Raw genomic sequence first — 110,393 nt, forward strand, 5'->3', positions numbered from 1 at the left:
AACTCACACTTTGCACTGATGAGGGGGAAGTACCTTGAAACACAGTGTCTGCAAATTGAAGTTTTGGCTTTTATCCTAAGTCATGTGGCAAGGCTCGTTAGAGGGTCAATATTGACTTTTCTTATTGCTACTTCCAATAGATGGCACTAGAGTTCTAGTCCTCTTCCTATCTGAAGCGACAAGTCGCATAGATTCTTCTGTGAGTTGTGATGCAAAGTCACAGTCTCAGTCGGAAGGAAGCTTCCTTCGCATCCCTTAGTGACACGTAAGAAACCTGTGACATGTATGAAGAATCTGGCTGTTTGGTTTGATCATTATCTAGGCTAGCCCCTTTCTCCATCTCTGATTTCACACACATCGTCATCACAGGAAGGGTAGGGAACTTCCTGCTACCTGAGGCTATGACATTGCATCACATCTTACAGAAGAAATCTCATAGGCATCACTAACACTTTGACACTTTATGGACAACCGAGGGTGAAATTGGGTGAAACATTTAGAATATATTAGTACTTTTTTAAATTTGCATCTGCAAACTGTTGAATATATTTTTTCTGGAATCAGTCTAATAGATTTTCATGTCTTCACAACCTAGATCTTTGATTCTGTGATGATGACATAGGTACAGAGGTCACCTGTATGATCATATGACCAGGACAGGTTATCTTCTTCTGAAAACAAAAAATAACATTTTTCATGATTGTATGCAGATATCTTGAAAAAAACATGGAGAACTGATGCACAAAATTTATTAGAAAATTGCATAACTTTTCATTATACAGTTGCACAGGAAACCATGTCTTTATTAGCATGAGTGATTCATATGGCTATATACTCATGTCGTGGATAAACAGGATGCAGCATGACAAAGTCTATAAAATGTGTAAAAATAAATTAGCCACTAGGGAATATGCAGAATATAACAGCATCAGCAGTTTATAGAAATTAAATACAATGAATTAAAAGGAATATTTTTGTTTGAACTACTATAGCTTATAATAAAACAACAACACTAATATACTCAAAAAATGTACCTAAAAATCTTGACATGTCAGTGATTTGTATGACAATTCATGTGACACAATGTGAAACCAAATTTGGAGAAGGGGGTTCTGACAACTTACACTCGGCACTGAGTGCCAGGAATGGTCCCACACCACTCCCGCACTTTAACCCTCTAAATGCCATGATTGAACGTGATCACAGCATTCCAGGAGAAGGAAGGGTCACGATAGCCCCTCTGCCCTTGAATTGGAGACCCCATGGTGTCACGCGGAGTTCCGATCGTTGCCACAGTGACCCGATGTCGTCATGATGACAACCGGGTCACCAGAGCTAGTAAAGTTGCTAGATCATGCTCAGAGCATGATCAGCAAATTTTTCTGTCAGTGCAGAGCTGACAGTTTGCATAGCATAGGGATGCTGCTGCATCCCCATGCTATACAAGCGATCAACCTGCAAAAAATGATAGTCCCATAGTGGGACGAAGTAAAAAGGTTAAAAACATTTTTTTAAAAATAATTGTAAAATATAAAATAAATATTAAAAAATAATAAAAATATATTGTACCCATTAATATCTATTTGTATGCAAAAAAAGTACACATGCTTAGTATCACCATGTGCAGAACGACCCAACCTATAAAATGTTGTACTAGTTAACCCTTTTAGTGAACACCATAAAAAATAGATAAAAAATAAGGCAGAAAACAATGCTTTATCATAAGACTGCTGAACAAAAAGTGGAATAAAACGCGATAAAAAATACGGATATAAATTAACATAGTACCACTGTAAATATCATCTTGTCCCACAAAAATCAAGCCACCATACAGCTCCATCAGTGGAAAAATAAAAAAGTTATAGCTCTCAGAATAAAGGAATGCTAAATAATTATTTTTTCTATAAAACTGTTTTTATTGTGTAAAAGTGAAAAAACATAAAAACCTATATAAATGTATGTGGTATCACTGTAATCATAATGACCCACAGAATAAAACTGCCTTATCAATTTTACCACACGCAGGATGACATAACCCCCCCCAAAAAAAATTGCCTGAATTGCTGGTTTTTGTTCATTCTGCCTCCCAAAAATCGGAATAGAAAGTACTAAAAAAAGTAATGTGTCTGAAAATGGTACCAATAAAAACGTCAACTCATCCTGCAAAAAACAAGACCTCATATGACTCTGTGGGCCAAAATATGGAAAAAATATAGCTCTTAGAATATGATGAAGCAAAAAATTAGTTCTTGCAATAAAAAGCGTCTTTTAGTGTGTGACAGCAGCCAAACATGAAAACCCGATATAAATCTGGTATCTCTGTAATCGCACCGACCCGAAGAATAAAGTCGCCTAATCACTTATACCGCACAAGGAACAGCGTAAAAAAATAAATAAAACCAATTATTTACATGCTGTTGAATTTTTCATTCTGCCTCCCAAAGATCACAGTAAGGCTCAGAGCACATTGATCCTGCGCTCTGGGCTGAGCACTTACACTGGGGTTTCCATGTAAATCTCTGAAACACGTGATTCAAGAATGATCATACCGCATGTCACAGGTTGAGTTTTCCAAGGTGACCAGCATGTGGGGTATCACCATAATTCTGTCCCAAAAACGGTCTCCCTCATATTGGTTTCTCCCGACGCGTTTCTTCAACCTTGATTCATCTGGGTAGTGAAATATAACCAAAACTGGGCGTGTATGAACCCTCGGAGGGCTAAAACAACATTTTAGTGGTAAAAATGTGATTTATTCTTGCATCACTGCTCAAAGGTATAAAATTCTGAAGGGCACATGTGGTGTCAATATAATCACTGCACCCCTAGATGAATTCATTGGGGAGTGTAGTTTGTAAAATGAGTTCACATATAGGGGGTTTCTCTTGTTTGTGCACCTCAGGGTTTCTGCCAATTTGATATGGCCCCCTCAAAAAATTCCAGTAAAATCTGAACTCCAATATGGCGCCTCTTCCCTTCTGAGTTTTGCCTCAAAAGTAGTATTCTTCTCACATACGGGGTATTGGCGTACTCAGGAGAAACTGCACAACAAATTGTATCTCGTTACCCTTATGAAAATGCAAAATTTGGAGCTAAAATAACATTTTTGTGAGGAAAATGTGATTTTATTATTTTCACGGATCAACATTATAAACTTTTGTGAAGCCCTTGGGGGTTCAAGGTGCTCACCACACATCTATAAACGTTCCTTGAAGGGGTCTAGTTTCCAAAATGGGGAGGTTTCACTGTTTAGGCATATGAGAGGCTCTCTAAACAGGACATGACGTCTGCTAATGATTCCAAGAAATTTTACATTCAAAAAGTCAAATTACGCTCCTTCCCTTCCGAGCTGTGCCGTGCGCCTATACAACAGTTTTCTGCCTCATAAGAGATATCGCGTACTCAGGAGAAATTGCACTACAAAATTTATGGTGCAATTTATCCTTTTACCCTTATGAAAATGCAACATTTGGGGCTAAAAACATATTTGTAGGGAAAATCTGTTTTTTTTTATTTTCACTTCTGTGAAGCACCTGAGGATTCAATGTGCTCACCACACATCTAGATCAGTTTCCTTTTTTCCTGTTACCCTTGTGGAAATAAAAAATTAGATATAAAGTAATGTGTGTGACGGGGGCTTAAAGCCAGGATCACACATGCGAGAAACTCGGCACTGCCGTCGGCAATCTGGAGCTGAGTGTGTGGCTGCATGTATTGCTATGCGGCCGCATGCTCTGATCCAAGTGCCGGTGGCAGTGCCGGGTATTAACATGCGAGACTCGGCCAAGTTTCTTGCATGTGTGATCCTGGCCTAAGGGTGAAAAAGTGCTAAATATATGCTAAAACAATCAACTCGCTGATCATGTCTTCAGTCCTTTTTTTTAAACCATTTCAGGATTCCTAAGATATGAAGTGGCTAAAAGAAGTGACCAGTCCATTACATAGTTGGCTTCTGTTTGGAAGCCATCTACTAGTTTATTTAAAAAAAATAAACAAAAACTGTTAGCTAAAACATGTATGAAAAGCCAACAAAAAAAAGATAAAGAAACGCTAATTCAGAACAAACTGACGAGTATGTGTCCTAAAGAGTCTCCTGTCCGAAAAACTCCAGGCATTCGCAGACGTCTGAAAGAAGTTGTGTGCGCATATCCTGACAGTTCCCATACCCCTCTGATACTCGTCATTACCATGGTCCTAAATAATAAGCTTTAGAAACTTCAAAAACCTAAATCAACATAATCTATTATTGATAATTACCATAAAGACAAGAAGTGATTGGTAGCTGAATTAAAATAAATAACTTTATTGAATAACAATGAATTATAAAAACCATTAAAACGACTGGGCAACAGAGCCTCCAATAAGGAGGGGAAGGAGCAGCAATTAGTGGTGTACTGGAGGTAGGTGGTAGGAAGGAAAAATGGGGAAGATGGGGTAGCTGATGAGATTATAGTGTCACCAACACAGCTGAAATCATAGTTTACTAGCAAATAGCCCCAGTGAGTACAAGTCTTCAAAGCTGGGATTTCAAAAATTGCTATATATTGGACACATATTGGAGGTATTGATAAGTACCTGTAGAAGAGTGGGGCCAAGATCAGTGCAAATGTGGGGCTACTGTGCTCCCCTCACACCCGATGAGCACCGTTTTGCAAAGTGCTTCTTCCTTCAGATACTAGTTAAGACTCCCATACACATCAGACTAAATTTGGTCAAACCAACCGATATCAACAGGTTCCCCTGACAGTCTGATTTGTTTGTTTTCTACTGACTAATGATTGTCAGGGGAGTTAAGAATCCAGCATGTCTGATTTGGACTGTAGATTCTTTTGTTCTCTAAATGATATGCTTCTGCCAGAGATGTCCAATGGCGGCTCTCATAGAGAGCAGAGTGAGCAATCCTGTACATGAGATAGCCGGGCAAGATAGCTGCTGGCTGAATGATCAGACAGCTGTCTGTAGTGTATAGGGGGTTTAGTCAATTTCTTGTTCAGCTGGCAGACATTCAGACAGCTGTATTTTTAGTCCAGCACACTGACCATGTAATGTTTTTATATCAAGTCTGATAAATTAAAGATTACAACATCTACATGATTATATCACCAGAACCACCGTCAGTACAGTAATACAGCACCAGAACCACCATTAATACAGTAATATGTCACCACAACCACTACCAGTATAGTAATATATCACTAGAAACTCTATCAATACATGAATACATTGCCAAGCTTAGTATAGCAATCAATTGTAGTGTCAGGTTAGCCCCATATGCAATTGTATCGCATTAACAGTTGTTGTTACCATCCATCATCAGACTGCAGGCTTTTGGATGATATCTTAAATGTGTTAGGTCTATTAAATCTCAGCAGAATAGTGTGAGTCTGAAGTTGGCTAAGTATGAAGAAGGGGCATCATGGGGTGGGAAATGAGACCCCCAATGATTGGTCAAAAGACCTCTTAGAAATGCACAACTCTTATAGATGACTCTCCATTGCTAACCCTTGGGCTTGATGTCAGCGGTCATAAAACATCTGAAATCAACCCCAACTCTATTACCCCACTTGCCACCGCACCAGGGCAAGTGGAAAGAGCAAGGCTAAGCACCAGATTTGGTGCATCTTATAGATATATATGATAACATCAGCCCACAGCTGTCTGTTTAGCCTATGTCCTTTTTTTCTGGAGTCCCTCGTAAATTAAGCAGTAAAGGCTAAGCAAACAGCTGTGAGCTGTTTTTAATAGCCTGGGAACCTTTCGGGATAATGTCCCCTTTCCCAGGTGTTGGCTTTCCCTCTGCTGGTTATGAAAATTACTTGGGAGCCCGCGCTATTTTTTGTTTTTAGATTATTTTACACACAGCGGTTGCTGAATACAACTCCCATGATTGTCGCCTGGTCGAACTGATCTCAGGAAGACCAGGTGCCAATGATGAAAGCTGTCTTCAGCAACCAGCGCCTGGGAACAGCGCAAGCTGTACAAATTTTCCCAGGCACCAGTACGTGTCACACTGATGAGGCACACAGATGCCACACGTATGCCACTCTTATGTAACACATGGATACAGAAAGATCCAGTGCTGTTTTTTCCAGTACCGGAAATATCAGGACATGTGAGGGGAGCATAAAGTGAATAACTCACGTCTGAAAGTAATTCTCTATCCACGAATGATTAAAGGTTCTGGGAATGTTTAGTTTGCAAAAAAGAAGGCTAAGAGGAGACTTAATAGCTGTCTACAAATATCTGAAGGGATGTCACAGTGTAGAAGGATCATGCTTATTCTCATTTGCACATCGAAACGCGAGAAGCAATGGAATGAAACTGAAAGGGAGAAGATACAAATTATATATCAGAAAAAACTTTTCGATAGCAAGGGTGATCAATGAGTGGAATATGCTGCCACTAGAAGTGGTGAGTTCTCCTTCAATGGAAGTCTTCAAACAGAGGCTGGACAGACATCTGTCTGAGATGGTTTAATGAATCCTGCATTGACCAGGGGGTTGGACACGATGACCCTTGATGTCCCTTCCAACTCTAGCATTCTATGATTCTATGAATTTGCAGCCAAAAGTAAGCAGCAACCAGGTATCAGAACATGCCTGCAGTTACATTGTGTGTGTGCCCACACTGACATTTTTGAGCTGTACTCTGCTCCTCTAGTGTCAGGGCACTATGGAAAAAAATGCAGTTAATTTAGACAGCCCTTACTCTCACCAAAGGACATCTGTCAATTATAACAAGTGAATGGCTTTAATATGCAAATAGAAGGGTGTAAGGTTGCATCAAGGCACAGGCCATGCCAAGAGTGTACAGAAATGCCCTCATTTGCATATACAAAATAAAATATTAAGGTAAGTTAAACTGTATATGCTTGGGCTATGTCCCCTATATAAATGTGTATGCAGAATAATTGGCATTTTGGGAAGAAAGGCTATAAATCATTGTTCTCAGCAACACATTTTCCTGTGTATAGATGTGCTCTTGTGAACAATACTTTTTATGTGCACAGGATGATCATGTTAATCATCATTCTGTGCACATGAACATGAGGCCACTCCTCCTCACCCTCATGCTCTTCATACCAAACGCCCCCTCATGTTTTCCATATTGAACTCCCCCCTCATGTTCTCCGTACTGAGCATCCACCTCATGTTCTCCATACCATGCTCCGCCCTCATGTTCTCCATACCGAGTTCCACTAAACCTCATGTTCTTCATACCAAGCTCCCCCTTACATTCTTCATACTGAGTCCCCCTTCCTTCATATTCTCCATGCAGTTGGCCTTCCCTTCATGTTCTCATTACCGTGCTTCCCCAATGTTCTTCCCTCCTCATGTTCCCTATAGCATGCTCCCCCTCCTCATCTTCTCCATATTGTGCTTCCTCTCAAGTTTTCAATACTGTGACTGTGCTTTCCCCCATGTTCTCCATTCCATGATCTCCCCTCATTTTCTAAATGCCGTGCTTCCCAATTCATGTTCTCCATACTTTGCTTCCTCTCTCATGTTCTCCATACCATGCTTCCCCCCTCATGTTCTAAATACTGTGCTTCTCCTCTCTTGGTCTCCATACCATGCTCCCCCTCATGTTCTCCATACCGTGCTTCCCGTATGCTCTCCAAACTGTGCTTTCCCCCCCATGTTCTCCATACCATACTTCCCCCCTCATGTTCTCCATACTGTGCTTCCCCCCATGTTCTCCATACCATACTTCCCCCCTCATGTTCTCCATACTGTGCTTTCCCATCATGTTCTCCATACCATGCTTCCCCCATGTTCTCCATACAATGACTCCCCCCTCATGTTCTCCATACTGTGCTTCCCCCATGTTTTCCATACTGTGCTTCCACCCCATGTTCTCCATACCATGCTTCCCCCCTCAAGTTCTCCATACTGTGCTTCCCCCATGTTCTCCATACAATGACTCTCCCCTCATGTTCTCCATACTGTGCTTCCCCCATGTTTTCCATACTGTGCTTCCACCCCATGTTCTCCATACCATGCTTCCCCCCTCAAGTTCTCCATACTGTGCTTTCCCCCATATTCTCCATACCATGCTTTCCCCCTCATGTTCTTCATGCCATGTTTCTCCCATCATGTTCTCCATACCGTTCTTCCCCCTCATGTTTTCCATACTGTGACGGCAGCAGCTTGTGCACGTCGATGCATGTCAAGTCAGGGAGATGACTGGAGATCCACTGACCTTGGAATTGCGGAGTGCTCCCTCCCTCCTCCAGAAAGATGCCGGTTTTCTTAAAGGGTCTGAAGGGAGATTTAAAAAATATATATATTTTTAAATCTCGACCAGGGCGCCACCCCCTGCATCCCACCACATTAGGCATCAGACCTCTGGTGCCTAGTGGAAAATATGGGCCTGCTAAGATCCATTATTCATTGATATTATTTTCTGGAGAATGATTTAACTAAACTGCAGGTAAAAGTTCAGTATATTTACTAAAATTACAAATTTAATATTTTACATAAGATGTTACAGTGGTCACATCTAAGGCAAATATTAATAAATCTTGGTTCTTTTTGTATGCAATCTTCACTTTTATTTTAGTGATTACATGAATGAATATCAGTGAGTAAAACTCAATTCTTCCTCCATCTGAGATCGATTTTACCTTAAAAAAATTAAAAAAAATTCAAATATGTAAAAATTGGCCTTATCTATCGTAACTGTTCTTGTTGTGCAACCTTGTGATTGGTTACTATGGAAAAATGAAAGTTGTGACTGGTTACTGAGGGCAACTCAGTCAGGTTTGATGTATAAGGCCTACATGTGTAAACATGGCCTTAGAAAGATATCAGCCCAAATTAATTCTATAAATGGTGCCCTTTAGTTTTTTTTGCAGGTGACGAAGCAAACAGCTATACATACAAGAATACAAATTACAATGGCGGCAGAACATACGATCGCAGTTATTATTATCGCGCTTGGTTTTCCATTAGGCTCCTTGGAGGGCATATTAAATGCAGAAGTGATGAGCATTTTAGTAGTCGTCAGCTCTTGTCTAGTCGGCAGAGAGGTGGATGGAGAAGGCTGAGAGGTGGTTGGAGAAGGCTGAGAGGTGGTAGGAGATGGCCAAGAGGTGGTAGGAGATGTCCGAGAGGTGGTAGGAGATGTCCGAGAGGTGGTAGGAGATGTCCGAGAGGTGGTAGGAGATGGCGGAGGGACGTTATAGAAAACAGATTGTGCAATATTAGACCTGTCTGATTTCTGCCCCGCTTTGTCTATAGCAACTATTGCGTAGTACAGAGCAGTGCCATTTGGTATATTCATATTTTCAGATGCAAATATAAAGTTTTCCTTGAATCCAGCTGGCTGTGGAATGAGACTGGCAGTGTTCACCAGTGTGCTGGTTTCAAAGTTCTCTCTGATTCTCTTCGGGTCGCTGCTCATTCTCAGTTCATATTTAGAAGCTGGAAAAAAAATAGAATGATTACAGTACTGAGAGTTCAGTATGTCTGTTCTGAAATGTGAGTTATTCTAAACTTTGTACAGTTAGGAGACACCTTGGCTGTGCTTAATAGGCCTGGCTCAGTATAATTCTGTCAAAAGCCATTTATTTCTCTAATATGCATTCTATGCTGCTGAAGGCAAAGTAGCGTACCTGAAGGAACAACATGAAAACATGATGACAGCATAATAGTCCGCACATGTTGTGCGTGAGCCAAAATCAATCTCACAATCTGAGCACTGTGGTAATCTCTGAGCCAACATTTTGTGACATCACATATACTCTCTATATATATAATATACAGTAAGTCTGGGATGGAGGGATGGCTCTCTTTACAGAGACCAGCTTAGTATGGAGTGCCACCAAGTGGAGAGAGTAGATTTCTGACCCTTTAACGAGCCTTGCAACGTGAAAATATCCAAGCCAGAAACTCATCTCAGACAGCTTTTTTCATGGTGTTTCATTCAGACAGCCAAACTCACTTGACCATTACATGGAGTGTTTATGTCCTGACTCATTTGATCATCGATGACTTTCACATTTTATCACATGTATGCTTCCTTAGGTCAGGGGGTCACACTTGCGAGTGCAATGCGAGAAACTCGCGCGAGTCTCTCGCCTCAATACCCGGCACTGCATGTCTTTCTATGCAGCTGAACGCTGAACGCAGTGCCGGGTATTGATGCGAGTTTCTCGCATTGCACTCACAAGTGTGACACCGGCCTTAGGATGTGAATATGTGACGCCCCTGAGGCTCAATCGCCACAGAGGTACTGCACCTCCTCCTGAGGTGTGGTGCCCCACCATCCAGGTAAGTTGGAGGCTCCTGACCACGCTCCCACACCTGCATCCCACACAACACGGTAGTTCAGCAAAACCACATTGCGGCTCCCTGCTTGGAGTGTAGCAGAACACCTTTGGTGGCTCCCTGCTTGGAACACGAAACGTGCTGGGAGGCGGATGGAGTTAGAATACATAAAAGAGCGGGAAGGTTTAGGATTTCAGTCAGTCAGTCAGTCGGTCAGTCAGTCAGAGAGTCACTCAGAGAGGAGTGAGGAGAGAAGATCCCTGATAGAGGGATGGAGGAAGGAGGTGCTGCAGCAGATCTCAGTGACCTGGGCCTGCTGGCACGGGAAAGGAAAGAAGGATAAAGACATTGAACCGAAACCTGATCTTCCATAAGAAGGAAAGACTAGTACGGAACGTAGGAGTAAAAGGGAACAGAGGACGTGGGTTCCCTGCCTAGAAGTTCTAAGTGCAAGGCCAGGGCCCGGTCCCCGAGGTTGTATGGACACTAATGGTTCTGCAGCAGACACCGGTGGAGTAGTGGGCTGTAAATGCACTACTCCCAACTAAGACTTGGGGGCACAACAGAAACATTGATAGTGACCCGGGACTCAGGAGTAAGGAGTCCCCGAAGCAGGCTACAGCTGTCTGCCGTACAAGTAGAGTTCTTGGGAACATCTGTCAGGAGGCACTCCAGTGTAACTCAGTACAAGGAGTACTTCACACTTAAAGGCGCTATAGGAGGAGACGTTCAGAAAGGCATATGTTGGCGGAGTGTTGGAAGGGAGCATTGCATCTGGCCTGGAGGTTGATTGAGTCCCTGACCCGGAGGACACGGTACGGAGGCAGGCACCTGTGTGTACTACAGACTGTGAGTAAAGCTTTGGAACTACAAGCCCTAGTGTCCTCCATTCATTCTTGCGCCAACGCACCAAGCACCGCTACATCTGGGTACCAGCTTCTACACCACTTGTGCCACTCCTCTCTCCCTACATCTACACTGCCCTGGGTCTACAGCTCCACATGTGGGGAGCTTCACCATCTTGGCTGCAACACACCACCAGCCCCAGAGGATCTGCATGCAGCGTCGGCTCAACATCTCACTTGCCGAACACCACAGGTGGCGTCACAAACTATTCATTTACAATCCATCATTTCCAATCTCCGCTGTTTTTGCATTGGGCACCCAGGGCCACGGACTGGGTCACCGCTGCTGTGACACGCCGGCCCGGTACCGAGTACCCCACGGCCCTGGGAGGGCGACCCAAATACAATGAATAAGCAGCAGGGAAGTATCCACAATCTACACCCCAATTCCAAAACAGTTAGGGTGCTGTTTAAAATGTAAAAAACACAAGAAAGTAATCATTTGGAATTTTCTTATAGCCATATTATATTCACAACAGAACACAAATCAGAAAATGAAAGCTATATATTTTTGCACTTAATTTGGAAAAAAAAAAATTAATAATGTTTCAAAACTTATGGTAGGACCATATCTCATAAAAGTTAGGACAAGGCCATCCATCTTTTTACAACAATCTATAAAGGTCTGGGAATTGAGGAGACCAATTGTTGTCATTTTGGGAGAGTACCGTTGTCTCATTTTTATCTAATGTAGAATTCTAGCTACTTATCAGTTTTGGGATTTCTTTGCCAGATTTTTTGTCTCATAAGGCGCTAAATGTTTTCCATTGGTGTAAGGTCTGGACTGCCTGCAGCCAGTTCATCACCTGAAGTTTTCGTCTGTGAAGCCATGCTGTTGTGATGGATACTGTATGTGGTTTAGTATTGTCTTGATGAAATACTCAAAGTCTTCCCTAAAATAAACGTTGACTGGATGGGAACATATGTTGTTCTAAAACCTCTATATAATCTTTAGCATATTGTATTTCAAGATGTGTAAGCTGCTTATGCCATGGGCTCTAATGCAACCCTATAGCATCAGAGATAGAGGCGTTGGAACTGATATGAGCTGTTAACAAGCTGAAACGTCCCTCTCCTTTTCAGTCCACTGGACACATCATTCATGGCTTACATAAAGAATTTCACATTTTGATTCATCTGATCAAAGAACAGTTTTCCATATTGCCTCAGTCCATTTTAAATAAGCTTTGGTCCAGACAAGGTGACAGCATTTCTAGATGGGCAGCACGGTGGCTCAGTGGTTAGCACTGCAGCACTGGAGTCTTGGGTTCAAATCCTACCAAGGACAACATCTGAAAACAGTTTGTATATTCTTCCCGTGTTTCTGTGGGTTTTCTCCGGGTTCCTCCCACACTCCACAGACATACTGATAGGGAATTTAGATTGTGAGCCCCATCGGGGACAGTGATGATAATGTGTGCAAACTGTAAAGCGCTGCGGAATATGTTGGCGCTATATAAATAAAGAGATTATTATTTTTGTGTTGATATATGGCTTCATCTTTGTGTGATAGAGCGTAAACTTGAAATTGTGAATTATTTTCACAAACAATTATTTCTGGAAGGATTCCTGAGATCACAAGCGTCCAATATTCACCTTCGACCTTGTCCTCTGTGCACATGGGAATTCTTCAGAATCAATGAATCGTTTGATAATATTATGTTCTGTAGATGGTGCGATATTCAAAGTCTCTGAAATTTTATGTTGAGGAGCATTTTTCTGAAATGTTTCCACAATTTTTAGAAACAGTTGTTCACAAATTGGTGAACCTCTGACCAACTTTGCTTCTGAGAGACTCAGCCTCTCTAACATGCTCTTTTTTACATGCAGTCATGTGACTTAATTGAAAATTGACCCTACAGCCGTTGAGTTAATTTTATAAAATGAATAGAAAAATATCTAACCTTCTGATGAGTGATTTATGTTCTGTTGTGATTAAAATATGGTACCAAGGCAAACTTTAAGCAACTAAAGGCTCTCTCATATTAGCTAATAAAGCTAATAAATGTTAATGTTCATAAATTCACCATCAGCAGAACATTGAACAACAATGGTGTGCTTGGCAGAATTGCAAGGAAAGCCACTGCTCTCCAAAATGAACATTTTCTTTGAAAAGGTTACAAAACCATCTCCAAAGAGTTTGGACTCCACCAAACCACAGTCAGACAGGTTATGTACAAATGGAGGAAACTTAAGATCATTATTACTAACCCCAGGAGAGGTAGACCAACAAAGATCATACAAAAGAGCAAGGCGCATAAAACACTGCAAGGTCACATCTGCTACCCCTATACTTGGAGAGGTCGGAGGAGGATATCAAGAACAGTACTAATGAGCAGGAGCACAGTCAAGCAAATTGTAGGCAATGGCTTTTTCTCTGAATAAAGTGTCTAAACACACAACTTGTCAATCCTTATTATGACGGGGCAATGACAGCAGATGACCAGTTCAAGCGCCATTGGTATCTGGCTCCAGACACACGAGAATACCAGAATGGGTTTTCCTTGCTTTCCTGATCACATCTGATCTCTTGAATAAAGTATAACAAGCTGTTCTGAGCATGTCAGCACCTCCATCTACCATCTGAAATTATTCTGTACACATGGGCCAATATCCCTGAGGAACGATTTCAACATTTAGTGAACTCTATGTCACAATGGATTGTTGTGGTTCTGAAGGTCAAAGACGGTCCAACGCACTACTGGATGGGCGTCTGGAGTAAAATGTTCTTACCGTAGATATACTTAGGTAATTTCTTTTTCAATATTAGGTGTATGTGTACTATATACAACCCCAGGAGCAAAGATCACACTCCACTGACAATGGTACTACCGCCTAATTCTCTTAGTTGCTCATGTAGTTGCTTTAGCAGAATTACTATTTAAAGGGAATCTGTCACCCCTTTTTTGAGATATCATATAATGATATCATTCAAGTGTGTGTCACATAAGGATTCTCTTAGTACTTTTGCTTCCCCCTGACCCCGCACCTTTCATGCATAAATACCTTTTTTATATCGGTTCAGATGTATGTAAACTGCCGTGGTCCGGTCTGATGGGCGGGGCTTATTCACCTGCTCCCCCTCCCTGTCTTGCTCTATGCATTTCTTCTTGCATAGAGCAAGACAGGGAGGGGGAGCAGGTGAATAAGCCCTGCCCATCGGACAGGACCGCGGCAGTTTACATACATCTGAACCGATATAAAAAAAAGGTATTTATGCATGAAAGGTGCGGGGTCAGGGTGAAGCAAAAGTACTAAGAGCATCCTTATGTGACACACACTTGAATGATATCATTATATGATATCTCAAAAAAGGGGTGACAGATTCCCTTTAAGTTGTGGTGGCATAAAGTGAATGGCCACCTTGTAATAATAGGTGCTCCTACTATAGTGGTTGGTGCTCCTGCTATAGAGGTTTGTGCTCCTGCTATAGTGGTTGATGCTCCTCCTATAGTGGTTTGTGCTCCTCCCATAGTGGTTGGTGCTCCTGCTACAGTGGTTTGTGCTCCTGCTATAGTGGTTGGTGCTCCTGCTATAGTGGTTGGTGCTCCTCCTGTAGTGGTTGGTGCTCCTTCTACAGTGATTTGTGCTTCTCCTATAGTGGTTGGTGCTCCTATTGTGGTTAGTGCTCCTCCTGTAGTGGTTGGTGCTACTGCTACAGTGATTTGTGCTCCTCCTTTAGTTTTTGGTGCTCCTGCTATAGTGGTTACATAGTAACATAGTAAGGCCGAAAAAAGACATTTGTCCATCCAGTTCCGCCTATATTCTGTCAGAATAAATCCCCAGATCTATGTCCTTCTAATGAACCTAATAACGGTAAGATACAATATTGTTACACTCCAGGAAGACATCCAGGCCTCTCTTGAACCCCTCGACTGCGTTCGCCATCACCACCTCCTCAGGCAAGGAATTCCAGATTCTCACTGCCCTAACAGTAAAGAATCCTCTTCTATGTTGGTGGACTAACCATCTCTCCTCCAGATGCAGAGAATGCCCCCTTGTGACAGTCACCTTCCTTGATATAAACATATCCTCTGAGAGATATTTGTACTGTCCCCTTATATACTTATACATGGTTAATAGATCGCCCCTCAGTCGTCTTTTTTCTAGACTAGATAATCTTAATTTTGCTAATCTCTCTGGATATTGTAGTTGCCCCATCCCCTTTATTAATTTTGTCGCCCTCCTTTGCACTTGCTCCAGTTCCATTATATCCTTCCTGAGCACTGGTGCCCAAAACTGTACACAGTACTCCATGTGTGGTCTAACCAGGGATTTGTACAGAGGCAGTATAATGCTCTCATCATGTGTATCCAGACCTCTTTTAATGCACCCCATGATCCTGTTTGCCTTGGCAGCCGCTGCCTGGCACTGGCTGCTCCAGGTAAGTTTATCATTAACTAGGATCCCCAAAGTCCTTCTCCATGTCAGATTTACCCAGTGGTTTCCCATTCAGTGTGTAATGGTGATATTGATTCCTTCTTCTCATGTGTATAACCTTACATTTATCAAGGTTAAACCGCATCTGCCACCTTTCGGCCCAAGTTTCCAACTTATCCAGATCCATCTGTAGCAGAATACTATCTTCTCTTGTATTGACTGCTTTACATAGTTTTTTATCATCTGCAAATATCGATATTTTACTGTGTAAACCTTCTACCAGATCGTTAATAAATATGTTGAAGAGAATAGGTCCCTACACCGACCCCTGCGGTCCCCAGTGGTCACAGCGACCCAGTTAGAGAATATACCATTTATAACCACCCTCTGCTTTCTATCACTTAAGCTAGCTTCACATTTGCGGACGGAGGGCTGCGGACTTCTTCTGTGAAGCTCCGCCCCACCGCACCTCCTTCAGTTAGCTCCGCCTATTTCTGCATGCGGCTACATGCGGCCTGCGTACCCTATCTTTAACATTGGGTGCCCAGGCCGTGCCGCAGTATGTGGATGCCACTGCATGTGTCGTTGTGACGGTGCGGCAACCCGCATACAACGCATCATGTTGGAATTTTATGTGGGCGCCGCATCGTCAAAACGACGCATGCAGCAGCATCTGCATACTGCAGCACGGCCTGTGTACCCAATGTTAAAGATAGAGTACACAGGCCGCATGAAGCCACATGCAGAAATAGGCAGAGCTAACCGGAGAAGGCACGGCGGGGGCTTCACAGAGGAGTCCGCAGCCCTCCGTTCGCAAATGTGAAACTAGTCTAGCTAGTTACTTACCCATTTACACACATTTTCCCCCAGACCCAGCATTCTCATTTTGTGTACCAACCCCTTGTGTGGTATGGGATCAAACGCCTTTAAACTGACTCTAACTTATATTGACTCTAACTTCTTTTAAAATGTGGAGCTGAAAACTAGTACTTGTCTCTTATGCCCCAGCAAGTTACATGAAGGTGGGGATCATGGTCTTACACATTGCAACCATCCGTATGTGTTCAAGAAGGAACGTGGTCAGTATGTCCATCTTCTGAAATAAATATAGTGGGTGTAGGGGTTGCAGTATGAGCCCTGGAGCCTAGTGGAGGGTGCGAAAGGTCCCGTTAGTGTATATGAGAAGTCTACTGCTATTACAGACGTGTGATAGTTGGGAGCCCTATTGGATATTTTGCATCGGGACTGACTAGTTTCAATTTACACTACTGTAATTTGGTAGCACAGTTACTTTTCTGAGTGGGAGATGCTCTGCAGTACTCTCACTAGCTGCCTCTGAGGGTTCCTATTTATCAGGCTTCTTCTTTGGAATTTCTCCTTGCCTCTATCCTACTTATCTTCCTTAGATAGTTAAGGCCCCGTTACACACAGCGATATCGCTGGCGAGATCGCTGATTTTGTGACACATCAGCGATCTCTCCAGCGATATCGCTGTGTGTGACATCCAGCAGCGACTGACCCCCCGCCAGGTATCGCTGATTGTGCTGGATCGTCCTGGGCCGTTTTTTCATCGCTGGTCTCCCACTGGCCAGTGCGCATCACTGCGTGTGGCAGCGGGAGCCAGCGATGAGAGACGCTGCACGCTGGTATCCAACGTAAACATCGGGTTTCTAAGAGCCGCGCTGGTCCTGATCACTGGAGGGGCTGTCTAACATGTCCCAGCGATCCCATCCATGTAGGATCGTTGGTGGGATCACTGGGACATCGTTATGTGTAACGGGTGCTTTACAGAGAACCTTCAGCCACAAATGGACTCACTTTCTTTTAACTGCTCTCATATCCCCTTTCTTTTGGTCTCTACTATGAAAGAGCCATCTAGTGGTAAAATGTAGCATTACACCTGCTATACACTGGACACAACACAAGTAAAAACAAGAGAGAAAACAGTTTACGTAGGCAAACAATCACATTAACAAGAAGTAAAAAGTTGCATAAAAAGCAATTCTCAACTTCACTCTAATCAGGGAAAATAGTTTCATAAGTAATGCTGACTCTACTGGTTTTTCCATAAAGAATTGTCTATAGCCAACATACATTAACAAACTACTTTTAGTCAAAATTGATGGGGGCAGCACAAAATGAAGTGGGGAGTGAAAAATTCTACCATCTCAAGTAGAACCGTAATGTGCATCCAAAACCAAGAGCCACGAGGTTCTGTCAATCTTTCAAATGTGTGTAACTCTATACAGTGAGTGAATATATAGTACATACAGTATGTGAGTATATAGTATGCATGCTCTTGTTTAGTTAGTTTGTGTATATGTAAGAAATAAATATGTGTCTGGATCTGCCATACCACGGACATCTTTAACTACTTAGACAGTCCTTTTGGTGTCCCAATTTTGGAAACAAAATCGTGCTTCATGCAAAATGTGAACATAGCGATATTTATGTTTTATTCATAGTCTCATATCTGATATTTTACCTTGTCCTTGATCCAGATCATCCCCAGTTGCTGTCCAAGATAACACAGTCCTGAAGTGTACTAGTCTTGCCTCCAAGTCAGATATTTTCTCAGGTTTGTGAATATCTGGCTTTACCCCTGAAGGGACATTGGACACAACGAAAGAACCACCAGATGCTGTCCTGCTAAATGCTCCAAAACGAACCTGCAGGTCATCATCACTAATAGTGGGTCTGGGTGGATTTAAAATGACCTTGTCTGAAAGACAAATGACGATATCTCTGTTAATGAAAAGCTATAGATTCGATTTAATTACATATGTAATAAATAAGATATAGATAAAAATCAAACAAAAACACTCATCTGCAGAGATTTTAGACCGAAAAGAAGTTTGCAGAGCTAAGAATGTCAACGTTCGAACCAAAAAGGACTTATCAGAGATCTCACATTTCTCTGTATATGGATAATTGTAAAGTTATAGGCCCCCATAAATCAAAGCTTTTAGGCTGGAAAAGTGGCAATAACAGCATTGAAAAAGCTCCACAACTCGGGACTGTGCCAAAATTTATGTGACTTTTGGCATTTTAATGCAGGTTTTTCCCAGCTCTAGTAAAAGCAGAGTAAAGCAATGAGGATAATGGAATGATATAAGTCATAAAGTGACATGTGCAATTTAGGATCTAAACTACTGCTTACCCATAGGTGAGGGAGGGTTAGATGAGCCCACCACAACTGCCCAATGCACATTTCGCATACTGCTTTCTCAAGGCAAAAGTCCTTGAGCTCCCTGGATTCTGGCATTCTTTTCCATTTCATGCTGCTCCATGCCATTGGAGAAATTAAGAAGTTTGCTGCTTTTGAAGCACAATATGTGAAATCTCTGCCTGCAGTTGAATTAGGGGTGTCTTTAAAGTCTTATCTAGGGGAGTGTGCTTTTACCCTTTATCCTTTATGTTGCCAATCACAGATCTGCAGCAGAACTAGTACTGTAGCAGTCTCAAGTGCTGCCGTGCTGTGACTGGCAGCATCAAGGAAGGGTGAAAGAGTCACCAGATAAGACTGTGAAGAAACATCCAGTTTTATTGCAAATCAGAGATTTCACATGCTGCGCTTCAAAAGCAACAAATGTGAAAATCTCTGCAACGGAGTAACGCAGAGTGAAACAAAAAAGAACAGCACAATCAGGGGGCCTCAAGGATTTTTGCAAGATATTTAACTCAATTAGTTTTAGCAATTGAGCTCTCTGTGTCAGATTCAGAGACTTCTTTGCTCTCCACACTCTCAGTAGGAGTACAGTTGTGCTTTCACGAGTGATCAAGTGTAATCAGCAATAATACAATGCTCTCTTTTAAAATGTCCTATATAAACTTGATTATTACCATTGTTAACATAGCCAGGTATATAAAGAACACGACTGCTTGGTAACATTAGCCGACTTTTGTTATCTTCACCAATAACTCGCACTTTTAAGCTGTATCTTCCATTTTCAGTAAAGGAGGTGAAGTATCTAGAGTAGATTCCATCATTTGCTGCTAAGTCAACACCTTAAAAATCACAAAAATGTCAGGAGTCAAAGAATTTATACTTAGTTTCATGTATTTTTTTTATAAAAATAATTTTTGCATTTGCTTTTCATTCAAAGTTTTGTACTGTTCTTCTTCTATAGCATTTGTGCTGCATTGTCTTTTGCTGGCTGCAGAATTAGATAAATGAGAATCTGATAATAAGCTCATTCTTACAGGACAGTGTAACTCTAAGGCCACATGCACACATGGAATATTAAGGCCGGCTTCACATTTGCGGATGGCAGAGCTGTGGAGGGCTTCGGACTTCCTCTGTGAAGCTCCGCCCACTGCCACACCTCCTCCATTCAGCTCCGCCTACATCTGCAGGTGGCCTGTGTACCTATCTTTAACATTGGGTATGCAGGCCATGCGGATGCCTCCGCATGTATCGTTTTGACGATGCGGCAACCTGCGTCCAACGCAACATGTTGCAATTTGTTGCGGTCGCAGCACCGTCAAAACGACGCATGTGGAGGCATCCGCATACATCTGTATGGCCTGCATACCCAATATTAAAGATAGGTACACAGGCCGCCTGCAGATGTAGGCGAAGCTGTACGGTGGAGGTGTGGCAGTGGGCGGAGCTTCACGGAGGAAGTCCACAGCCCTCCGCAGCTCTACCATCCACAAATCTGAAACTAGCCTTAGTCAGATGTTCTTGCAGATGTTCCAAACAATATGAAGTTGACTTCATCAGAGAATATAACTTTACCCCAGCTTCCCAGCAGTCCGATCCCTGTACTTCCTGCAAAGTTATTTTTTCTGATGAAGCCTCCTTCAAATTGTTTGGGACCTCTGGAAGAATGACTGTCTAAAGAGGAAAAGATGAGCACCAGCATAAGTCCTGTGTCATGCCAGCAATAAAGCATTCTGAGATCATTCTTGTGTGGGGGCGATTGGTGTATGGAAAAGTGCTCTCTCACACTGTGCTTTAAATGCCACGCTCAGAGATTAACAGCGGAATCTGAGGGTTTGACAACAGCAGACGGAGCTCAGTGCTGTTAGAGGCGGATGGTGAGTATAGAATACAGCCAGCATTTGCCAGGGTATGATGCCGGTTCAGCTCCTTGGCCTTGTGTAAATTTCTTCATATATTTCCAAGTGCAATAACAAGGGATCGGCCCACCATAGTGCTTTAAGAAATGATTCTACAGAATTGTAACTCATCAAAGAATGCACGTAAACAACATTAATGCCACGTTTGCACGTTGAGTATTTGGTGAGTTTTTTACCTCAGTATTTGTAAGTCAAAACCAGGAGTGGGACAATCAGAGGAAACGTATAATAGGCACACGTCACCACGTCTGTATTTATCACCCATTCCTGGTTTTGTCTTACAAAAACTGATATAAAGTACTGACCAAATGCTGAATGTGTGAACGTGGCCTATTGGTGCACATTTTAAAAATATGATTGTTAAGATTGACGTCTTTGCTGTGTAGACTGTGACAGAGTCAGCAGGAGAGGCATTTTAATGACAGCCGAAGGCATAGGTAGTGTATGGTAATAACTCTTATACACCCATATCAAATTCTGCAAGCATCTCCTCTGCCACTAACTGGCCTACTGAAAAAGGAGGCTCCACTACATCATTTCATATAGCGCAGCCTGCGAAGACACTTGACATTTTCCTGGCAATGCGATTCTCTGGTTTTTATTTTTAGATTCTGTCTCTCACAGTTGAAGTGTACCTACGATAAAAATTACAGACCTCTCCATTCCTTGTAGGTTGGGAAACTCGCAAAATCGGCAGTGTACCAAATACATTTCCCCCACTGTATGTCTAATTTGATCAACATCAATTGTCCCTCAACTGTAGGTAATATACTGTATTTTAATGATAATATGTACATATCTTTAGTTTACTTCTCCCTGCTGATAATACATCATTTGCATATCGAGAGTTTATTTGGGAGTCCTCTACATTAATTGCTTCCAGCTGACACTTTCCATAAACCATATTACTAACATTTAAACAGACAATACAGCTTTATGTGGCTCCAACATAGGCATCTGAGTAATATAATTTATTACAATAAGGGACATTTATTCTGTGAAATTCTGTATGAGAGCAGTCACATAGAGTTCTGTGGGTTCAAGGATCATTTCCACGTGAATTTCTTACCTGCTCCATTGTCCAAAAGCTCTGTAGTCACTGAGATTCCACTCTCTGATTCAATCATTGCTGTTACTTTGGCTCCTGTCACTGGCAGCAGACCTTGGCTTACAGATGCATAGATTACCATAGGGTTTGGGTAATTATTAGTATTCCTGTTCATATGGCAGTTGGTGATTATCGGTGGCACATTTTCATCTGCTGCTTTTGAGGTTACAGTAATGCCTATGACTTGATTTGTTGTAAGGGGGTTACAAAGTCTGTAATCCCAGCCTCCTCTCTGGAAATAAACAGCCATCACACCAGTAAGATTAGTGGTGGGAAAGAAAATAAATACAGGCTAATTCTATTGTAAATGTTACCGTATATATAAAAATCAAGCGGGTTTACACCAATATTTTCTAATATCTTCAGATGAACATTGGGGGAGCCTGAAATCCGTGTTACTGATGGCCCATTTAATGTGTATGGAGAGTCACTAAACTTCATCTGCTGTTAGGGAAAGGAAAGATCAGATATATTGAATTTTAACTTGTCCAATCCAAAAGTGCATGATAGTTAGTGACTTAAAGAGAACCTGAGTTTTAGGTCAACTATACTAATCTGGACCCTGAGTTGTAGATTTCATTGCTGAGTATTTGCACTCACTTCACATTTGAGAATTATGTACAGCAATATATATTTAACAGGGGTTAGCTCAATTACAGTATTTCCTGTGGAACTTGTTTCAGCCTGTCTGAATAATTATACTGTAACATAACATTGAACCCTGATTTACTTGGAATTTAAGCATATATTCAGCTTTGAACATTATTTACTCACTTATCTTCCATTGGAAAAAATCTACATAAATAGTTGACTGTCAAAATCATAGCACTGTGCATCATGTACTTGTTAAAACCTATTATATTTCCAAAAGCTGCATTTATAGGTTAGCTAACTGCATAACTTCATACTATGAAACTTAATGGGGTTGGGTTTTTTTTATGAATACTGTAATATGGTTTAAACTAATGTTCACTGACATGGCAGGCTCTAAGTATTCTGACTCCATAACTACGTATATCCAACTGTGTAACTGTATAAAATGCACCCTCCCTAATATGGATTGGCCCGAGCAACCCCTGTAGTTTCCTAAGTAGTGTCAACCCTGGGAAGCTACTCCAGCTGTATCTAAACCCTGAGAAGCTGCAAAGGTGGTACCTAAACCCGTCAGTACTTGAACCTGCACCTGTGTCGGTCTTGGTTAGTATTCCGTTCTGTCGAAGCCTGTTCCAGTATTTGAATCCAGCCCTGTCTGTGACTCCGTTTCAGTATCCATTTTGTTAGAGCACCCAGAACGTGAGTAGTCTGAACAGAGTTTGACCCCTGCCTTTCTGTTACTCTGAGTCCTGACCCTTGGGGTGAGCAGCCACAGGATCGGGGACTGCCTAGGAGTGGTACCTGGCGGCAACAAGCAGCCTACTCTGACTCCACCATCAGGAGCTCCATTGAAAACCACTTACTCCAGTGAAAACTGCTTAGCCACCCACTTCCTAGGTAAGCCCAGCTCCATGGCACAGTGGGCCCAATAACCACATGACACAGAAACCTGTCCTAGGACGTTAATAAGGAAGTTGCTTGTGAGTATGTGCAGAAGGAGGCCCCACTGTTGTGACCTGGAGATAACTACTACCACGTACAGAGAAGCGAGGTCTCAGCAACCAAGTTTCCTACTGCAGTTTCTGGCTCTTTTGATGTACTACAGTGATTACCTTCCTAGACAAAACAAATTTTATTTGCTAAATAAGGGTAATTAGGAATTTATTCATAATGTCATATATTTTCTTATTTTTTGTTCTATTCCCGGAGAGCAGCTTTACTTGTAGACCAATATCTATATCCAGTCTACGGTCATTTCAATCTGCTACATCAATATTGTAAATACGGCCCTTATAGCGACATTGCCCATTACTATACAAGTTCTGGGAAACAGGTGATAAATCAGGATTACTGTGCATCTTCTATGGGTTGTAGCTGCTGGGTCATAAAAGTTCCAAATCACCTGTGTTATGTAAGAAAGAAGACTGCAGTTTCTGTAACACTAGGACTAAATGTTCAAAAATAAATAGTAAAAAAAAATAGTATCGGTACAAAAATCTTCATGAACTGCTCAATGTATGGTGTCTGACCAGCCCAAAAGCCTAAGCTGTATGCATTATTTATCAAATTGATCGTATCGGAAAGGATAACCTCTCATTTTTTTTATAACCTTAATAGTAATAAAACAATAAATCTTAACAATAAAACTTTTACAAATATAAAGCCCTGTGAATGAGCTAAAATCTGTTTTCTAGTGAAGGAAAATGGAAATTAAGTGGTTAAATTGACTTAAAATAGGGCAACATATTGTTATGCAGAAATGTAGGAAAACGTATAGTTTATTGATATATGATAAATAAGAGCCTCCTAAACAAGCCCTTGTATGTTCCTCCTAATGTTGTCTCATTGAACCTTGTCTTGTGGCACGTAACACCTCATCTGAACCTGTGTATAGAGATGAATGAGCCAAACTGTTGAAGCGTATTGAGCGCGAAACGGCTGTTGTCCATCTTCCAGCACATTGCTCCCGTGCCTATGCCAATGCCTTGTGTATGTGAAATAGTGATTTGATTCACATGAACGGTGAGTGCCAGCCTGCTTTTTCTCTTTCTCCAAACTAATGAAATGTTGCCCTTTCCCATATTTTTAATTTTCTCAAAAAGTAAATATTTTATGATTACAAGCTTTATGATGTATAAATGATCTACAAGAAAAAATATGGGTTCCATGATTAATAGGAATGGACTGTGATTTCAACAAAGAAGTATTTACATTTCCATAAGGTTTGCCTGTCTTTTAGAATCTTACCTTTGTTAGTAAGGTCCCCCCAATAAAATCTGACTACAGGAAGTCAAACATCATAGATCACCAATGAGTAGATGTAATTTGCTGGAGAACATGGCAGGAAGCATTCAGTTTCCTACAGTGTCGCTACCGGGGTCTTGAAGTTATTGCATTATTTTTGTTGTGCATGGACATGATCGGTCCTTTAAGTTCAGAGATGCTTTTTTTAGGTTCTTTTTTCTTCACTTATTAGTTGAAAATGCTGAAATAGGGAGCCATAGTGTAGCATTTGCAACTGGGTTTTCTAAACTAGACAACTGGAGATCAGAAGTCTTTCTTATGCTTATGTGATCTATACCACTCAATTTTTTTTTACAATTTACCCAATTCCTTAAAACTGGCATTTAGCACCCAGTCTTAATGAAGGGACTGTTGGAGTAAGATGCGCCTCATTCATTAAGAGATGCGCACCGCTTAATGAATTACCCAGATCTTATATGTGTCGTGCACCAATGCCAGAGATGTTACTCCAGCCATGTGCAGGTGTACTTCTCCTGAGGAAGGAAATCTCCAAAATGCACGTTGGGATGGCGGGGGACAGCGAGGTGCTTGAATCTTCACTCTCTGGTATGTCTATCCTTCTCGGGTCTTTTTTCATATATTTATAACTATTTAATATGTTGTCGACTATTGAAATCTTGTCATGATATCATGCCCATATACTCCATGCACTTTATCTGACTTTGGGACATGTGATATATGCCTTCTGTTATTACTTGTTTATGACCCTTGTACAATTGGGGATTAGTTTAAAAGATATATATCTTAAGAACCTCTCGACTGTCCTACCGCCTTTGTATGCGGATTCAGTTTGTCACTTTTATCCTGCGTGCTACTTACTAGGTATATTTAAGAAAGTTTTTTCACTTTTCAATATACTATTTCTCCTGGACTTTTTCATTGCGATTTTTCTTGTGGTTTTTCTTTCAGGTGTACATTTCTGGTAGAATTTATGTCATCAAACTGGTGTAAACTTTTATAAATTTGCTGTGTGAGCTGCGCCATGCCTTTCCGTGCCCCAACTCTGCCCACTTTGCAACAATGTCCGGGACTGGTGTAAAAACAAAGTAGCTAAAAGTTGTTAGATTTTTGTGCAAGTTCGGGCTCTGCAAAAATTTGATGAAATTTCTAGGTATTTTACAACAAAAGTCTTACGTCAATCTTAAAAAAAGCTCAATTTATTCAAAATGCATCCCCTGAGCCCAGTAGAACATTAGAATAATTACACAAGGTGTTACGTTACTAAACTAGTGATTGATGTAACCATAGAAAGGCATATGTACATCCAAATACTTCTGCTCTTCAAAAACAGTTTTGAGACGTGCTGATCTACACAATATTACCTCTGCTGTTCTCGGCAGCTGAAGCCTTGATATCTTTGAAGTGACATCGCTGATGAATTGTGCTTCAGTATACAGGATCCCCTTTGGATCTCGTAATTGAATATTTGGTTCAGCTGTCTGCCAGGTGACCATAAATGAGGTGTCGTTCCCCACTGTCCTGTCAATGAAGATGGTGCCATTCAGACATGCTCTTGGCTTAAGGTCTAGTGACGTGCTCTCCAGCTATATTATAATAAAAATATATATTATTATTTATCGGTGACAGTTGTATTAATAAGAAATATATAAAGTACACAAAATACAGCTAATTGGTCTCTAAATTTGCAAGATATAACAAATATTAATTGATTTATGTGTCTAATGGTCTAAAACACCAAAACAGTGATTGTCAAGCTTTGTTTGGTGAACGGAGCTCAAAACAACCATGAAACCTCACTGAGGAACCCTAAGCTTTCTACAGATATAGTAGTGAAAAAATAGAAGTAGTAGCTACAGTTGTGGCCAAAAGTATTGATACCCCTGCAATTTTGTCAGATAATACTCAGTTTCTTCCTGAAAATGATTGCAAACACAAATTCTTTGGTATTATTATCTTCATTTAATTTGTCTTAAATGAAAAAACACAAAAGGGAATGAAGCAAAAAGCAAAACATTGATCATTTCACACAAAACTCCAAAAATGGGCCAGACAAAAGTATTGGCACCCTCAGCCTAATACTTGGTTACACAACCTTTAGCCAAAATAACTGCGACCAACCGCTTCCGGTAACCATCAATGAGTTTCTTACAATGCTCTGCTGGAATTTTAGACCATTCTTCTTTGGCAAACTGCTCCAGGTCCCTGATATTTGAAGGGTGCCTTCTCCAAACTGCCATTTTTAGATCTCTCCACAGGTGTTCTATGGGATTCAGGTCTGGACTCATTGCTGGCCACCTTAGAAGTCTCCAGTGCTTTCTCTCAAACCATTTTCTAGTGATTTTTGAAGTGTGTTTTGGGTCATTGTCCTGCTGGAAGACCCATGACCTCTGAGGGAGACCCAGCTTTCTCACACTGGGCCCTACATTATGCTGCAAAATTTGTTGGTAGTCTTCAGACTTCATAATGCCATGCACATGGTCAAGCATTCCAGTGCCAGAAGCAGCAAAGCAACCCCAAAACATCAGGGAACCTCTGCCATGTTTGACTGTAGGGACCGTGTTCTTTTCTTTGAATGCCTCTTTTTTTCTCCTGTAAACTCAATGTTGATGCCTTTGCCCAAAAAGCTCTACTTTTGTCTCATCTGACCAGAGAACATTCTTTCAAAACGTTTCAGGCTTTTTCAGGTAAGTTTGACAAACTCCAGCCTGGCTTTTTTATGTCTCGGGGTAAGAAGTGGGGTCTTCCTGGGTCTCCTACCATACAGTCCCTTTTCATTCAGATGCTGACGGATAGTACGGGTTGACACTGTTGTACCCTCGGGCTGCAGGGCAGCTTGAACTTGTTTGGATGTTAGTCGAGGTTCTTTATCCAATATCCACACAATCTTGCGTTGAGATCTCTTGTCAATTTTTCTTTTCCGTCCACATCTAGGGAGGTTAGCCACAGTGCCATGGGCTTTAAACTTCTTGATAACACTGCACACGGTAGACACAGGAACATTCAGGTCTTTGGAGATGGACTTGTAGCCTTGAGATTGCTCATGCTTCCTCACAATTTGGTTTCTCAAGTCCTCAGACAGTTCTTTGGTCTTCTTTCTTTTCTCCATGCTCAACGTGGTACAAACAAGGACACAGGAAAGAGGTTGAGTCAACTTTAATCCATGTCAACTGGCTTCAAGTGTGATTTAGTTATTGCCAACACCTGTTAGGTGCCACAGGTAAGTTACAGGTGCTGTTAATTACACAAATTAGAGAAGCATCACATGATTTTTCGAACAGTGTCAATACTTTTGTCCACCCTTTTTTATGTTTGGTGTGGAATTATATCCAATTTGGCTTTATGACAATTCTTTTTGTGTTTTTTCATTTAAGACAAATTAAATGAAGATAATAATACAAAAAAGAATTTGTGTTTGCAATCATTTTCAGGAAGAAACTGAGTATTATCTGACAGAATTGCAGGGGTGTCAATACTTTTGGCCACAACTGTACTATATGGTAGTGCAGCCCACAAAAAGGTTAAAGCTTTCCCAAAATTAAAAAAAATAGCTATGAGAAAATTGACCAATTGACCATTGATTTAATTGGGACTTTTTGCTGAGTATCAGCCATTACTTTCTTAAATAAGCAGTAAATTTTCACCCCAGTGTATGTAATTGTTACTTAAAGATAATATTCATGGATTATCGCTATGCTTTTTCAGGTTCTAAATTGTCTGCTGATTATTCCATTAAGGCTAGGTTCACATTTGCGGATGGCCGAGTTGCGGAGGGCTGCGGACTTCCTCCATGAAGCTCCGCCCACTGCCACACCTCCTTCGGTCAGCTCCTCCTACGTCTGCATGTGGCCTGCGTACCTATCTTTAACATTGGGTACACAGGCCGTGTGGATGTATGCGGATACCTCCGCATGCGTCGTTTTGATGATGTGGCGACCGCATCATATTCCAACATGTTGCGTTCGACGCGGGTCGCTGCATTGTCAAAAAGATGCATGTGGAGGCATCCGCATACATCCACATGACCTGTGTACCCAATGTTAAAGATAGGTACACAGGCAGCATGCAGACATTGGCGGAGCTGACTGGAGGAGGTGCGGCAGTGGGCGGAGCTTCACGAAGGAAGTCCTCAGCCTTCCGCAGCTCGGCCATCCATAAATGTGAACCTAGCCTAAGGAGTTATTCCACAATGATAACTCTGGACAATATTCCATATTTTGGCATTGGGATGTCATAGAAGGTTTCACTACTCTGGATCCATACCTATTTGCCAGAACAGAGAGATCTGGTGTGTCTATTCAATCCATAGACAGTCATTTATTCATTTATATATCTAACAAGGAAAAAGGAATTCCCAAGCTTCAACCAATCAATCTATACAAAATCCATTTAAAAAGAGGTTGCCTTGCAGCTACAACCACATTAGTATATCTTTAAACATTCGGGTAAGAGAAAAAAATAAAAAGAGCAAAATATAATTTTTTCATATTTTTTAATATTTATAATAATTTAGACATAACAGGATCTGAAGGCATCACCTGAATGGTCTGCTGTAGGTCGTGTCCATCTACAGGTAAAATTCTACTGAAAGCATCAATTACACCATTAGTGTCCAAGTTATCCAAAACAGCAAATTGTCGTCCTCCTGGAAAAAATGATTTAGATATAAACAAAATATGCAAGTTCTCGTGTAAAATATGTAATGGGTGAGTAAACAGGATTATACCAATAGATAAAGGAATAACGTACAGGAAATAGACCCCAATGTAAAACCTGTAACAAGGCCCCACTCCTATCGTTGGGCAGTAGAAATTTGTGAATCCTTGCTCAAATCAAGTAAACTTGACTTCAACATGTTAATTTTTGAGAACCAAAATTGTTGAAAATTATCAACAATCTAAAGGTTAAAAGTCCATCTCCAGAGATCTTGATGATCCTTTGTTCACAGTGAGCAACATAATCAAGACGTTTTCAACCCATGGCACTGCTAAACTCCTTGGATGCTGATGTCAGAGAAAAATTGATGCCAGGATAGTCCAGATGGGAGATAAGCATCTGCAAGCAAGTTCCAAAGAAATTCAAGCTGTTTTGCAGACTCAGGGTGCATCAGTGTTAGCACAAACTACCTGTCAACATTTGAATTTTGTACAAAGAGAAGGCTGGTAGTGCAATAAGAGACTGCGCTGCTGTGATAGAATTCAAGGTATCTTTATTGCCAAAGCGTTTCCTGAGCCAGTCCCAGCTCACTTCATCAGGGCATGTTACAGAATATCATTTCAGGGGTATATATACACAAAAAAAAAAAAGGAGGAGGGGGCCAAGAATAGTGGGGTGACACGTCAGCATGGATACATATACATGAATCATACAAAACAATAAAACTTTAATACAACCATATTAAAAATGATGTTTAAAATGCCATAAAAAGAGTGTTGGTAAAAAAAAGGAATTAAAAAATAAAAAGACACGGGGGGGGATCACGAGGTAAAAGATTAAAAAATGGCTCTTGAGTCCTGGGGTGGATTAGAACTTGCCTCAGAGGATATAACTCATGGTATTAGCCCACTATGCTACATGTGAAACTGGAAAGTAAGGAGAAAATGGTTAAAATCATGTGTAAATAGCTAAAACTAGTCTCAAATATCTTTTTTCTAGGTGGAAAAAAGAGAAGAACAAGAAGAAACTCTCTGGAATAGGTGATATAAAAATGGTTAAAAATTAAGTGTTAATAAAAAAAAAAAAAAATAATAATAATAAAAAAATATAAAAAAAAAATGCATAAAATTTTTTTTTCTTTAAAAACAAAGATGATGATATAAAGGAATTAAAACACAAGGTCAAAATAAAATCAATAAAAAACATCATTGATGATATTAAGACCATTGGGCTCAATAGATTTGAGTTTGTAGATCCAAAAAACTTCCTTTCTGCATAGTGATTGAAACCTATTGGGGATGTGGTCTGGTATGTGATCAATGGGATAAATGGTGGCTTTACTGAAATCTCTGGAATGTGTGGTGTCAAAGTGTCATGAAAGTCCATGTTTTTGGAAGCCTATTTTGATATTGTGAAGGTGTGAATTCATGCGACAATGTAGTGCTTGTGTAGTGCGACCTACATACAATCTGGGACAAGGACAGGAAATGACATACTGTATATAACATGAGAGGAATGACAAGTGAGGTGGAATTTGAGGGGAAACTTTTCAAGTGTAATGGGGTGGACAAACACAGACGTGCAGTGTGAAATGGTATGACAGCAAACACAATTAGGACGGAGACACTCCCTGGTGATGAAATGGTACGGGTAGTAGGCTTCTGGGGTAGAAGTCTACTTGGAGCCAGAATATTCTTTAATGACCTGGCCTTTCGGAAGGTGATAGCAGGTTTGTCTGGAAGGACCCCATTAAGTATTTGCTGAGGAGAATATTCTGGTTAAAATTTTTAAAAACATTATCACATGTAGAACGAATGAGTTTTTTGGGATACCTCTGAGCAAGGAACCTTTCCCTCAGGACCTCGGATGATAATGTTTTTAAAAATTTTAACCAGAATATTCTCCTCAGCAAATCTCTGACTAAACAAAAGAAAGAAAGATGATGCTGAACTTTTTAGAACAAATTTTATTACAACATTCAGTTCACAACAGAACAGGATAAGAGATGTTCTAAACAATTTATGGCCCATCATTAAGAGGGACCCGATACTTAATGGGGTCCTTCCAGACAAACCTGCTATCACCTTCCGAAAGGCCAGGTCATTAAAGAATATTCTGGCTCCAAGTAGACTTCTACCCCAGAAGTCTACTACCCATACCATTTCATCACCAGGGATTTATAAGTGTCACCGTCCTAATTGTGTTTGCTGTCATACCATTTCACACTGCACGTCTGTGTTTGTCCACTCCATTACACTTGAAAAATTTCCCCTCAAATTCCACCTCACTTGTCATTCCTCTCATGTTATATATGTCATTTCCTGTCCTTGTCCCAGATTGTATGTAGGTCGCACTACACAAGCACTACATTGTCGCATGAATTCACACCGTCACAATATCAAAATAGGCTTCCAAAAACATGGACTTTCACGACACTTTGACACCACACATTCCAGAGATATCAGTAAAGCCACCATTTATCCCATTGATCACATACCAGACCACATCCCCAATAGGTTTCAATCACTATGCAGAAAGGAAGTTTTTTGGATCTACAAACTCAAATCTATTGAGCCCAATGGTCTTAATATCATCAATGATGTTTTTTATTGATTTTATTTTGACCTTGTGTTTTAATTCCTTTATATCATCATCTTCCTTTTTAAAGAAAAAAAAAATTTTATGCATTTTTTTTTTTTATATATTTTTTTATTATTATTTTTTATTTTTTATTAACACTTAATTTTTAACCATTTTTTTATCACCTATTCCAGAGAGTTTCTTCTTGTTGTTCTCTTTTTTCCACCTAGAAAAAAGATATTTGAGACTAGTTTTAGCTATTTACACATGATTTTAACGATTTTAACCATTTTCTCCTTACTTTCCAGTTTCACATGTAGCATAGTGGGCTAATACCATGAGTTATATCCTCTGAGGCAAGTTCTAATCCACCCCAGGACTCAAGAGCTGTTTTTTAATCTTTTACCTCGTGATCCCCCCAGTGTCTTCTTATTTTTTAATTACGTTTTTTATACCAACACTCTTTTTATGGCATTTTAAACATTTTTAATATGGTTGTATTAAAGTTTTATTGTTTTGTATGATTCATGTATATGTACCCATGCTGACGTGTCACCCCACTATTCTTGGCTCCTCCCCTTTTTTTTTTTTTTGTGTATATATACCCCTGAAATGATATTCTGTAACATGCCCTGATGAAGTGAGCTGGGACTGGCTCAGGAAATGCTTTGGCAATAAAGATACCTTGAATTCTACCACAGCAATGCAGTCTCTTATTGCACTACCAGCCTTCTCTTTGTACCAAGTCCTTGGACCTCGTGCAGACTGCTGCAGCTGTTTTATGCAATTATAGGTGTTGTGACTCTCACAACCCTATCAGGTGAGCCTAACACTTGCTGTGCACTCATCTACTTTCCATACAGACCTACGCATTGGAAGCGCCCTGTCTCCCCCTTTTCTTTTGACATTTGAATTTTATGACACGCTATAGCAGGAGACCCAGGAGATCCCCACTGCTGACACAGAGTCATAAAAATGCTAGACTGCAATTCTCCAAAATGTACTTGAGTAAGCCAAAATCCTTCTGGGAAAGTGTCTTGTGGACAGGTGAGGTCAAGATAGAGCTTTTTGATAGAGCGCATCATTCTACTGTTTACCAAAAATGGAATGAGGCCTACAAAATATAGAACACAGTACCTACAGTCAAATATGGTGAAGGTTCAAGATGTTTTGTGGTTGATTTGCTGCCTCTAGCACTTGGTGTCTTGACTGTGTGCAAGACAATATGAAATCTGAAGATTACCAACAGATTTTGGGCTGCAATGCAGTGCCCAGTGTCAGAAAGCAGGGTTTGCGTCCTAGGTCATGGATCTTCCAGAAGGACAATAACCACAAACATACTTTAAGAAACACCCAGAAATGGATGTAAACATAGCGCTGGAGAGTTTTGAAGTGGCCATCGGTGAGTCTTGATCTAATTCCCATTTAACACCTGTGGAAACATCTTAAAATTGCAGTGGGAGAAATTACCCTTCAAATATGAGAGACCTAGAGCAGTTGTCAATTGGACCCATCCTGTGTGACGCGACCAGCAGGCCGGTAACTAGAACAACAGGACGCGGCACGTGATACTGTCCTGTGTGACACGGCTCGCAGGCCGGTAACTAAAACAACAAGGCAAAGGGAAGGGAAACAGTTACAATGGTGGGCCCTGCGATAGGGAAAGGGGATGTTGAGACCTCCTGCTCTCCCCTGAGTCAGTGTCCCTAATGCTCCTAATGTTCCCTATGCTGGTTCCGCACCGGGCGCTGATCAGGAACCTGTTGGTCTAGCACACCCTACACCTATCCCTTGCTAGGGAACTGGGTGGCGCAAGCACTGGCCCCACCGCTGTACTAATACACACTAAGGAAAAACACAAACAGGGAGACACCACTTAGCTTTACTCTGTTGCACTTGCTCCTGGCAACAGAGTCCACCACCAGCATGCAGCTCTCCTCCTGAATCGCTGCCACCAAGCTCTGTCAGAGCTACAAGGAAATCCCATATAACTCCTTTCACACCTGGCTAAGACAGTGCTGCAAGGAACGCTCTCCAGCTCCTTCCTCCACCAAGGATGATTGAAATGAACACTATCACCAACACTGATTGCAACACCTGTGACTCTTTTATAGCAGAGCCAGCAATCACACCTGCATAATAATCATGTGCACTTAACTAAAGAAACTAGAGTGCAATGACGCTCCCCACCACCGAGGGTTAACTTAGAACAAATGACACCACAGTACAATAATCCTAATGGCCACCGGGGGCAAAAACCAACCTTAAGCACAGCTTAGGAAAAAAAAAAGGTTACCTGTGCTTTTTATATGTCCTGATCCAGCATGGATCATGACAGCAGTTTGCTAAAGAAGAGTGGTCCAAAATTCCAGTAGAGAGTTGTAAGAAGCTTGTTAATGGTTATAGAAAGTGATTGATAGCAGTTATTTATTCCAAAGGGTGTGCAACCAAATATTAAATTGAGAGTGCCAACAATTTTGTCAGACATTGTTGAGGTTTTGTGTGAAATTATGTAAAATTTGCCTTTATTTCTCTGTTTCCGTGTGTTGTTCTAATATACACAAAAGAAGTAAACATGTGTATAACAAAACATCTGTAATTTTTGGGGAGAAATACTACATTTTTTTCAGGAACAATTTCAAGGATGTCAACTAGTGATGAGCAGGGATACTCATTGCTCGAGTTTTCCCAAGCATGCTCAGGTGTCCTCCAAGTATTTTGGCATGCTCGGAGACTTAGTTTGTGTTGAAGCAGCTGCATGATTTGCGGCTGCTAGACAGCCTGAATACATGTGCGGATTCCCTAACAAACAGGCATTCCTCACATGTATTCAGCCTGCCCAGCAGCCGAAAATCATGCAGCTGCGTCGCCATAAACTAAATCTCCGAGCATGCCAAAATACTCGGAGGACACCTGAGCTGGCTCGGGAAATCCTGTGCAACGAGTATACTCGCTCATCACTAATGCCAACACTTTTGGCTTTATCTCTATATCTCTATATTTATTGTGTGTCTCAATACCGGTCATTGCTGCAATATTTTCAAGTTCCTTTTCAGCATAAGGTCCAAGTGCTATGACATGTATGACTGCTCCACTTGCTGTAATATTCGGAAAGCAAAGCCTGGTGTCATAATTATCTTCTCCATCTGTTAGCAGTACAATCTCGGTTCCTTGTGCAGAGCCATCTAGATTTTTATTCACCTGGATTTGAAACGAAACTCATTATGCAAAAAATTACGTACCGTATTATACATTTAGCGTTTGACTCATCTTTTCCAGGAGACTAATCACTTGATGCTTAAATTTTGAGTTTTGGAAAGGAAGTAACTAGACCTACAGATCAAATATAACATACATGCTCTGCAGAGTCAAAAGTGCATGTGGCTGGCTGAATAAGAGCTGAATGATGGTCTGTCCCACATGTTAATCTATCCTGTGGATGGATCAATGTACTGCATTCAGTGAGGTCATTGGGTGGATAGAGCATGATGGACAATCTAAAACATTCACCTTTGGCACCACCCTGCCTATTCAGTACTATGTTTCTGAGTTTATTTTATACTGATTTTTCTTTTCTTTGGTTGGTCACTGTGGTCTGTGGACCACCATTATCAGGTCAACTTTACCCAATTTGTGCAGCATGATGTAAAAAAAAAAAATTATGTATCCATATTCATGGCGTTCTCTCCTTTGCTGATGATTACCTTGAGTATATATTCACAGCCTTAATTTGCCTAGATAAAATAATATTTCTTTAGCTACGATTTAGCATAAGAAGACATGGAGAATGGTATTGAGGAGTCATAGTGACATGTCAGGTGGTTTGAGGGAAGGGTTGCGGGTGCCTAGAACCAAAAGGAGGACATTTGTTCAATTGATCAACTCTTTAAGGTTATGTGCATGTAACGTCTTTTTTTCAGGCTTATACCAATAACCCACCTGAAAAAGCACTTACAAAATGCTGAAAAGAATTAGCATGTGTACTGCAACATCAAAAACACTTGCTGTGCAAATGTTCAGTTTTTATGAGCTTCTATTGGTTCAGCCTTTTTGAGCCGTGAAGCAGCTAAAGGAAGCGACTGGTCAATTCTTCAGGCAGCATCCATTTGGAAACTACTCACTATTTTATGAATACGATTAATTAAAAAGATACAGGTGGTAAAGTCACTGCAAACACGACCAAAAATATGCCAAATACGCTACAGGAAAAACACCACCAGCATTCTTCCGAAGCATCTCCTGCTTCGATAACTCAACGGTTACGCTGGCATCTCTAAGCTGCCGTGTGCACAAACCCTATGACTGAAGATTGGCTACACAATTTTCTACCGAGCTTGTCTTTAGTCCCTGAGGTGAGCCACATTATTACATTCAGGAATGGTGGGACACTACCTCCAACCCAGTGACAATTCCGGAGCAGATGTTTGTCCCTTCATCGGTGGCTGAAGATGGGATCAATGATTTCAGTCTCTCTCGTTGTTGATCGTTGATTTTCTCTAGTGGGGAAATGACAGACGCAGACTTGGAGAACTCAACTATCCCAATATAGGTTGAGGTTTCAACGATCTGGGTGAGGAATATGTCTGCAGCCTGGTGTAGACGTCTCATGCGATCATTCTGGAAAGAAGGAAATATAACTAAATCAATGGAGCTGGAAGTTTGGAATCAAATACAGGAAATAAAGAAAAAGCATTGAAAAGCTAAAACCATATTATTAAATGCATGAACGAATTAGGCATCTATATAAACTTTGAAGCTGTGTGCAGTTATACTGGGACACCATTAGACTATTGCGAGGCCTTATTATACATTTTTTATGAATTATACTTCATATTAAGTATATAAAAGTTTCTCAGATTTTTTTTATGAGATCATACAGTATGTTGTCCTATTCAATTCTGATTTTTTTAGCCATTTTTTCTTAGAACTGATTCTAGGAGATATAGGTTCTGTATGGCGCAGTATGGAGCACCAGTTGGGGTACATGTACTTTATACAGCTCTGAAGAACAGAGCCATGGGAACTTTTTTTTCCCACTGTTCAGCCTGTTTTCATATTTCCATTGGGTGCTTGAGGCTTTAGTCGGTACCAAGTAACATAAAGTTGATAATGTATACACACTCATATTTAATTGCTAAAATGAGTTTATTATTAATACAAAACATTTTTATTTGAGACGGCCGATCATTTCTCAAGAATGAGGGTTCTGTGTTCCATGTTTCAATAGAGAGATGGTTGCACGTGCACACTGACGATCCATGCACTGAAAAAGATAGCCAAATGCTGCCTACTAGCTCTATCAGGCCCATAGACTTTAAATAGAGAAGCAGTGTGCATGTTTGACCAATGCTATATTCAAAATTAGGGCACATGACCCCTGTTCTAGTGAATGATGGGGGGGGGCTACTTATTTATAAATGTGGGACAACTCATTTAAATGGAATCTATCAGCAGTTTTTTGCTTTGTAATCTGACAGTAGCCTGATGTAGGGGCAGAGATCTTGATGCCAGCCATATATTACTTATCTTACTGGGTGCGGCAGTTGGGAAAGAAGAATAGTCTTCTGTGCTGCAGATATAGCAGAGCTCGGAATGCTGAGCTCTGCATAACCCCGTCCACACCACTGATTGGCAGTTTTCTGCGTACAATGTATATTGACAGAAAGCCACTAGTCATTGGTGGGGGTGTGGTTGGACCAGGAGACACAAGACAAAGAGTCATTTAGTGATAATTTCCTGCTGATAAAACACTGACTTTATTAAAATAAAAAACACAGCTTTTTAAGTGATGCATCCCTGGAATCAGGGTCTTTGCCCCTACATCATTCTACTCTCGGATGACATAGCAAAAAACCTGATGACAGATTCCCTTTAAGGTTGATCCAAACTCCAAATAACTATGAAAGTCTTATTTAAGAGTAATAAAGAAGCATGAGCAGCACCATAAGAACGTAACCCACCAGCATCATGCTTCCGGATACATCAAGGACTAGAGTTATCACTCTGTCTCTGTGCTGCAGCAGAGTGAAGGATGGGACTGGAAAAATGAAGTCAGGTCTTGGAGGACAGGAGCTTATATCTGTTGAGTCTTTGATAACATCCCATGTGCTGCGATAATTGCACATTCTGTTTTGCAGGTTGGGAGCTTCTGAGTTGTGGGTATCAACATCACAGAAATCTGTTACCTGAGAAGTGTTTTGACAATTAGTAAAAAAAATATTCTTGATGTATAAATGGACTTTCCTGTAGCCTGGAATCAAGAACATGGGTACATATGGGTACAACATATGCAATACTTTAAAGGAGTTTTCTTGAATTCTATAAAATGGACTGTAAGGTTGGGAATGTTATAAAATAAAGACAAAATATGAAACAAAATTATTATTACTTAGCCATTGAATGTGAAATTGCTCCAAAACTGCCACATTTGTGTTACCCAGAATAGATGACATCCCCAAACCGCTACAGTATGTGATCACTGAGGCCGGTGATTGGCTGCAGCGGCCAAGTGATTCATAGATGGGAGTTCATCCTTTCATGTATCAGGGGGAATCACTGAAAGCGTAGCACTTGCAGGGCATTCAAGTAATTGTCATTTATCTTAGTACATCCCTTATTTTAGGGTTTACTACTGGTCTGTATTAGGACCTGTACTATTATGTGTGCTGCTGTATGGCGTCACTATATGGCGTGACTATACAGCACCACTTTATCCTCCCTGAAGTAAAACCTTCATATTAGGGATCACAATAGAGCTTCCCTTAATTTTTCTCATATATCCCAAATAGCCCCAAAAGAAAAAAGAATCATATGATTCTGTATGAAACTATTCTTATAGGCACATGGAAGTACAGTATGGCCTACAGAACACAGATCCATATTGCAGCTGTGTATATGTGACTTTAAAGGAGTTCTCCCTTTCTAAATTCTCCTATGTTTTTAGACCACATTGGAGGCTCTAAAACATTACAAATAATACTACCCCACCACTCCTCTTCGAGCGTTGCCTGGGTTCCCCTGATGGTCTTCTCATTTCCGGTTCTGGGCAGATGTGCATGGAATTACTGCAGATAATCAACCAACATGTTACTACTTTGGCCAGTGAATGGCTCCAGCAGCGACATTCACATCTGGCCAGAACAGGACATACAAAGACTTGTAAAGGGATATTATCAAGTTATTGCATTGCTTTAATTAATTAGACTGCATAAAACTAGCAAGCAAGTTTTTACTTCACTTGCTTTCTCTGTCTGTTTTAATTCTCCTGCCTTTAAAGTTTTTATCTAACATGGTGTAGAGCTGGTTTCCATGGAGATCAGCCACTAGTACCTACCCAAACACTATGGCAGTGGTTACAGTCCAGGAGAGGAGTTAACTCCTAACACAACAATCATCTTTCTCAAGCCCTTTGATCTCTATGCAACGATTTTCTGCTCACCTCCCCATCTTTCTCAGCTCCTGAGGAGCTGCTATGATCCATGTTACAGAATCACAATTCCCCAGCATCACAGCCCTCACTGTCTTGAGCCATGTTTTTGCTCAAATGCACTGTTATCTCTATATGCATATACAGTGAAAACAGTATAGATTTAGAACAAACTACTGACAGCTAAATGAATTAAAAAAAAAAAAATAACTGACAGCTGAATGTGTTATAGCAGAACTTGTGCTGAGCCTTAAGCTCTACTAACACTACAGCTCTGCTACTCACCAGAACTGTGACTCAAAGAGGAGAGCCCGCCATGCTAGAAACCAGGAAGGGAGGAGACTGCAGAGCTGTGAGCTGCTCAATAGATAACTTGAGAATACCCCTTTAAGGGAATACTGTAGATAGTCTCAATAAATTAACCATTAATTACCTGATGATTGGCTGCAATGGTGATAGCAAATAGATGACATGGGAATGCTGTGAGGTGAAATAGTATTTTTAGGTTAAGTTCCCACAATGAGTTTTAGGTGAGTTTTTGATGCTGCATAATTCAGCTGAGCAAAAAAATACAGCATCATACAGTTCCAAGAAAGTGGAATTTATCAAAATTTCATGCCCACTTTTTTTTACACTGTGTAAACTGACCTGCTGTGCATTTTTTTTATTTCAGAACATATCAATTTTAACTCTGAGAAAGGCCGGCTTCACATTTGCGGTTTAGTCTGCTGCGTATTATGCGCATACATCCGCATGTGTCCTGCGCACCTATCTTTAACATGGGGTACGCAGGGACATGCGCTTATATGCGTTTGGGTGCGTTTTTGTTCGGTTGCGTCTTTTCTCAGTATGCGGTGGGGCGCGCCGAACGCATATTGTTGCATTTTTTGCGGCGTCAAATATCCGTAGTCATCCGCATGCGGATGATTGCGGATGATGTGCGTTAAAAAAACGCATTACTGGCTATGTAAACGCAAGCGTATGCAGCGACTTGCATACGCTTTGCATTTGCGTAAGCAAGAATTTACATAAGATACGCCCGTTGGGCGTGGCTTGTGTAAATTCAAAAATTCGCCGGGAAAATGGCACTTGCCTATCGTCCACAACCGCAAAGGCATGCATGCGTTTGCAGTTGCGGATGATACGCTGCGGACTCAACCGCAAATGTGAACCTTACCTTATATGTGCAAATTTTGTCTATAAAGTTGCATTAAATGTGGAATAAAAGAAAGCACATCTGTTTTTGCGGTGTTTCTGATGCTGAAGAACACTACAAACGCGTTTAATCCATGTATGAGTATCAATAAAGTTTTGTAAATGCTAAATACCAAGTATATATAAAAAACAGCTTCGTTTGAAACATAAAATACCAAAAAGAGTCAAAAACCGTAGCATAGCGAGAAAATTGCAAGTAAAAACACATTCAAATATGTTATAAAAACACAAGTTACCTATTTTAAGCAATAGGTGCAGAAATGCTGTAGAAAATCTGCAGCATCAAAAACAGCATCTGAAAATACTCATTCTGTGAACGTAGCCTAAGGCAGCGAATGAAACCGCTTCGCTGAGTCTATACTTTGCCTCCATGATTTTTTCTACATGTCCTTGGTTTGTCTGCATGTGCCACTTTTATCTATGCCCCTGAAGAGATCAAAATGAAAATACGCACCGTGAGCAGCGCTTGTGAATACATTATAGAATCCTGGGAAAACTGCATTGCATAATAGGGCACAAACATACAACCTTCTTCATAAAGTCCAGTTGCTACATCAAAGTTGCAAGCCTTTGTTGGACAGTTTTCTCCATGACATTCGCTTGTTTTTAGTATATTTGTACCTAAAATATCCAGTGAGCACCTATAAAAAAACAAGAAAATGAGAGCTGTAAAATTGGCTTATCCATTTATAGTCACTTCTGCATATCTTTGTCTTCTGTAACGTGCCAAAACTTAGAGGTTGTCCACATCCGGGACCCCCGTCGATCAACTGTTATTGGTGTCGGCAGCAGCGGTCACTGGCCAGAAGTACTCACTTGCAGAGCTGGCCGTCTTCTTGTAGTGGCCAAGGCTTGGTATTTCAAATTCTCCTCCTATTCAAATCAGTAGGATGCTTATGTGTAGTACCAAGCCTTGGCCACTACCAGAAGATGGCCAGCTCCGCAAGTGAGTACTTCTGGCCAGAGGCCGCTGCTGTGACACCAATAACAGTTGATCAGCAGTGATGCCAGGTATCGGAAAGCAACCACGTTTTTCTAATCCTGGGTAATCTATTTAAAGGGAATCTTTCACTAGGTTTTTCCATCTACTCTGAGCGCAGCATAATGGAGGGTGCCACAACTCTGATTCCAATAATGTTTAACATATTGGCCTGCTTTTTTGAAATCTTGATAAAATCATTGCTTTCTCCACAGGTTATAATCTTTATAGGACTAGTAAACTTGCTGGCAGGTAGTCCTCCATATTCAGAAAACTCTATATAACCCCGCCCCCACCACTGATTAGCAGCTTTATGCCTATGCACAGTGTACACAGAAAGCTGCCAATCAGTGGTGTGGGCAGGGTTATACAGAGAACTTGTAGATCTGCAGCAGATAAAACAGTGATTTTATCAAAACTGCAGCAAGCAGCCCAGTAAGTGACATATCACTAGAATCAGGATCTCTGCCCTTAGATCATGCTGTTTTCAGAAGAGGCAGCAAAACCCTGGTGACAAATACTCTTTTAGCTATGAATCAGGATTTTCAACTTGAGATTGCGGTTCTGACCCTTACCATGATTTGCACGGTAAACCTACTTTTTTAATTGGCTACTATGAATAAGAAAAGACCCAATACAAATTCACCAGTAAGTTACATCCTAGGGAGTTTTTGTTATCTATCCACAGATGAAATGAAAAGGCATTAATAAATTAGGCTAATACTAGCTGAAGAGCCCGGTGCTGCCTGGGCATAGTAACTAACTGTGGTTAGTTATAGCAAATTATAATTATCCTCCATCCCATAGTCCCGTGCCCATATACCCATCATACATATCCTCCATCCCATAATCGAGTGCCCATATACCCATCACACATTCTCCATCCCATAGTCCCATGCCCATATACCCATCACACATCCTCCAGCCCATAGTCCCATGCCCATATACCCATCATACATATCCTCCATCCCATAGTCGAGTGCCCATATACCCATCACACATTCTCCATCCCATAGTCCCATGCCCATATACCCATCACACATCCTCCAGCCCATAGTCCCATGCCCATATACCCATCATACATATCCTCCATCCCATAGTCCAGTGCCCATACACCCATCACACATCCTCCATCCAATAGTCCCGTGCCCATATACTCATCATACAGATCCTCCATCCCATAGTCCCGTGCCCATATACCCATCATACATATCCGCCATCCCATAGTCCCATGCCCATATACCCATCATACATATCCTCCATCCCATAGTCTAGTGCCCATACACCCATCACACATCCTCCATCCCATAGTCAACCATTATGACATCATAATGAGCGGCGGGGCTTGAAATCTATGATGACATCAGTGTCGCCATGGCAACCATTATGACATCATAGGGAGGGGCGGGGCTTGATACACACACACTTTTTCCCCATTATGTAGATAGGGGCAAAATTGTTTGATGAATTGGAACGCGCGGGGTTGAAATTTCACCTCACAACATAGCCTAGGACACTCTCGGGGTCCAGACGTGTGACTGTGCCAAATTTTGTGGCTGTAGCTGCGACGATGCGGATGCCAATCCCAGACATACACACATACACACATACATACACACACTTGAGCTTTATATATTAGATTTATTAACCCCTTTTTTGATTTAGTTCTATTCCTCCCCTTTTCCAATAGCCATAACTATTTTTTTTGCTATTGACATAGCCGTATGATGTCTACTTGCTGCATGTCAAGTTGTATCTTAAATTAAATATTATTTTTACTATATAAAATACTAAAAACTGTAAAAAAAATAATGAAGATGAAATAGTGGAAAAAAATGCAAATCAGCCATTGTTTTTTGTGTTTCACTTTTAAAGTGTTTTCATGATGTGGTAAAAATGACTTGACCACATGATTAGTATGATTATGGTGATCCCAAACATATTTTGGCCCCAATTTACCACATTTTTTTACTCAAGAAAACTGGTGTAAATAGCTTTGAAAAGTTGAAGTTTTTGAGTAACGTGACACTCTGCAAATATTTTGAGATTTTTGGCACACCATTTACGCCCAGCTTATTTTGCGACCCCTGTTTGTGAATCAGGAGCTGACTCCAACGCCCCCATTGCCCAACACCTGGTGATAAAAATGCATTTTAATATCTTGAGAATACTCAGTTAAATCCAAGTTAGCATTACCAAATATTTTTCAGTGGGGGTGTGTACTTCTTCACATGTATAATGTTAACTAATCATAAGCAGGCAGCAACATACAGGGAGAAAAATAGATCACCACCCCACAAAAACTTTTAGCCGGTTTCTCAGTGTGAGACTGCAATGAAAGACAGTCTGCTGTCATAAATTATTTTACTGCTGAGCTGTGTGTGAGTACAAAGTGCCCTGAGTAAAATTGATTGTGATTACTAACACCTTTTAGCTTCATCTCACTGCAGCCAGTTTGGGGGGATGAACAGCTTATTGTAGAAGACTGCACTTAGGACAGAACTGCTAGAAGTGGTTGTAATGAGACAAAGCTACTAACCAGAACTGTTACTCAAGGAAGAGTGCCTTCTTCCCAAGAAACCAAGAAGTAAGGAGACTGCAGACTCGTGTGCTGCTCAAGAGATACCTTGAGAATACCTCTTAAATATAAATTATAATTAAAAAATAAATGCTATGTTTTAATTTGTTCTGGAGCCACTATTCCATGAGTTGGGGTAATGTAATATGCTCTAAGGGGTAAAAGTCCTCTTTAAAGGGATTATCTGTGATCAGAATAATAATGGAGTCCAGCAATATCTAACCTGTGGAGGTTTAATGCTCAGCATCGTCATCAATCATCTGTTTAAATTGTCTCCAGTCTCTTCTGCTCTGTTAACTTCATTCCATCTACAAAGTAGCAGCTGTACTGAGCATTGCTGGGTCATTCAATTGAAGTGAATGGGACGTTACTGCGTTACCCAGCATAGTTGCATTTACACAGCATGGGGTACTTACCTTGTTGCTTCTACTTTACTGTTTCCAGCAACATAGTAAGGTGTTTCCTCATTATATTCATCATATACTCCCCATCGAAGATGTGCCCACTCATGGACAAACACTCTATCTAGAAACCAAAATTAATGAATGTGAACTTAAATGTTCAGTTTCTTTATCTATGAAATCTTTCATGAATATCTGCAGTTACTAGAGATAGAAGCATCATTTTAGATCTGTTCTATCCCCAGTAGTTTACAGACTCGTCACATTACAGATTTTCATCTCTTCCAAATAGACAAAAAATTGTATTTTAATTAAAAGCAAATAGATCTTGAAAATGATTAGAAGTCAAAAAGTTTATTAGAATATTGAATAAGTGTTATACAACAAATACATTTTAGCTTCTAAACCTGTGATTCTTCCTTAACTAATGCATTTCTTCTTAAATGACTGGGAAGCACATGTGGGGCATTTGACTTTCCTAAAGCTGTTCTTCCTTATAACTATACAATATGATTACCAGGGTTCTCAATTACAATCCGGTAAAAAACAGAAGTGCTAAAATGTCAAAGATAAAACTCAATTTTATTGATATTCATAATAAAAGAATTAAAAACAGAAAAGTGTAGAATTTGAAAGAGGCAATAAAGACTAGAATATTGCTACCGTACCACGAAAAATTCCCTACTTTATAACAATTAATCTCTAAACTCTTGCCATAAGAGTATTACCACAATATACACTCCTTCAAAGGCATAATAAGGTGCATAAAGATATCTGTACAATTGGTATAATAAAATGCTTACTGCAACTTTTCTTATTTATATAGACCCGCTTAGCCCCCATAAAATAATAAAGCCTGTACTCATCTTCCCTGCCAGCGCCATTTCCATGGTATTGGAACTCATAGTCCCAGACTCTTGCGCAGATGTTGTGACACTTGACCCCGGTGCCAGATCAGCGCTGGCATCACTGTCCCCACCTCCTGTTGAATTGAGTAGGAAAAGGAAGTCCAAGAGGAACTTCCTCTTCATGTTCAATTTGTCCAAAGGTGGAGATTGTGATGCCAGCGCTGGTTGGGCACCGGCATCATGTGTCACAACAACTGCACAAGAGTCCGGGACTACGAGTGCCGACACCGCGGGAACGTCGCTGGCACGGTAGGTGAGTATAGGCTTTATTATTTTATCAGGACCAAACATTTTAACCAAGAAGGGGTTGTCCTAGTAGTGGACAACCTCTTTATAGACCCTTATTCTATTTAACGAATGTTTTCAAAAAGTCAAAGTCTGAATCATATCTCGGTTTACCATTGGTACATATATAATGTTTCATAGTATTAAAACCTAATTAAAAAGAGCTACAAAAAGAACGTAAGTTAATAGTGTTAGAGTGTTCAAGCTAATAGATAAACAGGAAAAAAAAATCACCTCTTGGTCCATACACCGAAAGTAGGCTGTCATCTAGTAGGAAGTTTGGGGTCAGGTGGATATATCTTCCTGGTTCTCCACAACGTCCATACTGTAAGGTATATGGATCGTAGCCATATTTCAGATATGGGTTTGTAATAATTATATCTGCCTGAAAAGTAAATAGAGGTAAGTTTCTCAATGTTTTGTACAAAGAATGTAATAGAAATGCTGAAATTTATCTTTTAACTTAAAGGCGTAATCCAGAAGATGGCAAACATGTTGCCAATGTTATTGGCAGAGGTGGGCTCAGGTGGCCTCAATCTAGTAGTTTTAAAGCCAACAATGGTTGTGCTGGCCTTTCTTTTGTATCCTTAGTATAGCTGTTAGCCTTTTCTTTTTCATTATTGTTTCCCAATATTTCAAGAAAATATTGTTGTTTTATTGGCTTATTTCCATGTTTTTAATAAGAAAAAATAAAAATATAATTTATTAAACAAAAATGTTAGGAAAATTGTCTGTCTTTCTTTCATTGCATTAGATAACCGACTATGGACTTTTGAGTCTGGTGACCTCTGTTCACATTTCCATTGTGGTATCAAGTTAGTTACTTTAGTAGTGGTCTATCAGGCTCAATTATGGTTTTTGCGGTTTTGAAACAAAAGATTGGACTGCATACCCCATATGAGGGAGAAAACCACTGTTTGGGCTCAGAAGGGAAGGAGCGCCATTTGACTTTTGCAAAATTTGCTGCAACAATTGGCTGACGCCATGTCGCATTTGGAGAGCCTCTGATATGCCTAAACAGGGAAAATCCCTAAGTGACACCAATTTGGAAACTAGACCCCTCAGGGAACTGATCTGGTTGTGTATTGAGCCTCTTGAACCCCGGGTACTTCACAGAAGTTTATAACGTTGAACTGTAAAAATAAAAAAAATCAAGTTTTCCCCACAAATATGTTTTCAGCCCAAAATATTGCATTTTCGTAAGGGTAACAGGAGAAATTGCACCATACAATTTATAGTGCAATTTCTCCTGAGTACACTGAAAACCCATATGAGGTTGAAAACTACTGTTTGTGCATACAGCAGAGCTCGGATGGGAAGGAGCACCATTTAACTTTTTGAATGCTAAATTTTCTGCAACAATTGGCAGATGCCATGTTGCATTTGGAGAGCCTCTGATTTGCCTAAACAGTGAAAATCACCCACAAGTGACACCATTTTGGAAACTAGACCGCTCAGGGAACAGATCTAGATGTGTGGTTTGTAACGATGAGCGACTTTGTCTTTTTTAGGGCCGAGTTGGGTTTCATGAAACCCGACTTTCTCAAAAGTCGAGTCGAACTAAATCGGCCGACTATCGGGAAAAGTCAGGGGTCCGACTGAAACACGAAACCCAATGCAAGTCAATGGGGAAGCAAAGACGGCAGGGAGTGGAGGACAGTAAACACACCTACATGCCGGACCACTTTTTTTAAAGTGCGCAAAATCAATCTCTCTCTCTGGACGCTGCACATGTCATCTTTTGCTATTGAGAACTCTGCTATTAGAAGTGGAAAGGAAGAACAAAGACGAAAGAATCTAATTAATAAAAATATTGGAGAAAGAGAAACCAATCACAAACTAAAATGTTTCTATACTAATGCACAAAGCATGGGCAACAAACAAGGAGAATTGGAACTACTAACACAGGAAAAGAAATATGATGTCATTGGAATCACTGAAACTTGGTGGGACAATACACATGATTGGAATACAAGACTAGAAGGATACAACTTATTTGCAAGAAACAGACTTGATAAACGAGGAGGGGGTGTCGCATTGTATGTTAGAAATGCGTATATCTGCACAGAGATTGAAGCTTCAGAGACTGGGAGTTCTGTGGAAACTGTTTGGGTAAGAATACAAGGACAGAACAATGGAAAGGACACCATTGTAGGCATTTACTACAGGCCGCCTGTGCAAGCTGAAGATATGGATGAACTCTTTATGCATCAAATGGCCAAGTTCTCCAAAAAATATGACATAGTTGTCATGGGAGATTTCAACTATCCAGACATTTGTTGGGAATCTCTCTCAGGCAAAACTAACAGGTCAAGGAAATTCTTATCCTCTCTTGCTGACAACTTTATCTTCCAAAAGGTAGGGGAGAAAACAAGGGGAACTGCTACCTTGGATCTAATCCTTATAAACAGGGAGGAAATGGTTGAGGAGGTAAAAGTGGCTGGGACCCTAGGAGGTAGCGACCATGCTATTTTAGAATTTTGGATAACTAGAGGCGGAAGACCTGTGAAGACTCAGACGTCAAGGTTAGATTTCAGAAAGGCAGATTTTAAGGGATTCAGAAAGAGAATTGGAGGGATCCAATGGCTGGATATCCTTAAAGACAAAAATGTCCAGGAAGGATGGGAAATCTTGAAAAATGAAATTCTCAAAGCACAGTTGTTAACAATTCCGAAAAGAGGGAAGAATAGGAAGCATTTAAGGAAACCAGGATGGATGAACACAGAACTTAAGCACATGCTAAAAAGGAAGAAAAAAATGTTTATAAAATGGAAAGAGGGAGGCATATCTAAAGAAGAATATAATGCTGTCTGCAGAACCTGCAGGGCACAAATCAGATTAGCTAAAGCTGAAAATGAATTGAGGCTTGCAAGAGATGTCAAAAGCAATAATAAAGGATTTTGGGGATATGTCAAAAGTAAAAGAAAAGTCAAAGATGCTATAGGATTTTTACAGGATGAAAATGATGAAATGGTAAGACAGGATGTTGAGAAGGCTGAACTTTTAAATTTCTATTTTGCATCTGTTTTCTCTCAGAAAGGAAATGTAACATCAACTGTTATTCACTGTCCTATTAAGGGAATAGAAGAATCCAGGATATCTATAAACAGAAAGATAGTGAGGAAACACTTAGCTAACCTAAATGAATTCAAGTCTCCAGGTCCAGATGAATTACACCCCAGAGTACTGAAGGAGATAGCAGAAGAAATTTTTGAACCCCTCTCCATAATCTTTGAAAATTCTTGGAGAACAGGAGATGTGCCAGAAGACTGGAGAAGAGCAAATGTTGTTCCTATCTTCAAAAAGGGGAAGAAGGTGGACCCAGGCAACTATAGGCCGGTGAGTCTGACTTCTATACCAGGAAAGATCTTTGAACAAATTATTAAACAACATGTATGTCAATACCTGGATAAGAATGAAGTGATTAAACAGAGTCAGCATGGGTTTGTAACTAATAAGTCATGTCAGACTAATTTAATTTCCTTCTATGACGGTATTACTGATTGGGTGGATCAAGGAAATGCTGTAGATATAGTATATCTTGACTTCAGCAAAGCATTTGACAAAGTCTCTCATACAATCCTTATTGAAAAAATGACTAAGTATGGAATGGACAAGGCAACTGTTAGGTGGATTCATAACTGGCTTAGTGATCGGACCCAAAGAGTGGTCGTAAATGGCTGCACATCCAGTTGGAAGAATGTCTCAAGTGGGGTACCACAGGGCTCTGTCCTGGGCCCTGTATTATTCAACATCTTTATCAACGATTTAGATGAAGGAATTGAGGGTAAACTGATTAAATTTGCTGATGACACAAAGCTAGGAGGGATAGCTAATACTAGAGAAGAGAGAGAGAGGATTCAAAAAGATTTAAATAAACTGGAGAAGTGGGCAGCAACTAACAGAATGGTTTTTAACAGGGAGAAATGCAAAGTACTACATCTGGGCAATAAAAATGAAAAAAGCATATATAGAATGGGAGGAATAGGGCTAAGTGACAGCACATGTGAAAAAGACTTGGGTATACTAATAGATCACAGACTGAATATGAGTCAACAGTGTGATGCAGCAGCAAAAAAGGCAAATGCAATTCTAGGATGTATTAACAGAAGCATACAGTCTAGATCACGTGAAGTAATTATTTCCCTCTACTCCTCTTTGGTCAGACCTCATCTGGAATATTGTGTCCAATTTTGGGCACCACATTTTAAAAAAGACATCAACAAACTGGAGCAAGTTCAGAAAAGAGCGACCAGAATGGTGACCGGTCTGCAAACCCTGTCTTATGAGGAAAGGTTGCAGGATTTGGGAATGTTTAGTTTGCAAAAGAGAAGACTGAGAGGAGACTTAATAGCTGTCTACAAATATCTAAAGGGCTGTCACATTGTAGAAGGATCAACTTTATTCTCATTTGCACAAGGAAAGACTAGAAGCAATGGGATGAAGCTGAATGGGAGGAGACACAGATTAGATATTAGAAAAAACTTTTTGACAGTTAGAGTGATCAATGAGTGGAACAGGCTGCCACGAGAAGTGGTGAGTTCTCCTTCAATGGAAGTCTTCAAACAGAGGCTGGACAGACATCTAACTGGGACGATTTAGTGAATCCTGCTTTGAGCAGGGGGTTGGACCAGATGGCCCAGGAGGTCCCTTCCAACTCTACGATTCTATGATTCTATGATTCTATGATTCTATGATCTCATTGCCCACAGTGTACGTCCTTGCTCAGTGGCTGAAAAAGTCACGTGCAAGCATTCTAGGAAATCCGACTTTGGCGCTCGGGTCGGCGACCGCATCGCCGACCTCATGCTATGGTCGGGTTTCGCTCAGCGAAACCCGACTTTAGCGAAAGTCGGCGACTTTTGAATTTGACCGACCCGTTTCGCTCAACTCTAGTGGTGAGCACATTGAACTCTCAGGTGCTTCATAGAAGTTTATAACGTTGAGCCATAAAAATAAAAAAAAAAATCAAATTTTCCACACAAATATGCTTTCAGCACAAAATGTTGCATTTTCATAAGGGTAACAGGAGAAATTGCAACATACAATTTTTTGGGAAATTCCTTCTGAGTATGCCGATACCCCATATTAGGAAGAAAACCACTGTTTGGGTGCATGGCAAGGCTCGGAAGGGAAGGAGCGTCATTTGACTTTTGAATGTAAAATTTCTTGGAATCATTAGCACACGTCATGTCCCATTTGGAGAGCCCCTGATGTACCTAAACAGTGGAAACCCCCCACAAGTGACCCAATTTTGGAAAATATACCCCTCGAGGAATGTATTTAGATGCATGATAAGCTTCTTGAACCCCCAGGTGCTTCACAGAAGTTTATAACGTAGAGCCGTAAAAATAATAAAATCACATTTTCCTCAAAAAAAGTAGTTTTAGCCCCAAGTTCTTAATTTTTCTGAGGGCGAATAAGAATTTTTTTCACAAAAAACTGAGGCCCATGTTTTCCTGAGTGTGTCAATACAAGGCAAGGAGCGCCAGATTTTACTGTTATGGTTTGCAGGTACCATGACCCACTGGGAGAGCCCAAGAGATACAAGAACAGCAGAACCCCCCCATAAGTGACCCCATTTTACAAACTGCACCTCTTAGTGAATTCATCTAGGGGTGCAGTGATCATATTGACACCACAGGTGTGTCACAGATTTTTATACCATTGAGCAGTTAAGAAAAAATAACTACATTTTTACTATTAAAATTATTTAGTTTTAGCCCCAGATATTACATTTTCACACAAGAAGTGGGTAAAAATGGTGCCATAATTTGTCCCACAATTTCTACTGAACATGGCAATATGCCATATGTGGCTGTACAGTACTACTTAGCCATATGGAGAGACTCGGGAGGAATGGAGTGCTATTTGCTTCCTGGAGCGCAGATTTTCCTACAAGGGTTTGCGGACTCCACATTGAGAACCCCTCATTGCTAGAGAAGCAGAATCCCCCCTCAAGTGACCCTATTTTGGAAATTATACCCCTTTGGGAATTAATCTACAGGTGTATTGACAATTTTGCCTCCATGGGTATTTTCCAGAAACAAGCAGCAATGAATGTTGTCAAGTAAAAATTGCAAACTGCCGCTGTAGTGACCAGTACGCTGCAATTGCAGTCACCAGTACGTTATGCCCAGCCCGTGCTTCTGGAGGTATGCACCCATAAGTTAGGAAGGCTCTCATCGCTTCAGAAATGCTAAACATGTGGATGCTATATGTGGTTTAGGTACACTGTGGGGCTCAAAAGAGAGGGGGAATTTGTATTTGGGAGCACAGAATTTGCTGAATTTCTTTTGGTGGGTGAGGAGCCTTTTCGCTTTTCCAGAGCCTTTGCACTACCAGTAACGAGTATATTTCCGTTAACAGATAACGGATCTGAGTGTGGACTTGTTTTTTTGTGGATTGAGTTGAAGCTTTTATTGGGAACATTTTGCATAACGCTTGGGATCACATTATTCTGGCGCTCTACTCTGAGCACTTACATTGGGGTTTCCATCTAAATCTCTGAGTGATGTGATTCAGATGAAACTCCCGAGGGATCCATTCACTATAATGAGGCAGGAGAGTTACTCTGGACTATATCTGACCTCTGTTCAGCGGTGTCCTTCTTTTCAGAAATCCACAAAACTGCGGCCAATGGCACTTTTATGCACGCCTAAAAAGATGGACACCGATGAATCAAAAGCCAGATAGCATCCACAGTGCCTCCATCTGCCTTATTATAGGAAATCTTCCGCCAGAGGTTCCGTCTGAATCATGTATTTCCGATATTTACACAGAAACCCTGGTGTAAGCTCTCAATGCAGAGCGCCGGATAAATGGGTGCAGAGCCTGCGATCTTTGGGAGACAGAATGAAAAATGACTAGTAGGGGAAGAATTGGTTTTATTTAGTTTTACGCCGTTCCTCGTGCGGTATAAGTGATTAGGCGACTTTATTTTTTGGGTTGGTACAATTACAGCGGTACCATATTTATATCAGGATTTTCTGTTTGGCAGCTGTCACACACTAAAAGGCGCTTTTAATTGCAAAAAATAGTTTTTGCATCACCACATTTTGAGAGCTATAACTTTTCCATATTTTGGCCCACAGAGGTATGTGATGGCTTGTTTTTTGCGGAACGAGTTGTCGTTTTTACTGATACTATTTTCGGGCACATGACATTTTTTGATTGCTTTCTATTCTGATTTTTGTGCGCCAGAACGAACCAAAAACCAGCAATTTAGTAATTTCTTTTGGGGGGGTGGTAGGGGTTTATGTCGCTCCATCCGTGGTCTGCAAGATTACTAAGTCTGGTGACCCAGATGTCGTCATGATGACATCGGGTCACCATGGCAATGATCAGGACCCCACATCACGCCGCAGGGTCTCCGATCCAAAGGCAGAGGTGCTGTCAGCCCTCTGCCGGCTTCTCGAATGCTGCAATCATATTCAATTGCAGCATTTCGGGGGTTAAATTGCCCGGAGCAGTCTGTGACTGCTTCTGGCACTTAGAGCCGGGTGTCAGCTGTCAGAATCAGTGTGGAAAAAGGGAGAGCCTGAGTCTATGCTATATAATAAAAAATATAATCTTTATTCAAAATTGTGAACAATTATAAAAATACAAGCAAGAAAAATAAGATAATTGAGTAGACAAATGTACAAATGTGAGTAATAAATACAGGTCAATGATGGATTAACCCAATGCTAATAACCACGAGTGACCAAGACACCACTGACGCTCATGGGGTATATAAGTAAGGTCATTCCAAAATACTAGTTAACAAAGTATGGAGTAATCCCACCAAATGACAATGATGTAAAGGCATCCAAATAAAAAATGAAGACAGCGCCTCAAAAGTTGGTGAAAAATTCTGTTTCTTTATTCTGCCATCTGTGGTGACGTTTCGATCTTACATGATCTTTTTCAAGCTGTTGATGATGTAAAGGGTGACAGTAAAGTTTAGTATGCAAACCGCTCCCACAATTATAATCTTGAATAAGTAACTGAAGGGGCAAGTACTTGCTGATACATATAGCCACACAATGGTTGGCATATATTGATGCTCACTGTTACCTATTACAAATGTAAACACAAATATGGTGAGAAAACAAGTAATGAAGGGATGAGGTATTGTAAATTACCCGTCATGTTCGCGGTGTGTGCCTAGAAAACTCTGTCCCTGATGCATGTTTCGGTAAAAATATTCTTCCTCAGGGGGCGTGGATTGCTAGGTCAAATGTCCCTAAATTTATTTCCGGCTTATCCGACCACATGGTCAGTGTGAGCCAATCAGGATGACGCGTGTGCATCATCCCCATGGCCGCTCGCATCAGCGTGTCACCCCATCAGACGTGCCAGGTCGCGTGGAATGGCCGGCGCCTAGTTGTTGCCACGCAACCTGACAAGCCAGAGGACACAGAGTAACGTGCGGAGGAGACGTCCCGGAGATAGTGCGCATGCGTACACATCCCAATAGCAGCCACAAGTAAAAGTAAGTGCAAGTTAAGCCCAAGTTAAGCAAATACAAGTTAAGAATCAGCTGACATCTGGTGGTGATCGCCCACACACTCCCTCCCAGGGCACATGGACGGAATATTACGTACGATGTCAGAGAGGGGTTATTAATATATTGGTGCTTTCATATTGGCCGTGGAGATTTTTTGGGTCCGATTTTGCTCCTGGGTTAGGTGTGTCGGAACCTCCCACACATACTATGTAGGAACATTAAGGTTTGTATGATTCAGTCGCGAGTAAATAATTGATAAATATTCAGTAGTATGATGGAAACTATTTAGGATGTGGTTAAGAACATGCTAAAGATGAGGATACTTTCTAAGCTTTTGCAATACCTTAACTGCTCACCGTGTCGTAGGTTTCTGTCCCCGGTTTTGTATAATTATCACTTGGTGTCCATGTAGATGGGATAAGGATTTTAACACTTCTGATATAAAGTCTTTTCCTGGTGGCCTGAAATAAATAACTTGTTGCTTCTTTTACCATTGCCTAGAATATAAAAAGAAAAAACAAAACATTGCTTAGCATTTAGGATACACTACATATTGTCAAAGCAAAATGCTCCAATGTTCATTAGTCAAACCGCATTGTGGTTGACAATAGACATCAACTTATATCGTGCCTGCCGCTTTTACAGGGAAACTGTTAGTCGAAACTGAAGCATCTTGAATCAAAGCCTGACTGCCTGTTCCATGTGCATATAGCGGGAGAGATCTGTCAATCAATTGGAGCGGTGTGGGAAGACCTCAGCCAGGGGCGGTGCTTGACTAGTTGCTTCTATACCTATGGTCTCCAGCTAAAACTTTAAATTATTTTTTCTCTGAAACACTGGAATATTTTATAGAAAAAAAACCCTGACAATTGTGTAACCAGACTCTGATTCATACTGTCTGTGGTTTGAGCAGTATGAATCCACTGACAAGTTCCCTTTTAGGCTATGTTCACATGTTGAGTTTTTGCTCCTTTTTTTAATACAAATTAAAAGCTGCTTTTTAAGTACCAGTAAAAGCTATGAGATTTCAGAAATCTTTTTACATGACAAAATTGGAAAACTGCTGCTATTTTGAAAACTGCAGCCTGTCAATTCTTTCAGTGTCTTTGCAGCATTTTTGCAGCACTTTTTCACTCATAGAAAGGAAGTAAGTGCAAAAAGTCAGTACAAGCGCAACAAAAACATCGGCATCAGTTTTTACAGCGGTTTTTTTGTGAAAAAAACCCCCAAAAAGTCAAAGATCAGCAAAATGTCAAACACATTTATTTTTGTGATTTTCCCAAATTTAAACCAAAATGCTTCAGTGTCATCACATGAGCATGCATTAGTAGAGTTTAATTGAATTAGTGATATGAAAGTAAACAATGTCTGACCAACTCAATGTCCAATCAATGTGTAAAATTAAATAAAGCCTGAACAATGTGTAGAAGTCAACAATGCCCGACCAACTCAATGCAGTGTCAGTTTCTTAGGTAAACTATGTCTGAACAATTCAAACCCCCAGCTGTTTTTACATTTGCAATTGCATATTTTTTCATGAACTAATGTTAATTTTTTTGTTCAGAATAGTCACTATTTTTTTAGACATAAAAAAATGTTTTCCTTAAATAATTTGAACAATGGAAAACAGACAGCTGTGAGCTGGTCTTAATAGTCAGGGAAGAAGCCAATAACCATGCAGTTGTGTGCTTAGCCTTTGCTGGTTATTAAAAAATAGGGGGGCCATACCTCATTTTTTTTGTGTCCTACCTAGTGTTGAGCGATACCGTTCGATACCCAAAAATATTGTATCGGAAGGTATCGCCCGATACGAAACAAATATCGGGTATCGCCGATTCGGATACCGGAAGTCCCATTCAAGTCAATGGGACTTCCGGTATCGGAATTTAAAAAAGCCCTTTATTTCCTTGTTGGCTAATTCTACATAATTGAAAACAAATAAGAATCATGTAGAATGTATTGTGGGAGGTGGAGGAGACATTAAAGGCATAGTGGTTTATTCAAATCACATGGCATAGCATTAATTCCAATTTTTTTTTTCAAGACGTTCGGATTTAAAAAGATATTGACTATGTTAACCTTTTTTATATTTTGTCAGATATGTATGTTTCACAACTTCCATGCTCTTCACCTTCTTTTGTACTTCTCCCACACTTTCTCCTTCATGATCCGCAGCAGTAGCATTTTTTTCATCAACTTTTTCTTCACCTTATTCATCTTCTTCTTCTTCATCTTCTTCCCATTAATTTTTTTTTTCCATTCTTCATATTCTTCTTATTCAGCTATTATTAATTTTAATATGCTATTTCTTCATCTTCTTCCTATTCTTCTTTGTCTTCATTTTCTTATGGTGACAGGCATTCCTGTAGTACTTATCTATAAAAGTTATAAGATTACACCTTACGTTCTGCCTGTCACTAAAGATTTACAACAGGATTTGTCCGCGTTCAGTTTGGCCTGCAGCAGCAGGCATTTTCCAGGGGCACCACGAGGAGGAACAGACTCACCCCCATTTACTGCTTAGTGTTCTTCTGCTTATAATTTTGATTTCTTCTATGCTGATTTTTAGTCTTATGCTTAATGTTCTTCTGCTTTCTGTTCTTCTGCTTTTGCTTCTTCTGCTTCTTGTTCTTCTGTCTTTTGTTCTGTATCTTGGTGGTTGTCTTCATGTTCTTTGTCCTCTTGGTCTTATTATTTAGGGTCATATTTCTGGTCTTCTTTGGTGTGGTCTTCAGGGTCGTCGTCATCAGGGTCGTCGTCATGGAGATCAATAAGGATTACCAAAGACAATTTCAAAAAGCTTGATCTTGGAAATGTAGCAGAAGGTACAAGAAGGCTGAGAAACTGTCGAGAACCAGCAGACAGTGCTGGCACCCGGATGGGTAGCAGAAGGAACAAGAGCCAATGGCACTACCGAGGACCAACTGATGGTGTTGGACCACGGTTACTAGGCAGAAGGTACCTGTGCTAAAAAGCACTAACAAGGACCAGCTGACAGTGCTGGACCTCGGATACCGAGATGGAGGCACCTAGGCCAAAGGCTGTGGTGAGAACCAGCAGACAGTGCTGGCACCCGGATGGGTAGCAGAAGGAACAAGAGCCAATGGCACTACCGAGGACCAACTGACAGTGCTGGACCACGGTTACTAAGCAGAAGGTACCTGTGCTAAAAAGCACTAACAAGGACCAGCTGACAGTGCTGGACCTCGGATACCGAGATGGAGGCACCTAGGCCAAAGGCTGTGGTGAGAACCAGCAGACAGTGCTGGCACCCAGATGGGTAGCAGAAGGAACAAGAGCCAATGGCACTACTGAGGACCAACTGACGGTGCTGGACCACGGTTACTAAGCAGAAGGTACCTGTGCTAAAAAGCACTACCAAGGACCAGCTGACGGTGCTGGACCTCGGATACTGAGATGGAGGCACCTAGGCCAAAGGCTGTGGCGAGAACCAGCAGACACTGCTGGCACCCGGATGGGTAGCAGAAGGAACAAGAGCCAATGGCACTACCGAGGACCAACTGACGGTGCTGGACCACGGTTACTAAGCAGAAGGTACCTGTGCTAAGAAGCACTACCAAGGACCAGCTGACGGTGCTGGACCTCGGATACCGAGATGGAGGCACCTAGGCCAAAGGCTCTGGCGAGAACCAGCAGACAGTGCTGGAACCCGGGTGGGTAGCAGAAGGTACCCATTCAAAGCAAAGTAGCCAGGCCGCAAGCCGGCCGGAGTTACCGAAACCCACAGTCCTACAGGGGGTCCATGTCCCATTGGCACTACAGATCCAGCCTTCAGTGCCAGTTCCCGCAGCCCACATAGGAGTCACCTAAACTGCAGGCACCGTAGAGTCGGCTAACCCGGCCGCAAGACGACAGGACAACGGATTAGTGGCATAGTGACCTTGACACTACCCGGAAACAGCAGGCGTGCTGAAAACAGGCTGGGCAACAGGGAGTACCCGTGCCAAAGACACTGCCGAGAACCAGCTGACGGTGCTGGAACCCAGATGGGTAGCAAAAGCTACAAGAGCCAATGGCACTACCGAGGAACAGCTGACGGTGCTGGACCACGGTTACTAGGCAGGAGGTACCTGTGCTAGAAAGCACTACCAAGGACCAGCTGACGGTGCTGGACTTCGGATACCGAGATGGAGGCACCTAGGCCAAAGGCTCTGGCGGGAACCAGCAGACAGTGCTGGAACCCGGGTGGGTAGCAGAAGGTACCCATTCAAAGCAAAGTAGCCTGGCCACAAGCCGGCCGCAGTTACCGAAACCCACAGTCCTACAGGGGGTCCATGTCCCATTGGCACTACGGATCCAGCCTTCAGTGCCAGTTCCCGCAGCCCACATAGGAGTCACCTAGACTGCAGGCACTGTAGAGTCGGCTAACCCGGCCGCAAGATGACAGGACAACGGATTAGTGGCATAGTGACCTTGACACTACCCAGAAACAGCTGGTGTGCTGGAACCAGGCTGGGCAACAGGGAGTACCCGTGCCAAAGACACTGCCGAGCACCAACTGGCGTTGTTGGAGCCCAGGGACAATCATGGTGCAGGCCGAGGCCTACTTGGTGGCAGTTTTTGATTGTTTGTAGGCTACAACAGACTGTCAACGTGCTCCAATTAGGCATCTGTCTCCACTCTGTTTCCAGGATTTCACGTGACCACCAACACCGCCAGTTTATGCGTACAGCAGCCGTCTGCCCAATCCACACGTGTTCCTGTGTTACTGGGGTTCTGTAATGTCAGCAGATCCCCTGATGTGTGTCTGCCACTGTCTCCTGCTCTGTCCACATTCCCACCGCTTGAAGTGGGAAGGTGGACAGCGCAGGAGACAGTGGCGGACACACATTGGGGGATCTGCTGACGTTACAGAACCCCAGTAACACAGGAACACGTGTGGAATGCGCGGATGGCAACTGTGAGCAGGAACTGGCGGTGCTGGAGGTCAGGGGAAATACTAGAGACAGAGTGGAGACAGAGGCCAAATCAGAGAATGTTTAAATCTGAAGTAGTTACAATTTGGAGGCAGCAGCAGTTTGCCCTCCACACAGCAGGGGATCAGCTGACGTTACCGAACCCCACTTACACATGAACGAGTGTGTTTTTCTGTGTGGACAGCACTTCCGAGCACCAACTGGCGTTGTTGGAGCCCAGGGACAATCATGGTGCAGGCCGAGGCCTACTAGGAGCCAGGTGTAAATCGGAGTTATTTTGACTTTGGAGGCAGCAGGAGAGTTTGCCGTACATACAGCAGGGGATCAGCCGACGTTACTGATCCCCACTTTCACATGAACAAGTGTTTTTTTCTGTGTGGACAGCACTTCCAAGCAACAACTGACGATGTTGGAGCCCAGGGATAGTCATTTTGTAGGCTGAGGCCTACTTGGAGGCAGTTTAAGATAAGACGTTGTTTGAATTTGGAGGAAGCAGCAGTTTGCCCTCCACACAGCAGGGGATCAGCTGACGTTACTGACCCCCACTTTCACATGAACAAGTGTGTTTTTCTGTGTGGACAGCACTTCCGAGCACCAACTAGCGTTGTTGGAACCGAGGGACAATAAGGGTGCAGGCCGAGGCCTACTAGGAGCCAGGTGTAAAGCTGAGGCATTTTGACTTTGGAGAGAGCAGGACACTTTGCCCTCCACACAGCAGGGGATCAGCTGTCGTTACTGACCCCCACTTTCACATGAACAAGTGTGTTTTTCTGTGTGGACAGCACTTCCGAGCACCAACTAGCATTGTTGGAACCCAGGGACAATTAGGGTGCAGGCCGAGGCCTACTAGGAGCCAGGTGTAAAGCTGAGGTATTTTGACTTTGGAGGGAGCAGGACACTTTGCCCTCCAAACAGCAGGGGATCAGCTGTCATTACTGACCCCCACTTTCACATGAACAAGTGTGTTTTTCTGTGTGGACAGCACTTCCGAGCACCAACTAGCGTTGTTGGAACCCAGGGACAATCAGGGTGCAGGCCGAGGCCTACTAGGAGCCAGATGTAAAGCTGAGGTATTTTGACTTTGGAGAGAGCAGGACACAATGCCCTCCACACAGCAGGGGATCAGCTGTCGTTATTGACCCCCACAGACACATTGCCCTCCACACAGCAGGGGATCAGCTGTCATTATTGACCCCCACTTTCACATGAACAAGTGTGTTTTTCTGTGTGGACAGCACTTCCGAGCACCAACTAGCATTGTTGGAACCCAGGGACAATCAGGGTGCAGGCCGAGGCCTACTAGGAGCCAGGTGTAAAGCTGAGGTATTTTGACTTTGGAGGGAGCAGGACACTTTGCCCTCCACACAGCAGGGGATCAGCTGTCGTTACTGACCCCCACTTTCACTTGAACGAGTGTGTTTTTCTGTGTGGACAGCACTTCCGAGCACCAACTACCATTGTTGGAACCCAGGGACAATCAGGGTGCAGGCCGAGGCCTACTTGGTGGCAGTTTTAGATTGTTTGTAGGCTACAACAGACTGTCAACGTGCTCCAATTAGGCATCTGTCTCCACTCTGTTTCCAGGATTTCACGTGACCACCAACACCGCCAGTTTATGCGTACAGCAGCCGTCTGCCCAATCCACACGTGTTCCTGGGTTACTGGGGTTCTGTAATGTCAGCAGAGCCCCTGATGTGTGTCTGCCACTGTCTCCTGCTCTGTCCACATTTCCACCGCTTGCAGTGGGAAGGTGGACAGCGCAGGAGACAGTGGCGGACACACATTGGGGGATCTGCTGACATTACAGAACCCCAGTAACACAGGAACATGTGTGGAATGCGCGGACGGCAACTGTGAGCAGGAACTGGCGGTGCTGGAGGTCAGGGGAAATACTAGAGACAGAGTGGAGACAGAGGCCAAATCAGAGAATGTTTAAATCTGAAGTAGTTACAATTTGGAGGCAGCAGCAGTTTGCCCTCCACACAGCAGGGGATCAGCTGACGTTACCGAACCCCACTTTCACATGAACGAGTGTTTTTTTCTGTGTGGACAGCACTTCTGAGCACCAACTGGCGGTGTCGGAGCCCAGGAAAATCAGGTAGTAGGCCGAGGCCTACTTGGTGGCAGTTTGCGATTGTTTCTAGACTACTACTAACTGTCAACGTACTCCAATTAGGCCTGTGTCTTCACTGTGTTTCGAGTATTTCCTCTGGCTTCCAACCACGCCAGTTGCTGCTCTGAAATGCCATCTGCACAACCCACACTTGTTCCTGTGTTACTGGGGTTCTGTAACAGCAGCTTCTCCCTAGAGGTGAGTCAGGCAATGTCTCCTGCTCTGTCCACATTTCCACTACAAGTAGTGGGAATGTAGACAAAGCAGGAGACATTGCCGTGCTCACCTCTGGAGATGAGCAGATGTTACAGGACCCAGGTAACACAGGAACAAGTGTGGATTGTGCAGACGGCACTTGAGAGCAGAAACAGGCGGTGTTGTAGGCCGGAGGAAATACTCAAAACAGAGTGGAGACAGAGGGCAAATCAGAGAACATATTAAATCAGAGGTAGTCAGAAGTTGTAGGCAGCAGGAGAGTTTGCCGTACACACAGCAGGGGATCAGCTGACGTTACCGAACCCCACTTACACATGAGCGAGTGTTTTGTCTGTGTGGACAGCACTTCTGAGCAACAACGGGCGTTGCTGTAGCCCAGGAAATAAAGTTCAGGTCATAGAAACATGAACACAACAGGAGACCTGGATCCTGTTGCCAGCCAATTATTTATTCTGGAAGAGGACTGGCAAATTCAGGTGAGATCCAGGCCTTGTTCATTTTCAGAAAAGAAAGCCGGTCAACATTATCGGCGGATAGTCGCGTGCGACAGTCTGTTACCACACCACCTGCAGCACTAAAGACACGTTCCGATAATACACTGGCAGCAGGGCAAGCCAGCACCTCCAATGCATACTGGCTAAGCTCTGGCCATGTATCCAGCTTAGAGACCCAATACTTGAACGGGGAAGAGCCGTCTGGGAGAACACTAACAGGGCAAGACAAGTAGTCTGTCACCATCTGACGGAAACGTTGCCTCCTGCTGACTGGAGCCGTCTGTGATGGTGTAGCCGTTTGTGGCGGTCCCACAAAACTTTTCCACATTTGGGCCATACTGGCCTTGCCTTGTCCTGCGGCACTGCCTCTGCTACCTCTTTGTGCAGAGCTTCCTCCACTGCCTTTACCCACATGGCTGCTTTGAAAAGCACTACCAGCAACACTTGCAGGGCTAATGGAGAACATGATGGCCTGCACAAGTGTTTCTTGGTACTCCCGCATTTTTCGCTCCCGGGTTCAACTGTGGTATGAGGCTTTGTAAGTTGTCCCGGTAGCGAGGATCTAGGAGGGTGTACACCCAATAATCAGCCGTGTGGAGAATGTTGGCGATGCGGCGGTCATTTAACAAGCACTGCAGCATGAAATCAACCATGTGCTGCAGACTGCCAACTGGACCGGAAACGCTGTCCCCAGCTTGAGGCAGCATCTCTGCCTGCTCAGCATCACCCCACCCTCGCTGTACACACTAACTACTAGAGCCTTGTGTACCTCCCTCCTCTGGAGAGATGTGTTCCTCCTCCTCCATTGACACCTCGTCATCCTCCTCACTAAGTGTCCCCTGCCTGGGCCTTTGTGTGGAAGCACGTTGCGCAGACTTGCCAGAAGCAGATGGCATTTCTGACTGCTCATCCTCGACCTCTTCAAAAACCTCCTCACTTAGTGCTTGTAAGGGTTTTTGAAGCAGACAGATGAGGGGGACAGTCATGCTGATTAGAGCACCATCTGCACTGGCCATCCGCGTGGAGTCATCGAAGGCACGCAAAACTTGGCAGATGTCTCTCATAGTGGCCCACTCAGTGGTGGTGAAGTGTGTCCGGCGCACAGAGTGACTTGTTTGCGCCTGATGCAGCTGGTACTCCATTACTGCTGCCTGCTGCTCACACAACCGCTCCAACATATGTAACGTTGAATTCCACCTGGTGGGGAGGTCACATATGATGCGATGTTCTGGCAGGCGGAATCGGCGTTGCAGAGATGCAATGCGCGATCTTGCCATGCTGGAACGCCGCAAGTGAGCACACTCTAGGCGAACCTTGTGCAGCAGTGCATCAAGATCCGGACAGTCCCTCAGAAAGCTCTGCACGACCAAATTGAGCACGTGTGCCAGACATGGTATGTGAGTGAGGTTGCCTAGGCCCAGAGCTGCCACTAGATTTCGGCCATTGTCACTCACTACCAAACCTGGCTGGAGATTCGCTGGCACAAACCACACATCGCTCTCCTGCTTGATGGCATTCCAGAGCTCCTGTGCTGTGTGGCTCCGATTCCCCAAAGAAATTAATTTAAGGACGGCCTGTTGACGTTTGGCCACACCTGTGCTCATATCTGGCCTAACAGGCTCACGCAGTGCTGATTCCGAGGAACTAGAGTAGGAAGAGGATTCAATATGTACAGACTGCATTCCTGCAATCCTTGGAGTTGGCAGAATATGTACAGAGCCACTCTCCAGATCTGTACCCGGCTCCACAACATTGACCCAATGGGCAGTGAGGGAAAGGTATCGTCCCTGTCCATGGCTACTGGTCCACGCATCGATGGTCAAGTGGACCTTGCTACTGACGGCATTTAGTAGCGCATTTTTAATTTTTCCTCCACATGCTTTTGCAGGGCAGGGACGGCTTGCCTGCTGAAATAAAATCGGCTGGGCACATTGTATTGTGGAACTGCCAATGACATAAAGTTCCGGAAGGTGTCAGTCTCCACCAGCCTGAATGACAGCATCTCAAGGGCCAGTAGTTTGGCAATGCCGGCATTCAGAGCCAGTGCTCGGGGATGGTTTGCCGAGTATGGCCGCTTTTTCTCCCATGCCTGTGCTACCGATTGCTGGTGAGTGGCCTGGGAGTGTGCTGATGACTGCGAACGTGGTTCAGTGGGTGTAATTTCACTGGGTCTCTGGACAACAGTGGCAGTGGTTCTTCCATGGCGTTCCAGTGAGGAAGCCGAACCAGCTGTGTGTGAGCTGGAGGAAGAGGCCCCAACACGAGCTGAAGAGGTGGTAGGTGCTGCTGAAGGTTGGCCTACATCTTCAGTGTGTCTGTGTAACTCCACCTCGTGCTTGGTACGCACATGTTTCCACATATTTGTGGTATTGAGGTTGCTCACATTTTTCCCTCGTTTCACTTTCTGATGACACAGCTTGCATTTGACAAAGCAAATGTCATCTGCAACTGTGTCAAAAAAAGACCACGCACTGCAAGTCCTGGGAGCACCCGTTTTGTGTTTTGGAAGAGGATTGCTTCTCACGGGTGCCAAAGTGGAGGCTACAGGCAACCAAGTCTGCCCCCGCCCTATTCCTCCTCTTTTGGCCGTTCGGGGAATCTCTTCCTCAGAGCTGCTCCCACCACCTTCCTGTGGCTGACGCCATGATGCGTCAAGGACCTCATCATCTCCACTCCCCTCTTCAAGCACCGGCTGGTCCTGGGTTGTCTCGCCAGCACCGTACGCACCAGAAATTGGCAACTGAGTCTCATCATCCTCAGATGAGCACTGAGGTGTGCTGACAATAGGCACTGGCCCACCCGCCTCTTCAGATTCAGAGGGACAAAGCAGTTGCGCATCACTGCATACTCCCTTTTCTTCACGCACTAGAATGCTGCTTGGCTGGCCACCTCTTTCCAAGCCAACAGATTCTGAGAACAGAAGTAAAAATTGAGATGGCTCCTGTCCAGGGCTCTCAGGCTGCCTGGGCAATTTGGCAGGTGGTGAAGAGACAGATGGTTGCTCTTCAGTGCTCTGGCCTTGGGAGGATGAGGAAGTCATTGAAGTGGATGCGTTAGCTGCCATCCATCCTACAACGGCTTCAATTTGTTCGTCACGCAGCAGTGGGGTACGGCGAGGTCCTACAAAGCTGCGCATGAAGGACTATTGCCTGGTAAAAGTGGGGGATGCTGAGTCACTGGTGACCGCAGCAGACACCGAATCCCCATGTCCTCTCCCTGCTGAATCCCCCCGTCCTCTTCCTGCTGAAACTCCACGGCCACGACCACGTGCCTTACTCCCTGCCTTCTTCATCTTGGTAGACTGATAAAGATAGGCAGAAAAGTAAAAAAGGGGTGGCTTAGTGTTCTTATTCCTGAACACCTGCTAACCAGTATAAGAAACACTAATTTGGCTAAGAGTGTGTGTACTACACTTTAATATGATCTAATGTGGCCTAGACAACTGTAAAGTGGAGTGTTTGGTGAACTTTATTTCCTTTTTTTTGGGGGGGGGGAAAGAAAAGGATGTGACCAAAGTTTGAAAGCTATAGTATCACAAACTTTTTGGAGCGATTACAATGCAGGAAGCTAACCTACAATGCAATTGATGAGGCTCCAAAAAATAGGGTGATACTAGTCTGGCTGGCCCTGAAGGGCACAAGCCAGCAAAAAGGCTCCTCTATCTAATCCTATATAGTGTTTGCAACCATCCAATGACAATGGATGCGGTTGGAAGCACACTAATATAGGAGCAAAAATCTGGCTAAATTAGCTGCAAAAAAAGGACTATGTATGAGGCAGCGACGCACGCTGAGCGGACTACAGCTAGCGGTGGCTGTAGAACACACTGCAACGTGAGCTGCACTCACACACAGAGAGACCTATCAGACAGCCAAAAACAGTGCAGAGAAATGGGCTATAGCACTGAAAGGCTGCTGAAAGGCTCCACTGTCCACTCCTTTAGTGTTTGCAACCAACGTATATGGATACGTATGGAAGCACACTATAGAGGAGAAAAAAAAAGCAGCAATAAAAGAAAAAAATTTGTATGAGGCAGAGACACATGCTGGCCGGCCTACAAGCAGACGTGCCTGCAGGACACACTACACAGCGTGGGTCTGCACTCACACAGCCCTTGCAGACAGCTATTAAAACAGCGCTGCTGGGCTACAAAAATGCTACAGTGGTGGATTATGTAGCCTGGGTAGAGCAATAGATATTTTGGATGATCGCTATTTCTAACTGTCCCTCACAGTCTTCAACAGCAGCCTGTCCCTAACTGAATTCACAGCAGAGTGACCAGAAATGGCGGCTGCAGCGGTTTTTGTAGTGCATCATGACATCATTTCAGCAGCCAATCACAGCCATGCCAGTAGTTAACATGCCTACATGCCTAACAGGATGTGCCCACACTTCTGAGGATCCCCATTGGCTGAATCAAATCGAGCGGGTTCCTAGCATTATGGGAACTTCCGATTCCGGTATTCGATATGAAAAAAGTATCGGAACTAAGTATCGGAATTCCGATACAGCTAATATCGGCCGATACCCGATACTTGCGGTATCAGAATGCTCAACACTATTCCCACCTTTTAAATAAGCAGTAAAGGCTAAGCAGACAGCTGAGAGCGAATAGTAATAGACTGGGAAGATCCATTGTTTTTTTTTACCCAGATGAGAGCGAGCCCTAAGTCTTTCACTGCAGTTTGCTGACTAATTTTTTGCAATACTGGCCCACATTTATAAAAAATGGAATAATTAGCCGCCAAATTTTTAGTGTACTTGCTACAACTTCACCACTTCATAACTAACAAATGTGACATGTTAATATGAAAACTTATCTTAAATTTCACCTGTGTAACTTTTCTAAGCATTTTTTTTTCACTATTCAGTGTTCAAAAAGATCAGGGAGACCAATGTCAAAATGTCCACATTAATGCTACATTTTGAGCATATTGCAATTTTTTAAGCACATTAATAAATTAGCTTGCTTAGTAAATGTATTTGTTCCACAAGGTTACTAAGACAACTATGACCTGTGTAGATTGACAATTTTTGTGAAATTTTTATATAGAAGTTCATTCATAAATATGTCATACTTTACACCAAATGGTTTGTCACAGCCCATATTCTTATCACGTTTAAGTTTTGGGATAGAACCTGAAAATTGGTGTTTATGCAATGATAAATTGGGCAAGAAACTGTTTCAAATTGGGCAAAATCATAGGCAAAAACGCAGTGATAAATTTCCCGCAGTAATGTAGTGTTGGGTTACAGGCTGTCATTACTTCACGTACTCTTGTTCCGCTTAATGAAATTTGAACTCTGGGTAGCAATAGGTTTTAGGACATGTAACAAAAAAAGACTGGAAAGATGGCACTAGTCTATTAGATAAGAGTCAACACTAACTTCATTTTTTGTTAGAAGAAAACTGTAATGAAACCTACTGCAGGGATATTTTCAACATGTTATAGCTTAGACCTTCTACATTGCCCAAATATAGCCAATTTATGACCAAACAATAAAATTGTCTTACAGATGACAACAAACTTATTCATCCCCCAAAGATAATTAGGTTTCTAAACCAATCAATCAACAACAATGTAACTAGCTCAACACATCTAATATAACAAGTGGTTTCAAGAAATTCAGCAACCAATTGCTTTCACTGATTATGCAGTCTTCACTAAGCTTCATGACAAAACTCTTTAGTACTCAGAAGAGCATCTTTGGCTGATAAGATGCATAGCCAGACTAGCTATTGACAGCAATCCTTATAAGTCTTAAGGCCCCTTTACATTTAGCGATGCACCAGCGATCCCGACCACGATACGACCCAGTCAGGATCGCTGGTGCATCACTAAATGGTCGCTAGTGAGCTGCCACACAGGTGTGGGAGGAACGACCCCCGTCGAGTGCCCGGGCCGGAACCATGGGAGCCGACATCTAGGTTCCGGGGGAAACTGTCCCCGGGGGACAGGATTCAGGGACGGACCACTGTGACAGACAGATGGGCTGGGGGAGGGACCAATATAAAGAAGGCGGGGAATTCCTGGGGCGATGAGTCAGCAGAGAGGGCAGGAGACAGTGGGAGCGGCTGCAAGGGAGAGCGACTCACCAGTGCCAGGGAGGACGCTCACCGAGGACTCCAGAAGGACGGTACCGAGGCGACTATCCGGGACTTGTGCCCCGCTCCAGCCCGCGGCCACTGCGGCCTCAGTTCAACCCGCAGCCGCTGCCGCTTCCCGTCAGCCCGCGGCTGCGGCCTGCTTGCAGTCACCTGCGGCTGCTGCTGTCCCGCCCGAGCCCGCAGCTGCGGCCTGTTCCCCGCCGCCAGCAGCCGCGCTGTTCTCACGAGTGGCCGCGGCCAGTACAGCACCGCCGGAGGCCACCACTGTCCTGCTCCGGTCCGCAGCAGAGGCCGGGCCTCCGCTGACCGCGGACCCCCCGTCGCAGCCGTTAGCTGCGCAGGTGGCCTGCCCTTCGCCACCACACATCGCTGCCGCTTGCCCCAGGCCAGGGGCTGTGGCCCAACCGTCCAAGGACCCCGCCGGAGTCTGTGGGGCTCCAGTGTCATCAGCGCGCCAGAGTGCGCGAAGACTTCATCATCGTCTCAGCAACTGGGCCCAGCAACTACTACGCCGAAAGACCACCAACCCAAATGGCGAAGGACATCTGGACGGCTAAGTTGACTTTATAATTAAGGACCCGTAGTCGGCCATACCGCGGCCCTATAGTGACCGGCTGTTGCCGGAAGTAGTCGTGTTCTACCGTTTTGTGTGTGCCTATATAGAGCCCCTGCGAGGACAACCCTTGTTACCCCTGTTTTTGGTGATTAGGCCGGGACTGAGGAACGTTCCCTCTGGCCCTATAAACGTTAATACCGAAAGCACCTACTTGTCTGGCGACTCGTCACTGCATCCTGCGCACCTGCGAGTACCACATTTGGCGTAGTTGGCAGGATGCAGTCTCCGAGCGCAGACAATGAGGGCCCCGGACCAGCATTTCTTTGGGGGCCATGCTAAGCAATCTACCCAGGTTCTCCGGCAGCAATACTATGCTGTGGAACTGGATGGAGCGAATTCGTGGGTTATTCAGGATGCATCCGCTTACCCCCGACCTAGAGGCAGAAGTGGCCCTGATGGCATTGGACAGGGAAGCCCGGGATACCGTAATGTTGAGGCCCCAGGGGCAGCGAAACACCTTCGTCAGGGTGTTACAGATCTTAGAAGAGGCCTATGGGGACCTGACCGATGTAGGGGAACTGAGAACCCAGATGTTTAGACGCATGCAGAAAGAGGGGGAAACAGTGACCCAGTATATGAATGTTTTGCAGGAACTGTTTTTAGCCATTGAAAGGAAGGATGGAGTCGGCGTGGGGACTGTGGACGTAACATTATGTGACCTGTTAGTGACCGGGTTACGAGACACCCTGACAAGACAGGCTTTGCGAGAGCGGGTGCGAGTGGATCCACATCTGACCTTTTCAGAGATAGGGAAGGAGGCACGGGTTCAGGAGCAGGAGCAAGAGATGACGGTCCCCGTGGGGATGGCTGGGAGTATCGAAGCATCCGTAAGCGCCCTGAGTGAACCCACACAAGAGACTCTGAGCCACTGGGGTTCTCGCACGGCCCAGGGGCAGGTCTTCCAGCGGTTGGTGCAGGAGGCGCGAGTGCTCCAGGAATGTCAGGAGGGTGAGGCGCTGGGCAAGGTCATCGCACCGGCGGGCACCCCGCTCGTGCTTCCTCTGGGGCAGATGGTGGTAGCTCTGCCGATTCATGCTCCGATACCACTAGAGGGCGTGGAGGTGCAGGTGGAACCATGTTATGCGTAGCGCCTGCACCCTGGCATCCTGGTGGATGCTCCCTGGCCACAGTGCGGGAGGGGACTGTCTTGGTACATTGTGTCAACCTGGAAGATCAGGATATCGCCCTGAAGCCCCGGGCCGAAATGGCCAAACTAGTAAGACCATTGGAGGAGATGCTGCCGGACCCCGCGGTCCAGTTGAAGGTGGAGCCCGAAAATCCTTGGGCAGTAACGGTCCGAACCCAACAGACTGCTGTATCCTCGACCTAGGAGAAAGGTCGAGCCATCCTGGAGAGAATGCGGGCTGAACTTTCCGGCCTAGCGCCAGCCCAACTTCTCCAGGTAGAGACACTTCTCGGACAATTTTACAGTGTCTTCGCCAGTCACGAGGATGACTTCGGATGTACCACGGCCATCACGCATGGGATCCCCACGGCAGGAGCGGCCCCCATCCGGGAACGATATCGGCAAATACCACCGCAGCTATACCAGGAAGTGAAGACTCTATTAGCCCAAAAGCTCCGGAAGGGGGTCATACGAGAAAGCCAGAGCCCTGGGGCGGCCCCTATTGTCCTGGTTTGGAAAAAAGATGGCACTCTGCGTTTTTGCGTGGATTATCGGAAGTTGAATGCCTGCACCATCAAGGATTCCATTGCCCCGCATAGAAGAGTCTCTGTCCGCCCTGGGGAACGGAGACCTGGCCAGTGGGTACTGGCAGGTGCCGATGTCGGAGAAACACAGAGCCAAGATGGCATTCATCCTTCCCATGGGACTGTTCGAGTTCAATCGGATGCCGTTTGGGCTGGCCAACGCCCCAGGAACTTTTCAGCGGTTGATGGAGCGGTGTCTAGGAGACCTCAACTTTGAAGCCACGTTGATATACCTGGATGATATTATCATCTATTCCACCACGTTCGAGGACCACCTGAGGCGGTTGGGGCAGGTGCTCGGCTGGCTGCAGAAATACGGGTTAAAGGTAAATCCCCAGAAGTCCCACCTGTTCCGCACCCAGATCGAATACCTGGGGCACACCGTCTCGGCAGAGGGCGTCCGACCATCCCTGGAAAAGGTCGCTGCCGTCCAGGGGTGGCCTACCCCCGAGACAGTGAAGGATGTGCGGGCCTTCTTGGGGTTGGCCGGCTACTACCATTGATTCGTGAAGAATTTTGCACGCCGAGCTCGAGCCCTGCAGGACCTGCTGAAGGGGGCTCCCGCCGGGGCGAATGGACGGAAGATCCAGTGGCAGCAACCGCAAGAGGATACATTTCAAGATCTCAAAGCTGCTCTCTCGGATGCTCCGTTATTGGCGTATGCAGATTTCTCGCAACCTTTCATCCTGCATACCGACGGGAGCCTCCAGGGACTAGGAGCTGTGTTGTCACAGGTGCAGGACGGCCGGGAGAAAGTGATCGCCTACAGTAGCCGGTCGCTGCACGACTCAGAACGTAACCCGGGCAATTACAGCTCCTTTAAGCTCAAGCTCCTCGTGGTAGTGTGGGCAATGATGGAGCGATTCACAGAGTAACTGGTGGGCTCCGAAGTAGTAGTGCGGACCAATAACAACCTGTTAGCCCATTTGGAGAATGCCAAACTAGGGCCCTGGAGCAGCGGTGGGTGGCTCGGATGGCCAAATTCAAGTATAAGATCATCTACAAATGGGGTGCTGAAAACATGCACGCCGACGCGCTCTCCAGAATCCGACACACCACCCCAGGAAGAAGTCGAGACAAATGAATTAGAAGCAGACGAGACACCGTTCGCCCTCACCACCGCCGCGCCTACAGTCAAGACGCAGGAAGTGCCTAATCCCGGGCACCTAGGAGGGATGCTGGAACAGCCGCGTGGCAAATGGATTCAGCAGCAACAGGAAGATACAGAAGTTTGACTCCTTCGCCGATGGGTGGCCACCGGTAATTTGCCCACGGGCTCACAGAGACAGGCTTTAACCCAAGATATGTTGCTAATGTTGCGCCAGTGGGAAAGACTAATCATCAAAAAGGGACTTTTATATCGAAAAGCCATGTCACGAACCACGTCAGCTACAATATGGCAGGTGATCGTGCCGGGAGCCATCTCAACCAACTGGCCCGGGAAGCCCATGAGAAGCGGGCTCATTTTGGGGCTCAAAAGACTTTACAATGGTTGCAGCAGATAGCATACCACCCACACTTGCATGCTGCTGTAGAAGAAGTTTGTCGAACCTGCCGCCCGTGCGAGCTCGCTAAACCCCCCGCGCAACGAGCCCCGGTGCAAACTATCGTAACATCAGCCCCTCTGGAGCTTCTTACGGTGGACTATCTGACTATAGGTCTGGCCTATCAAGATATGAACATTGTCTCGTTATGGTGGACCATTTCACCAAATTCGGCGTGGTCACCCCCACTCGAGACCAAACAGCGGAGTCGGCCGCGTATGCCATTTGTAGGAACTTTATTCAAGTGTACAGCTGTCCACAATGGATACATTCGGACCAAGGAGCATGCTTCCTAGGAAAAGTCATGGAAGAGCTACACCATCTTTATGGCATCGATAAGTCACGGACTACGCCATACCACCCGCAGGGAAATGGAGCCTGCGAACGATTCAATCGCACGCTAATCCAAATGCTGCGTACTCTAGAGAGCGACCGCAAGGCCTGTTGGCCTGAATATGTCCCCGAGCTGGTGTGGGTATACAACAATCGGGTGCATCGAGTGACTGTTTACACCCCCTACTCATTGTTGTTCGGACGGGAAGGCAAAGGAATTACAGAGGTGGAGTTGAACCTGGAGGAGCCCCTACCCTGGAACGGGGTATCCTCGTGGGTCCGAAACCACCGGCACCAGCTGCACACCTGTTATGAATGGGTCGCCGAGGAAAAAAAAACAACACAAGCTAAGTCTCAGAAAACCAGAGAGGTTGGTAACTATGCAGACTGCAAATCCCTGATTCTAACCACGCAACTAGCAGCAGTGGTGGAGCATTCCTACGTTGGTCCTAGACGCCTCACCACAACCGGAGAGCTACATAAGCCTAAAGCAGGAAAAAAGGAAAACTAACTGCCCCAGAGCAGACCCCAAAGGAAAGACAGCCCCCCACATGTATTGACGGTGAAACAAGATGAAAACACACACAAAGGCAGGAAAATAGGCTGAGCAAACGATGGGGCCCGACTAACTAGAAAGGACAGGAAAGGAAAAACACTGTCTGCAATCTGCCAAAAACCCTACCAAAAATAATGTCCAACACAACTGATAGCAAAATTAACCCTGAAGTCACTAGACTTCTTCCACTATATCAGCACTCTGACATATTCTGAGACAGAGCAAAAAGAGGCCAATCTAATAAGGGACAAAAAAAGCAAATTGGCAAATACAGATAAATAAGAGTGGAAATTCAGCACAGCCCAGCCAGGCTGGCTGACCACACAAAAAACTGAATTGACCAACAAGAGCAAGTGTGAACATTAGCAAAAACAAACTTAACTTGAGAAGATTGGAACAGTGCTGAGTTCAAGACCTGAGAAGCAGACTAAATCACCAGCAACAGGATAGGGCGTCATCTGTCTTATATCCAGTCTGATACTCCAGAGATCCAATCGTTATCTTCCTCATTAGGTGGCAGATCACTACCAATTAAACCAACCTCACTACCTCTTGTCACCACCAGAGGGAGAACGGAAGGAGAACTCTCATCTGGTGGAGCAGAAAATGAGCTCATAACACATACCCTTCACCGTATCGTCCACAAGAAACTTCAGGATCTAGAACACCAGGGGGGAGCACTGCCCCCACCCATTGACTTTCAGACTGGGGATCGGGTCCTCGTACTTGATCTACGTACCCAAAACAAGTTAGAGCCACGGTGGGAGGTGAATCCGTACCGAGTGTTGTGCCGAATAAGCCCCGACGGGCCTGTGTATGAAATACAATCAGAAGGAGACAACGCGCCTCTCACTCGAGTTGTGCACCGCAGCATGTTACGACCTTGTACGTCTACCGATCCCCTGAGGCTCGAACCGACCCTCCAGGTCCCCAACCCCATACCCACCGTCTGGGACCTGGATAATGAAGAGGACTCCCCCGTCACATGTGCGGGTCGCCCAGCAGTGGTATTCCGGTAGACCCGGACATCCCACCAGAACCCACTATGCGACCACCCTCCACCACCCCAGAAGACTCCACGATACCCGAGCTTCGACGCTCCGAGCGGTCAACAGCTGGCAAACCCCCTGAACATTACGAACAGGACCAGTTCGTATGGCAACAAGGACTGGCGTCCCGAAAGACTAGCCCGGTCTACAAAAACCCTCGCCTGAGGACTGGCGAGCATACAGGGTGGGGGAGTGTGGGAGGAACCTTTACATTTAGCGATGCACCAGCAATCCCAACCACGATATGACCCGGTCAGGATCACTGGTGCATCGCTAAATGGTCGCTAGTGAGCTGCCACACAGGTGTGGGAGGAACGACCCTCGTTGAGTGCCCGGGCCGGAACCATGAGAGCCGTCATCTAGGTTCCGGGGGAAATTGTCCCCGGGGGACAGGATTCAGTGATGGATCACTGTGACAGACAGATGGGCTGGGGGAGGGACCAATATAAAGAAGGCGGGGTATTCCTGGGGCGATGAGTCAGCAGACTGACACAGAGAGGGCAGGAGACAGTGGGAGCGGCTGCAAGGGAGAGCGATTCACCAGTGCCAGGGAGGACGCTCACCGAGGACTCCAGAAGGACGGTACCGAGGCAACTATCCTGGGCTTGTTGCCCCGCTCCAGCCCGTGGACACTGCGGCCCCAGTTCAACCCGCGGCCGCTGTCGCTTCCCCTCAGCCTGCGGCTGCGGCTTGCTCGCAGTCACCCGAGGCTGCTGCTGTCCCACCCAAGCCCGCGGCTGCAGCCTGCTCCCAGCCGCCAGCAACCGCCCTGTTCTCACGAGTGGCCGCGGCCAGTACAGCACCGCCGGCGGCCATCACTGTCCCGCTCCGGTCCGCAGCAGAGGCCGGGCCTCCGCTGACCGCGGACCCCCCATCGCAGCCGTTAGCTGCGCAGGTGGCCTACCCTTCGCCACCACACATCGCTGCCGCTTGCCCCAGGCCAGGGGCTGTGGCCCAACTGTCCAAGGACCCCGCCGGAGCCTGTGGGGCTCCAGTGTCATCAGCGCGCCGGAGTGCGCGAAGACTTCGTCGTCATCTCAGCAACTGGGCCCAGTAACTACTATGCCGAAAGACCACCAACCCGAACGGCAAGGGACATCTGGACGGCTAAGTTGACTTTATGATTAAGGACCCGTAGTTGGCCATACTGTGGCCCTATAGTGACCGGCTGTTGCCGGAAGTAGTCGTGTTCTACCGTTTTGTGTGTGCCTGTATAGAGCCCCTGCGAGGGCAACCCTTGTTACACCTGTTTTTGGTGATCAGGCCGGGACTGAGGAAAGTTCCCTCTGGCCCTATAAACGTTAATACGGAAAGCACCTACTTGTCTGGCGACTCGTCACTGCATCCTGCGCACCTGCGAGTACCACATTGGCAGATCTCACAGCGACGTAGCGATGCAGCAGCGGTCGTTACTTACCTTTCAGGCGCGGCGATCCTGACGTCTTCCCGCCCGCGTCCATGCATCACTCGTCGATGCCAGCAGGAAGCCCAGCAGGAAGCGCCCGATGAGAAATGGAGGTGTGCGATCTCGCGCGATCAGCGACAGACAGCGGGGGAGCCGGTCAGAGGTAAGTATCACACATAGCGATATTGCTAGCAATATCGCTGCTGCGTCACAAAATCGGTGATGCTTCAGCGATATTGCTAGCGATATCGCTATGTGTAAAACCCCCTTTAGTTTGTTCCTCAGGGGCAATGGCCTGCAGCTCATTCTTATGTTTGCATGCTGCAACCGCCTTCTTCAAATCTCAGCCCATCAGGGGATCTTTAGAAAAAATGCTTTTACATGTGATGGATGAAATTTGAGGTTATACTGAGTAGTTAAAGCTATAAACATCATAGATACTATATTAATTTAGTTTTTTTTTACTTACATAGTAACATAGTAACATAGTTATTAAGGTTGAAGGAAGACTTTAAGTCCATCTAGTTCAACCCATATCCTGTCCTAACATGCCCTTACATGTTGATCCAGAGGAAGGCAAAAAAAACCCATGTGGCAAACACTTAGCTTCACATTGAGGAAAAAAATTCCTTCCCGACTCCATATACGGCAATCAGACTAGCTCCCTGGATCAACGCAATATCAAGGAAACTAGTGCATATAACCTATAATCCAGACCCTTCTTAACTTTTAGTAGGGAATCACTCATTACAACATCATACGGCAGAGAGTTCCATAGTCTCACTGCTCTTACATCATATAACCAAAGAATCCGCATCTTTGGTTATACTTAAACCTTCTTTCCTCCAGATGTAGAGGATGCCCCCTTGCCCCTGTCACAGGTCTAAGAGTAAAAAGGTCTTTGTATTGTCCCCGCATATATTTATACATTGTAATAAGATCACCCCTAAGCCTTCATTTTTCCAAACTAAATAACCCCAAGTGTAATAACCTGTCTTTGTATTGCAGACCCCCTAGTTCCCTAATAACCTTGGTCGCTCTTCTCTGCACCCACTCCAGTTCAGCTATGTCTTTCTTATACACCGGAGACCAGAACTGTACACAGTATTCCAAGTGTGGTCGCACTAGTAACATATATAGAGGTAAAATTATGTTCTCCTCATGAGCATCTATGCTTCTTATAATGCATCCCATTATTTCATTTGCCTTTGCAGCAGCTGCCTGACACTGGCCACTAAATGTGAGTTTGTCATCCACCCATACACCCAGGTCTTTTTCAGTGACAGTTTTGCCCAGTGTTTTACAATTAAGCACATAATTATACATCTTGTTTGTTCTACCAAAGTGCATGACCTTACATTTATCCCCATTAAAGCTCATTTGCCATTTATCGGCCCAAGCTTCTAGTTTACATAAATCCTCCTGTAATATAAAATTGTCTTCCTCTGTATTGATTACCCTGCAGGGTTTAGTGTCATCTGCAAATATTGAAATTCAACTCTCTATGCCCCCTACAAGGTCATTAATACCCCTATGCAAAAAAAAAACCTGTATTCAGTAAGTCCTTAAGAGTGTATTTTCCAGAAACCATAATTTCTAAATAAATTTCTCTTTATTTTATTCTATTAGTTAAGCAGCTTTTTAAAAAAAATTCCTTATTTCATAGTAATATAACACCATTATCCACATGACTCATAAGAGATTCATAAGAGTCATAAGAAAGTTCAAAATCCATCAAGTTCAAGAAGGAAATTCAGAACGAACGTAAGGAGGAAATATGCTTATGCTCAACATTAAAAGGTGGCTCTTATCTCATACATTTATGGCACGTACACAATACATATTATAAATGTATATTAGAAAGAAAATGAAAAAAAAAGTCAAAACAAATTTCCAAAATTGTTGTGAAAATCTAAATTTACATAACCCATAAAAAAACCTGCATTTTTAAGGGAAGGATATTCCCATCTTTTACGTTTATGGCATATTCACATCTACTTCCTTATCGGGGCCGTGGTGCCCGCTGCTTTCAGTGAAGTGTGGTTTGGTATTCTCACACAAATGAATAGGAATCTATTTATATTTAGCTTAGTCCATCCAGAAACCATTGGCAGACAGTACTGTATATACCTATGTAATTTGCAATGAACGATGTTTACATGATTAATATGATCAGCATAGTCTGAAGCATAAATCAGAATAATATCTAGATAGCAAACCACTATTTGACTAAAAGTTTATTTGAAAATACCATTCACAATATCTTTAGAATCCATGGAAGCTTTACTTAAATCAAAAGACATAATCAGATGCAAACTAACGATGACTCTCAATAGTTTGTTACTTTTGATCACTATTAGTGACGAGCGAGTTTGCTCTCAAAGCGATCGTCAAACATTAATTAGGCACAAATATGGCATATTTGGGTTCGTGATCTGAAACAGAGGCAAAACTTTATAAAATCAGAAACATTCGGTAAAGAGTGCTGGAAAACATTTGCATTGCCATTAAAATTTTCAGCACTTTGGCTACGATAATGGTGGTGTATGATGAGCCTGGGGCACGTGTTTCATGAAACATTCACAAGGTCCTGACACAACGGCTTTTGTCATTAGCTGCTGAAATCACTTGTCACTCTCCATATAAATAGTGGACATCTTGTTTTAGTGCCATTATGACACTGTAACAGTGCAGAGAGGCTCCTCCTGATGCTGGGACTGTTTGATGCTAGATTTTAAGACGTTAGCTAGGTGGTTGTTTATTTGTCACATAGTTTAGCTAGTTGGTGTCCTGTGTGGCTGTAAAATCGACCTTCCAGCAGATTTTTTTTTCCATTACTGAGGTCCACAGACAAAGATAGCAGGGTACATGTCCTACAAGTGTGTTGTGCACTGCTTCTATAGTGATCTAGCTATTTTTTCACTAGGTAAATGTGAAACAACATGCCATTTCCCACCTTGTCATTTAGTGGTAAGGTGACATTGTTCTGTGATTTGAGCTGTTGTGCATGGAAACAATTTTTTAGCGGTTGCTACCATGATTCCCCATGCCATATCTCATAGAAGAATCCAGGATATCTATAAACAGAAAGATAGTGAGGAAACACTTAGCTAACCTAAATGAATTCAAGTCTCCAGGTCCAGATGAATTACACCCCAGAGTACTGAAGGAGATAGCAGAAGAAATTTTTGAACCCCTCTCCATAATCTTTGAAAATTCTTGGAGAACAGGAGAAGTCCCAGAAGACTGGAGAAGAGCAAATATTGTTCCTATCTTCAAAAAGGGGAAGAAGGTGGACCCAGGCAACTATAGGCCGGTGAGTCTGACTTCTATACCAGGAAACATCTTTGAACAAATTATTAAACAACATGTATGTCAGTACCTGGATAAGAATGAAGTGATTAAACAGAGTCAGCATGGGTTTGTAACTAATAAGTCTTGTCAGACTAACTTAATTTCCTTCTATGATGGAATCACTGATTGGGTGGATCAAGGAAATGCTGTAGATATAGTATATCTTGACTTCAGCAAAGCATTTGACAAAGTATCTCATACAATCCTTGTTGAAAAAATGGCTAAGTATGGAGTGGACAAGGCAACTGTTAGGTGGATTCATAACTGGCTTAGTGCAAAGAGCGGTCGTAAATGGCTGCACATCCAGTTGGAAGAATGTCTCAAGTGGGGTACCACAGGGCTCTGTCCTGGGCCCTGTATTGTTCAACATCTTTATCAACGACTTAGATGAAGGAATTGAGGGTAAACTGATTAAATTTGCTGATGACACTAAGCTAGGAGGGATAGCTAATACTAGAGAAGAGAGAGAGAGAGGATTCAAAAAGATATAAATAAACTGGAGAAGTGGGCAGAAACTAACAATGGTTTTTAACAGGGAAAAATGCAAGGTACTACATCTGGGCAATAAAAATGAAAAAAAGCATATACAGAATGGGAGGAATAGTTCTAAGCAACAGCACATGTGAAAAAGACTTGGGTATACTAATAGATCACAGACTGAATATGAGTCAACAGTGTGATGCAGCAGCAAAAAAAGGCAAATGCAATTCTAGGATGCATTAACAGAAGCATACAGTCTAGATCACGTGAAGTCATTATTTCCCTCTACTCCTCTTTGGTCAGACCTCATCTGGAATATTGTGTCCAGTTTTGGGCACCATATTTTAAAAAAGACATCAACGAACTGGAGCAAGTTCAGAAAAGAGCTACCAGAATGGTGACCGGTCTGCAAACCCTGTCTTATGAGGAAAGGTTGCAGGATTTGGGAATGTTTAGCTTGCAAAAGAGAAGACTGAGAGGAGACTTAATAGCTGTCTACAAATATCTAAAGGGCTGTCACATTGTAGAAGGATCAACTTTATTCTCATATGCACAAGGAAAGACTAGAAGCAATGGGATGAAACTGAATGGGAGGAGACACAGATTAGATATTAGAAAAAACTTTTTGACAGTTAGAGTGATCAATGAGTGGAACAAGCTGCCACGAGAAGTTGTGAGTTCTCCTTCAATGGAAGTCTTCAAACAGAGGCTGGACAGACATCTGACTGGGATGATTTAGCGAATCCTGCTTTGAGCAGGGGGTTGGACCAGATGGCCCAGGAGGTCCCTTCCAACTCTACGATTCTATGATTCTATGATTCACTTTGTTATTTAGTGGTGGTGAAATTCCACTTTCTGCATAGCTCATGCAGATAAAAAAAATAAATTCTGTTGCTAAACGTGATACAGCCTGTCATATTCCCTGTTGTAATTTTGTGGCAGTGAAATTAAGCTGTCTGCAGACCTCAAGCAAATTAAAAAAAATCCCCACCACCTCCGTACTGCGCAGCCAGGGCTCAAAGCAATCAGACAGTGTTAAAATTGATATGTATTGGAGATCGTAGTCATACAGCTCTCCAGGCCAAGTTTGAGCAATGGCTGTCTCTGATGAACTGTTTCTGATGAACCTGCACCCAGGGAAGGCCATTTACGATAACGTTGCGAACCTGGTAGCGGCACTATGGCGAGGCAAGCTCACACACGTGTCTTGCATGGCTCACGTCCTCAACCTGAAAGTACAGTATTTTCTCCACCACTATCCTAGCCTGGGTGAGCTGCTGCAGAAAGCATTGAAGCTGTGTGCTCATTTCCGCACCCCAGATCATTGACTTGCATTGATACAGAGGCCTTTGTCCATGCTAGTTAACAGGTTGAAATGCTAAGTGCCGACACTGTGGAATCCCACTCTGTACATGTTGCAGTGATTGTGGCAGCAGCAATCAGCCCTGACACAGTATGTCATGTCGTATAGCCTGGGCAAACGCAGTACAGATGTGGCGCATATGACGTTTACGGAGTGGACACAAAATTAAGGACCTCTGCACCCCTCTGCACAGTTTCGAAATGGCTACTAAGATGGTTAGTGCTTACTACGCCATCATGAGCAACACTATTTTGGTCATCTATATGCTGGAGCAGACTTTGAATAGCTTGCTGGAGGAGGTGGTGGTCCCAGAGGAAGAGGAGGAAGCAGAGGAGGATGCAAAAGTGATAACATTGTCTCAAACTTCCAGACTGTCGTCACACAGGTGGGTGCCAAGGGAGTTTGGATTGGAGTGGACACAAAATTAAGGACCTCTGCACCCCTCTGCACAGTTTCGAAATGGCTACTAAGATGGTTAGTGCTTACTACGCCATCATCAGCAACACTATTTTGGTCATCTATATGCTGGAGCAGACTTTGAATAGCTTGCTGGAGGAGGTGGTGGTCCCAGAGGAAGAGGAGGAAGCAGAGGAGGATGCGAAAGTGATAACATTGTCTCAAACTTCCAAACTGTCGTCACACAGGTGGGTGCCAAGGGAGTTTGGATTACTGTAATCAAGCAGGGCTGGTGAAAAAAGATAAACTGTTAGGTAAGGTGCAAGATCTGAGGAATAAATGGAAGAGGAAGATGTGATGGGCAAGCAACTGTCAGGAGATGAAGAGGATAATAATCCCCTCTCTGTTGTTCAGGGTTGGCGGGAGGGGACAGATGAAACAAGCATCAATGTTACCCAGCCAACAACACAGCATGGGCTTGGACCTCATGGAAGAGCCCAACATATGAGTGCCATCTTGCTGCACTATGTGCAACATGATCCCCGTATAATATTGATTCAAAATAGTGCTGACTACTGGATTGCCACTCTGTTAGAGCCACGTTATAAGACCAAATTTTGCCAGATGCTTCCAGCCCTGAAAAGGGACTAGCGAATGCTGGAGTATCGAAACACGCTTTTACACAACCTTAAGAGCGGTTTTCCCCAAGACAGCAGTGAGGCACATAGTGTGCATCGCAGCTGTAGACTTCCAACATCCGGAACGTCAGTTTGTCAATGCCAAAGCATTAGCTGCAGCAGTAGTATAAGTGGAAGAAGCAATTTCTGTGAGTCCTTTGACACTTTTTTTTAGATCATCGCATGCACCAGCACAACAGAGTCCAAGTCTGACACGTGGTGAACGAATGAAGAGGATAGTGCAGGAATATCTAGAACTAAATATCTATCATGGAGGGTTGGACCCTTTCACATTTTGGTCTTCAAAAATGGATGAGTTGCCTGAGCTCGCCCGTCATGCCTTGGGGGTTTTATCATGCCCGGCAGCAAGCGCTCTCTCAGAACGTTTCTTCAGTGCTGCTGGTGGTGTCCTGACGGATAAGTGCAGCTGGATGTCCCCTGAAAGTGTAGACCGCTTAACTTTCATCAAGATGAACAAGTCATGGATTTCCAAGGACTTTTGCACCCCAATCGCAGACTGTACGGACTAGGTGTGGTTGCATTTTTTAGTGTGCTGCTTTAATCATGCATAATTGCACTTCAAAAGGAGGACTGCCTGACTCCATCTCATTATTTCCACATATTTGCACTTTGTGATATCCTTAATGTGGCTTCTGTGCCTGCTGTTGCTGCTGCAGATGTTAACACAAAATTGGGTTGGCTGTAGTGGAAGTCGTGTCAGTTCCTATTATACTATTTCTACCCTTGTGAAATTTATGCCACTTCATTGGTGTCAGGCCCTAATTTTTAGAAATGTGAACACCTGGTTGGGTGTCCATGTGATGGGTTTGCTGTAGTGGAAGAGATGTCTATCTCGATTATACTATTTCTACTCTTGTGAAATTGATGCCACTTTGGTGGTGTCTGCCAATACTTTTTGGAAATCTGGAGAGTCCTGATTGGGTCTCTCCATCTGCTTGGTTGGCTGTAGTGAAAGAGATATTGCTATCTATAATACTATTTCTACTCTGGTGAAATTGATGCCACTTCAGTGGTGTCAGGCTCTACTTTTTGGATATGTGTAGACTCCTGGTTGGGTCTCCTTTTAAGTGTGTTGCCTGTAGCAGTACGCCTCCGAGACTGTCAGGTGTCCATGTGATGGGTTGGCTGTAGTGGAAAAGATGAAGTTCTCCATTATACTATTTCTACTCTGCTGAAATTGATGCCACTTACTGTAAGTGGTGTCAGGCTCTAATTTTTGGAAATGTCAATACTCCTGGTTGGGTGTCCATGTGATGGGTTGGCTGTAGTGGAAGAGATGTCGATCCCTATTATAGTTTTTCTCCTCTTGTGAAATTGATGCCACTTCAGTGGTGTCAGGCCCTAATTTTTGGAAATGTCAACACTCCTGCTTAGGTGTCCATGTGATGGGTTGGCTTTAGTGGAAAAGTTCTCGATCCCTATTGCACTCTTGTGAAATTGGTGCCACTTTGGTGGTGTCTGCCAATAATTTTTGGAAATGTGGAGAGTCCTGATTGGGTCTCTCCATCTGCTGGGTTAGCTGTAGTGAAAGAGCTATCAGTATCCATTATACTATTTCTACTCTGATGAAATTGATGCCACTTCAGAGGTGTCAGGCCCTAATTTTTGAATATGTATAGACTCCTGGTTGCGTCTCCTTCAAGCATGTTGCCTGTAGCAGTAGACCTCCGAGACTGTCAGGTCTCCACTTGCTTTGAGTCAACTACCCGTGTTACTATCCTTAGATTTTTTTGACAATAGTAGTCTACGAAACTGATATTTGTGCCACCTAAGTGTGGCTGAGCATGAAAGCAGATTGAGTGGTTGCATGTGGTATCAAGGCTCCCAGAACAGCAGGCCTACACTAATCCCTCACCTACCTTGTCTTAATTTGAAGTTCAATTAAAAGCTGTATATGCTAGCCCAGACCCCGATACCTCATGCATGGCTGATTGCTTCCGTGCCATGCAACATTTTGCACTGTGGGTAAATTGAGGCCACTTTCCTGGTGTCTGTCCCTCATTTGATGTGTTTTGGCAGCTTTTAGGCCCATTTGAAGGTGCCTTGTAAGCGTTTCTTTTTGTCTCCCATTGACTTGAATGGCGTTCGGCTATTATTCGTTGAATAAATTGGTGAATATTGAAAATTCAGCGATCGTAATCTGAACCGAACATTGAAATATTCACTAATTTCTCATCACTATCTTTAACTATTTTCTTTCTCTAATCTGAATGTTGTTATATTGCCCCCAATACCACCCCAAGATCTAGTTTGTTAAACCAAAGGCACACCCAACAACTGATTGTAGAGGGAAATAGTAGCAAAGTCCAATAATTTTTTTAAGTACTTTTATTAGTATGTTCACATTAATCTATATATTGTCTGTGCTGAGAAATGGATCTAAAGGCATCCATGCATATTAAATTAATTAGTGGAATGTGTACAGTGGTGCCAGCCAACTGCCAATATCATTGTTCTCCTGGAGATAAGTCAATAGCCAAGGTGTCAGCCCAAGGATCCAAGGCACTGGGAAATTTTCATCAAAAAGACTTTATTGACACAAGTGCACAGGCAAAAAAAAAATTGCATGCAACGTTTTGGCCTCAATGGACCTTGATCAAGCCATTAAAAAGAGGGTGCACATGCACATCCTCTTTAATGGCTTGATAAAAGAGCTGCGTGGCTGAAACTTCACATGCAATTTTTTCTTGTGTGTACACTGATGTCAATAAAGTCTTTCTGAAGGACATTTCCCAGTACCTTGGATACCATTTCCCAGTACCTTGGATACTTGGACTGAATGCAGTTTTTACAACTTTGTGGAAAGTTGTACAAAGCATACACAGGATACAGAGTAGTGCATGGGATACATATTTACAAGTCAACATGTCAGCCGGCGACTTTCATGTAGACAACACGAGCGCTGAATCAAACGACTATAGTATTTAGTAGTGCAGTGGTATATCCAGGCCAAAATCAGTTGGACAAGGACAATGACAAAATTAGCAGGTAATATCACTAAGACATTTGTCTGAGATAATTTAGTGAATCCTGCATTGAGCAGCGGGTTGGATACGATGACCCTGGAGGTCCCTTCCAACTCTAACAGTCTATGATTCTAAGTAAGGGGGAAATCTAGGGTCAAACCCAGGAAAGTGCATTTAGAGACAAAATTATCAAGCAAGAGAAAGGTTAGTTCAGTCCAAACTCAAGTTCAAGGACAGGAACAAGCAACAGGAGAATATCAACAAAGTCAGTATAACACAACTGGCACTGACATAGTGTCACATTGACGTAGTTCAGGAATGATGTCAGCAAGCCACATCCCCGGTCAGCACAACTCACCGAGCATGGTCAGGTAATTATGTGACTATATAAGGAAGATGCCCTTTTCCCAGTTATCTTCTCTTCTTTGAATAAAGAGCTCAAATTTATTTTTAATGTGAACAGGTGTTCAGCTCACTGTCGAAGCTAACTATTTGCTATTGCTGGTAAAAGTCTACAGGATCTCTACTATCTACTATGCTCCACACGTTCAGCCTATACATTTATTGTTTAGCCAGTTGACATTGTGTGGATGTAGGTCGATATGGTCATACTAAACTATTCCATGCACATTAGATTAAAGTTGAAGAAAATGAGCGATTTCAAGAAATATGATAGTTCATTGGGTCAAACCATAAGAACGAGAAATATTTTTTGTTGACTGATCACATACCATCATCATTTAAAAAAACACACCGGAGTTTAATTATTTTTTTTTTAACTAAAGTTGCACAAAACATCTTTTGTTTGAAGAAAGATTTTTCGGCAACGCATGACCTTTTGTTAAAATATTCCCAGGAAGATTGTTCATTCATTGCCAATGTCATTGAGCATATTTGGCAAGGATAATCAGCTAATAAAGGAAACATAGAGGAAGATGTGTGTAGCTGTATGTGCCAGCATTGCAATGGTTTGTTTAAATGATTGTTAGCCAGCAACATACTTTAATCTAACCTGCTTGGGGACCTTTACTGGCCTAAGTAGAGCCCATATATTGGCAAATTTAATGGCTTGGATTAAGATTTTGTCAAACACAGCTAAATGAAATGATGAGTAATGTCCATTAACTCCTTCCTGACATCTGCCGTACATGTATGGTGCAAATTGGAAGTGGGTGTCTGGAGCAGGCAGGCCCACGGGGCATGCTCGTCCCATACATAAAAGTTCAAATTACCCCACTAAAAATAAAGATATTAAAAAAATAAAAAAACACATATTTGGTATCACTATGTTCAGAAAAGTTTGATCTATCAAAATATCAAAATAATTTACCTGATCAGTAAACAAAATAAATTCAAGAGCACTAAAATTATATTCTTTGGTCACTGCAATTCCACAAAAAAATGTTGCAACAAGCGATAAAAATGTCACATCTATCCCAAAAATGGTATCAATAAAATCATTAATAGTTTATAATAAGGAAGTCAATGGTGAGTGGATCCCAGAATGTTCAGGTATTCTGTATTATTCACAGTAATTAGGAACTGACAAGAGTAATAGTGCCTTCTAGCCTATACTGCAGTCATCAAACCACTGTACCCAAAAAATGTGAAATGAAACCGTTATTCTTTAATGACTAAAAACTAAAGGAGTTGTCCAGGCTTATCCCTAGGATAGGTCATCAATATCAGATCAGTGGGAGTGTGACACCCAAAATCTCTAGATAGCAAAGCCACTAAAGAAGACTAAAAGTCTCCAAAATTTCATTTTTAAACAGCAGACAAAAAGGCAGCAACACTTACCTGCCCAAATCTTGAAACATGGGTAAGTGGAGAGTGGCTGTTTGATCTGGTATTTTGCACCGGTGTTGCTGACATCTTGTTATATAGGCTGGCTGCACCCTGTAGTGCATTTGTTTCAAGATTTGGGCAGGTAAGTGTTTCTGCCTTTTTGTCTGTTGATTAAAAATGAATTTTTGGAGACTTTTAGTCTTCTTTAGTGGCTTTGCTATCTAGTTTAGTGTAGGGACCCGTTAGCGTGGGGACCTTTGGCGCAGGTTAAGGGCTCGTGTATTTTGGCCAAAATATCAACTAATACCTCACTATTTTTGTATTTTTTGCACTATATTTTTCAGGGTGCAGCCAAGTCCAGACACGTCTGGTCTTCAATGAGGGGTGTTCACAAGGCTATGCATTGAGTGCGCTGGCCAGCCCGCCTAATCGAATAGTAGGGGCATGACTAATAGGCTGTGAACCAGACACTGTGCAGTACCTTTGTGTGAACAACGCCCTATGCTGGCCTTTATTGCGCAATTGTATACTGGGCAGTCACACCGTCCAGGAAAGGGTAGGTGGAGAGTGGCTGTTTGATCTGGTATTTTGCACCTGTGTTGCTAACATCTTGTTATATGGGCTGGCTGCACCCTGTAGTGCATTTGTGTTGCTGCCTTTTTGTCAGCTGTTTAAAAAAAACAAAACCTGGAATCTCTGCCAATCAATTGTCCCTAAAGTTGCGAAGTGGAACAGCACAGCTCCAACTGTACAGTGGTTGTGGACAGGTACTGCACAACCACACTTATTCAAATGGATCTGCAGTACACCATTACCAGCAAAGTTCCCCAAACCTACATACATGGAGGGAGAAGTGTCCCATGCAGTTTCATCACAAACTGTCATTGCTGTGTGATGACATTTTTGACTGTGCTGACCGTGTGACTTCTGTTTCCCCTATACGAATTGCTGAGCTAAAAACGACATTGCAATTCATAGTAAAACAATGTAAAGTTTTCCATGTCTTTTACAAGGCGGCACAGGAACCTTCATGTAGTAAACATTCTCAACTGTATTTTATCAATTGACTCTACTATTTGCTGCCTCTATCTGAAGAAGCTCTTTGCGTAAACCTATTTACACATCTAGAAGATGGATTAAACCATAGGCTATCGCCTTGCTAAAAGGGTTATTCTTAAAATACAAAGTTATACCCTATTGAAAGGATAAGGGATAACTTACTGATTGCTGGTAGTCCAAGTACTAGGACCCTATTAATCCCATGTACAAGGCTCTAGAACCCTAGTATCAGAACCTTGTCTTGAATGGAGTGTAGGTGTGCATGCTTGACCTCTGCTATATCCATTGCCTCTGCGACTGCTGAAAATAGTGTTTTTGTGTGATTAGATGGGGCCATAATTTCCCAACATACAATAGAATAGAACATTCAGTATTGTAGCCAGGCTTTTCTGTAATTGTCTAATATTATGGTCAAGCCCAGTGGCTACTGGTGCCCCTCAACCTCTGCTAACGATTCTCCTGCTTATTATATTAACATTATATCAGAAAACCACAGTATTCTTCAGCTAAAAGTAGTAGAAATAATAATTAAAAATAAGTTGTCTTGTGTCTATTAACATAAAATATTTTGTATATCTCACTAGCTTTCTCATACACTTAGCACTACTGTCCTACCTGAATTTCCTCAATAATTCTGATATCTTCTTTCACTTCTGGATTGATCGCGAACACGATATCTTCGTATCCTCCATCGTTAACCTTTACCAAAGACCCTCCACTAGTGTTAAACATTAGAGAGATTAATAGTGACACCAGCACATTACGGAGAGCCATCTTACATCTTACACAGCCGGATGTTGAAATCAGTTTCTTGAAAGATATAACACTGTCTTATCAATTGAACTTTGTTACATATTAGAAATTATGCGCAATAGATGTGCCATAAAGTTGTCAGTCACAGAGCTGATTGTTAGACTTGAAGGAAATGATTGGGATAAATACAGTTGATTATTTGTCTTTGTATACTGGGGATAACTTAGATCAAAGATTGAATAGTCGAGATTTTTTACTGACTTGGTAACAGGAAAGAAAGCTGTAAATGTAAGTCACGGTCTGATGACAGCTAAACCAATGTGTGGAATCGAATGAGTCCTCCAGTTCTTCACCAGGGAACCTCTCAAGGAGGTTTGAACCTCAGAGGCTGAATCTCCAGATGCTTTGAACTGCCTGAATGGAGCTGAGCTGAATCACCGATGTGGCACAGAAGAGTAAGCAGGTCGCAGCCATTGATCAAATTTATGAAGTCAAAGAAGTATGAAAAATCTAGTGGCTAAGACCATTGTCCGAAACAATGATCACACCACAAAGACAAACATATGAAGAAAAATCCAAAGAGAAAATCTTTTTCACCCTATGTCTTGTATCTGGACTCACCCTTTGGCTTAGACCAAAAAAAAAAATCAAAAAAAGCTAGTAGTAATGTCCAGGAAATGGCAAATGACAGGCAGAGATGGATCAGGAGGCCCCTTTCTTTGAAGGGGGTCTGACAACTTGCTCCCACACCAATCAGCTGCCAGCTGTATGTACACATTATTCAGTGGCTGCACCAGGGTAATATAGATCAGCTCCTACTTATTTTAATATAATCAATCCAAGCTCGTTAATGGACCAAAATTGGCTTGTTGAAAGTGTAACTGTCATTGTAAAGACATTTTTACATTTTACAGATGCTGTATAGTAGAAAAGGAGAAACAATGAGTAAATGTAGCCAAAAGTATAAAAAGACAATTGTATTTATCAAACAAGTTAATCTTTAATAAATATTTACAATACAGGCATCATTTATAGAACAACATGCATAGGCATATATCAATGTCATGTGACTGACTCCAAAGGTCAATGTAATGACCGAGAAAGACGGAACCAATAATGCGAATATATATATTGTTCAAAGAGAAAGAGTTTTTTTTCCCCAATTTATTTATTATTCACATATTCTCTAGAGCTGGGGTTTTTTCATATTATGAAGTTCCCCAAAAATCCACTATTAGTATGCCACAAAATAAATACCTACATATAGACACAGATTAACTCTTTTGCAATAAAGTGCACGATCAAGAGAGGTCTATAAGAAGATAAGTGCAGAGTAATTACCCATAGCGGTATATGTGTAGTCCCGTCTGGACCTCGGTCAGATACCCCGACGCGCGTTTCACGATGTCGCTTCCTCAGGGGGCGTGGCTTAATCCCGGTCACGGTCGAGCTTTTATGACCGGTGAATCTGGTCACGTGACTAACGCATAAAGTGAGTAAAGTGTGCAGCAACGCGGCACTGCCATGGGCGCGGCCTGTGCGCCTTCCTTCGCCAACCTCTTCCTGGGTCACTGGGAGAGGGAGGTAATTGGTGGGGGAGACGCGCGGGTCGTCGACCATGTGCAGTGCTGGTTGCACTATATTGATGATTTATTCATCATATGGCAAGGATCAGAGGATATGTTGCATAAGTTTATGCAGCAGTTGAATGATAATGAGTACAATATTAAATTGACCTATCAGATGAGTAGGGAGGCAGTTGACTTCCTTGACATTAAGATTGAGGTAGATGAGAATCGTTACTTGCAGACTGATGTGTACAGGAAGCCTACAGCTGTTAACTCTCTGCTACATGCGGATTCAGGTCATCCCTATTCTACAATAAATGCCATCCCGGTTGGTCAGCATCTGAGAGTGAAGCGTATTTGCTCTTCGGCTGCTAGATTTGAGTTGCAAGCTCAGGATTTGAAATCTAGATTTAAAGCAAGGGGATACAGCAACAGATCCATTAGGAGAGGATATGAAAGGGCTAAATATCAAACAAGAGAGGATCTGTTATGCCCACGGATCAAGACGGACAAAGAAAAAGATGTTGTCCGTTTTATATCAATATATAATGGAGAATGGATCACAATGAGAAATTGTTTACAAAAACATTGGGACATTCTCCTTATGGATCCAATTTTGTCGAAATATTTGACTAAATATCCCTCTATGACTTCCAGACGTGGTAAAAATCTAAAGGATTTACTTGTATCAAGTCACTATGTCCCCATACCTAAACAAAATATTTTTGGTTCACGCGGTCTACCTAGGGGATGCTTCCCATGTGGCAACTGCATGGCTTGCAGCAATGTTTGTCGTACAACAGAATTTGCATCATCAGACGACAAAAAGATTTTTTCTATCAATTTTCATATTACATGTGGAACAACCCAGGTAATATATTATGCGAGATGCAGTTGCCCTAAAATATATATAGGAATGACATCGAGACGCCTAGGTACACAAACGCGGGAACATGTACGTGATATAATGGCGGCTGAAAATGCCACTGACATAGCACAACTAAAAACATTACCACTTCACTTTTTGCAGTTCCACAAATGTGATCCTAGGTGTCTTTCAGTACGGGGGATTGATCATGTCCAATGTGGAATCAGAGGAGGCGATATTCAACGCCTCCTTGCACAAAGAGAGTGCAAGTGGATCACAGTATTGGACACCATGACTCCTAGGGGTCTTAATGAAACCCATGGGTTCTCTTCCTTTCTATAAAAAATGTATATTTATTATACAATTTTTATTTTAGTATGGTATCTCTACTTATTATTGTATTTTTATATAATAATTTTTGTCTTGGTCGTTTTTTATTTTTAGTGCGGGTGTACGATGAAGTTGTACATTATTTGCTTCAACAACCTTTGTGACAACATTATTTCTGAGTAATGAGGATGAAGATAAGAAATATGAAAAATGAAGAAAGAAATGGAATAAAGATTATGGAGACTAACAATTGAAGGGATATATTAAAGGAGATAACAAAATCTCTTCACTAATATTTCATTATATTTTTGAGACTGTATAATATGCAAGTTGCGTTATTGTAAAAATGATGTCTCTAGTGAAGTTTCATATAAACAATATATATAGTTCTATTATTGCTCAAGTGATTGTGTATTTGATTGTTTAGGCATATATGTGCATAGAAATTCCCCTCGTTTTAATATGTGAATGTATGATTGGTAATATGCATGCTTTAATGGTTATGAGAGAGTATAAGAGATGAACAACATATATTATACATATGTCATTTTATATTTTTTCACTCTATATTATTTATGCTTTGCTCTATTAAGGCATAACTTAGTCACGCACATTTGTATATATTTTTTCATATAATATAATCACTTTTTTCACGGCACTTGTTTTTATTATCATTATTTTTTTATATATTTCTTATTTTGCGTACTTATTGTATATCTTCATTCACAATGTTCCATTGCATTCATCCTCGGTATGACGCCGCAAATGTGTGACGTGTAGGGTGCTTGGTACCAGCCCCATCATGTGACCATTGTATGTGTGCCGAGACCGAGGTTTGGAAGCAGTGGACAGCACGTTTATGTTTTGCACCTGCGCACTTTACTCACTTTATACGTTAGTCACGTGACCAGATTCACCTGTCATAAAAGCTCGACCGTGACCGGGATTAAGCCACGCCCCCTGAGGAAGCGACATCATGAAACGCGCGTCGGGGTATCTGACCGAGGTCCAGACGGGACTACACATATACCGCTATGGGTAATTACTCTGCACTTATCTTCTTATAGACCTCTCTTGATCGTGCACTTTATTGCAAAAGAGTTAATCTGTGTCTATATGTAGGTATTTATTTTGCGGCATACTAATAGTGGATTTTTGGGGAACTTCATACTATGAAAAAACCCCAGCTCTAGAGAATATGTGAATAATAAATAAATTGGGGAAAAAAAACTCTTTCTCTTTGAACAATATATATATTCGCATTATTGGTTCCGTCTTTCTCGGTCATTACATTGACCTTTGGAGTCAGTCACATGACATTGATATATGCCTATGCATGTTGTTCTATAAATGATGCCTGTATTGTAAATATTTATTAAAGATTAACTTGTTTGATAAATACAATTGTCTTTTTATACTTTTGGCTACATTTACTCATTGTTTCTCCTTTTCTATAATATGATATTGAGTTGCCTTATAGCATGGACATATGATACTTTTTGCTGGTACTTTTTTATTTGTAATAGATGCTGTATAGTGTTGCACTTAAGTGGAAGTCCAAGTTCTGCGACCCCCACTGATCAGTCAAAAAAACGCTATGGTTAGCTCCTGCATGAGCTGCACACACAGAGTGGTTTACACGACTAATATTACGTTTATGGGTCTGTTCACAGCTCTACAGACCCCCAGACTTACTTTTGAACCTGTACATTGTTCTGTGTGCACAGCTCATTTACGAGGTGCATATTTCAGAATGGTATTTTGACTGATAGAAGTGGATCTGGAATCAACTGATCAGTAACAATAATCAGCGTCTGTAATATATAAACTTTTATTAAATGACAGAGCTGCTGACTCTCCATTCTGACTCATAGTCCGTAGGTCATATGTCTCCAGTGAACTAACCCAACAGATGACCCAACAATATTAAGGGATTGTAAATACCAAAATAATGAAACGCAATTCTAGATTTCAGCACATAAACAGCAAACTACCGGTAATTTATGAAAATCTTCAGTTATTGTGCCTCTGATCCCCGTCTATTAAAGACAATTGAAATTTATTGTATATGCTATACAACTGCTGTGTTGACTTGATGATGCCAGCTTGTAAAATTTATGGATCCACGTTAATTTTTTATTTTTTCATCAATTAAGGAATTTGCTCATCAGACCACTTGAGGGCATCACAACCTTGGACCAGACCTCAATCAGGGACAATAAAACTATTACACTCTTTATCTATTAACTTCTCCAATATTTACTGCGATGACTGTCTCTTCCCTTCCCACATCGACAGTTCTGCTTCACGTCACTTGTCTTACTCACTGCACTATTGTATGTCCTGTTGTGTATACTGTAAATATGTGACTCTTCAGATTTTGTGTATATTCTATGCCTGATGATGAGACCTGAGTAGTTTCAAAAGTTTGCTATTTGGTACCATCTTTTCAGTTAGCCATTAAAAGGTATACACCACTGAGGGCTCAAAATTCAATATTTTTCTATATACTGGCTAACACGGTACAAAGATATATTTTACAGGATCCACACACATAGTAAGTATTTGTGAGAGGGTTGAAAACAGATCTAACAGCCTCTTGCAAGAATTAAAGATTTATTCCTCTTGAAGTCCACTGTCGTGTCCTGCACTATCTAAGAACTGATATATACTTTGCTGTTGCTCTGGATTACCATTGAGGGCGTTACGATGGCAATACCTCCCTGTTGTCTTAGCTGTTGAATAACCTCTAGCTATGTGTCTGCTACCATTCTAAACACTCTTCAATGCCTAATTATATTATGCCAATATAATCATTCTTATTGCTGCAAATCAGATGTGTGAAACTGACAAATGTAGTTATGACATGAGGGTGAATGTTTTATGTGAAACATGACAATTATACCCTAACAAGAGGCCTCTAGTAGGTAAGAGAAGTGTTCTTCCTTACCTTTAGTTTCTGGAAAGGAAAGAATTAAAGCAACATTCTGCTGAGGTTAACCAGCCAATCAAAATCATATCTGTCTGCAGGTTTAACCGAACATTTCAGGGGCACATGGTTTAGAGCAGTGTTTCTCAACTCCAGTCCTCAAGACCCGCCAACAGGTCAAGTTTTCAGGATATCCTTAGCATTGCACAGGTGATTTCAACACCTGCTCAAGCATTAATTCCATCACATGTGCAATACTAAGGAAATCCTGAAAACATGACCTGTTGGTGGGTCTTGAGGACTGGAGTTGAGAAACACTGGTTTAGAGGGAACATTAGTAAGGATGGCTGAGTTGCTACTCATAAGTACAAAAGGCCATGATTTTTCTTTAAAAAGTTAATGTACTCAGTTGCAGGATCCTATTTCACACAGTGTAGATGATGCACATGTAGGAGAGAGAGCCCCCACTGTGTAACCGGGCCAGAACTAAGGGGGCTGTCAGTTAGGTTCCCAGGGGATATGTTCCCGGGGGAAGTAGTTACAGGCCAGGACAGAGGTGGTGCAGGAGAGCAAGAGGGAGCCAGCGCCCTCCAGAGCCAGAGAGAGAGGACAGGGGCTCACCTAATCCAGGGAGAGGATGGTACCGAGTGACTTGGGGAAGAGACACAGCACTGCCCGTGGCCACCTCTGCCCCACTCCATACCGCGGCTGAGGCCCATCCGTTGAGACCCGCGGCTGCCTCTGCCCCACTCCATACTACAGCTGCGGCCCATCCGCTGAGACCCATGGCCGCCTCTGCCCCCCTCCATACCGTGGCTGCGGCCTGTCCGCTGACATCTGCGGCCGCCACTGCCCCGCTGCTTTCCGCGGCTGCTACCTGTACGACAAAGTCCGCGGCGGTCACTACCTCACCTCCAAGAGGGGCAGCCCCGATGTTGGGGGACTCTCCTGGGGCCTGCTGTGCCCCTTCTACACCGGGGCGTAGGAACTCCTGAAGCCTCCGACAACACCTCACCGGCTGGGCCCAGCGGCTGAGACGCCGAACGGACACCTCCCAGACAACAACTCTGCAGGATGTCAGAGAAGGATAAGTGACACTCCGTTGATTGTTAATTATAGTTCCAGGACTCATAGTCGGCCATATCGCGGCTATATAGTCTGATAACGGGTTATTTGTGTATTATTGTCTAGCTTCCCTGCGTGGAAAACTATTGTCAGCTTACCATTTATCCATATAATCTATATATAAAGGTTGAATTTAAGCTTACTCCGTCTCTGGCTCATCACTGCATCCTCCGTACCTGTGAGTACCACACACACACACGCCAGCAGAAGAGCAGCTTGACAGATGTAAGGAGAGCTATGACACACCAGGAAAATGTGCATCATAGTTAGGTCACAAGTAGGGGTGAGTAGCACATGGTTTTCTACTCTAAAGACTTAGTATTGGCCCCAAAGGATCAAGCAAAGAGGACTCAGACTCTACTGTTGGTGTAGTTTGCCCAAACTGAGAGAGACTAGACAACCTGTATGAGAGTATCACTAATGATAAGACAGAGAGTTATATTGGAAACAAAAGGAAGCAACAAGGCTTATTTCTGAATGTGATGAGTGGATCCTTCAAATAGGTGAACTTTATACACCAACGGGAGTCCACACACTGATGTCTATCTGTGAACAAGTGTGCCAAAAGAGAGACGATGAGGAAATTCGTGCCTGAATGTGATGAACTGATACGTGGTAACTGAGTGAGTAGACTGCAGAAGTGCACAAGATTCCAAGACAAGCTATAGTGGTACATTGCTACCAAAGAGAGGCATCCACACAAGGGGCTATGACTAGCACATAGAAACAGTGCTGTATTTTATTGTGAAAGACTCGATTACTGTATATGGGATGCCAGCACGTGTCCCTGCAGCAAAATATACCTGCAGCTAAGGCTGGTTTCACATTTGCGTTTTTTTGCGCTGTTTTTTAGCACAAAAAATGCATGCGTTTTTTCCCCATATATTTTATATGGGTGCGCATAGGTGCGCATACACATGCCTTTGTACGCGTTTGTATACACATGCGGTTTTTTGTAGTGTGCGCTCGGGCACACAAAATGCATCCTGTTGCATTTTTTTGTGCGTCCGACTTGCCCCCAAAAAATGCATGCGCACGCAATGAGTTTTTTTACAGCAAAACACCCATTAAAGTCTATGGGTGCACATACGTGCGCATTGTAATGTGCACGTATGCGTAAAAAAACACATGCATTTCTTTTAAAAAAACGCACCAAAACCCGCAAAAAAACCGCACCAAACGCAGATGCGTTTTTTTCATGCGTTTGTGTGCACAAAAAACGCATAGCAAAAAAACTCAAGTGTGAAAGTAGCCTTAGTATCTAGAAGCTGCAGTTAATTCAATGACAGTTAGTCACAGCAGGAGTCAGGACTCCACACTATGTATCAGTCTCTTTTGGGTATGTCTGCGGAGTAAGCATTTCTTATTACTTGGACCAAGCTTTTAAATTAACCCATCTTACTCCTTCACCATGTTTACATATGTCCTTACAGTGTTTGCTCCACTAATTCTCACTCTCCTATCTCCAGACCCCAGCACCCTCTAACCAAATAATCATCTCCCCTTCCTTTATTCCACCCCACCTGACCTTCTCTGCTGACCTGCTCCTCAACCTCAGATCTCTCCTAATAAAACATAAAACAAGCCAGCCACTCTTTCTCCCACATGCTCTCCCTCTCTCTGCTTCTCCTCACTTCTGGAGACATATCTCCCAATCCTGGACCCCCACAGCTAATGCTTCCCCTTAATTCCCTCTCCTGCCTCTCCCTATCTAATATGAACTACTGCAATCTCTCCAATGTAAAACCCATGCTATTGATACCCACCCCCCTGTTCCCTCTCTCTGGAGCATTCTGGAATGCCCGCTCCATTTGCAATAAGCTTCATGTGATTCATGACATCTTTCTCGCAATCTTGCCTTCCTCGGCCTCACAGAAAAATGGCTGACACCCTCCAATACCGCCCCCCCTGCTGCACTGTGTTACGGCGGCCTCCATTTCACCCACACTCCTCGCCCCGGCAACAGACATGGTGGAGGAGTGGGTCTTCTCCTTTCTACTAACCCAATCTCACCTCTACCCTCCCTTATGCTCCCCTCTTTTGAAGTCGACTCTGTCCACAGAAACCTCAGCCACCTAGACATCCTGTTGCCTCCAGCTCAAAAATATTTCCAGAATTCATCCTTTCCTCAACCCTCAATCTACTAAAATGCTTGTGAATGCCCTCATCATTTCCCGCCTCGACTACTGCAACATCCTTTTCTGTGGCCATCCTGCTGAGACTCTCGCACCTCTCCAGTCCATCCTTAATTCTGCTGCTTGACTAATTAATCTCTCTTCTCGCTACTCCTCCGCTTCTCCCCTCTGCAAATCTCTTCATTAGCTCCCATTCCCTCAGCATCCAGTTCAAATTAGTAAAATTGACCTACAAAGCCATCCATAACCTGTCTCCTCCATATATCTCTAAACTAATCTCCCAATATCTTTCCTCACGTAATCGCCGGTCCTTCCAAGACCTCCTGCTCTTCACACTTATTCGCTCCTCAACTAATCGCCTCCAAGAGTTCTCCCGAATATCCCGCCATCCGCTGGAATTCTGTGCCCCAACCCGTCCGACTATCAACCATATTTGGATCCTTCAGACGGAACCTGAAAACCCACATCTTCAAGAAAGCTTACAGCCTGCAATGACTCCACTGCCTCCTTACCACTACAGGAGTTACTGCCTCACCAACACCAGAGCTGCTGCAACCCCCCAACCTACTGTCTGCTTCCTCACCATCCTTTAGAATGTAAGCCTGCAAGGGCAAGGTCCTCTCCCCTCTGTATCAGCCTGTCATTGCTAGTTTGTTTACTGTAAGTGATATCTGTAATTTGTATGTAACCCCTTCTCACGTAAAGCACCATGGAATCATAAATAAATAATAATAATGAAGAAACTGTTGAAGAAATTGTCAGCAAATTGTGTGGAGTGTTGTAAGCACAAGCACGCTGAACTGTCATGACTTCGGTGACATCCCCGCTAGCACGTGAGAGTTCTAGCGGGGATGTCACCATGTTCACGGCAGTTCAGCCCAGCTGAGAATGCAGCCTCAGTGACTGGAGGTAACCTCGATGACGTGACCGCCAGTGATTCTCAGCTTGGACCGTCGCATCTTGGCACCGTCCAAGTTAAGAACTATTTCTCTCCTAGACATGGATTACGGCATGGGACAGAACGGTGGATAGATGAGAAATAATGTTGTTTTTTATTTTAGTTTTATTACAGGAGAATGAGGGCTTCGGTGGAATAGACATTAGGTGAGTATAACTGTGTGTTATTTTTAAATAAAAAAGGAAATTTGTGTTTTGTTCTATTTCTAATAAAGGACTTAATTCTGGTTGTGTCTTTATTTACCATGTAACTACAGTCTTAGTAATGGATAGACATCTCATAGATGCCTCTCCATTACCAAGCTTGATGTCACCTGGCAATATAAAGGTGACATCAACCCCACAAATAGTAACCCCACTTGCCACCGCTACAGGGCAAGTGGAAAGAGCCAGACAAAGTACCAGAATTGGCGCATCTAATATATGTACCTTTTCTGGGCAGCTGTGGGCTGCTATTTATAGGCTGGAGGGGGTCATATCCATGGCCCGTTACCAGCCTGAGAAAACCAGAACCCAGCTGTCTGCTTTAGCAAGGCTGGTTATCAAAAATGGGGGGTACTCAACTCCATTTTTTTAAATATTTATTTAAATAATGAAAAAATATGGTGTGAGGACCACTCTATTCTTGATAACTGGCCCTGCTCAAGCTAACAGCTGAGGGTTGCAGCCCCCAGCTGTGAGTTTTGCATGGCTGGTTAGCAAAAATACAGGGGAACCTACGCCGGGTTTTTTAATTATTTTTTTTACAGCGCAGGAGCCGGCTAATGAATACTCTCTTCAGCCGCTCCTGCTCTCGCTGTTATTAGCGGCAGCAGGTGTCGGATGAAGGGAGCAGTTGTCCCACCAACTGACACCAGTGACCAGAGGTCAAACTTTATACCTCCAATCACAGCTGAGCGCTCACACTTTCCTTTGATAGCATGGGAACCGCAGATCTCTGACCGGCGGGAATGGTTTCACTGCCGATCAGCAGCAGTGTTTGCCGCGCTGCCATGCACATGACAGCGTGACAAACACCCGGAGTATGCACAGCCAAACCTGAACAGTAACATGGACTTCCTGGTGAAGTCCATGTTCGATGTCCATGCCTGAACAGTAGGTGTTCAGTACGGACGCCGAACTTTAGTGTTCGGGATTGCCCATCTCTATTCAACATCATGTTTGAGATACAAACAAGGGGATAAAACGCGACCTAGAGTAGGTGCTCTTCTGCCTGAAAATCTATCCGGATTTAATAAAATGCGTTCGATTTTCTCCTCCCGGTATAAATTAGGTAGATGGTTATTGATTATACATTTAATTTGTTGGAATTGGTAACTATAAGTTATGACAAAACTTACATTTTGCTCTTGTTATAAATGCAATTTATTTTTCCTATCATTCAATATATCCTGCCTGGGGAAGTTTTCTACTATGTTAGTTGCCCGTGTGAGCATCCATTTAGGGTAATGTCATTCTCCAAGTCTCTCTTTAATTTGGGTCAGTTCCAGACAACTGTTATTTTCTTTCGAAGTATTTCCTTTCATACAGATCATCTCCCCCACAGGATTGTTTTTCATAACCTGTTTAGAATGACAAGGTGTTGTTAAAAGTGTAGAATTATTGGACATATTTTTTCTATAGGGGTATCCGTAATAGATGAACCATTATTATTGTTTAGAGAAATATCCAAGAAGTTAACCTCTTCTAGTTGGATATCTGAGGTAAATCTTAAATTCATGTCATTATTATTTAGATAGCTAACAAAATTAGTAGCCAAGATCGAATTCCCCTTCTATATCAGGAGGAGGTCATCAATGAAATGACCGATCCACCTGATATGGGAGGGAAAGGGATTACCATACGAAAATATGTATCATTCTTCCCAGATAAACATTTGCCAGTGACAGTGAAAAGCCTGCTCCCATGCTTTTGTTTTGGCGAAAAGATTTTTTAAGCCGCCATCACAACACTGTTGACACTTTTGGCCGAGCTCTACTCTACGCTAACCTATTAAATATTAGTTAAAATATGCAATACAATTTACATTCTGCCCCTTCCTGTGTCTCACTGTCACATTCTGCCCCCATGTCGCGCATTCTGCCCCCATCATGTCTTGCATTCTGCATTCTGCCCCATCATGTCTTGCATTCTGCCTCCATGTCCAGCATTCTGCCTCATCATGTCTGCAATCTGCCCCATCAAGTCTGCATTCTGCCCCCATGTCGTCCAGCATTCTGCCCCATCATGTCCATCATTCTGCTCCATCATGTCTGCAATCTGCCCCATCATGTCTGCAATCTGCCCACATCATGTCTTGTATTCTGCCCCCGTGTCTGCATTCTGCCGCATTATGTCCAGCATTCTGCCCCATCATGTCTGCATTCTGGCCCATCATGTCCAGCATTTTGCCCCCATCATGTCCAGCATTCTGCCCCATCATGTCTGCAATCATCCCCCATCATGTCTGCATTCTTCCCCCCATGTCCAGCATTCTCCCCCATGTCCAGCATTCTGCCCCATGTCTGCATTCTGCCCCCATGTCCAGCATTCTGCCCTCTTGTCCAGCATTCTGCCCCTATCATGTCCAGCATTCTGCCCCGATCATGTCTGCATTCTGCCCCCATCATGTCCAGCATTCTGCCTCCATCATGTCCAGCATTCTGCCCCGGGCCCCCCGGATCGCCGCTTTCAATTTAAAAAAAAAACAAAACAGCAAAACAAGTTCTTACCTGGCCGCGCTCCAGCGGCGACGCTTGCGCTCCCTCGATGCTGCTGAAGCGCGCACTCGCCGGCGACTGACAGTGACGGCGAGTAGTTTTTGACCACATGTAGGGGGGTATTGGTAAACTCAGGAGAAATTGCACATCAAATTGTATGGTCTGTTTTGCTCCTCTTACCCTCATGAAAATTAACAATTTGGGGCAAAACCAAAATTGTTGTGGGAAAAAATTATTACTTTATTTTTCACAGTTCAACATTATAAACTTTTGTGAAGCACCTGGGGATTCAGTGTTCACCACACATCTAGATAAATTCCTTGAGGAGTCTAGTTTCTAAAATGGAGTCAGTTGTGGGGGTTTCCACTGCTTAGGCACATCAGGGGCTCTCTAAACCCAATTTGGTGTCCACTAAAGACTCCAGGTAATTTTACATTCAAAAAGTCAAATGGCGCTCCTTCCCTTCCAAGAGAAATTGCACTACAAATTTTGGGGTTAATTTTTTCCTATTACCATTGTGAAAATAAACAATTTGGGGCTAAAGTAAAAGTTTAATTTTTTCCTTCCAGAGGAAGCATTCCAGAGTTATTTCCCCATAAAGTGAAACTGGTCAAAATTGTAAAATTTGGCCTGGTCATGGGGATAATAACTGGCTTGTGGTGTGAAGGGATTATTGTAATAATCTAATCGCTTTTCTAAAATATTTGAATTAAAAGGTCCCTGCTATTCACTCTCTACTTAACTAACAGCTTTATTTTTTTCCTTACCTACATCTGTTTTGATGATGTATCTTTTATAATCTTTTGCTTAATTATGCAAGGTTCTCAAGTACCAATAGCATTTCACTTTATAAGCCAATAATATTGCAAGAAAACCGGAAACTACATATATGTCTGTACCTAAATAGCGTAGAAAGTAGTATAATGGCATATTCAGAGCAATGCACCCCCCCGAGCCCCTTATCTTTGTATCTGATGAGAGCAGTCTGGTTTCATGACAGCCCATGCCAATTATAAAATTTTATCTTGCAACAACAAAAACGGAGAAACGAAACCTCCAGAGAATGGATAAAACGAAACTTCAGCTCTGATTTTAGTATTAACCCTTCACATTCCCCCCTAGATAAATTTTTTTAACACATATGCAGCATCAGAGGTGCTATCCCAAGCTAACAGCTTGAGGGGTACTGGTCTTCACATGACTGATGCCGTGTTACCAGTCATGGCTGTCGCGGCGCACCCGTCCCCCCTATATACTGCAGTTCACGAATAACAATTTTTGATGACGGTGGTGGGGATCTTTTGTAGGTAGGCATGTGCTTGGCTTCAACATCTTCATCAAATAGCCTTTTGAGATCGGTGCAAATAGCCTTTTGGTATCATCATTAGCTGTCTTAGTGCAGAATTTCCTAATACATACAGAAATACACCAAAGAACAAGTTTTAGTATCACATATGCAACAAGGATACAGGCAGCAATGTGTAACAAGCTTTGTAAGATCCCAGCTATTCAGCCCCCAATTCCCTTAAACCAATTGGCTGGATTGAGAAAGGAGAAGGTGTCTGACCACCAACTGTCCTTAGTACAATTATTGTTTTTATTGTATTGATCTCTGAGTCTTTGAATATCTTCTAACTTTAACTTTAACTTTTTCCAATAATAATATGGAAAATGCGAAAAAACCAAAACATTATGTCCCCTTCATTTGCTATTGGCTTGTTGGGTGATGAGGAGGACTTGATAGGGACCGTCATACAAGGGTTCTAGTCTGTGATTCCTGACATGCCTCTTCACAACTACCAAATCACCAGGCTTCAGGTTATAACAGGTGTCGGTTTCTGCTGAATCTGGAAAAGAAGAGAAAACTAGAACATGGGTGTTAGCAAGATTTTTACTAAGCAGAATAACATTGAACAACACGGTCAGTTTCTTCTGATAACTGCTGGGGCTGGAAATTTGCAACTGGGGGCCTAGTACCAACCAATATCTCATATGGGGACAGGCCATATTTTACAATAGGGGTAGTACGGATGTGGTATAGTACAATGGGTAGGCGCTCTGGCCATGGAGCCATAGTCTCCTGCATCGTTTTGGTCAGTTGTCCCCTCAGTGTGCCATTCAACCTCTCAACTTTTCCACTGGATTGTGGGTGGTACGGAGTATGTAGGGCTACAGTGGATCCAAGCATTGTCAGAACTTCTTGGTACACATGAGAAGAAAAGGCCAGGCCTTGGTCACTTTCAACAACTTCTGGAACCCCATATCTGCATATAACTTCCATCACCAGTTTCTTCGCTGTGGTCTTTGCAGTCATGTTGGTAACGGAATGCTTCCGGCCAACTGGAGAACCAGGGCCCAGTAGAATTTTTGCACCAGTGCGAGGGCCTGATTCTTTCCTCGATGTGTAGGCCCATGTGGCAATAGCAGGGTACATCCACTTAGGGAGACACACAAGTCGCTCCTTTTTCCAGGAGACCATTATCCATACGTGCCCCATCAGTCTTCCATTGCTTCACCTCTTCCTTTGGAGACATTCTCTGTGTTGTCATTAAGCGGTCTCGCTGGGTCCGACAGAAAACTTCAGTCTGTTGTAGATCATCAGGTTCATGTAGGGTCAATGCTTCTTTTAACTGTTTACGCTGAGAGCGTGTGGTCACCATAGTTGGTATGGTTGGTTCAACGGGTAAGAGAGCTTTTGCTTGCATATCCGCAAATATGTTGCCAACAGTCTGTGGACTGGTCCTAGGACCGTGCGCCTTAACTTTGATAATGGCCACCTGAGTAGGTAATTTGATCGAGTCCATGAGGGTTTTAACAGCTTCAGCATTTTCACTGGGGTTCCGGCAGTAGTAATGAACCCTCAATTGGCCCATAGAGCCCCCAAATCGTGAGCAATACCAAATGCATACCGTGAGTCCGTGTATATATTAGCCCGTCTGTTCTTGGCCAAAGTACATGCAGTAGACAGAGGCTGGAGTTCTGCTTCTTGTGCTGACTGTGAGGGCGGGAGCGCAGCTGCGTGCACTACAGTGTCCTCTGTGGTAACAGCATATCCTGTGTGGAATCTACCAAACTCGTCAGCATATCTTGAACCATCCGTGTATAACACCAGATCAGGATTTGGGAGTGAATTCTCACTGACATTTGGTGGAGTAGCTGTTTCTTCAGTGAGAAGTTGGGAGCAATCATATTGGAGGTAATCCTCATCACTGCCATCTTTCCTTATAGTTCATTATGCCGTCTTTCAAGGCGTTGTAAAGGGGTTGCATTATGCGGGATGCATCCGGTATCCACTGACAAAAATAAGTGCATAGTCCAAGAAAACGCTGAAGTTCAGTTTCATCTTTTGGGAAAGGAAGGGAGCTGACAGCTATTATTCTTCTGCGAGGTGTCTGGCACCCTGAAGGAGACAGTGACCCAAGAATATCGCTTGAACAAGGCAGAACTGAAGTCTCGAGGCCGAAACCCGACAGTTCAGTGCTGCCAGATGCTTTAAGGAGGCTAACAGTGGCAACAATGGCAAAAGACACCTGCTCATATTTTTTTTTTTTTTGAAAACTGGTTGGGACTGTTTTGTGCCCCTTGTGGATTAGCGGAACTGTGATAATTAATCTACCCCTAGTAAATTTACAGGACATATGAGAGAGATTACAAACTGAGCAGTAACGAGAATTAGCAGGGAGGGGCTGAGGAGCAGGGTTCCCACTAGCTGAAGTCGAGGAAGGGGGGGCGAGAGTTTGCTGTGTGGGCTGAAGGGCACACTGTGTGCTCGCAGCTGCGGTGGAGGCTAGAGGCTGCTGTTTGCTCTTTCTTTTTTTTTTTCTCTCTCTCTCTCCTGAACAGAGCAGGTTAAAGTCTGAAAACTTTTTTTTTTCCTCTGGAGCTGGTAAATGGAAGGGGTGGCTACTCATAACCACTAGCAATAACGGGGACTAAGGCTAGCGGTGGATGATAATAGGTGCCGTTAGCAGAGGTGGGGGCTGCAACTCTTGGTCTTCTTGTGCCACAATTATAACAGACCTCTCTCCACTGAGGATTAGTAACTACACATACAGCACAGATCCACCCGGCAGGATCATAGGGTGGGGGCATACTGAGTTTCGGTAGTCCAGGATACATTGGTGCCTTAGGGTTAAGGGATTTCCTGGGGAGGGACCTTATCTTCTAGCAGGGAAACTTCTTGTTTCAAATCATTCTTAACTAATTTCCTGCCCGACACATTAGCCTCGATCTTAGTTCCTTCTTTAATCAATCACATTCTCAATTCTTTCCTGTACCACAACACTTTCGGTCTTTTTCACAGTGTTAGACAATTTTCCTTTTTTCCACATAGCAATAAAAACAATCAGAATTCACTTGCTATTCAACTTCCACATAACCTTCATTATACAATTCATGTGCCAAGCCACAGAATTCCTCAGCGCCTTTAAGTAATCCATCATCAGTCAACCTTTTAACTCCTTCATCCCATAGCGTAGGCTGCAACCTCCCGCCCTTAGGAAATCCCAGAATCGAAAATATTTTTCCTGCATTCCTGACACATTTCTTTCCTCGTCTTTGAATCATAAGACTAACAGTATCTGATCCTTCACACAATTCCAAACTTTTCTTTTTCTTCCACAGAAGCATAATTCTCTCCTTTAGAGCTAAACATCCTGACAAATTGTGCACAATACTGGAGCAGCCGTCTCCGTTTGTTCCACAGGGTCAACCCCCTCTGGGAAGCCCAAAATTCGCGGTACTCAGTGAAAGGAGGAGGGCGTCTCAGACTATCCCTCCGGACACCTCTGGTTATATATATCTATCTATATATACCTGAGTTACGTATCCTACCCATCTTCGATCACATGATCACGCCTGATAACTAACAATGACCAGGAATTCAGGATATTTTGACTATAAAGAGAGTCACAGTCACTGGTCAATCCGGGGTGTCCGTCCCTTATGAGGTACGGTTCGAGCACTGGGCCCCCAACGGGACTGCACCTCTATATGATTCCACCCATGAATCACCCCACCAGGGGACAAACCTCAGATCCTCTTTGCAGCAACAAGCACAGGAAAACCACACCAATGGTCAGTCTGAACAGTATAACTGCCAACTTACCGTGGTTGTGGGGGGGTGATCAGTCCCAATTTTCCAGCACCCGTGTCCGCTCCGAGGGTCCTTTGTCTTGTTGTCCTCCGGGGGCAGAGGCGTCCCTATTCAGGGGCCCCACGTTGCGTGCCACTGTCGAGGTAGCTATTTTGGGAGGGCTAAATTAACCCTTCACGGTTGAGCCAGTGATTTCCAAATTATTCCAGTGTTGCTAGCAACTCAACTGACCACACGGAGACTGGGGTCTCTGTACGGGAGGATCGAGGCAGATCACTAAGCCCCTTTATTTTAGTCACATCTTTTATAATCTTTTGCTTAATTATGCAAGGTTGTGAAGTACCAATAGCATTTCACTTTATTTTCTTGCCAATAATATTGCAAGAAAACCGGAAACTACATATATGTTTGTACCTAAATAGCGTAGAAAGTAGTATAATGGCATATTCAGAGCAATGCACCCCCCCGAGCCCCTTATCTTTGTACCTGATGAGAGCAGTCTGGTTTCATGACAGCCCATGGCAATTATAAAAATTTATCTTGCAACAACAAAAACGGAGAAACGAAACCTCCAGAGAATGGATAAAACGAAACTTCAGCTCTGATTTTAGTATTAACCCTTCACAATGACATATTATTTGAGAATCCTCAACGTATGCTGGGATATTCAAATGGGACATCATCAGGACGCAGAGGATATGGTCAATGATGCAGCCTCTATACTCACCATGGAGCGTGATCAGTGGCACATCCTTTTCAGGGGCTGGTTTAGTCTCCACGTTATAAAGAAATCTGAGACTAGCCCTGACCCACAAAATCACGTCTGATTAGGGGGTGGTCTCTGGTTTCCCTGCTCGTAGCATTCTCTTTTTCCATTGCGCACTGACAGTGGGATCTTTCCCCAACACTTCTTATTACAGCCTATGAGGAAGTGCACTGTCACTGTACATTAAAAAAAATATTGCACAATGACAATTTTGCTTAAAGAGAACCTGTCACTAGAAAAATCGCTATTAACCTGCTGACCTCAATGCAGAGCCAGTGTCAGACAGGGCTGGGGGCTGCCTCTCTGTATACTCAGAGCTGTGACTGAAGCATCACTGATGTGTGGCGCCCCTGAGGCTCAGTCGCCACAGAGGTACTGCACCTTCTCCTAAGGTGTAGTGCCCCACCATCCGGGTAAGGTGGGAACTCCCTGCCACACAACAGGGTAGTTCTGCACAACCACATTGCGGCTCCTTGCTCAGAGGGTAGCAGAGCACCTTTGGTGGTTCCCTGCTTGGAACACTGGATGTGCTGGGAGGTGGGTGGAGTTAAGATACATGAAAGAGTGGGAAAGTGTAGGAGGACTGGTCAGTCTGACAGAAGGTCCGTCGGGTAGGAAGTCACTCAGACAGGAGTGAGGATCCCTGGAAGAAGGGATGGAGGAAGGAGTGCTGCAGCTGCCTCAGTGATCTGAGCCAGCTGGCACGGGAAAGGAAAAGAAGGAGAAAGACGTAGAACTGAAATCTAAGCTTCCCTAAGAAAGAAAGACAAGTACGGAATGAAGGAGTAGAGAGAACAGAGAGGATGTGGGTTGGAAGAGGAACCCTGCCTATAGGTTCTCAGCGCAAGGCCGGGGCCCAGTCCCCGAGGTTGTATGGACACTTATGGTTCTGCAGCAGACACCGGTGGAGTAGTTGGCTGTAAATGCACTACTCCCATCTAAGACTTGTGGCACAACAGCAATTGGATAGAGAGCCGGGACTCAGGAGAAGGGAGTCCCCGAAGCAGGCTACAGCTGTCTACAGTACAAGTAGAGTTCTTGGGAACATCTGACAGGAGGAACTCCAGTGTAACTCAGTACCGCTGCTGTGACACATTCCCCTGACACCGGCCCGATACCGAGTACCCTGCGGCCCAGGGAGGGCGACCCAGATGCCACCCCTGTGACTGAAACCCGAATGCTGCAAGAAGGAAAAAGGTTCATCTCCCCTGCAGCGTTTGGCTAAGTGCAGGTGCCGGGCTGTTTAATAGCGCTACTAACCTGCAGATTAACCGCATATCTGCAAGGTTAATAGCATTTTTTCTTGTGAGTGAGTCGAGCAACGGCTACTGCTTACACATGTTGTGATATGGCTTATTCTGTATTCTTATCAGTTGCAGCTAATCAAAACCACATGATGTACTGCTTTTTATACAGTTTCTAAAAAGCAATAAATCATATTGTTCCTGTTATTCAGCGTTGAGTATAATAATAAACATAGACATGGCAATCCTTACTATTTCAACTCAAGTTCATTTGAGTCCTTTGTAGTCAACCGACTTAGGTCTTCAAAAATGCTATAAAGGATTTGGGCTCCTTGTTTGTCTTTTTAATTAAACAATTACATTCGAAATGATCGTAAATCAGCTTAAAGAAATTCAGGACAAAGAGAATATAATTTTCAAACCCCTTCCATTAGTACAAGTTCATTGATATTATTTAACTCATTAAATTATTATTTAACTCATTCTACAGCCAGCTATGCACAGTTATATATAGTATGGCTGCAGAAGTCAAAAGGGTCAAATTTTGCAACAAAATGTAATTGAATTGCAGCAAATGATTTTTCACTAAAAAATGCATTGATTTAAAGGTATTATCCAGTTTCAAGAAAGTGGGTCTCAAACTATGTAAAATACCTAAAATATCCTCTCTCTGTCAATCTGCTGCTCCAGTCTCCATGTTTAGCCAGTCACTGAGCTCTGTGGCAAAGTTAGATGGCACGTGCCACTGAACGCAGTGCATGAGCATTGAACTCAGTGATTGGCGGGAGCAGTGATACATGCTGTTGGCGTGAAGTCACCACTGCAGCTAAACCACCAGGACAAGAAGCGGCAGGGAGCCGGTGCTGGACCCAGAGAGGTTGAGTGCCTGCTGAGTTTGTTATTTTAGGTATTTTGATCAGTTTGGGGTACACTTTCTTGAAAGTGGATAACCCCTTTAAGTAAAAAACAAATGAGTCCAAGACTGATGACAACACTTTACGTAATAAAATTCCTTTAAAAAACAACAACAAAGAGGAGGATATCCCCGTACACAGAGAGTTCAGCAGAGTCTGTAGAACATGGTGATATTTAGCAGATGACAAAAAATAAACAATATCACTAATGTAATGTCATTAAACATGGCCATGTCACATACGTATATGTCATGGTGTATTCTTCTTGGGTCACTATAGATTGTAGAAGAGTACCTATGATTCCACAATCATAACTTATCCTAAAGGATGTTCATACACCTTCAATAGCTGTCAAGCCTTGATCACCTGATGAAGACTGCCATCGAAATGCGTTGTAGGCTAAAGCAACTTTTGCTTTGTCCTTGTGTCCTTAGCTCTCCTCTGACCGTGCACTCACATTGTCCTAGCTTATCATCCTCCATTAGAGGTTTACGACTGGAGCTGCATTGGACCACGCCTTTAATATTCCTCCTTCACCGGCTTACCTGCGCTCCCTGGTGACCACTACTTTTATTGGCTTTCAGTATAATGTAGTGGCAGAGACCCTTATTTCAGCGATGTATCATTTACTGGGCTGCTTGGTGCAGTTTTGATATAATTACTGTAGATCTAGCAGTGCTCACAATGCTGATCTCTGTTTAGTCCTGATGTACATTGTCAGAAAGCTGCTAATCAGTGGTAGGGGTGGGGCTACACAGAGCAGGAGGACTAAGGGTCCCATCACACATGGCAATCTCGCTAGAGAGATCGCTGATTTTGTGACACATCAGCGATCTCGCCAGCGTGTGTGTGTGACGGGGATCAGCAACCGGCCCCCCTGCCGGTTATCGCTGATCGTGCTCGAGCGGCCTGGGCCGTTTTTCTATCATTGGTCTCCCGCTGCCCAGCATGCATCGCTGCGTGTGGCAACGAGAGACCAGCAATCAGCGACGTACGTGCTGGTTTCCAAGGTAAACAGCGGGTATCCCGGAGTCGCGCGGCTCCTAGAGACCCGATGTTTACCTTGGAAACCAGCGTGTACGCCGGTTTCCAAGGTAAACAGCGGGTATCCGGGAGCCGCGGCTCCTGGATACCCGACGTTTATATTAGAAACCAGTGTCCAGCATCGCTGGTCCTGATCGCTGGTGCTGTCTATGTGACAGCTCACTAGCGATCAGCCTAACGATGTCCCAACGATCCCATCCATGTCGGATCGTTGGTGGGATCGCTGGGACATCATTATGTGTGACGGTGGCTTTAATGGCACAAGACAACTAGTCTTCTAGTGATAATCTCCTGCTGATAAAACACTGATTTTATTGAAACAAGCAAAGTAACTGACACATTACTAGAAATTCTCACGGTGATCTGCTGTGAACTCAATGTGCTGAACTGTGGTGACTTCAGGCAGAATAAATGGAACAGAGGTGCACATGCTCAACCTCCAGTCCCAGACCCCTGTTCTCTAGATTGGTGGGGGTAATTGCAATCGGACAACACAATCAATGCATTATTCCTTATCTTATTATTTTATCAACAGGGGAAAACTTATATACTTGGTACATCCCCATTAACTAGTTCTGGACTGCCTTTACACTTTAATCGTCTGGGCAGTCCTCATTGAATTCTGCAGTGATGTTCTAAAACATCACTGTACTGTA

The 110,393-nt window shown here is 43.2% G+C and overlaps 1 protein-coding gene across 1 annotated transcript; it reads right to left on the reverse strand.

The window, feature by feature from the left end:
* Window positions 1-8,434: 8,434 nt before the first annotated feature.
* Window positions 8,435-88,105, reverse strand: LOC141085891 (calcium-activated chloride channel regulator 3A-1-like). Its single transcript, XM_073571509.1, has 14 exons — window positions 87,926-88,105; window positions 54,481-54,621; window positions 45,868-46,018; window positions 44,456-44,564; window positions 40,937-41,123; window positions 37,802-38,026; window positions 36,234-36,458; window positions 34,862-35,042; window positions 29,144-29,250; window positions 25,970-26,191; window positions 21,711-21,981; window positions 19,400-19,564; window positions 18,042-18,278; window positions 8,435-9,425 (listed from the first exon to the last, which is right to left on the reverse strand). Exons 1-14 carry the CDS (start codon window positions 88,082-88,084, stop codon window positions 8,842-8,844), a joined length of 2,964 nt encoding a protein of 987 aa, XP_073427610.1. The 5' UTR covers window positions 88,085-88,105; the 3' UTR covers window positions 8,435-8,841.
* Window positions 88,106-110,393: the final 22,288 nt, after the last annotated feature.

Source organism: Dendrobates tinctorius, unplaced genomic scaffold (genome assembly GCF_039654945.1).
Source record: "Dendrobates tinctorius isolate UK_male_01 unplaced genomic scaffold, ASM3965494v1 ptg000029l, whole genome shotgun sequence".
Classification (NCBI taxonomy): Eukaryota; Metazoa; Chordata; class Amphibia; order Anura; family Dendrobatidae; genus Dendrobates; species Dendrobates tinctorius.

Bases quoted from the DNA above. Each gene is read 5' to 3' on its own strand.
- LOC141085891 (XM_073571509.1), bottom strand. From the start codon at position 88,084: ATGGCTCTCCGTAATGTGCTGGTGTCACTATTAATCTCTCTAATGTTT. The intron at 36,459-37,801 runs GTGGGTTACGTT...CCTTCTTTCCAG, and splicing joins TATCCGGAAGCATGATGCTG to AATGATCGCATGAGACGTCT. The intron at 9,426-18,041 runs GTAAAATATCAG...TTTTTTTTCCAG, and splicing joins TGATCTGGATCAAGGACAAG to CTTCTAAATATGAACTGAGA.